Below are 121,896 nucleotides of genomic sequence, written 5' to 3' on the forward strand. Positions count from 1 at the left end.
CATCATTGTGTAGCTCCTACTGGCTGCCGTGTACGTAACATAGTCCCACGTACAAGATGTCATGAGGCCCTCTGGGATATAGGAGCCTAGAAGTGAAAATAAAATATGTCTAAATCACAGAAAGCAGTAGTTTTCAGTAATCATAATAAAATACTAAAACACTAGTCTGGACTTGTGTTTACTAGAAGTCAAAAGACATGCAGTTTGAGGAGACTCACTCCAGCCAACTAAAGGAGCTAGACTCCATGCCAAAGAGTAAAGCCAGACCACGAGAATGGCAAGAGTGGTTCTTCTTTTCGAGCTCCAGTGGATGGCCTTCAGAGGCTTGGTGATAACTAGATAGCGTTCAATCGAGATGGCCAGCAGGTTTATCATGGAGGAAATGCCAAACAGGGCACCACAGAATGCATACATCTTACATCCTGCAAGAAACAACACATCAACAACCTGAATGTAAAAATTTGTAAACAAAAATATGACTTTAACACACACACACACACACACACTTCACTTTGTATCAGAACACAAAGGAGACAATTACCCATCTCTCCAAATACCCATTCCTTGTAGAGGCAGTTGATGAAGAAGATGGGGGACTGCGTAAAAGCCATGAGGAAGTCACTGACTGCCAAGTTCATGATGAGGTAGTTTGGCAAGTTACGAAGTTTCTTGCTGCTGCAAAGCACACAAGCATACAGGATGTATGGAAAATCGTATATTGTACAGCACAGTGGCATTAAAAATGACAACATTAATTATTCTGAGGCTTTGTCGCAGTGATCAGAAAGCTAAAATAAAGTCCTCAAATACAGCAGTAATTTTTGAGATTTTATATTTAATGTGTTTTGATTAATTTCCCCCCTCAGATGACTAAAATGACAATAATTTTTTAATTTCATCGTCTAATTATTATACATATATACTAATTTTCGAAAAACACTGTTTGAGTCATATTTAAAATTAAATCAATGCAGATTCGTTTGGTTCAAATGGTATTTCAATCCAGTTTCTGCAACTGCAAGTCCACGTTTTAACTGGTTAAATTCTCTTTCAAAGGTCACCTTAGAAGAGGTGCAGGATGAGGATCTCACCAAACCATTGGAAATTCAATATGCAGAATTATTTTTGTTTATTTATTAATATTTTTGGCAGGTCCAAAACACTGAAAACATTTGCCTACTCCACATGTAATTATATTTCCTTTGCATGTAAAGCTCAATGTAAAATAATTAAATAATTTTACGGTTTAATGGTCAACATTGATCAGAGACAAGCTCTTTGTTAAACTATTCGACCATGTGTGAACTGGTGTACCTGTATTCAAGCTTGATTACCCAGGATATTGACCTGCTGTCTTCTTCCGTCACAGCTTTTTGTTCCTGTTTATCCTGAATTTAACTTTTTTTCCTGCAGTTTTAATAAAACGTATTCCACCCAATTTGTTTGAGTTGATGCCTTTGCAAACAGTACTGTAGTATTGAATAGTATTGAATGTGTGTGTGCATATTATAAAGCATTTCCTAAAAAATCATCATATTGATTGAGATTTCATTCAAGCTCTAGGTGTGTGTGTGTGTGTGTGTGTGTGTGTGTGTGCGTGCGTGTTGTGTGTTTCTTGGAACCCATAACATCATGTGCATTTCTGATTCACTAAACACAAATTATGAGAGCAACACAATGGAAAATCCATCTAATCTGTCTGTGATGATGGACAGAGGAGTATGAAAGCTTGTGACAATCCCCAGAACACCAGCACCACACGCACACACTGACCCAGTTTTTGAGTACCATTTAACTTAAATGGTACTCTGAATTACACAACACAACACATAACACATCCCTCCATCCTTGACTTCTATAAGAAAGTTTACAGTTGTGATGTTACGAGACTGATCGGTCAGTGGCATGCAACATTAACAGGTGTCATTTACTTTTGACTTGTTGTATTACATGGCAGTAAATGGCCTGCGTAGATTTCATGGTTGACTTGAACTCTATGGTACATTGGATTTTTATTTCAATGCCATATATATTTATGCAACCATTAATCTAATTTCAGGTATTTGTGCATGCAGCATATAATTATAGTGCTATATGAAGTGTGTAGTGTGTGGTTCATTTGATTTTTCAAAAAACATTTTTTAATTTGATGCAGCTTAGCTAAGATTGCCTTCTGGACACTGTGATGCAAAGATTACTTTTACTTGTAATCACTAATTTGTTTGATGCACTGTCAAAACCCTTAACCTTTATTGTTGTTTTGCTTCATAAGTACAGATAAAGAGATAAAGAGTTGCAGTATAAGAGAGTTCATACAAGAGATCATCACATCTTGCACACAGTAAGAGCTCAGATTATCTACAAAAAAAGGGATATGAACAATTATCAAAAACAAAAATCTAAATAAACAAGCCAGTTTTATACCTACCTGTAGAAGGCAAACATAACCAGAGAGTTTCCAGTGATGCCCAGTGCCCCAATGATGAAGACAAATGAAGCCACAATGTAGTGAACATGATCAGGCACGTCCACCTTGTTGAAGAAGCTTCTCTGGCTGTGTGCTTTCTCTGGCTCCATGCTCTCAGTGGACCACATGATTCAAACACCTCATCAGAACTGTCACTCTGGCGGGCTGTGCTACATCTACTAGTTTGTAACTAACTTGACTTTGCTCATGCTGAACATCCATAGTTGCACCATGTGCACAAAAAGAAGCACTGGAGATGTATACAGTTTCTAGATCTAGAGGTTTGATTAATTTGAACTTTGCTGCATGTTTTCAACACCTCCCATTGTATACGATGCACTAAATCAGAGGAACCAGGTGATCCCCACTTTATGAAATGCTGAATCTAACTAAGTGCATATGATTAGTTTGGGAGAGAAAGCTGGAAGAGCTGCACAGTATGATATGGTTACACTACCAATCTGGAAATAATTACAAAAAAATATCTGCAATAAAATGTAAAGCACTGAAAATATAACACCTCCTCTTCTACTTCTTTGTCCAGTGGTATATGATGCAAGACACAAGGTGTCCATATCCTTTCAGATGTTATCTCCAAATGTACTTTGAAGCAACGTCCATTCTGTTATTTGCTGCAGGTCTGCTTGAAAATTGTGCCTTTCACCTGTTGTATCCAAGTATTTCCTGTTGTTGTAGCAAGCTGCCGATATTCTTGTTAAATCCCACACTTGTTTCGCTTTCAGTGTTAGCCTGCAGCCTCTTCAGCCATCGCACCAGCTGTCCACCAAGATCTGAATCAGTAGCCAGTCTCTCATTATCTTGTGAACTAGTGACTTCTAACCTCTCATCTCTCTGTAAATGTGCCTCTCCCTCACTGTCCCATGGAGCTTTGTGTTGCTCTCTCAACCTTTCCCTTGTCATACTCTCTCTCTCTCTCCTCTTTCTCGCATGCCCTACCCATCCTGAATGTAATATGGCCCAGCCCTGAGCGCTAACCCTTTAACCACCAGGTTCTTACATAACAAACATATCCACTAGTTGCACCAAAAGCCGTCTGAGCTCGGAAATGCATCAGACATTGCAAACTAGATGAGCGCACAGTGCATGTAACGTTTCACAACCATTGATTCCAGCTGGTACTGCAAGTCATTAGAAACCATTACTATGCAGAATAGTCTATCCGTATTTAAATGGATGCGAGTAGTCACGCAAGCTCAATACTGACGTGCGTGTGTTTATCCAAATGATGCATGCTCTGCAGTGACCTCATTGTGTGATTTTACAGAGTCTGGCATGCACAGACTCTGTAGGATCACTCACAGAATTAAACTAATAGGCATCTTCCTCGACCAATGAGCACAACATGAAGGCTATTGAAGACAAAATCACAGACCTTCAAATATTTATACCTCCAGTTGAGCTCTACAGGTTACTAATTTGGAGAAATGTTGGCAATTCATTCCAGCTACTGCTCAGTTATTGCGTATCACTGAGAAAGACTGCAAATTGTCAGCGAGAAAGTCTTAACTTCACATGGTGCTCAGTTCATCAGATCAGTTTGATGGAGCAAATAGGGACTGTGCATTCTTATGAGTGCCAGAAGTACACAGGTCAGAAGAGACCATCAGATGGTTATTGCTTTTTATGGTGCTGAACGTACTGCTAAAAGAAGAGGAAGGGCAAAGAGGGAGGCAAAGAATGTAGAGCTTAGACAGAGATGTCAACTAAGCCCTTACGGCAAGGGATAGTCTTAATCTGTACTCTGTGCATGCATGTGGATCAGTGTTTGATCTGTGTACAATAAGAACTTATATGTGTATGTCTCTTGTTGTTGTGCATGCCCATGTGCCTGCAGTCATATCTGGCCATATAGGCATGTATATGTATTTGTGAATACATATACTGCATGCCATGACCTAAACATGGCAGAGATTATCAGGGCTTACCGTTGTCTGTCTTCTTGACTCCGCTGCTATAACATAATTGTTTGCACATCAACACAATACGGACGCGCAGTTTAAAATATCTCTTACTACTACTACAATTTACTATTACTTTAGATTTACATATATTTTGTATATACTGGATTTGGAGATTTCTGCCCCCAGCAATCTGTAAACAAAAACAAAAAGAGACAAAATACTGGATTTTAACTGTGTAGATGAAATAAACCTGCATACCAAACCTGCAATAAAACTGCACGTCGTGCTATTTTGAAAAGCTAAAGACTTATTAAAAAATAAAGACATGCTGTACAAGATACTGTACAATAAAAAGAGTAAATAGACATTTAATTAGTGGAGTGGTCTCTTAAATACACATTGAGAAGAACATGCAGGTAGTTATATAACATCATCTGTTTTTTATGTTTATAGATAGATAGATAGATAGATAGATAGATAGATAGATAGATAGATAGATAGATAGATAGATAGATAGATAGATAGATAGATAGATAGATAGATAGATAGACTGGTTTTTATTTCGCTTCAGAACAACTATTTCAGGGCAGTTTTGGAAGGTGATCTTCATAATGGCTGCTGTATGTGGAGAATCTCTGTTTCAAAATGCCATTTGAATTGAATAAAGATCAGCGGTGTGGACTATGTAGAGTGTGATCTGAACAATGGAAGACTATTGAACCAGCTGGTAGCACCGGTGCTTAATTCCTAAGCTTGTATCTCTCGTTAAAGATATAGCCGGCTTTTGGCTCAGAGGGGAAAGAGACTAATTATTATTGAGTGGTGCTGACGCTCTGATCACGGCTCCAACCTCAGGCACATGAGTCAGCTGGAGTTCAATACTTCACGACATAAAGGCAAATAGGTTATGGTAGAGAGTAAAAAAGAAAAAAGCATCAGGAACAGGGTAACCATCAGGTCTATTACCCTGTCCCAGTTTTCCTGCTTAAGACATGGATACTTAGAACAATCTTAATCAGCTGGGAGCTTTGGCCTATTACATGATTATATACTTTTTTTCTTATCTATTATTTATTTATGTTTTTGCTGCTGGCTTCTACATCTGAATATTTTTTCTCTACAAAGACAACTCATTTAAATGCTAATTATGTTCTAAACATAAACACAGTGATAAACATTGATTTTTAAATGCGCATGTGATTAATCAACAGCGATATTAGAATTGTAAGTGATGATAGTGAGATGTGTGCTTCCATAGATATTATATTCAAACAGAAAATATAATTTAACATTTAACATTTATTCATCCCAACACAGGACTGGTTCAAGTACACAGATAGGAATCAATGATATTATATAAGGCTTGAAATGCGAGCCATGTGTAATGCATGTCTTAAGCCCCTTTAGTGTGTTAGCTGCTGCAGGACTGGAAATCTAAGTTATAGATCAAACCATGTGAAAAAAGCAGGTCATGACAAGCTCTTCAATAAGTGGAATGAATTTCGATCAATAACAAACCACAACAGCTGAACTCTATGCCGCACTCTCTCTCACTCTCTCTGTCTCTAACACTGTCTTTTCCTCTTTTCATCACTCTGCTTGTATTTTTTTCTTCCAATAAAAATAACACAACACACTTTAATGTACTATTTTATTATCTGAAATGGGTGGTTCGGTAAATACGCATACATACAATTAGGATACACAGGATATGTGAAGAGAATCAAAGTCTAGTGACAGAAAACAAAAGCAATGACAGAGTGAGCAACAAATATTTTTTAGAGTATATATTACAGCTGAGACGTGTGCATTGAGTACAATGAGGGAATAGGCGTGAATCATACTTGCTTTAAAATTCCTTATACAATAATAAAGTATTAATAGAAGAGGGAGTGACTCATCAGTACAGCCATATCTTGGCATATTCATACCTTAGTCTTGAAACCCTTTAATGCATTTTTGGAGGGGTGATTTTTCTTTTATAGATTTATATTAAATGTGACAGAACACACCTCATAAAAGCTGGGAACAAGATCAAACAAGGCATTTGCAATGAAGGTATATCTATCATTTATGTCTATGACGGATAGGCACTGTAGATATAGGTCAGTTGATATATGATCAAGCATGGGGGCTGCATTAATATATATGAGCTACATATCTAAAGAAAAATTCACTGAGATGTGATATGTAGCCATAGGACTGCATGCTATTATATATATATAACAAGAAGACTGCAGAACATATTTTATATTCATGCCAGTATGTTTAAAATCAGAAAACATATCACTAAGGGAAGCAGAGGTTTGCCTTCAGCCATTCCAGCGCTGGCACCTACTGCCAGATCAAGGTCGCCTGTTTTTCCTGAGAAGCAGAAGACAGAGAAGGAACGAGTATCACATTTTGCACTTTGCACTTTGCATTTTGATTTGTCACCAGGCTGTACCTACCTCTGGTCAGATCCGTGGACCTTATATTAACCCAGAAGACTGTGCGTTGCTGAGCTACGGTGGCCCTGCAAAACCAAATGCAAAAACCATGCTAAGACACTGCAGTTGGTTCTTTTGAAAAGCTTCAGTTGCTAAAGACAAACCATTACTGTACAGCCTAAAAATATATATATATATACAAAGCTCAATTTGGATCTACACAGAAAATCTAATAAAGTATATTTGTCTTACATGAAGTAGACAGGACTTGCACAGTTAGGTGGTATCCAGCTGTAAACGGTGCTGTTGCCCTTGAGATTGGTGTTGGAGTGAGTGACAGCACCTCGAGGATTATGCGCGCACTGTGAACAATAATCGGAAATTGCTGTTAATTCTACTCTCCTGTTTTATATCCATATATTCTCTTCTACTTATCAAATCCAGTGTTATGTCACCCAGTCACCAGTCTATCACAGGGCGAGCAGAAAAAGAGAAACAGACAACCATTCATGCTCACAATCCCATCCCATCCAATCCAGTCGTCCCACAGTCCAATGTTTTTGGACTATGGGAGGACCCACACAAGCATGGGGAGAAAATCCACAGAGAAAGGCCCCATTTGGCCAATAGATTCAAACCTAGAACCTTTATGCTGCCTTCTTCCAGTTTATTTAAGCATTTGTTTTTTTGGGAACAATCTTATTTATTGTACTTTTGGCATCTGTAACAACATTATGACTATTTGCAGCTCAGGTTTCAACATGGGCTTAACTGAAAAATGCACCTGAAGGAATTTAGTGTCCGGAGGAGGGCGCTGCCACGTCCCCAGAGCATTGAGGCCTCCACCTGTTCGAGCTTCCAGAAGAACTCCTCTGTATTTTGGTCCAACGATGGTCACTGCAGTTAGCACAACAAAAACTGCATTAGTTATATATATATAAAATAAAGAGTAGTTTATAATTTCAAATATGACATTTTTCGATCAATAATGGATAAACTCTTTATATTGTAGTTTTTTAGAATTTAAGAAAATATATATATATTTTTTTTTCCTAAAAAAATATGTATATATATGCATACATGTATATGTGTATATGTATATATTTCCTAATATATAAAATCCGAAGCAGAGTTGAGTTTATAAAGTTTGTCAGACTTCTACAAAAAAAAATATGTTCATCTCTAGAAGAAGTGAAGAGCATCTTACCTGTAATGGGCTTCCCTGGCTGAAACACCCTGGCATTGGTGAGAATAGTGTAGGGTGCTGGTGAAGGCTGAGGCAGCACTCCAGAGTGGCGAGGTAACATATCCTCACAGGCACCGGAGGGAGCACCATTGGGATAGCCGTTAATAAAACAGAACATCTGGAACATGAGCAACCCAGGCCGAAGTAGCTCCATCAGGCTGAATGAGGAGAAATCTCAGTGCAAACAAAACTATGAAGCAAGCAGCGTGTGATTACACCCTGGAAGGAGTCAGGGGATGGAGTCAGAAATACTCCTGCTGAGTCACACAACCGAAAAAATTAAATTTTCTATAGCTATTACTTACTTAATCATGCTCTCTCTCACAAAGCTCACATGATTTCTTGAAAAGATGTTGCGATATTTCCGCTATTTAAGGCAGAACAAATTTTGTGCTCTCAAATACATAAAAATACTAAAAACAGCTGTGTCAAATGTTTGAGGCCATTTTTTTTAAATCTGTCATTTTTATTTTATATATATACATGTATATATATATATATGTATAATTGAAATAAAAATAAAGTTTGGTGGTTTATAAATAACAGTGACACACTGCTGCACTGGTTAGTACTATCACCTCACAGTGAGCTAGTTCTGGTTTGAACTGCCGGCTGGAGCATGTGGTTTGCACTTGGTGTTTCAAGTGCTTTTCACAGGTAACAGAAATAGCTGCCAAGAAATTTGGCGATTCTAAATAGGTTGTTGGTGTGAAATGAACATGAATACGGGTCTGTCTCGTTTTTAGTGGGACACCTGCTCATCCTGTGATGCTTGACATGATAGGTTTAACACTTATGACAGCAGGAGAAGAGTGAAAGAGCCGAACAAGAGCATGTATGTAAACCCCATCCTTCTTCACAAACATGCCCCAATTTTTTGTTTGTTTGTTTGTTTGTTTTTTGTTTTAAACTGGTATGCTTTTATATTTTTATCTTAGAAATAAATTCAAAAGAACTTTATGAAACTAAAGAAAAGTACTTTATAACTTGGGTATATAATATTTACTTGGTATACAAATGAATAATAAATGAATAAATAATAAATGATAATAATACTATTAATATGAATAATGAGATAATGATAAGATCACCTTAACCAATTTCCTCTTGTCTTTTAGACGTTTAAAAAGATGTTAAATACACACTGTGTTAAACAAAAGTGCTGCTGTTATAATTAGCAAATAATTGCAAGGCAAAAACTTATATCAGCTTAGAGTGTTATACAACCCCTTTGATCTTTTTCAGTTTTTCTTAAAATGAGTTGGAACTGAGCTTCTATGAAGTTGACAAAGATGTCTTTATTGTCAGCGTTTTACTCAAATGTTCTTAACGTCAAAGATAAAAAAAGAAACAAATGCATACATAAACAGTATCAAACATAAAGAATTTAAAACTAAATTTCTTAAGTTAATGTGTGATCTTTATACTTGAGGGATAGTCTTTCATTTGTAATAATAAAAGTTTAAAGTATTCTTCTATGTGTACATAAAAAAGTGCTTTGGGTTTCACACTTTCTGAGAAAGTCTTATTCCACTATACATGCTCACTTACCTTCTCACCTGCTTAATTTACATTTTACTCGGTCAAGATGAGCTGCATTTGTTTAATATTAATAATGAGATTAAACATGTAAAAATGTATTAATTTAAGAAGCGTTGTAGTCTAATCTCTTTTTTTTTGGCTGACTCACTTCTTGTTTAATGATAATGTTTTTTTGTTTTTTCATTTTTCACCTGACTAATGCATTGCTGATGTGTGTGTAATAAGGTATTAATGTCAAATCCAATGTTCTGCTGCAGTAGTTTAGTTCATCTTTTAACTAAACTATAGCCTATAACTATTAACTATATAAATGAAATAAAATGTAAAATAAAGTTGAGTTTAATTGAATTGAATGGGTTTATAAAGCTTCTAGGGTGTGATATAACTTGTTATGGTATTCAAGTCAGTGAAATAAATTCGGGTAAGGTGGCCATTTTAATAACAGCGTCAATAAAAAAGTGATGTGCAGTGTAATCAGATAAAACCAAATTACAGCCCATCATTTATCATTCCTGTTCTCAGAACTGAATTGAATTTGGCAGCTTTAAGCTAATCGTCCACTGGTCACCTTTGACCGCACATTGTGATAAGATGCAGATGACCTGAATATGATGTGGTGTCTAATGGCTTTATCTAAATTAAAGACCTTTCTGGATACACTACGGGGTTTTATGTAAGTTTCATAGAATAATATTGCTCTGGAAAGACTGAAGTTACAGACCGCTGACATAAAATGAGGCCAGAAGGACGGCAGTAAAAGAAAAGCAGTCAAATTTAACCTAAAATTATTTGGTACTTATGTGTCTTCTGATTTCCACCAAAGAGGTGCCACAATATAGTAGGGTAGCTCAAGTTGCATGAAGGAAAGTCAGCTGTTGGTTAGCTTACATCCCACAGAATTTAAGCAAGAAAATGCCCCTCAGTTAGTGAGTCGAAATAAACAGTGATAAGGAGACAGTCATTACAAAATCTGGATACAGCAGATTTTGCCATATGGGGTGTTCTAACTTTAGGCAAATCAAAACAGACAAACATATGAAATAACACAGACAAACTGTTTGCTAGGACATGTTGTGTTTAGCTTGTTGTATTACAGCTTAGAAAAATGGTCCAAAGCACAATAGAACCACATCATGGCCACTCGGACATCACATAATGGTTTGAGTGTCCTGAAATGTAACGTCTGCAGTGTTGCTTGTGATTGAAAAGAACCTCCAGAAAAGGGTAATAATCACATGCTTTGAAAATACAAAAAAGTATTTTCTTGTGCGCACCACTCCTCTACCAGGTATTGTGTGTATTTCTCACAGTCTTTGTTGTGGTTTCACAAGCTTTCCGCATAAATAGATTGCCTCTAAAATTACCCATGAGTAGTTTGGTCACGGAAGTATGGTTACAACCAAAATAACAAGCAAGATTGCCTCTGTAAATCCCAGTCCTAAGAGTTCGTGTATATATATATATGTGTGTGTGTGTGTGTGTGTGTGTGTGTGTGTGTGTGTGTGTGTGTGTGTGTGTATTCTAATTGTTGTTTCAATGTACTTGATGCTGGAAACCAAATGACAATGAAATGTTTATCTTAAAATAATCCTCCCCTAACATAGCAGGTGAGGCAGTCTCTCCTCTGAGAAAACAAACACAGCTTATTTTGGACTGAAACAGAATTACTTCATTGCACAGTGTAGAAGTGCTATTTTTCCCTCTGGCTTTAAAACTGGATCTCAATCTGATTAGACTTTTAAACGGTACAAAGAAAAAGCAACATATCAATCCTGTTTGGATGTTACCTTTTGTTTTTAAAGGGTTAAATGGATTAGCTACTCAATATTTTAAGGATTTTTTTAAACTATACAGCTCTCTTCTAGGTCTCTGAGGTCATTCTTTCAGCAGCTTCTCTCAGGATGTCCCGAGTGCCTACAGTGGTGATTCAAGTGTCCCTTGGGGCCCTAGGCAAAAATGAACAGTAGTCCCTCCAACCAGCATTAATCACCATTATGTTATAAATAATTTGGCACCACCAACCACAACGATTGTCCTGTAAAATGAGAGTTAAAACATTATTCTAGAAGTGCCAGAAACCATGTTTATTTCCTTAAAAGTCCTCAAGAACAACCTGACTGGTTATGAAGCTTTAATGGTAACAAATTAAGACTAACAAATCAGTTGTCAGTGCCCTTCACATCACGGCCAGCAGTGCTGGACACACTAGGATGCTCTGCTAGCTAATTAATGTTAAATGTCAGAGTCAACAAAATAAAAAAATGTGATCCTAATGGAAGTTTAATTATTCAAATGTCTCTGACTATTTCAGACCAGACTTGGAGCATTTAGGGTTTTTTTAGCATTGTATATTATCTGCTCCACTTAATATTGTTTCGCTTTTTTAAATAATCCATTTAGTTTTATTTTCTTCTTTTCGCTTCCAGAATAATAACACATTTTCATCAGGTTTGTTCAAATAGAATCTTGCAGCACTTGCAAGGGGAGTGAGTGGAATTTGATGGGAGCACCTTATAGAGATCAGGTCACTCCTGCTGTCAGTGCAACCCACTGCTGCAGTCTCACCTTTGTCAGTGGCTTACTGGGTGCTCAGGATCCTCCAAGCAGTTGCCTACCTTGCCTGGTGGCCGGTCTTTTGCTCTTCCTGTGCAGCACTGTCTCTATTTGTAACACATATTATTGTTTATTAGGTCAAATACTGCTGGTCAGCTTCAATTACTGCAGAAAACAGTCAATTCTACAGTCATTGGTCAGCTTGTATTTTTTGTTAATGTGATAAGTTATTCATCAAGAATGTTTAAGAATGTGAAAATTATATTCATAATTATATATAAGATAATATATAATTATGAATATTGAATTGTACTGAAGAAATGGTTTGAATTGCCAGGTTTTTTTTAGGTTTCTGTGTGCACAATGTTAATTTGAAAGCTCACTGTATATTTACATCATCTGAAATTATTTTTGTAAAATAACTTCTGCTACTGCTTCTCAGTTTCTGGACTTCAGAACCCTAAACAATGTTTATATTAATCGGTGGTGTCTTGGAAGTCTATGTAGGCTGGGAATAACTGTGGATATGACGCACATAATAATAAATAATAAAGACTTAAGTCATTCATCCATGTTTGCATTCATATAAATGCAAACTAATGAAGTACATGTACAATGCAATCAAATAACAAAGCACAGTAGCCAGCACAAGATGGTTAGTAAAGTGTACCATTATAAAATCAATTTCCCAAATAAAATGTCAAGGGCACCGACAACTTATTATCAACCATGACAAAAAGTTAGTGGCTAGAAAGTTGTTTAATCTGTTTGATTGGACTTTATTTAGAGGGTGTCACAATATACCAAAACATATACAGGCTTACTTTACGCATTTCATCATCTTGTAAGAGGACAAGTCTACAAGCCCGGATAAGCATACTTTCCACAGCGCCAACAATCAGTCTCTGGTCACATAACAAAGGATTACCTCTTGACACGCCTCTTTGATGCACTTAATTGTTTGCTTTCATTTTCAGGAGTACATAATTAGAGAGACATTAAGGCTTGAGCAGTACGTTTTCTTTGTGTGCACATTCATTCGCGATGTCCGTCTTACTTCTCCTATTTTGGCTATGCACAGGTCAGGCCTACAGACTGATTTTACATTTCCTGCCCTCACTATCTGACCAGTACGGCAGCATCAATTTAAAGTTAAAGCTTTAAATGGACATTTAGACACCGCATCCGGGATCATAGACACATTAACATATTTCTACGATCTAGGGTTATTTAGCTTTTAAAGTCAGCCGATATATACTACATGTTCTGTACAGTCAACCTATTGTAATTATTCTGAGGCTGAAGTCAGCTGATACCGCTGACATTCACAGTCACATGGTGATTTCATTAGTTTTGCTTCTTTTGCAACACTTTTCATAATGCAAGGATGAGCATCACAGACTTTCTTTGAAACAAGGGGATATCTCTCGTGGGCAAACCAGTGTATTTGGACAACAGTGTCTTGGTTTTGTGGGAGTGGACATCAACATACCATATAGATCATAAGATGCAAATGGAGTATTCGCAGAATGCCCCTTTTAAAGGATAAAATTCAGGCATGAAGAATAAGTAGATCAATCACTTTGATAATATAATCAAGAGTTACAAGCAACAATTCAAAGGCTGATGTCCACAGTACTGTGGTTTGTGTCAGATGACAGCAACAGTCTGTCACACATAATTTACTGAGGATTTGATCTGCCTCACCGTATCAACATTAGACTTTCATGTTACTAACGTCTGAGAGATCAAGATGAAAGACCAAGTGAACTAAAAAAAAGAAGGTTAAAACCAACATTTTGTGTAGCTGACATATTTACCCTCCAAAACTAGAAACGTTGTTAAAAACTGACATCCATCAGATTTTAGAAAATATCTGTCTACAGACTGATAATACATCACGAACAAGAATACAAATGCCACAACAACAAAGACAACAGAAATCCTCTAGAACCAAAACCAAAATCCTCTAAAAGAAGTTTATCTCTGCTAGCTGCTCTAGGTCAGGTTCATGATGACTTTTGATCCCTTGGATCACTTGGTTCTTCCAGCAATCAAATAAGGATTTACAGTAGAAAAAAAGAAAAGAAATAAAGATACAAATAGAGTCATCCCATGAAAAAGTCCTTCAAAGGGTTTTTTTTTAAAGATCCTCATCAAACATATTGCTTCGCTTTTTTCTCTCTCTTTTCACAAAGTACTTGTGCTTTCTAAAAATCCTCTCAGGGTCATCAGATCTGAATTGGTACGAAAAAGAAAACACAACCACAAATTATAATTTAAGTTTTTACTGATTTGTTGCTGGTAAGTGAGCTTTAAGATGACAAATCAGATGGTTCGGTTGGAAATAGCGCTGAAAATCTTAAACTGCCAAAGTCATTCACTAGTTGGAACAGGTGTTGATGTTCTTGCCGTCAGCAGCGTCCTCCACCAGCGCTAAGTGATAGTCCGTGGACAGTGTGAAGTGGGACACACAGCCCACCAATCCTCCAATGTACTGTCTGTTTGTGTGAAGCGCTATCTCCTTCATGCCACCTTAAGGTGAAGAACAGAGAGCACAAACATACAGATGTGAAAATTATCTTTTAATCTTTATCATTTAATGGAATTAAAGATTCGAGGTTTCACTTACCAACATATAAGGGTCCATTGATATTAAGTTGTCTCATTTTGCCGGGCGCCCTGCCTGTCTTTGCCCCATAGTCATCGACAGTCAGCTTTCCTGACTGGCCATCCCTGAATACAGTAAATCAGTTAGTCAAACTGAGAAACTGGACTTCTCATTTGTTTATAACAGTTTAGTTATATATAAAAATAAAGTGTTGACCTTAGATTTTCTATTTTCCACAGGGATTGAAAGGTGATTTGTGGTAGCAAAACACTGTAAAGAATGACCTACAACTGCTACTTCTACCAGATCTGTTGGTCTATAAATGTTATAAGGCTATAATGCAATATGTTATAATAAAGATTAAGACAGCAATTTAAAGCAAACAGCCACAGTTGAATGTGATCAACATACTGGATATAGATTTGACAGGATTTCATGAGCTTACCTCACAGCTTTGACTCTGTGCCACTTTCCATCACTAAAGGTCCCGTTGACGACAATGTTGGCTACACCACTGCCCAGGTTGTAACTACAACAACATGGAAATGCATACATGTACAGTGGACTGCAGTGGAATTACATTTTTATGGTACAAGCCTGATAAATCCTGATTCTCTTAGCAATCATGGTCCTCACACAGACCTTTTGTTTTTAGCTCTACCTCTGCTGAGCACGTAGCTCTCACTACCCCCTGATGGCATCAGCATTCCTTCTCTATTATTACTGTCCTTCTTGTGCACTAAAATTTTTTTTCCATTTGTGTTTTCTGACATTTTTTGCCCAGCACAAGGACACAGAAAGAACAAACACATGGTCTCCAGAATTTGCACTTTAACTAAAAATATTTCTTTACAGTTCAGTTACATTTGATTAAGAATTATAAGCCATCCTAACTTTTTTACTCTTTTTATAGTGTTTTACAGTGATAAATACCTGAAGATGAGAGCACCATCTTGAAGACCCATAGAAAGGAAGTCACTGTTGGGTCTCATTGGACTGTCTCCTCGCCAGAGCAACAACCCGTCTTTGGCTGTGCTCTTAAAACGCATGAAAAGGCTGGTTCTGGACCCAGATACTCTGTAGAAAAATAGCAGAATGCACTTCATGAAAAAGCGAAAAAAAAAAAAAAAAGACACAGAAATTTCCCCACCAACCTTTTAAGGATATCTCTGTTGTCATAGGTCAGGTAACTTCTTCCGATGAACTGTGGAATCTCTATGGCTTCAGTAACAGCTGGGAAGAGAACAAGAGCTCCTTTCATATCACCACAAGGTGGCAGCATCAGCATGTGTCATATGTCTACAGCTAAGAGAAAAGACCAAATCTGATCCTGTGGTGGAAGATGTGTGAAGGGAAAGAAATCTTACATGAAAGAAAAGAAAATCTCATGTGCGGTTGTTAATATCTACTTTTTGAAATCAGACTTACTGTTCAAACAGTAATTCCCACACTCTGTTCCATGAAAGCATTGAAAGGAGAGAAAGCATAAACTTAAGGGACTAAGTTTGCATGAGAAGAAACTGTCATGTTGGTGGCTTTAAAACAGAAAATAAACAGTTTTATGAAAAATAAAACTAAGCACAAAATATTTTATTTAGCATGTAAAAAATATCAGCATATTTTATTCTTAGCACCGTGTGAACAGCCTGCTGACTTAGTGACGTGCAACAAATTGCACAGTCTCATCAACCGAGTTCATCTGTCGATGAGAACAATTCCACATGCAACAGACCTTTCTGGCAATGCCTCCCGTCGTACCCTAGAGGGCAGTCACACTCATATCCATCCCACTTTGGCCTGCAGGTTCCTCCATTGGCACACGGACTTTCCACACATGGGTGTGCAGAATTGGCTACATTAACTCCACCAGCAGTTCCAGTTGTTATGGGGATGGTGCGATCATTGAGTATTAGCTGAGGGGGAGAAAAGAAAAGAGCACAGAGAGGAAAAGGACAAAATGAAAGAGCGTGACTGTAAAAAAAACCCCCCAAAAATCAGACACCTGCCACAGTAGCTTGGAGACTGTATGCAGTATACATCATATATAATGTAATGCTGCTGTATCAATTTTGATGGATTGGAAATGATTGAATCTTACAAATATAATTGTGTCCCAGCTCACTGATGTTGGCGTATCTAAAAAAAGCAATCACCTGCTGAATAATGCCAGTGAAGGGCTTTATTACACCTGCTGTCCTCTTGGTTTTATCGTACTCTGGCACGCCGCCAATATAGAGAGGTGAGCTGCAGTTGATCTGAGTGAAAGCTCCCTGAAACGTAAATACAGCAGAGAAACAGGTAAGTCATGTCAAACCATTCATTCGCACATCCGCTTAAATAAATACATGTTTTAAAAATCTATAACTCTGGATGTGTTTCGCTTGGTCAAAAAGAGCCTGATATTTTTCTCAGGAGTTTAAGGACCAAACCACGGCTAAGAGATGATTAAGTGTTGCACATTCAAGAGTTGACTTTGACAGGTGATTGTTTTGGTGATTGTTCTAATACAAATGTCACTTAAACATGTCTTAGAAACTAATAAGGTGTGTGCGTATCATGCATAGAGGTTTCTAATGTCATTAATTCCAGTTTTATTTTGAAATTCCCCAGTTTCCCTGCATTTCAGTCAGTTTTACTTATTGTATCTGGTTATTTTCCCACCAGCTGTGTGCATTTTTGGCCACTTGTCACTTGCCTCTCATGTATGAAGTCTACCCTGACTATAAAGACCTAGTACTTATACTTGCTTCTAGTATCTTTTGGTTTGTTTCTTACTCCCATTAAACTATACAGTTGAGTTTTTTGTGAAGTATGTTTTCTAATAATAACATAACAGTTTCTGCAGATGGTTGTAATGGCCATTAATATACCTCAGCAATCCCCTCCATAGGTCTCTGGCTGTCCACCTGGAGGATACCACTCTTTGCTGTACGTGATACTCTTAGCTCATGCCATGAGTCCAAACTGATCTGCTCCTCACTCCTGGAACACACAGTAACACACATTTAGTATAGGACATCTAGTTAGATAATGTAAAACCAATGTGAAAAGAAGATTGAAAACTTGGCTCTATCCAGCACCTTATGACAGCTCCTCCAGAGCCACAGTCAAATCTGAACTCCACATATCTGTCCACCAGGTTTATAGCAAGGAAGTCCCCGCTCCCTGCGTCATCACTGTACAGCAGCACTCCATCAGGGGTTGACGGCTGAAACGTCACCTCAAACTCAGTGAAGGACAGGTAACTCTGTGAGGACTGAGGCCATGGGATGACGGCATATGAAAACACTGTTTCATTGAAGAGCGGCGAGGACAGTGAGAAACCTGAGGAAAAGCAGAAAAGACACAAGAAAATAAGTAAATGTAAAGAGGACAATAGTTGATAACAACACAATGAGATTGTAGGAAGAGATATATCAAGGAGAGGAAAAAGTGGAAGGCTATTTTGTGTGAAAGCTGGTCTGACATGCAATCAATCCTTCTGCCGCCATATGAGAAATCATTCTTATTTCAATCGATTTTCTTGGCATTTTCTTCAACTGCTGAGTAATTACCTTGAAAGGTTTATGTGACAATACGTGGAAGTCAGCAGGTAAGAAGAAACGGCAGGGATTTTATTTTTCCTTTTTTCACAGCTGTTCAAAACTCTGCTTGTAAACCGGACGCTTGTGTGCGCACTTTTGCAGGTGTGAGGGGAAAAAAAGGAAAAATGGTTGACTCACTCTCTTCACAAAGTGCTCCTCTGAAGCCAAGTGGGCACAGACAGATGTAGCCATCGGCACGATTTGCAAAGCAGACTCCGCCATTGGCACAGCTGACCAGGTCGCACACGTTGTCACTGCACTCACCTGGTACATTAGGACAAAGCCAGCATATGTACTCTGCATATGTGTGTACACACTTACAACATAAATACAGTTTCCATGATTGCATTGTTCCTATAAACAGTCCTGCTCCAACTACAGAAAAGTGAGCAGGAGTTTAGCATCTTCCACACACCAAAAAAGGGGATTATATAAAAGCTGCATACTGATATAGTATGATATGATTGTACAACACACACACAACATGTACAATCGAAATATGAGGTGTTTTTTTGTTTGTGTTGTATTTTGAATGGGGTGTATTTATTCAGTGAGTTTTAATTTCTTACAAAAGTTATTTAATATTCTTACCTCGTTCATAAAATCATGTTGTGAAAAAGTCCTTTGTGTTCCATAATTTGCCAAAAAACAATCTGCTTCTTGCTTCAGTGACATATTGGCTAAAACCCTGTTATTAAAAAGCTATTTTTGTCTGTCGCTGTGACAGAAAATTATCTAAAGTGGCAACAATTCCTTTCTTATATCACTGGATTTGTCTTTTTTGTTCATGTCAGATATTTTAATGCTCTCATTATACACCACGACATGGTCTGCTTTCATTTTTTCTTTTAAGCAAAGTGAAATAACACTAACACCGGGCGGTGTAATGAATAAACACTGTCATCCATATTCAAATTATGCCCACTAATGATTATAGTTATTTACTGTATGCATGAAAACCAAACAGCCAAACTCTAGAATTACTGTTCAGCTACTCAACCGAGCACCAAAACATCAGGAGACCTAGTGCACTGTGGGTAATATGGATAAGAGCCAGGTGCCACTGGCAGCGGCCACATTAAAATAACATTCATCACACAAATTCTCTCACATCCTGTGTGCTTCCTTACCTATATCAGCTCCACTCAGAGCTCTGCCCAGGGGCCAGGGCCTGATGTCTGTAGCCTTATTGTTGATGGTCAGACTCTGCATGCAGCCAACAAAGCCACGATTTGTCCCTGTCGCTTTGACCAGCCAGTAAGCGCTTGGGGATCCACCCACATACAACGGGGAGCGGAAGGTGATCTTACTATACTGACCCTAAGAGAACAAGATGAAGACATTAAAACCTCTTTATTTATATTTTAAGGGTAGTCTGACCGCTTGTAAGACAATATTTGACAATATGCACCAACAGTTTTGGTGCAAGTAGTTACAGGAACCAACTGGTCATCCAGAGGATGAAAGTGTAGCACCCTCAACCTCTGGGCAATCACTTTTATTTGCAGGGTGACTTTACAGGTTGCCTGGTAGGAGGCAAACCATCGCAGTTTGCCTCAGACATATTGCCAAATGCCAACATGTTGCAATCAAAATTAGTCAGTCTGTGCTAATGACTGCAACTCATCTGGGATGAGTCTCTTTGCAATGGTGGACTCAACTGTCTCCAAACTGGTTGTATTTTGGTTATATTTCTATATAGAAGCAAACCTGCAGAGCGCCTGTGTCAGTTTACCATCCTGCAGTAACTATGTCACTACTTGTGGAGACGTTTTTGAATTTCTGTTTCAAATCCACGAGACTAAGAATGCAAGCAGTTAATTTGAGTTTCTGTGCATGTAGATGGCAAACACAAACAAATTGCATGTAATAGCCAACTTGATCCCATTCGATAGCCGACTGAGCAGACTGATCGCTCTCTCTATACACCAAAATCACTTTGAAGACAACAACTGACTGCAAGAGGTTGCAGACCTGGATCCTGTCTTCAAAGCACCCATTGCAAAGACAACAAGACTGGAAGTTCACTGCACACAGCTGCACTAATTTTAGTAGAGTTGCAGTCTCCAGCCACTGAGTGACTGTAGCATTACACCTGAGTGATGACACACCTTGCATCAGTATGCTTTAAATCACTGTTTAACTTAAAACATGTTTTTAAAAAAACAAACAAAAAAAACCCAATTTGACATTTTTCATTTTCTTTGTATTATAACCTGTGATCGTCCGGATATGGGTGTGTCGTTGTCCATACGGAGCCAGCCACTCATGCCATCTCTGAAGACAGTTACTGTGTGCCACTGACCGAGGACAATGCGGCTCTCACTGACTATCTGAGCTGCTCCTGTACCACAGTTAAACCTGCAGAGACAAGAATCTGGCAGGTAAGCATCATATCTACAGACAAGGAAAAATCCCATCTCTAAATCTTATGAACACATTTATTTCTTTTCATAAACAGTACATGATAGCTAATGTTATTCTGACACCTGTAATGAAGCTTCCCCCGAACCAAAGCCAAAGAAGTAAAGTCTCCACGGCCATGTTCATTCTCTCCACAGTACAGCAGCAACCCATCCTCAGAGTCTGCCTGCACCGAAGAGAAACCGTCTGAAATCTATTTTAATCACTGATAGAAAAAAAAAGATATGAGAGAACATGGAACCTGATATCTTACCTTAAACTCCAAAGTAATCTGAAAGGTTTGATAAGAGTTTTTTAAGGGTTCAAAGGTCATGTGAGAGTGGCCATGGAATCTGGGAAACTTCACTGATAACGCTGAAGGAGGACAAATGAAAAGAAAAATCATGACAAATGAGAAGTAAGAGCACCCATGGGCTGGAAGAAGAAAGGGCCACTTCTTGCAACCTTGACAAAATGGCCACTACACTATCAGAGCACAGCTGACATAAAATGTTTTTTAAAAAAGAGGCATGAATTCAGAAATCTTTCTTACCCTCAGAGCATGTGTCCCCTCTTCGTCCAAGGTTGCAGTGGCAGCGCGAACCGCCGCTTTCGTAATCAGTGAGACAGAAGCTGTCGGGCGGACACACAGTATCATCACAGCTCAGGTCGTACACACGAGGTACCTCGCCTTTCCAGGGGGACGTGGTCGTAGTAGAAGTGGTGGTCGACAAAGGGATGCTTCGGGGGATAAAAAGAGAAAGAAAGATAAGGAACTTTAGTAATTTGTTGCTAGTTGGGGTTACAATAACCTGAGAGGCAATATTTTGTTGTGTATTTACACCTTTATCAGGTATGTCTTCTAAAGGTGGCATTTGATTGTAAATTGTTCCTTTTTTTGTTTGAAGGAAAGCAACAAGCAGCAAAAAGCCCAAAGTGCTCACCCAAACTCAACAGAACAGTGGCCAAGCCACCTTATATTGCTGCAGATAATGACATACAGTACATCACAACCAGACAGTGTGACATTTCACTGCTCCATTCGCCATCTTTATCAAATAATTAAGTATAAGAGCACAAAAAAGACATGTTCTAGGTAGCTTTTAAGGGGGGGAAAAAGCAGAAAGCCAGGAGAGATGGAAATATAATGATCACAATCACAGACTAAGAAGAAAAGCTGTGAGCATAAGAGCAGTAAAAGATTTTTTTTCTGTTCATGAGGAAAAATCTATAAGTGGTTAATTTTGCCTTTAAAAAGTTTTGAAATCTCATCAACAACAAGAAATTACAAACAAATCCTTGATGAAAAACAGATATTAAATTAAATAATCATCTTAAAAAGGTATGTTTAACATCAATCTTACCTGGTAGGAGTGAGTGGGGCAGTAGTTTTGGTCTCAAGAGTGCTACTGGGCTGTGAAGTGACTGGGAAAAGCAGATCTGTAAACTCTGAAAAGATCGATGATGTGGTTGTGGAAACTGGTGCAGCTGTAACATTTGGAGGAGTCATGGTGTTCATATGGTAAACAACATTTCGACCAGATGGGGGACCGGAGTGTGAACGCAGTTGGGACTTCCTGTTGTCCTGACTTATACCCGGAAATGGCTTCAACTAGGAGAGAAAAGAGAGAAAATCAGCGAAAAAAATGAAGTGAGTGATAATCAAACAGAAAATAGGTTGCAGTTTAGCTCTGGACTGTAAAAAACGCACCTCTTCAATGAAAATATCATAATCAGAGTCATCAATGTCAAAGCCATCTTCATCTTTGACCCCAGGATCTGTGATGTAACTCCCATAGTCACCGCTGCCAACATCTGATGCACCTGTTACAAATATCACAGAGGAACACGACTTGATAATTATTAGAAAAGAGAGCAATGAGTACAAAAGGACAACAACAGGTTATTAGGTAAAACACAAATCATGAATTCCATGCAGTGAATGCAGGTCAGAGAATCAATGAGCTGGGAAAGCTGAAGACATGAAAGAGGGATTGCAAATATACAGTAAAGCTCAACTTCAATCTTTATTTTTTGTACAGTAAAGTAAAGAAAATTATCATTCAAACTATAAATACAATACATCTCTTGGCCTAGTTCAGTACATCCAACCACAATCACTGCTTGACTTTCCATTTTGTGCTCATTGACACCCTCCGTATGGAGGGTAAGGACATATGATAGGGTCTTAGGAAATAATCTAATAATTTAAGATATTAGATTTCTGACTTTCATGAGCTATAAGCCACATCCTTAAAAATTACAAAAAGAAATGCTTGAAATCTTTTTCTTTATGTGCAATGAAAATGGAGCATATGAAAGCTAATCTTTTTCATTTCATTCCCCTTTTTATTATTTGTTATAAACATGTTCTCCATTTTGACCTTTCATTGGCTTCTTGTTGAATACTGTAAGTTGGTGGACATAAAATCACTGAGCCTCCATTATACAATGTGTCAGTCATTTTGCATGAGCACAGTGGGCCACCAGTGGTTTCTTTCATAATATATTTGCAGGATCCAGGGGTACCCACTTAGCTCAGTGGGTTGAGCAACAAATAGCCTTAAAGGCAACTTCAGGTGCCTGGATTTTATTTTTCTCTCTGTCCATCTTCTCCTGTTTGCTCTACTGTCTCATCATAAAAAATAATAACAACTAAAAATCAAATAATTAATATGTATATTTGCAGTCTCTTTCCCATGTATGACACTGATGCTACAGTTAGCAACGGTGAATAAGATCAAAATGACAAACAATAACGGCGGTTTCACGGCAGAAGAAGCTCTGGTGTTTGGTTATGGCTGTGACAAAGGCTGATGGAGTGGCAAATGTGATCATACTTCTCATATTATGATTATGATAATGGTGACAATAGTAATCCAGCTGCTGGTAGCCCAGTAAGTCTACCTGTTAGTCTGTACCGAGGCTGCTGCACCACATACTGAAAAGTGTCTCCTCCATTCAGAAGTCTGCCATAAGAAGCTCACAGTGTGCAAAGACAAAGCCAGACAGTAAATACCTGGATTCCAATAAAAACCTGGGAATTGTTGCAAATTTATTTCACAATAGCAATAAAATGCATGTTAACTAATTGAGGAGGAATATAAATCAGCTTTTTAGATAAACAATATACATTTTTATATTTGTATAGAGCTTCATGATGTCCTTTGTACACACTAGAATGGAAAAGCAAACAAAAACAGTATGAGCATGTTCAACATAGCACACACACACACAAACACACACCATCCCTCTTACTCTGAGAAAGCTTCATCTTAGCTTACATAATCACTGCCCCCCCCCTTTCTTCTTGCTCTTCTCCCCCTTCATTCCTCTTAACTGTGTAAATGTACTAAATGCTGGAATCTGAGGGATAAAATCATAAACCTTTGTGTATTGCTGTGGAGTGATTATGCACAATTGAAAAATAAAATAAAAATATACAGTATATATATATAATTTATTGAATATATCATTACAAAAACTAAACAAAAAGAAAACTTGACTTTTAAGTTTGAAACAGTGCCAAGATTTAAACTGTGATTAGCACAGCCTAATGACATTAAATCCACTGAATAGCAAGTGCTGGCACAGAGGCAGGGGGGATGCCCAAAAAAACCTCTCATCAAACTAATCTGCTGTTGTGTAACAGTCCCCCTCAAACCATACCACCCTGTTTCTAACCACTCTGACCACACACAAACAAGAACCGCTGCAGAAAGAGCGGCAAAAAAAGTATGTCGGTCAGTCAAGCCCACGCCTGCTGCTCACTGAAGCAATGGTGCATTGTGTGCATGTGTGTGTGCATCCATTAGGCGTGTGCATGGGCAGAGAAGGGGTCTGGCATCCCATCCTTAATCCTGTCTGATGAGACTCGGACGTAACCCGCTTTTATCCCCTGCTGAGAAACCACGCTTCCCTAGACCCGCAATTTCTGTCGGTCTGCCTCTGTAATTCGCCCACTGTATGGTGTTCGTGTAACTTTCCTTCGCATCATTCTTAACAATGTCTTTTTAACTGAATCTGTCTCCCTGTCTGCCGCTCCTGCACTGTCTCTCTGAGCGGTCTCGCAGGACTTAAGGCTCTTGTTTCAATCAGACTAGTTTACAACAATCAGACAGCTAACACAGCGTTGGAAGCGGTGTCGCCTGCAGGTCACAGAAGAGAAACCTGGATAATGTGATTGTGTTTACGTGGCTGTTTAATTTCAGTAGTTATAGATGTAAAAAGCTGAAGCCCGACATGCACTGCAGCTCACACTCACGCAAACAAGCGTAACACCATGCCCATTAATCTTTAGGTGACTTCATCCTCGATACGTTTGACATTATTATTGCACATTTTTGTGCGTGTGTGTCTAGCACATACACACCTGTATGAATGCGTGTGCGTTTTAATATCAATCAGCTCCTTCCATCCCCCCAACCCTATCTTGCCCCCAGCAGGAGGTTACATCAAAAATAATAATGTAAATGACTTTGTTGCGCCGTATCTCCATTATCCAAGGCTTTGGTCACAAAAACCCACTGACACACTGCCGGGTGCTGTCCTACATTCAAACTGCACACAGTGTTTCCATGCCAAAGCCTTACCTGAGTTAAATCATTTTTACGTCACATGAGGTTTGAGGAGATTTTGGCCTCCCAAAAAAAAACTACAAACAAAAAAAAGCAAAATTTTTAAGACATCTGAAAAATATTTGTGAATATAATATATTGGCCAGTTTCATTCAGATCAGTAGACTCACACAGTGTTGGTCCGGAGATAGAATATGTTAATAATAATGTGATTTAACAGTCATCTGTAATGTTTTGGTGCTTTCTTACATGATTTACTATTGCTGCACACTGCTGAGAGAGAATTTCACTGACTCCACAGGAACACTGGGGTGTTTTGTAAAGCATGAGGATTAGTTTGGTAATGCAATAATATGCATAGTCTGTTTTGTTTAGCGTGGGTGTATTGTTTAAACTATACTGAAAAAGAGCTTGTTTCAAAATGTGGTTCTAAAAAGAGTAATGAGGGCGCATGGCCACCGCGACATAAAACTCTGGCTCAGATATCAACATTCAGCCTTACCGAGCGTGCGCACGGGGTTGTTGATAGGACTGGGTGGGCTAACTCCGTGTTTGTTGACCGCCCTGACAACAAACTGGTACTCTGTTTCTGGAAGTAACCCTTTCAGAACCATGGAGTTAGTCTCAATGGGCTCACGAATATATGTCCACTCTGTGTCCATTTCTGGCCTGAGAAAAGAAAAGACAGTACAGGCATAAAGATACAAATATAAGAAGATTAATTTGACACTCATTTGATGTTTGATCGTTTCAAAGACATCAATTATCCTTTTTTTACTCCTCAGTTATTTTGTCTTTTAGAAATCAATGAAAAAAAGGGTGATTACACTCAAAATCTCTCCAAAGTAATTGTTTTTAGAATGACGGTATGTTTTTGTGAGGGATCGAAACTGTGATGTAATCTTCCACTTGATTGTGTTGTCCCTACTGAAAAAAAAAAATCTATAAGCAGTGGCATGGAGTACAGTTTCAAGATTGAATCTGAATAATTAAAGTTGTAAAAAGAGTTTTCAAAGAATAAAAAAGAGATTAATTGACTGATTATTTGCTTCTTTGTTGTTTTTGTTGTTGTCATACTACCACTCTGGAGATCCTTAAAGAACATTTTTGATTATCGTAAAAGTCAAGAAAAAACTAAAACAGTGACGTCTTGAACTTTTCCTTAATCTCCAGCTTCCTTTCTTTGCCTGATTCAGGCAGCCTGGGGCCATAACTCTCTCTTGAACAGAGGCATCTTCAACAGCAGCTTCCACTCTCTTCAGTGAGGCCTCGTTTGATGTAAGGGGGGACAAAGATTTGCCTCTGAGATGGCCCTTCTGTGTTGAAAATCTCCCCGCATGCAAACAGACACTTATTCTTGTCTGCTCGCTCACAGTAAGTGTTTTTCAGCCCACCCGTCTCTCCTCTCTTTGCTCATTCGCGGGGTGTTGATTCTGCACCGTGAAGGGAGACACTGCTGTGTTTTTTAAAGCTTGCTTCTTTTTATAGCTTTTAAACTCTTCTTTCTTTTATGACTTGCTTTTAAACATGTCTTTTAAATACCATCTGATATTTCACAGAAAAAAAAATATCTGGCAAATCATCAGACAATTCGAGACAAATTATTTCTGACCTCAACTTTTTTGGAAGAACACTTGTCTAGACATGGGAGGTTCTTTATCTGAGTGCTTCTATGTGTGCGTTTGTGTGTGTGTGGCTGAACATTACTAAACAAAGAATGAAACTCATTCTTTCACATGTCACAACTGACCCTTATGTCAAAACACAAAAGCTTACACTGAACAGACAGGAAAAGCCTCATGAAAGTCACTGTGAAAGAGCGCTGTGTGTGCCCTGTTTAGTTATTTGAATCTGAGTAGGTGCAGATCTCTACATCCGTTAATGCAGACCAGCTGAATTTTGTTTGAAATATGGTTTCTTTTAAGTACATTATTAGCGCTCTGCTAGCTTTCAAAACTGTTACTGATTAACACTGTATATTATTGATTTATTCCTAGAAGTTAATCACGTCTAATAATGAAAACATTATTATTGCTTTAGCAGTGAAAAGGTCCTGCTGGACACACAACAGATGTTGTCATGTGTCCAGCGTCTGCATGTTCCGTGTCAAGAGCCTCAAAAGACTGAGGAGTTGATCAACTTCAGGAAGCAAATCATAAAAACTGAATGCTGGGGAAACCACTGTCCTAAAAAACAAGTGCAAGCAACAAAATTTGATTTTACTGAGAGTCACTTCAGGTTGCTTTGCAGCACAGTAGTGCAGACCCTTTCAAAGTTAACTCAAGGTATCTGATTAAGTAAATCTGCAATCAGAAGTTGCTGTTTTTACGTTTCAGCCCATGGAAGGATAAAACACCCAAAGAATGAGAGGTTGTGGTAGCTATGTTTTGAACCTTTTAACCAGTAGTTTTTAACTCTGGGGTTCGGACACCCTGAGGTGTTGTAAGATGCATTCATGTAGTTGATGTGAAGTAAAAGCATACAGCTCGGTAGCAGGGAAAGCTCCTGGCTAAATGTTAGATATCAACGCAACAGGGTTTGTCATTGCTGGTGTACCTGAAAATCAAATACACATTTCACATTTGGTTTATAGACATGAAAGTCGAGTTGATCTCCTAACACTCCTAGCAAAATGGAAAATAAGAAGATTTTGCAGAACTGTTCTTTTAGGTCTGCTCTTTTCCTCCATGACAACAACACTCAGTCTTAACTTGTTAAGTACATATATGAGCTGTTTTTTAAGTGCTTGCATAAATTTATTTATTTTTTTTTTTTTACACCATTTCGACTCAAAAAACACCTTCTGGTGCTGAAGTTGACAGCTGTACAGCACCATACAGTAAAATTACTACTCCTAAAGTTGGAACTACTGATGTTATGGAGGACGCGGTTTGCACCGTCTGTTTGCCACTATTTTTATTTTATGTAATGTTCAGCTCTCAAAACTGTCAAAACAAATTGGTTGGTTCTCAAAAGCCAGCAAGCCAGAACTAGCTCCAAACCAGCACTGGCGTTGTGTTGATGTAAAAGAGGTGACTGGTGTTTGTGCTGGTGCGTGTGTCCTATGTATTAACATCAAGTCGACAGTGATGAAACCGGTCAGTTCTGACTGACCTGATGTAAGCTACCAGGAAGTGAAGAACAGGTGCGCTTCCGTCACTCTCGCCTTGCTGCCACGATAGCGCCAGCTCTGTGTCGGATACGGCCATGACAGTGGGCTGGGAGGGGGGTGAAGGGGGCATGCACATTTCTAATGCCAGGGGAAAGAAACTGTAGTCAGTGAATGGTGTAAACGAACTACTGTAAAACTACTGGCATCGACTGTAAAATGATCTCCGTCTACTCACATATTCTTACCCTGTGAAGCAGTGCTGATGTCTCTGGGCATGCTGGGTCTTCCCTCCCCTGCCCAGCCATATGCTCCAACACTGACTCTGTATTTAGTGTTCACCTTCAGGTTACTGATGTCCACATCCTAGAAGGTGAATGTAGGAAAGCGATAAAGAAGCAGGGCAATGATGGTTAGAAAGAGAGAGGGATGAAGTAGAAGAAAAGAAAGCAAGGATGACATTATTAATTAGGGATTTTCTCAGCATCAGAGCGGAAATAATATCAGGTCCACAAATAAATGTCAGTCGTGACAATAAAGCAGGAGAAGCATATCATTTTATAGAGAAAAGGCATAATGTGGAAAGCAGTGGTTAGCATGGTACTTACAAAGCTTGCTTGTCCATCAAATTGTCCCTTTGAAAAAGAAAAAAGCAGATGTTTGCATAAAATCACAGTGTTAGGACTTTAATAACAAGTTCAAACTGCAACATCCATTCAGGTTTCCTCTAAGCAAATACACCATTGTCTACAAGTGACTGCTAAAAATGCAACACTTATTACAGGTGAATGTATCTTTGGATACTAACAGTAGTCAGCATGTCCAAGCTGAGCGGGACCTCCATTATAGACGCAGTCCCTACTGTACGGCCATTCTTCATCTCTGTGTAGAAAACCTGGACGATACAAACATTCATAAAATGCAATGAGTTTTTGGTTTCTTTGGTTTTTGCCTTTCCGTTTTAAAGACATAGCGACAACAATGTCAAAAGAGGGCTCGCTAGAAAAGATTTCTGAGGAAACAGAGAAGACTGTTTGTAAACTTAAATCAATTGGCCACCCCGCATGTTTATGGGGTAGCTCTGTAGTTGACTAATCCTCTTAGTGAAGACATATGGTCAAAAGCAGAGCACATGCAGTCATACTGATCCACAAATTGCTAATGGGTGACTCAAAACAAAAACAAGGGAAGTAGGAAGGAAGCAAGGGTTTGGGTTGTCTTAGAGTATACCACATTCAAAGAGAGGAAAAACTAAAATTATGACTAGTGTTACAAAATAATCTTTTTTCTTGTTGTTGTTGATGACTTTCTATCAGGAGCTGAGCAACCAAAAAGCAACAGGTACATCTCAGTCCCCTGAAGGTCTACATCAGATGTTACCATGTTATCATGTTGCCTAGAAACCATCTACAAATAGGCTAAAATGAAAGATTTTATATAACTTATATATATGTGTGTGTGTGTGTGTGTGTGTGTGTGTGTGTATATATATATGCATATATATACACACACACACACCTTATAACAGCATTGTTTCACTGTAATTTTATGACATTTTACATACTCAAAACTTAAATATTACTTTTTTATCTAAATCAGATCTTACAATGTCGTATTCCCTAACAAGCACAGACCAATGGGCTGAAAATGACCTACTCTTAGTACTGATGCACCTGCAGTGCCTTATAAAACTAGCATATTGTTTTAATTTCACAACCTTAACATCTCATTTAAATCAACACAAGCTGAATATTGTGATATATAATGATGTTGCTTCCTTCCTAAAATTACCGAACAATCAGCTAAAATAACATGTATATAATATGTATATACAATATAACAGGACATGGATACAGGCACGTACTGGTCGCTCAATAATAAATCAAATTTGCAGTCAGTCGATTTTATGTTAAAACTTCCCTGCAACTTTTTTTGTTCATTAGTGAACGGAAACTGAAAAAAGCCAGGCCGACTTTAGTGTTTATAGTGCAGCTTGCATAGAGTGGAGCAGACAATAAATAAAGATTTGTGACCACATCTTCCATGGCTATACTGTCCCTGTAAAAAATCATATCGTGAAAGGGTTCCACCCCAAAACCAGAACTTTCAAATATCAATCTAGCGCTCAAGGCCCTCTTAGTGGGCAGTGAGATGACAGCACTTTAGAAGCAGAAAAAAGAAAGTGGGGGCCACTCATGCCAGTGGTGTGCAGTAGGAAATGGAAATTTTTTTCAAAGGAAAAAGAGAGAAAATTTGATTTGTGACATATCAGAGAATTTGTTCTTTATGTTTGCCAGTTTGAAAAACCTTTCTATGCATTTTGAAAGAGCTCTTGAAAGAATTATGTAAGTCCACTTCTGGGAAAACCAAATACTTTTTTTTTCTCTTGGTTTTAAACATTTTTTTTCTGGGACACTTGGACTCAAAAAATAAAAACGGTTCAAACTAGAAAGAAGTCCTCCACAATGAAACATCCGTATTCAAACCGAGGATAACAGGATTTCAATTTTTATAAATAAGGTAGCTAACATCTGGCTTAAGACTTTACTATGAAAGATATGTAAAATGTTTAATTACACCAACATTAAATATCTAGCTACTCTAAACTTGTGATGCAAGTTTGTTGTATGACTCATTTCATAAAAAAGTTCACAACCTTCTATTGTTAAAAACCAAAAGTTCAGCAGAACATGGGAATCCTTTGCTACTGGATTCTAGAGGAGCACAGCAAATAGAGCAAAATAGAAAAGTTTCTATGATCACCTATATCAGGGGTTAAAGATGTGGAACGGAGCTGGATATTTTTCAGATAAATGTAGACATACATCAGCCGAGAGTTTAATAAAATACTAAGACTATGCTGAAAGATAAAATGTGCAAATGTAGTCTATCTGATTAAAAAAGTAACAAAGTCTTTCAGCTGCTTCTCCTGCCCCATTCAGACATGTACGCCTTTCCTTTAATCTGACAACTTCCCCCTTTATGTATGAACTTTCCCATATGTATGTCATTTTTCCAATAAAATTGTGACTCCTATCTAACACGGTTGAACCTAGTGATATATGTATATCACTCTGAACAAATTTGAATGTACAGTGTGCTGTCATTGATACATTAATGGACAGGAACACACAAGATTGCATTTGAGTTGCTCAGTTCACACAAATGACCTCTAAACAAGAATGAGCAGAAAAAATATAAAGTGAAACAGTTTGTTATTTGGCCCAATTTATAGACAATTAAGTTATACAAATAACATGTATGTCCTAGGAATAAGACAATTTCATGTTGATTAGCTACTGATTGGATGTGATGTTAGAAAACAACAAAGTGATACAAGGGTGTGAAAGCTCCATTCACATGGCCTGTAGGCTGGTTGGTGACCATCTAGATACCACTGGTAGCAAGGGAAAAGTTAGTATTCCCCAAAGGCTGTGAGTGACTGTTGAAGGATGATGACTGTCTCTATCTACTTGATGTCTAAAGCTGCAGCCATGCAAGCCAGGAGAATCACTTGTTTCTAGGGTGCTAAATGTGTACTCTGCAACTGATTGGCAAGTAGTTGCTGCAGGTTGTTGTCAGTTGTTAAATCTGACAACAACCTGCTGTTGTTGCCTAAATGTTGTTGTGAAAATCAGTTGCAAAAGAAGTGTATGGTGTTGCTCCAAAACTTCCTTGCTATTGCTTTACAAACACTTGCAAACTACTCGGTAAGTCGTAGTTAAACTGTGAAAAGTGCAGTGCAAACCAGAAACGCTTCTTCTTCTTCTACACTCCCTATTTTTTATTTGTTGTTATTTTATGTAACCTTTAATTAACCAAGAAAAATAAACTCTTGAAATTAATAGCATGTCCTGGCCAAGAAGGACAGTAGTCAAACATAAGTTGCATAAATTAATAGCACATATACATATATATATATCCAAATCTACACACTGGTTAAGCACATGCAAAAAATAGAAATAAAATACAGAAACAACCAAATTTTATAAACTTCAGATTCAATAAAAAAATTTATAACTTAGAAAAAGTAATTTTCTAAGGCCAGAAATAAAGGTAATAATATTAAAGCAAAAGATTCATAGCCTGAAATAACTGCCACCAAGTTATTTAAAATTGCCTTGAATTCATAATGTGTGACCAGTTTCTTAAGTTTTATTTGATTTGGCGGCTCATTTCTGGAGGAAAGAACTTGAATACAATCTGAATGGTTTTTGTTGTTGTTGTTTTGTTAATTTAATGTGACTCTTTGGGACAGACAAGGAGAATCTTTCCCATTTCCTATTTGCATTGCATTTTCTTCAAGTTTTCCTGCATCTCTGAAAATAAACGGCAAATCGCCATCATCTATGCAAACTACTGGCAACTGCAGCAGCAATCTGTTAGGGAGCAAACTAGTCACAAGGAGGTTCTTTACAACTGATTTCAACCAGTGACACCTCCACGTCTCAGCTGCTCAGAGAACACACATCTTTGCCTGGGATCTCTGGCGTCGTTGTGGATGTAAGCCATGTGACTCAGGCCTTGGTTTTTCAGTAGTTTAAGAACAGTAGTTCCAAATCTGTCCTCTCTATTGGTTTGGCATTACCACCGGTTCATTTCATCATTGCTGGTATTTTTCTGGCAGTTGTGCATTACAAAACAATTATGTATAACCGGTGGAAGTTTAACCTTTGCCCCCTCTCCCTGTAGAGTAAAAGTACAAAGCAAATGCTAAAATTGCATAAACTGTATATTTGTAATGTGGGACTTGATAGAAGAATCCGACCTATAAGCAGGAAGAATGCTGATACAAATATTAAAAAAAACCCCAAAAAAACCCTTACCAACATACCTAGTGACAAAATGTAATATAAAAACTGAAATATTGCTTCAGTTGTTAAATTACATTATGTGTCTCTAATTACCTTATATCCAGTGATGGTGCTAACATGTCTCCGGGGCATCTTCCATCGTACACTGAAGGCAGTGCAGTTGATTGTCTCCAGCTGGATGTCTAATGGAGGACTCAGGCGATCTGGTTACACAGAGACGACACACTTAGTGACAGATATAATCAGTGAGGGAAAGAGGAGATATACAAGGGAGGAAAGTACAAGTTTGGTTGTATTAGAAAGCTGTGACCACCTAGTTTTGGACTTAAATAATGTTATGCCAGATACATTATGGAATTAGTTTGGATTTCATTACAAAGAATCTTGATGTCCTGCTATCAGCACCGTTCAGTAAATGATCAAATAAAATTTGCAACATAAACCTAAAGCTGCTGGAATAAATATTTTTATATTAACCATAATTCCAAAATTCACTTTTCTGTTAAACGTATAAACAAACAAACCGATGAAGAAATATCATCATCAGTGTGTTATTGTACAGTACCTTCCCTGTAGGTGTGACTTGGTGGGCTTAGCAGCCAATCAGGCCGATATTTTCATCAGGAATTGTTATAGACCAAAACTCAATAAAATTGAGTGTAACTATCTCAGTTACAGTTACACTGTGGCCAGTAACAACACCTCAGATGAACATGAATGCTGCTTTGTGTCTGCTAACTCATTAGCTGTTTAGCTAACATGCTCACCACAAAATATCAGTGTTGTGTTCTGAGGCTGTTTCCCAGTCTTAAGTCTACAAAAATGTTGTAATGCAGATTTCAAATGTGATATTTTAAATCTTTACTTAGTACTTTCTACATGTTGACAATGCACACCATACTTTTAAGAATCATAATTACAATGCTTATTAAAATTTTTGATCAATAAATCGTTAAGGTAAGCTTGAAGACCTTGGTGAAAAGGCAGAATTTCATGGATTGTTATAATAAACTAATAACAATAAAGTGGTACAGATATGTTTGTTCTGTGTTACTATTCAAGCACTCGTTTGTTGTTTTTGTTTTTTGAAGAAAAAAAATAAAGAGGTTGCTTGCAAAGTGTGCACCATTGCCTAACCTCTGGATTGGTGCTTTGCTGCCAGTTTTGAACAAAATAAAGTCTGTTGCAACATATTTCCCAACAGTTAGTAGCAGTCTGGAAAGAAATTACACTCTTTTCCACTTGAGTGCATTTGTGTGGTGAACAAATGGACCACTTAGTTGGCATAACCTGTAACTTGATGTTCTGGCTTATAATATCAACTGACTCTGACTTCAGATGTCTTTTTTTTCATGGTTCTAGATACTACAAAGGAATGTAATTGCCTTCCCAGTGTTCAGCAACAGCCTTAAAACACCGTACTTAGAAAAGTTCTTAAAAGAGCAAGAAAGAGCAGCTACGGAGCTGTCGATCATTAGGACTTCTACTGGCTTCTAATGTCCTGTGACGTGTCATGTGGAGAAGCATGAGCAGACAGCGACGTTTACAGATTCATATTCGGACACTTTTTTGTCAAAATATTTGTATATAATGAATATTTGCCATAAAAATGCTAAATATTGCTCTACAGCACCTCAATATGATGTATTTTAGTGTGCTTGCAGACAGATTTACCTCATTAAAAAATATGAAATGCGAGCGTTTGGTTCAAAATCTCAAATATTAAAAAGATTAGCCACAATTTTTCTGTCTGACTGACAGTCTGTGCTAGCTTTTACAGCCATAAACTGGTATTGAAATCAAAGAAACGTAAATATAGCAAAGCAGAGTGCTGTTAATTGAAATTCCATGTAGCGACACATCACTCCTCTTTTCCACTGTTCCTGTATTTTCTTTCCCGTGACTACCCTTTTCTCCCTCTCAGGATGACCTTACTCCTACCCGCTTCGACCCTCTTTTTCCGTCATCTCTTTTCCTTTCTCGCACCCTTGTCTCTGCTCTTTCACCTGAGTGGATAATGAAACATGTCAGGTGAATTCCCCGATCATTTATCTCTCCCCAGGGGTGTGTTCCAAGCAAACACATGGGTGCGCTGAACTCACAGATTTCAGATAGAGATAGAGAGAGGGGTCTCTGTGAATCATTAACTGTATGTCTGAAAACTTACGACAAACTACATGATGGATCGATGTGACTTTTAATACCTTTGAATGAACTGCTGTGAAACTGTTATTGCACTTAATTGTGTGTCGAGAAAAGCTTGATATAGCCACCTGACACTCATGGTGTTTAGCAGTTACCATTTGTCTTCCGTGCAAATTTTTTCCCTTCAAACATATAGAGGTTTGCACTTTTTTTTTTTTAAATGAAACACTATTAGGGTTCATATTTAAAACCTTGTTATGAAACAACCTGCAGAACGTTTCTGTAAGATGCCATTCAGAAGTGCTCTGCAGCATGTGTAAGTCTTCATCTCTGGGCGCATTCACAGCTACTCAAGGTGGCTGATTCAGCGCAGAGAAGCTGTGTTAAAAACACTCAGCACCGGCTCACACAAACCTTGAGAGTTGATTTAGCCAAAATAACCACTCTGAGGTTCAAGTGGCCGAATCGTTACTGTGCCACTTGTGAAAGAGGATTTATGGGTGTCTGGCGTGTGGTCCTCTCTGAAACTAACGTTAACAAAACAAATATTGATCAATCATATCTATATCGGAGATCACATTCGAGTATGGCCAAACATTAAAGACCTCAATGTCTACAAGCTGCACACTCTCACTGTCTCTTGATAAAGTAACAGACTTGCTTCTTATTAACATATTTTTTTTAATGAATATGCATAATAGTAAAAAAAGCCAAACTGTTGCTTTCACCCTAAAGACATGGTGAAGTTCAAAATGAGCATCAGAATGGGGAAGAAAGGTGTTTTAAGTAATTTTCTGCAAAACTGTTGATATACGGGGATTTTTTTTTCTGCAGAACCATCTTTAGTGTTTACAGAAAATGATACAAAAAAGAGAAAGCATCATGTGCGCAGCAGTTCCCTGGGTAGAAATCCCTTGTTGATACCAGAAGTCAGAGAAGAATGGCCTGACTGCTTTGAGCTGATAGGAAGGCAACACTAACTTAAATAACCACTCATTTCGTCAAGATGTGCAGAAGAGCATTTCTGAACGGACAACATGAACAATGGACAAGCCTGAAGTAGATGGTCTACAGAAGCAGAAGACCACACCAGGTCCCAGTCCTGTTAGATAAGAACAGGCTTTGATTCTCTCGAGCTCACCAAAATGGGTCAATATAAGATTTGGAAAACTGGTTGCTTGGTGTTATGAGTTTCAATTTCTGTTTTTACATTTGGATGGTAGGGCCAGAATTTGGTGTAAAACAGGGGTAGGCAACTCCAGGCCTCAAGGGTCGGTGTCCTGCAGGTTTTAGATGTTACCCTGGGTCTACACACCTGAATCAAATGATTAGTTCATTACCAGGCCTCTGGAGAACTTCAAGATATGTTGAGGAGGTAATTTAGCAATTTGAATCAGCTGTGTTGGATCAAGGACACATCTAAAACCTGCAGGACACCAGCACTTGAGGCCTGGAGTTGCCTACCCCTGGTCTAAACAACATGGAAACATGGATACATCCTGCCTGGTTGGCTGGTAGCAGTGGTGAACTATCCATCTGGTGGGAGCGTCCCTTCATGACCACAGACATAACGGGATGTATTTTCTTATGGCTGCTTCCAGTGGGTTAGCACGCTAAGTCACAAAGCTCAGATCATCTCAAACTGGTTTCTCAATCACAACAGTTACTTCACTGCGATTGCCTCCGCAGTCACCAGAACACACCCCAGTAGAGCACCTTTGGGATGTGGTGGATCAGGAGATTTGCATCATGGATGCAGTCGACAAATCTGCAGTAACTGCGACAACGTGCTAATATGGACCAAAATCTCTGAGGAATGTTTCCAACACCATGATGCATCTATCCAGTGAAGAATTAACACAACTCTGAAAGCAATAAGAGCTCCAATCAGTGTAAATTGGCTGGTAAGTGTACGATGTCAAAATTTCCATCTGTCACATACAGTTAAACCAGCATATCCAGCATAAGTTAATACTGTTTATTTTAAGTCCAAACTGTACCATGCATCATCACAGCAACACATGACTTTCCTCAGTTTCAAATGTGTGAATATGAAGTCTTTTTTTCATGTGCTACAAGATCGAGGGCACTTTCAAAAAGCTGCTTTCATAATATTTGCTCTCACTCAATCAGCAATTATCAAATCTTATATTCAGATATTTTCTTTCTGAATGAGCCACCTATTACCTCTGATTCTCTATCATCCAATTATGAAGAAATGCAGGTCTTTTCAGGTATGAGCCATTCAGAGATCATTTTTAGTAAGACACATGCTTTTATGGTTCTCTTCAACAAATCTAAGGGATAATTACACAAATCTTTTTACAATTACTAAAAAAAATCAAATCTAACGCACTAAATGTAAGGAGATGGAAGATGTTTGAAAAAAAATGGGAAAAATGAAAAAACAACCATTTTCACTTGTTCAATTACTAATCTGTATTTTAAGAGGGGGCAAAACTGTCAAAATCCTGAAAAAGAAAGACCACCTGGATGTCATTCACTGTGGACCCCTTCTTAATTTTTAAGCTTGAATTTAAGTGTTTTCATTAAAGACAGATGTGACTCATGTGGACACTGAGTCCTGCTGACATTCTCCCCTCCCTAAGAATGAGGTCTGAAAGACCTCAGAACAAAAACAAGTACAATTGTCACTAGCAGTCATGAAGACAGAAGTAAAATCATTCTGTTTTTGGCAGTCTAAACTGTGGTGAGTTTATTGTGCTGACAGACAGATGTGAAAGTCAGCCTGCAGTGGCCTGTGGGCCCGTAAGAGTGAGGGCGGGAGAAATACAAGAGTCAGACAGAGTGACAGTGAGAGAAAAAGGAAGTGATGGAAATAGAAAGAAAAGGAAAGAAAGGGGACCGAAGTGAGGAAAGGGAAAAGAAGGACAAAGAGTGAGGGAGTGGAGGCTGTGCGCATATCATGAAATCAACATCCAGGGATTTCTGTCCAAAGGACACATTGGCAAGTTTAATGATGGCTGCCCCAGTAAAGCTGAAGATTTCATTTTCTTTCATTCTATCCAGCTGACATATTCTGTAAAACTTGTAGCCAGCTTGTATCATCATAAAGTATGCCTTGAGATGAGAAATTTCCATTTTATCTGGTTTTACAGTCCAGACCATAAATATTTACTCATTTCTTGCTCTTCAGGCACTGTTCTTAAGCATGTGCAATTGGAAATGAAATAGCAGATAATAAATTCAAGTAACATTTATCTTTTGTAATGAAACCAGGTTTTTTATGAATATGGAAAAAATATGAAAGGGACAGGTCTCTTAGGGACATTAAAGTAATACTAAGATATTAGGTATGATGGAAAAACTTTGCATAAAATTGTGTAAGGTTAAAGCAGACTTAACGTTACTGGTGTAATGCAGCAAACATGATGAGCACATACAAATACTGTGATTACATCCACAAGGCTTCAATATAAAGACCAACTTAAAAAATCAATAATGATTAGGCTATTGTTATAACCGTAACACCTTGTCGGAGCTGGTTTTAGCTGCAGAACTTACCAGACCTTCGAGCATTTGATCTTCTTGCACAAAAGCAAACGTTGGCTGTGCAAATTGCAAAGAAAAGTAGATACAAAAGACTTCTTTCTTTGCACTTAGATTCCATGTCTTGTTTTGGTCGAGATTTTCAAAACCAGTGACCAATGTTCATTTTACCACACATTCAAACGCGCGTGTAAATGCAGCTAATCCCGTCGCTGATAAAAGTTTTCTTAAATACAAACGTTTTTCATCCAAATTTTGGGGACGAACGCCATCCAAAGACGTGCAGGGTATGTCCGAGAGGAGAGGGCATCTACGGTTTGACACTGATAAGATTACAATCTGCAAAAGATCAGTGGGAGGGACACATTAACGGACGGACGGGCAGCCACGGTGCTCTGACAGGCGCTCTGACAGACGATGGAGAGGGCTGTTCCGACAATTCACGCGTAATGCGCACAACTGAACGGTGGCCACGGTGATTCTTTTTACTCGCGGAGATCCATTTCCTTTCGCTCCAGTCCAAGTATTAGACAACAAATAAGATGGACAGCGAAGTGCAAGAACGTAGGGCCATTTAGAGCTAAGAGGATAATAAGCGTCTAATCCGCACACTGGACACAGATGGAGAGCGTGTCTTTACGCAAAAGCAGGGGAGCCGCTCAAGCAACAGACACTCCATATGAATACTGTGTGTGTGCGTTTGTAACTGGGTGGCTGTGTGTACAACAAAATCCAAAGACAATAAATTAATTGATTAATACTGTTAGCGAGTGCCACGGTTAGTTATCATTAATGTGTCACTAAATTACCGAGAGAATACGTAACCATTCATTACGTTCTTCATAGGAGTCTCAGCCTGAAAGAAGTAAAATCTAATCAAGAGGAAGGGTCTCTGTATGATTTAAAGAGAGAGAGAGCGGTAAGGAGAGGTAGAGAGAGGTAGAGTGAGAGAGAGAGAGAGAGAGAGAGAGAGAGTTAAACCCTCATGGTGGAGACAGGCAAGGAAGGCCAAAAAAGAAATAAGTATAGCACACATAATACAAGGCACTTTTTGGTGTTGATAAAGTGTATTACCTACAGACTTGGTGAAAATGTAGTTTCATCCATTACATGTCCTACACATATTAGTGTCACAGCAGTAGCAAAGGGCCTATTAACCCGAACTATCCACCTGGAGGAACACATTTTGTAACTTGATTCCATTTTGGTGTCCATTTTTGTTATATTAGTTAGGCTAGATAAAACTCTAACCCACTGCTAGGAACCACTCTGATTTGTTAGGCTATTTTCATTTTCACTGCTGCTCATCTACTTCAGCTTAATTTTCTCTGCCAGGCACATTCCACCTCAAGAAAAGGTATGAAAAATTCAATGATCCCTCAAGCCATGCGAGGTAATTTGAAAATAATTTTGTCTCATTTTGATCTAGTATTTTATCCCTGACACACACACTCAAAATTAATCCTGTGGGAAATAGAAAATGCATATTTGGGGGCATAAAATAAATTCCTGCAGAGACATAGTTTTACCTGTAAACTACATTAAGTTGTGGTCAGAAGTATACATACAATCATCATAGGCATGATTGTCATGGTAATTCTTTTTTCGCTCTTAATGATTTCTTTGAACAGTTCTTCTACCAAGGTGGAATAATTGTACAACAAACATCTTTAATGCCTTTAGAAAAACAAGAACTGGTGTGCAAGTTTGAATTTATTTGGGATTTTCTCTGATCCGCACAGGGTCAAAGTATAATATCAGGTTAAAATATACAAGTGTTGCTGAAGGTTCTACAATGCCTTTTAACTAGACAAGGCCAAGACCTGTTAACTTCCCATTATCATGACTGACCACAACTGGTAGTTTATTGTTGCCAGCATAACAAAGGTTTGTTTTACTGGATTCATCAATACTCAAAATAATAGTAAAGTCCAACGAATTTTAGTGAAGATCTAAGGAGAAGAATTGTAGATCTGCACAAGTGGGGAAGGTCTCCTGGAGCCATTTTTAAACAACTGCAAATTCCAAGATCATCAGTTCAAAGAATTAAGTACAAATTATTTTGGATATGTCACCATGTTGGCAAGGTCTGGAAGAAGACCCAAACTGTCACCCTTAAATAAGAGGAAATTAGTTAGGCTCAAGCCTCCCATGAACTGGAAACTGCTGACACACTAGCATCACCATCTACAGTGAAGCCAGTTTTAAGTCACCATGAACTGAAAGGGTGTTGACCAAGAAAGAACCCCCTGAGCCAAATGACACCTTCAAGGTTTAATGAAATTTGCAGTTGTCCACATGGACAAGCCAGGTGCCTTCTGGAGAAAGGTTATACGTTCAGACAAGACAAAGATTGAGTTGTTTGGCCTCAGTGACAAAAGGGATGTTTGGAGTATTGAAGGAGAGGCTTTCAAACCTCAGAACATTGTACCAGCTGTCAAGCACGTCGGTGGTAGCATCGTGATCTTTGGCTGTTTTGCTGCCATTGGTACAACAATCCCAACACACATCAAAACGGGCTTTGGAAAGGCTAAAGCAGGCGAACATTAAGCTTCATCCCAAAGCTCCAACCTCAACCCTGTTGAAAATTTGTGGACTATGCTTAAAAACTGGGTCCATGTCAAAAAAGCCAATCAATTTACATAAACTCTACTAATTCTGCCAAGAAGAGCCATCAAATTCCAGAATTATGTTACAAGCTTGCTGATGTGTACCAAAGGTATTTGGCCAAGATGCAACTTAAGATATATTTAACCAAATATTAGTGGAGGCGTATGCGTATATTTGAGCTTGCAGGTATACCGTAAGTAAATTAGAGAAAATCCAACATAAATTCAAAGTTGTGTGCACCTAGTTCCTGTTTTTTAAAGTTATTAAAGACGTATGCCGTACAGTCAGAGAAACAACAGTTCAAAGAAATCATTAAAAGCCCTAAATTACCCTGACATTAATACCATGATGAGCATATGTACATTTCTGACCTGATATAATTCCACACCGTTCATAATTTTAAAAGGAGTCCCAGACACCTGGAATTGTAGAAGCATTATTACAGTAATAGCCAAGACTCATTAAGGGTTAGTAACCTGCAGACACTGGATTTTTTCATCTGCATTGGTTGGCTGCTGACTGACTGTTGGGAGCAATCTGGGGTTCGGTGTATTGCCCAAGGGCAATTTAACATGAAAAGAAACCAAAAAGAAAAAATCTGAGAATATCAAGTCACAGCTGCCCACAGTTGTTTTAGTAGAAGTTCAAAAAGAGCAAGCAGACCCTACAACAAATCAGCAGTTCTTATTCACTCAGTCAGTATGGGAATATTGATTGTATGCTCTCAGCAACAAGGTAGAGTTCAGTTCAGACTCTGGTAGATGGAATTTTAACTGTTTGTCATCAAAAATGAAAATTACTGCATTGCACCCAAGTGTTAACTTTCTGACCGGTTTTATAACACAATGTACAACAGAAGTGAGGTCCCTGTGTATTAAATGTCATATAATTAAAAACTATACCACCTTGTAGTAATTTGGCACTTCTAGGTTGATTTTAATGCTATTGCAGCAATAGAAATGCACCTTTATATCTTTTGTTTTCATCTAATACTTCATATAACTATGTTTATTTGTCATGAAGGTTCTGTTCTCTTTGGGAAGGAGGATACCAGCCTTGCGCAGGTTTTAGGAAAGATGTTTTCCAAATATTTTTCAGCTGCCTCTTTCTGTAGGGGATATGCTACTCTACATTTATCTTCAAAATGCCAGAAACATGTTCCATTAGATTCAAGTCAGGTAGTATACTTGCTCAGCTTGCAGTTTTGGGTGAAATCTGGGGTTCAGTGTGTTGCCAAAGGGCCTTTTTTTCAGTTTTGAGGTTTTTTGTTTTCAAATTTAAAATCTTTCAAAATGCTGATCTATATTTGGCAAAGTGCTTTGGGTCATTATCATGCTGTAATCCTCCTCTTCTGGTGAGCTTCTGGACACTAATCTGGTCAGCTAGTATCTTGGTAAGGTGCATTTGCGGTGCCATCTGTAAATGTTATCTATTCAACACCACTACCACCTCTATACTATGACTACATTTCTTATGGCTGTATGGATTTGTGGCACACACACTGGAACCCATTTGAGATGAATAAGTGCTCTTATTATCCCAAAAGATATCTTTTTATATTTGTGTGTTCTTGCTCTTGCAAGCAAGTGTATCTGTAACTTGGATAATCTTCAGAAGTTGTCCAAAATCTCACATAAACTCTTGTGCTAAGTGTGAATCACTTGCCCGTCTGTGTTTTTACAGCTAGAGCACTGTCAGCGGTGTCATTTTGTGGCTATGGCTTTGATGGCTTGTTCTACACCTCCTGATTACCGCTGAGACAGTCTTTCTAATGACTTTCAGCTGGTCACCAATCTTCACTCAGCTTTTTCCATTTTTGTGAGGTCTCACGATCAGATTTAACAGTTGCCCTGAAAATGGTTCTGTGTGGAGCCGTGATGTAAACGTGCAGGCAGACACAGCCTGTAGGTCTAGAACTGAGAAATTTTATAACTGTGTTCATGCAAAAGGGGACCTGTAAATGATAAATGGGCTGTGACTTATATGAGACATATGCTTTTCTGCTCAAAGTGCTTTTAGACTTACAGCCACCCTCTCCCATTTACGCACACATTCATACAGTTCTTTATTGCCTTAAATCCTTTCTACCTATCATGCATGAACTCACACGGTATCTTTCCCACGGACACTTCAACATGCAGACATGTGGACCAAACAACAAGTTGACAACCCACTCTACTGCCTGAGCCACAGCCACTGATATCACAGGTGTGTTCAGTTTTAATTCAGTGATTGAAGGTTTTTTAATTAATTTGTTTGTGTTTTGATAGTGCATAAGAGAAAATACGCCACTCTGCCAATTTAGAAATAATGCAGTTATGGAGAGGTGACACAGTTTTAAATCATTTGACATTTACGTCGTATGTTACTTACTTCCATCCCACACTTTATGTAACAAAGAGGGCTGTCAAAGATGGAAGAAATGACCTTTTTACATTTTACATTTATGACAACGTCAAAGCGAGCTCACGCTGGACCAGGTATGCATGCAGACAAAATGAAATGATGACGAAGAGGCAAACTTTGCACTGATATACCTCTGCAAAGCCAACGCCTCTCTGATATCTCACTCAAAGAGGACAGCTGACTAAGTCTTGACTGCAGTTAGCAATGGCAGTCCTTTTAAAGGAATGTGTTTGTAGGGTCTCAGTCATCCAGGTGATGGTAATCTAAGGAGCTTGGAGAGAAAAGCAACTGGACTTCCTCTCATCTCAGAAGCTTCTTCAGTTCTGAGTTCTAATGAGCGAAGTTGTTGCTCTGTAACACAATCAGAACAACATATACACTCTGAAGAGTTAACAGGTCTTTATTCTGTGCATATTTCCCTTCATAATATGTAGTTTATCACTGATTATGCTTCGAGTTTGAATCACAGGCCTCCAAATAATACATACTCTAATAATGCATAATCTAAGCTGTGTTAATTCCTTTTCTTTTAAGTTGTCCACATGTGTCTTCTAAAACAGTTTGGCCCTTCCCCTGTGACCTCTGACATCAAGGTTTTGCCCATAGAACTGCAGATTTTCTCTGTTTTGGGCAATTTTTTTGTAAACCCTATGGTTGTGTGGGAATATTATCAATGAAATCTTAATTCTCTACACTATATTTCCATTGTGACATAGTAAAAAAAATAGTTTTATTTAGATGATACAAAAGCTTCTTTTCAATCCTAACCAGTGTCAGGGTTGGCAGTTGGGATATCTGGAGCTTGTAAACCGCAAAAAATAAGCTGAACTGCAATAAAGTCTAGTGTCTGCATAACGAGGCTCAAGCATCACAATTTCGTTCAGTCCTGAAAGAAGTGAAATTATTGGCAAAATCCAAAGGAGGTTTCGAGTTGTGACATTATAAATCAAATCAGTCTAAAAGTTTCAAACTACTTGATAGTTATATTGTACATTGCCACTAAAGCCTAAAACGCTTATCACCAAGCTTGAGGAGGATAGTGAGGTTTCACTTTGTTTGGCTCAGTGAGGAACTCAATGGTTCCATCTCCTGGACAAATGCAAATACACAGGAAAACGCCAAGTTACAGAGACAGAAATGACAATAAAACAGCAGCAGCCACTAACAAAGCCATAGATGTTTCAAAAGATGCATTTCAAAACCTAATGAATATATTAACTAACCAACAAGGTTAGTTTTCTCTTTCTCTTTCACACCAGGCTCACTCAGACTATGAGAGACAAGAGACGAGATAGCCTTAACATTAGCCTTGTTCCAAGAAATTATTTTTCGTACTCTTCATTTTAATCTGTAGAAGCAAATCAACCAGACTGATGGTTTAGAAAATTGTGGAGCTTAATGAGAAAAACAGTAGGCTGCCCTGAAGTCAAAAAACCGTGACGTGTTTTAGAGGAACTAATTGGTTCTTTCTCACCACACCATGAAGATCATTAAAATGTCAATACAAATTAATTTCAGTTTGGTTTTGAATAGAAACAAAGTTTTTAAGTTTCCCAACACCTCTGGGGTGCTGTCATCATCCGCCTTCAAATATTTATATCAGTTATTTTATATCAGTTACACTTGTTGAAGCATTGTTTTATTGCCATGTTTTATTAAAAATGTGTAGAAAAACTAATCAGGCATATACTTTTGATTTTTTTTTTCTTTTGTGGGGGGGGGGGGGACTATATTATACTACTTGTATTTTTACAACAACAGAATATGATTTTTGCTTGTTTGTTTGTGTTTCAGAAAAGGAGATCGTTCACGAGTCTGCCAGATGCTTCAGGAAATCGTAATAAAAAACAAATAAAAGCAGAGATTACTCAAAGTGTGGGTTTTACAAATATGCTGTAAATTTGCACATTGTTTACCATATTTAATGTGGATAGCAGTGATTTACACTGTCCACTAGTGGCAGGATCAGAGTCCTGCATGCAAGTGTGTAAAGAACCAGAACATCTGGGCTCATTGTTCCCCCGGTTCATATCTGTACTTGAAATTCCAACTTCCAAAATGTAGTCAGACGTTTGGGTTTTGCAGAGGCACCCAGCAAACAACAATTTCACAATAACTCACAGTCACAGACAATTACAGAGCAAATGGTTTATTTGCTTAAGCATAATAACTGTTACTGACCTTACTTTAACATTTCTGAGCCAACTCCCTGCGGTTCAGCTCCGCAGACAGCATCCTCATTCACAGCTCCCGTAGTCTGATCGCTCGCAGCCCGAGGCTGCAGCAGCACCGAACTACATATGGTGTAGATTACTCTCTAAACACTGCAATGGCTCACCAAGGGGGTGCTTCTTACAACCTATTCAATGATTTACACACCACACAAATGTACAAGTAGATGTAACATCACCAGCAGGGAAAGTTTTTTTATGTGTTTGTATTTCGCATGGGGCAACAAGCTCTAATGTAGCACGTCCTTTGAAATATTAAAGTCCTCTATAATCTTCCTATAAGTGCAACATAATTATGGGCTACATTCGTTCATGGGCTATTTTGTGAAAAAAGAAAGGTTTAATTCAGCAGACTGAATTAACTTTGACTTGGTTGTTGTGTCTGATGTTTGTTCATCAGTGTGCAGAAGTGTGTTCAGTGTGAAAATTAAAGTGTTTTTAGCTTTTCCTTCTCTGTGCCGACCAGAGATCTAAACTTTTAACAGAACTGGTGAGCTGGTTCTGAAGAACAAAAGTGTAGTTTAACTTGAAATATATTTGCATAATACTAGATCAATGAAATGTCTGATGTATGGTTTTATTGATTTATTTATTCATTTATTTATTTATGGAAATGTCTAAAGGTGATCTCTAAAATAAAGAGAAAGAAAAGTGAAGTGGCCTTCTCTCATTTATTGAGTTTAAAGGCTGCTCATGAATACCTTAGCAATAAGAAATTACACAACCTGGCCCGTCAGTGTATATCTATCTTACATATATAAAACATGAGTGTTAGCAACTACGTGAGTCTAAACTTTAACTTTAAATAGCACGTTAAACCCAGAGATAATGTAAGCATGCAAACATTCTTACACAAGCCCAGCAAGATGCTAATATTTAGCATGTAAGACATCATCTTAGTGTGCTAGCATGCTAACATTAACTACAAACACAAAATGCTGATGCTGGAGATGTCAGGAACAAAACTGTTGTGAGCTAGATGAAGTATGGGGCTCACCAACAGCACAAGCCAATATTATCTTGACCTCATGGGTATGTTTCATTAGGATTCATTAAATAGCTAATGAAATATTTCAGTCTGCAGTCTTTCAGTCACAGTTTGTCAGATACAGCTGTTCTGTCAGATGCTGTTGGTGTCACAATGATACACACAGGGTGTCCTTTGGTTCTGATGCCACTGGCTGCACCTAGAGTGACAGCAGAGCTGCTTGAAATATCTAAAAAGTCAGTGTTAGGAGATCTTAGAGGTCCTAGTAGAGTTTGTTTGTCAGTTGTTTTAGGGGGTTTTGTGTTTTTCTTGCTTTTCACTTGAGATTTTTATTTATTTATTTTTTCAGTTTTACTTGATTTTTTAATTTGTTTTTTACGCACTGCTTGTTTAGGTCTAGGCACTAAAAACTATTTGGTTATGTTTACACATAACTAAATAGTATCTTGTATTTTTTACAAGATACAGAACTCTGCTATGGCAAAAACCTTTTCTTTAAGTGGGAGAATAAACTACTTGTAAATGCATAAAAACGGATTAAAGGACAACTTCCTGTCCACCTCCTGTCGATCTTAGAGATAATAATTCTCTAATTAAATAATGATTCTACACCAGCATGTATCCAAAATTAGTAAAGTAAACTGCCTAAAAAAGAAAGTAGAATTAGGGATCTCGGTTTCAACTTACTCACTCAATTCCTGAGAAAATGACCCAAAATTAAGAAAACAACTTGAAATTTTAAGACAACATGAAATTTCGACTTATGCATGGCCTATGTTCTTCTTTTGAGACAGAAACAAGCTTACATATATTGATCTATATTTCTTTGTACAGTAAGTACTGCTATGAATATTTACTACTCATAACTTACTCTTTCCATGATGGAGCTCCATCAGTCTGTCACAGCAAAAGTGGGATCATAAGAGGTTTTTTCATATGTGCTGCCCAACTTTGTATTAAACGATATTAAATGTAATGATTATTCTGACTATGTATTTCATTGAATGGGATGTAAGTCAATATTATTTTCAATTCAATTTAATTTATATAGGAAAAAAATCACAACAACTGTCAGCTCAGAGTGCTTTATATTGTTAGGTAAAGAGAAAAGCCCCACAATCAGATGACTCCTATGAGCAAGGACTTGGTGACAGTGGGAAAGAAAAACTCCCTTTTAACAGGAAGAAGCAGGAAGAAACCTCCAGCAGAAGCAGCTATCTAGTCTAACTGTTTGGGGATGAGGGGAGAGAGAGAGGATAAAAGACCTATTGTGTTAGAAAGTCATCTGATCCAGCCCCAACTATATGCTTTATCCAAGTTTTAAGTCTAATCTTAAAAGAATAGAAGGTGTCCATCTCCCTAATCCAAACTGGAAACTGGTTCCACAGAAGAGGGGCCTGAAAGCTGAAGGCTCTGCCTCCTATTCTACTTTGAAATATCCAAGGAACCACAAGCAAGGCTCTCTTGGGGCGATATGATACTATGAGGTCTTTCTGATAAGATTTGTATGTGAAGAGAAGGATTTAAATTAAATTCTGGATTCAACAGGGAACCAATGAAGAGAAACTAATATAGGAGAAATGAACTAGTTCAACTAATACAACTAAACTAAGATGAAAACAATGCTCATTAAGACACCAACACACACCTTTATCCAGTATATTACCCAGTCTTTTATTAAAATTTTAAATCTAAGTACATTAATATAATATCTTCTTACTTAAAACCAAGTTTTGCTATCACAAGCCATTTTGGGGCCTCAGTTTCACCTTGGCCAGCAATGACGGGTGGAATAACACGGCACAATTAGCTTATTGCATGTGAGTCGAACTAAACTCTCAAAATGGCTGACAGATTTGAGTACAGAGCAGCTCCCAAGCAGCCCCCATGCCTTTCAAGAAGGGAAATGAACATCTGTTTGATGTATTTGTTGCTTGGTACGAGCGTAATTGCTTGAGGACAGGATATTTAAGTGAGCAAGTCAGTGGAAAGGGAAGCCTCTTCTGAGTAATTAGTAGGCTAACTTCTAAAAACACAAGTGGAAGAAGACTGTTATTGTGCATGACTTTACAGTTACTGCATACTCAGATGCTCAAATCGCTTTTGCATGTTCACTGTAGTCAAGTGATTACAATACAATGTGGCTGTCGCAGGCATACACTGACACAGACATGATTCATCATGAAACACTACAGTTCAAGGGTGCACGGATCCGTACGCATGTTTACACATCTGCATATGCTGCACAAATGCCTTTGGATAAGTGTATTTCACATCAGCCTTGTTCATGGGCTGCTGTAAAGTATAAGGCCAACCTGGGATGGAGGAAATGGAAAGATGTTTTTTTGGAAAAGCCTTGCGTGTACCAAACCAGGGGATTACAATTTATCCGCAATGATTATTTTAAAACAACTGAGAAACTGAACAATATGGCTGCAGTTTATATTCTAACCAGCATGTTCTTATGCATAGTAGTGAAGATACAAAGCAGATTTGCTTTAAAATGTAAGCCCTGACAATGAAACACACACCCTCTAAGGTACTACTTGAGCCAAAGGATTGCTGTTTGAATCCAACTAAAGCATTTATTGACCCCATTTATTGGACTTTGAATCATATAAGAAAATGCAGTTTATGTTATACATATATCCTTAATAAAGAGCTTTTAAGCATCACAGCTGTCTGAGTGCTTCACTGAGTGTTTCACGTCACATGCAGGCGCATATAAAGCCCTCAGATCAAGTCACTGGTCATCATTCAGATTTTCATCAGCTCCCCGTTCCTTATGCATTTAATAATAATGTTCAAAAGGATAAGCTAACAAACTAACAGATATTAAAACCGACTTTCTCTTATCCACATTTTCACTGAAGTGTGGAGGAGGCAACCTGACCCACTTACTCCACTCACTTAGCTTATCCACACATGTCTGTATTAATTATAAACAAAATTACTCCTCATACATGTTTGACAATTTATTTTAAGTGTTCTTTTGGACTACTGGACCATTAGTTCTTAATATCTGCCTTAAACAAACCAACAAATGGGAAGAGAAATCTAGAGTTTTCCTCGGACATAATGTGATTAAAAATGACATTTTTTAACTCTTAATGTGGGAGAGAAAAAGGTTTTCACAAGAAATTAGGCCAATTATGCTTGGCCTAGGGGTTGTCACATCAGCTTCTAGAAGTTAAATGTCACTGAAGTACATTAAGTGGAGAACTGTGGGATTTCAAGCACATGGTCTTCATCAGGAGCGACAAAATCTATTCGATCTGTTTTGACTGGCTGATTGGAAAAATGTTTTCCGTCCAATATCAACCCAAGTCGAAAAGCAGGATGGGGATTCTGGTTCGGAAAGAGTGGAACTTCTCCCTCCCTTCTGAGGCACATTTCTGGACTTCCTTGGTGATATAACTCTTTAACTCTCACCAACTCCACACTTCAGCTTCTGTCTTGTCTGTGGCCTCCATCCTTCTGCATAGTTCCCATGCATGGGGTGGAGACAGGAAGAAGCAGAGGATGGACCGTCGCACGTCACCAGCACTCCCCAGCTCTCTCGCTTTTCCTCGCAGCTCAGTCAGGATTGATGGTGAGAGAGATGGCCTGAAGTCAGCAACAGGAACTGTGTTGAATGAAAACAGGAGTGAAGGACTAAAAAAAAAAAGGTTTTCATCGTTAAAGTGTTGTTTTGGAGTCAACTTCAGAGAGGAGCCGCTGATTTGCGTTTGCGCGTCTGTGCCCCGAGTGTTGCGCCACGCTGCGTTTCGCTGTCCAGCTGGCATGTGAGTGATTGCGTGCAGTTTGCAGTGCGCACGGCCGATCACCACCATTTGGACTGGCAGGAGCTCTGATGAGGCTAACTATTAAACGTTCGTGGAGCGCTTTTGCCAGATGATACCTGTTGATTTTGCATCGCGCCATGTCCTGCTGTCGGACTGAAGTGGACAATGAAGTTATGGGATAGCCTAACCACTTGTTTGATACTGCTGAGCGCCGTTTACGCCAGCCCGCTGCTCCAGAGCCCGCAGCAGCCCATGTCCACCAAGAGGAGAGGGCGCGTCGCCGAGAGTCCCCCCAAGCTCCCGCCCGTTCAGATCGGCCTGTCTGTTTCTTCCACGAGCATGAGCCACGCGGATACCGCAAACAGGGACGAAACGCTGGCTGGAGGAGACAAATGTGAGGGTAGCGAAAGTGCGCAAACCCGATAAGTGATTTGCAATGAGATTTGTGTGAATTGCTTAAAGATGTGATGGTGATGTGTCCACTAGAAAGAGAAAGAAATCAAAAAATGGCAAACCTAACAACAAATAGGAAACATGTGTAAGTGGTCACCAGTTAAGCTGCTTATACTTAAAATTTCTTTTATTTTATGCTGAACGAATTACATATTTGATTCAGATTGATCATTGTCTTGAAACCTTTGCAGTTACACGTCTCATCAGACTCAGTTTAATGGCAGATTGGTGAAAGAATAATAACAACCAATCAATGCCTCTCTTTTTTCCCCCTCAGAAGAATAACTTCAAGTGGTAATAATTAGGAATTCATTTTCCATCTAGTAACTTGTGCCACGAGGCAACATTGTAGCTGTGTTGTCTTCATTGTTTAATCCCTCTTAAACATAAAAGCGTCTGGTGACAATGGGACTCATTCGTAAGACACATAAATCCACTCCATCAGTATTTCCTCCACAGAAGAGACCTCTGTATCATTTAAAGATGTGCATGTGTAGTTTAGTGACACAGCACTGCATGTGTTCAATAGCCAGTGGGGTGTGTAGAAGTGAAACAGTGTGTTCCGTCCAGCCTTATGCATGTCTCTTAATTGGTTTCAGACACCACTGAGGAGCCCCTCCCAAATGAGTTTGAAGATGTGGTGAACTTCATCAAAGTAACCATCAGCAGAATGCGTCGCTCCTCCTCGCTCACTGTGTCCTCATCTACCTCCACCAGCAGCACCACCGCCACTACCGTCCCCATCTCTTCCCCCTCCAAAGACAACTTTGACAGCAGGACCCAACATAGAAGAGGAAAGAGGAAAAGGACAAGCCAGCGAAACAGTAACAGAAGAGAAGGAGGATCTAGAGGTGCTGGCGCAGGTGGGAAGATTAGAGGCGGTGGTAGAGGACAGGGCTGCGTGCTAAAACAGATCCACCTCAATGTGTCTGACCTCGGTCTGGGCTACCGCTCCAGTGAGGAAATGATATTCAGGTACTGCTCAGGACCGTGCAGAAAGTCAGAGACAAACTACGACAAAATCCTTTACAACCTCATTCACAACAGGAGGCTTCCTGCCAAAGACGTGCCCCCTCAGGCTTGCTGTCGGCCAATAGCTTTCGACGACGATCTCTCGTTTCTGGACGACAGCCTGGTTTACCACACCGTGAGGAAGCACTCTGCCAGAAAATGTGGCTGCGTGTAGGGAGTGCAACTTGTTGTCAGGCTTTGTGTAATTTTAACTTTTTATACTCCCACTCTATAGTGGTATAATGTTAAGTGTTTTTTTTTTTCTTTTCTTTTGTTTTGATTTCACTCACGGAAGCTTTTTGGCATGTGGTGATTTATGACTTGGATTTAGCAGTATAGGAGTAAATAAACAGGAAGTGGCATTACACAAATTTTCCACCCCGGAGAAATTACTTTTAAGAGTTTCCTCGGCACGGTTACAGCTTCTATGACTTCCGTTACAGCCTACAGCTTGGCTATGTGGGATTTGATATTCCCATCTATGCTCAGTCACAGTCACACACAGTGGATCATTCAGTCAACTCACTCTGTCTACTGTACAGCACATATGTTACACAAAACGTCACACATATGAGATGTATTTATGAAATCTTGAATATATTAAGTTATTGATATTTATTTGTTTTTTAATGAATAAATGTTATTTATTACTGTGATCAGATCTATGGGAGTGTGCCAAAGATTTAAATCAAATATGATTTATTTTGATATAAAAGCAGTACACTGCAATACCATCTTTTACGCATCAGTATCTAATCTTAAAGGTACCCTGTTGAGTTGTCTTGACAATGTTAGGAGTGCATCCAGGGTTTCTCACCACAACACAGTATGGGTGTCTTTGAGGTCTCGCAAATGAGCCAGCACACATTTCAGGTCTAACATTGTTTACATCCATGTTCACTAGTTTCTAGGCTTATTTGTCTTCGTCCTTTCTACTCCTGCTTCTTTACTTCTGTTGCTCCCACTGATCAGCAGAGCATCTTAAATATGTAGGAAGCTGTACGGCATCTGTCTGTGTCGTGCGTGTGTGCACGACACAAACAAAATGCAGACCTGTTCTAATAAACATCACGCTGTTGTGTTTTCAATTCATCAAAAATTCCCCAAGGGAAGCTTTAAAGGCTTTTCTGCCTTTGTACAAGTAGCTCATTTGACTGTTTCCTGATTGAAGCTACACGAAAGCATTTTCTTCTCGTCGTAGAGCTCGTTCCTCCTCCCAGCTGAATTAAACAAAAATTGCTCACCTCAAAAACAAACAAATAAACAAATGCTATACTTTCTAGAGTATGTGTGCTCAAATTGTCTTATTTTTATTGTTAATAAATGCATTTTTACAGTGTACTGTATTCTGTAATGAAAAAAAGGAGAAAAAAAAGACCCCATTCCTTTGTTAATGAGCTTAGAAGACACCAGCATACTGTTTTAAGTCTGTCCAACCTTCAGAAAGTTTAAAAAAAATATTCTGATTTGCAGTTTAAGCCGGGAATGCTTTCATATAAATCATATAAAGTCCCTTTTTACCTAAGACAGGAGCGATTGAGCATTGGGCCTTGGTTCTTAAAGAAATAATAAAAGATGAACAGAATCTGATGTTATCAAATGACGAGAAGAAACAATAAACACAAGAGAGACAAGATAGTACAATACCTATAGTATAGGGATAAAAGGAAGGTGGGACTGACAGGGAGTGATGAAAAGAAGATGGATCAAAGTGGCGGGGAGTGTCAAAAGATCTTACAACACGAGCAAAATCGCATGGAAGAATAAGCAGCGAGTTAAGAGCTGAAGTGTATGTTGGAAAAGAAAGGAAAGACTATTAAAAATTTGGGAAATGTCCAGAGACGACAGTAATGAGGACGAGGATGTGGGAATTGGAGAACATGAGAAGGGAGATGTTTAACTAATGTGTGTGGCCGCTATCCGATCCACTCCTGTTATCTCACATTTCACAGCCCTTCCTCTGCCTCTCTCCTGAACTTTGAGTCAGTGCAACCTCGTTCAAAAGCTACAGGGCATACGCCAGCTTACAGATTCCTTTTTTTTTTCATTTTTTAAGTGTCATATTCATCCATAAATATCATTATGTGATTCCGTGTGAAAAATCATGCACTACACCAGACATGCTCAGAGCTGCTTTGATTAGAATTTTAGAGGCAGCCATGTGTAGCTCCACTGTTTTGCTTTGGAGACATTACTTGTCTCTTCTTAATTATATTAACAATGTCAAAGAGATGAGCTGTCCTTTATAATGCTTATAGCTCTCTCTGTGAACTGCACCTGTCTGGTGTTCAAACCTTCTGTTTGCAAGAGGCATCCAATCAGAAACAAAGTTGTGTTCAAGTAGAGGTGCCCTTTAAGTAAGAGGAGCTAAAATAGTTTGTCTCAGACGGAGGTTGAACTGATAGTCTGCACCGAGGCCCAGTATAGAATAAGTAAGGATTACTTGAATGTGAATTAACCAAAGCTACTGTGGCAGAGTACAAAAATAAGACTATGGAGCTCAAAATGAGGACGACAGGTCAAATCATGAAGTAATGAAGGCGTTTTTGTCCCCTCCATTTGTCATTTGAACTAACAAATGTATACAAATCACCATATATTTAAAAAACAAAACAAAAAACTGGCAACTAGTAATTTTTCTACTAAGCCAGTTATGTAATATCAAGATCTGAAGAGTGAACAGAGTAAACAGAATGAGTCACTTTCCAGTCATTATGTCTACTTATTATTTTAGTGTCCAAGCCACACATGAACAAGTTGCACTCAAAAAGCCTTGTGTATAAATATTTGTAGTAGCCACCATTCGGGTTGCCAAACACTATAATAAAATATAGTCTGATGGACAATATGAAGAAAATGTGCACAATTAAATGTAACCCTGAAAGATGGCAACAGCAACCTGTTCTAGCTGCGCTGTGGAAAGTATAAATAACAAGTGCTTTAGTCGTAGACAACAGAGGAAACCATTAGGGCCAAATGACACCTAGCAGGCAGTGTCATTACAGTCAGGCCAGTCTTCTGTTCTTTTGTTCACGGTGTTAGAGGAGCTTGTAATGAGGGATAATGTTCCGCTCGAGTGTAATACAACACAAGTGTTAATGGTTAAAGGGGCGGTGTTCCAAACAGGTGCTAAATGCTGGCAGAGCTACAAGTGTTGACATATAGTTTTCATACATGAGACCCCTTCTCTGTACTGTTCACCCATTTGCTCACTGCTGTAAAAAACATTAAAATATCCTGGCTCATGGGAAACCTGGTATATCCAAATGTGAAGTTTTTCTCCAGACTACTGCACTGACAAAAAGCAAAAGACCCGGTCACTAGGTCAGTGCAAGCAAAATCCCCGAGGCTCTGAACTTGAAAATTTGGACAAATAAAACCATTTTTGTAATTTAGAAATTCTTTTTTATTTTTATATTTGGGTTGGATTCCACTTTTCAAAACAAATTTCAAGCATCCAACCTACTAATGATGTCTTAAAACATGACTGCAAATAATATATTGTGGGGTTTTGAAGAGCATAAAACATGTATGCATGTACATTTTTGAAAAATTAAAAGATGAATGTATAAATTAATATCCTATAACCCTATAATCCTATATCTGTCTATGCTGTGAAGAATTAAAATAGCTCTGGAGGTAAAAGGAGGTCCAACCCAGCACTAACAAGATGTAACTTAAGAAGTGGTAACTAAGTATAAACTAAGGCACCACTTATTTCCTACTTGATCACTGTTCTCTGGTCTGGAAAACTTTGTTACCTTCTAAGAAAAACCCTGGTGATTTTACATGTCTGGGAAATTACCAGTCAGGGTGGGTCCCTTAAAGATTAGCTTATAGGAAGAGTGTCAAACCCTGTACCAGCATTATATCATTTTATACCTAATTAAATGACCAGTGAGTATATTAAAACACTGTGATACACAATAGTGGACGTGAAATAGAGCAGTCAGCAGCAAAATTGGGTCTGGGTCATTGTTTCCTCTTCCAACAAGACGCTGGTGAAGAATTACCTTCAGAAGACCAAAGTGAACGTTAGTGATTGGCCTGCACAAAGCCTTGAATTAAATCCCACTGAAAATCTGTTGGGTGAACTAAAGACAAAGGTCCGTTACATCTGGAGGAGAATAGAAGAATGGGCTGGGATTATTCAGGAGATGTGTGTGAGACTCACTGAAACCATAGCAAACAACTGCAGGCTGTTATCCAGCAAAAAGGATACGCAACAGACTATTAGCATCAGGCGGGCTAACAATTTTCACCCTGGTAGTTTTAGATTTTTTTGAAATGGCTTTTTTCTGTAAATAAACCAAAACACATCTTGCATCTCAGCCTCAAACCTTCCAATTTCCTTAAAGATTTACTTTATAAAAAATTGGAAGCACATATTCCATCCTCATCTTGTTTATTGTTGTTTACAAGAGGAAGCAATTGTGGGCAGAGTCTTGTTAGTCAGTATTGGGCTAGCTGGCATGAGAAAAGATACAGATGATAACCTGAATGTAATCATGGTTCGATGAAGCATGTCTGGGGTCTTCATGAGAAATCTGTCAAACTGAAAGAAGCTCTTTGTGCCACCGCTCTGGAATCTGTCAGTATGACTCAGGCGACATGACAAGACAATTGCAAAGACAACCACAGAAATGAACGGAGAGTCATCATAGATGAAAACAATACAGCTACCAATTCAGGATGTATTATGACAACACAATACTGATGCTGTCTCACCCTGTTGTTTTAGATCAAAAGAAGCTCCAAGATTTTTTTTTTTTACTCCCCACTGATAAAAGTAGCTTTCATGAGTCTTTTAATGAGAAGTTCTTGCTTCACAAGTGAAAACACAAAGGGAGGAAGAGAGAGTTAGAGTTTTGGTGCCAAAGTTCTGCTATATCAAAATAGACAGTACAAAGTATATCAAAAAACTAAATCACTCGTATTTTTTTCTGATACAAGAAACAGGCCTGCCACCCTGTCAGTGCTGTTTAAACACTGCTGTGCATCACTGGATTGGCTGAAACACAAAGCAGAGGCAGAGGGAATTAACTTGGAGCTGCAACCGGACTGCACCGATCATCAGTTGGCTTATCACCAAACCTACAGTCTGGACCACCAACCACAGACTCCCCACTCATCACTGTTACCACACACACTGAGACACGTGTTATCAGTCATCGCTGTAGTGAACTGCAGATGGAACATGCACTGTTTCAGCCAATTGCCAACAAGAGGGAGACAGCACCATCTTCTAACTCTGTAACATCGGTGGTAAAAAAAAACATAGATATTAATTTCATTTAGTAGTCTTTATATGTCTGAATCGTTTGATCTGAAGCAAATATTACAGCTTTAAGCATGACTTGTTGCTCTGCAATATGAAGTGAGGAGAGGTGTGAATGCAACACTATCACCCGCGTGTTGCTGTGTGAGAGGTGTTAGTTCAGATAGTTAAATATTCAGGTGTAACCAGAGAATGTCCTTTACACCTGCTCTGCATCACTGTGTGTGCATGCATTCATGCCTCAAAGTGCATGTGTCTACATGTCAGGCATATTAGTTAAATAATTTCGCTCTCTTCTTTTTTTTTTAAAGTGCCATTTGCAATATTTTAAAGGGAAAATGGATAATTATACAGTAAAACATGCTCTCCTTAGGCTTTTCATGTATCATATTTTATTGAGCAATTCATATTTGGTCAGTTAGGAACTACTGATGGGGTGACGGCATTTACACATACTTATCTGTGGACTATACGAGGAAACCACAAAAATAAATAAAGAAATAATTCAAATTTGTGATCAAAGGTCATGAATCAATAAGCCCTCTGAGCTATTGTGTTCTCCAGCTTTTTCTAAAGACATTTCATCAAATCCTTTACAACATTTTACCTTCTCTGTTTTGCTTTCACTGAAGTGCTTTCGGGATCTCATGTGCACAAACCCTTTTCTGAATGAACGCTGCCACCTCGAGAAGGCACAGCTGAAGATTTGTAGACAGGCTGTTTAATGACGTGATTCTCTTGTCGGCCTCTGTGTTTGTTAGAGTGTAATGATAAGAAACAGCTCACAGGCAGAGCAAACAGTAGCCCTGCTGGAGTGGAAACTGTCTGCTCCAATGTGACACACTACATCAAGCAAAGAGGCAGCTGCTGAGCTGATGTGACAGACAGGCCACGAATGACACTGCCAAAGATACACACCAGCAAAGATACAGCTTACATTTGATTTTTTTTTATTTGATTTTTTTTGACCAGCTGGAAATTACTTACAGTGAAATGTGTATTCTTAATCAGGAGTGGGAAATTAATTTTCCCAAGGGGCCACCTGAGTTACTGGGACTGTTGTGGAGGGCCGCACTAATAAGCTGAAATCTATTCTGGTCAGTATTAATTTAATTTCTTTATAAAATGCTATAAACTGCTCAAAAGATTAGCTGTAACACAATTAATTAATCACCGACCCCTGTTCTAAAACAGAATTTTTTTGGACACAGAGACAGACATGACCATATTTCAACAAGAAGGTAGAGCTCAGATCTACATTCATTTTAGCTTGCCTGGGTTAACAAAGTGTAGCAGTAATTTAGTACTGTACCAAATCAGTAGAAGCTAGTGGAAAACCACGTGGTCAGGTCCCGAGTACCATGTAAATGAGTGAGTTGTGTATCTAAAATCACAGTCTTATCACTGTCACAAAGCTATTAAGACCAAAACCAATTATTTTACCAGGCAAACAACATGCTTACACCTGCCGTTAAGTTGGGCGTTTTAACATAGGGGCCTTTTGAATCTCTGCTGGACTGTTCCATAATAAATACATGACAATTAAAGAAATTAGTTTCAGCAATATAGAAGGGCAAGTTTCTATTTTTAACATTTTGACGACTATTTGTACATGATTAAAGAAACCATTAGGAGTTGACCCTAAAGACTGTATATAAAAGATGGAGGTAGACTTAAGCCATGCTTTAAGTGCCTCAAATGTGTAGTTTTTAAATGGTCACCAGGTTTCAGTACCTATTAACGCAAAATTATCTCAGGTCTTATAGAAGCCTATGGGACAACGGTTCTCTGACTTCCTTTAAAAACACATTCCTACAGCTTTTTTTGGCTCCGCCCCTAATTTCAGGTCATATTGAATAAAATGTTACATCTATTTTTTAAATTGGTCATACTATGTTTTAGAAAGGATCATTATCTGGGTTATAATGACTTATCAGTCACAAGTTAATGAGCATGTGATTTCACGGTCAGATTTCATGAAGTTGGCGCTGAAAAGGCTCTTCTTGAGACTTCAAAAACCAACGGTATCTACGTCCATCTTTTCAGCTGTCTGTGCTTCTGCATCTGAAAAGTGGCACTCATTTGGAAGTACCTTAAAACCTCCATTCTTTTTAATGGGCAGAAGGGGGGCACTGCAAAAAGACTTCCACTTGTATCGAAGTTCATGGGAAAACAGTGGTCAGCTCTAGTTCTCTGATACCTCAATAAACACTTTCATGATGACCCCATGGGCTCAGTTGCTAGTAGGAAGTCACGCTGAATGCAAGATGAAGTTTATTTTGCAAGTTTTGGTCATTATTAGGGTCAGATAGGGCATGCCCATTGGCTAGTGACCTGTCAATCATAAGTCATTAGCCAATGCAGATGCAGCGTTTCTTGGTTTCATAGACAGATCCAATCTTGACCGTCATGTCCGGTTGCAAAACTGCAGAAAATGTTGTAAATAGTAGTAAAATTTATTTATATAGCACTTTTTAAAACAGGAAGTTATTTCAAAGTGCTTCACGTGGGAATAAAAGCATATCAACCACAGACTCCCCACATTGTCACGAAATGTTCAGCGTGCCTTCAAATGGGGCGGCTGCTTGATGTCACAATATCTATGTCCATCTTTGATATACAGTCTATGGTTCAGTCTTGGCCGTTGACCTTGACTGTATTCAGTATATTAAATGTATATTTTCAAGTACATCTGTTTCTTTCATTAGAAAGTTTTGAATCTGCAGGTCATGATTTTATATAAAAAAGTCAAGTGCTGTTTCTAAGGTCCAGAATGTGCACTCCTTCCCAACTTATACAGTGTTTTAGATTTGGATTTATTGTTTTAGACTGACAAATAACACATACATAACTCCTTTATCTGATTTTGCGGTTGGCTCAAAACCATTTAAATCTGTAAAGATGAGAATCAGGAAAAACAACATCAAACGCTAACTTTAAGCAGCCATGATATACATGTATATATTTTTTACAAAATAATTAAATTTGCAGGCCTTTAATGTTATTTCCTCCATCCACGAGGCGCCCTGTGTCACATAAAATAAAACATGAATTTAGACGTTACATGACAACATGCTACAGCTGTTCCCTTCAGGGTCATTAAGGTTATGAATGTTACAAAATGTCCATAACACACAATGTCAATACATCAGTGGTGCATTCCTCTCATCGTTTACACATGTGGCCCTGGAGCACCTCTGCTACACTGAGGTACAGAGTGGAACCGTTATACTCTCCTTTGTAAACACACTAGTTGTATGTATGTGTGTGAGTGTGTGTGTGTGTGTGTGTGTGTGTGTGTGTGTGTGTCTAAAAACCCAGGAGGCAAACCAGACCCCAACTTACCATTCATCCTCCCTCATGAGGAAACAGCAGACCTCCCTTTATCCCTTCCCCACTTCTCACTATCCCTCCATCTTCTTTCCCTTCACGACCTCCCACATCCCTGCTTACCCTCCCAGTTCTTCACTCTGTTCCTCTGTTTTCTGGTGCTTTTTATTTCCCTGAGAGTAGATGCAAAACCTGGCCTGCTGTCCACGCTGCCTCCTGTGTACGTGAGTGTAAATCCACATTACACTTCTCTCCGTGTCTGTATATTCCCTGGTGTTAAAGGGAGGAACCTCTCGTTTCCTCCATAAACACCTCAGTGGTATGCAAAAGATCTGCAGTGAGGATGTATGATTCTTTCAGCCTTTGTAACTCAGGTATCATTTCTAAATAAGAATAATAAGTTGTTGCAATTTTTTAAATGGGCACTAAGGAAAAATTATTTGATTTTTGTCCAGCTTAAAAAGAAAGAACTGGAGATGAATCCATTTAGCCACTGAACTCAGTCTATTCGTGCCTTGAACAGGTGATGCATTGGCTAATTTGTTCATTTCGTTAATCTTGGGTCAACCTTTATGAAAGCAATCGACTCTACTTCAGTAAAGTAATTGAATACACTAACACAGAATAAGAACTGCTAAATATTTTTGTCAAAGTATCATACTTAATAGGCAACTGATTTGACACAATTGATGAGAGTTAAAACAAATGTTAGAAAATATCAAACTAAGTTACTGTGTTTTCTTTCTGGATCATTTCTTGAACTATTTTATTTTTTTCTTGGTTAGCCTTTGATTGTAGTTTGTACATCATCTGGACACTAGATCAAGCAGTGCTTGTGACTACTATCAGCAAATTCTGTTACACAGTCCTACATGATAAATTGCTGATCTGCTTAATCTCAGCTTACCGCTGGGACCAGGCTTTGAGTCCTCAGTGAGCAAGTGAGCTGAAGTATCGCAACAGGACAATGCTAGGATGAAACAAACTCCAGCTCGTGGGTTCTCTTGTTAATCATGTTTTGTTTTTTTAAACTTCTGTTTTTAGTCAGTGACCTCCTGTCTTTGAGTGACCGGAAGTTTGAATCGTGGTAGAAAAATATGCTCTGGACAGCTACGCTTCTTCCTCTCATGTTGGATTGAGCAACTCTGGGGACAACAATGACTTTAAGTCACATCTTCAGGTAACCTAAACTGGTACACGGGTATGCTAGATGGCTAATGTGTCAAATTCAGTAGAGATTTGATTTTTTGTAGTTTTGTAATTGTAAAATTTTAAACTAAAAGTCTTATAAATGCCTGTAATTGTTAAACCCTTTAAACCACGCAAACATTGACAAATTCATGCTAAAGCCTCATATTCGTCAGGGTTCAGCTGTGTGGCAGGCAGGATATGGACAGGAACTCAGAGGGTACGGTGGATCTAAGAGGTAAAACACACTCTAACTTGAGAAAGTAGAAAGTAGAAAAATGCACACAAAAGCACACATAATACAACAGAAGTTGAATAAAACAGTAGCTAAACAGGAGCAAGCACTCCAAAAACTAGGAATCTCCGGGGAAGCAGAACAAGGAAGCACACAACCATGAGGGATGATGTAACAAGTGACAAGAGGAGACTCAGACAATAAATACACTCAAGACAAGGAGGGGAAGGGAAACAGGTGAGAAGACAGCTGAAGACAATTAACCTAATAAATCGACCGCTATCAAAATAAAACAGGAAACAACTAAACAAGGAATCACAAACAGACATATAGACTTAACATGACACAGGTGGATACAAAGATGGTTAAATTAATTAACAGATCCAAATATAAACAATACTAAACACTAACAGAAACCAGATAACAAAACCAGAAAGAACTAAAGATGAAACACACCGTCAATACCATAACGAAGAGCTCCACAAAAACCCCAAACAAATAAGGATTTAGTCCAAAAAATACAAAACCTTGGGTATAAAGCCCAGAGCCATGATAAATATATTGCATGTAAATAACAAGAAAAGTTGCTTATTTCAAAAAATTAGCAAATTTGCATCAGTCACACTGAAAAGTCCCGCGCTTGCTCAAAGTTATTGGAAACATGTAAAGGAAAATTACAAAATGCAAAGGTAGGAAGGTGACATTTCCTTCTAAATCAATGCAACATGTGTTTAATTGCTTTGTAGAGAAATTGTCATATTAAACAGGTTGCATTTAATATTTAACGGAAAGATTTATACATACATACACTTGTAAATACACATTTTTGTTGCTATAATTGGGAAGAAATTAATTGGTCTAATGCATTGCTTTTCCCCTTATGTCAGCCCTAAACTGGCTTATATAAAACCTTAACCCTAAAACCGAGTCAGGACTGAAACAGCACTCTTACTAGGTGCAGAAATGTCCTCCCGCTGATCTTCTTAAACTGCTCATCACTAAGATAACAGATGGCTAACACACAAATACAGACATGTATGAGCTGTACTCTTGTCTTCTAACAAAAGCCACAACCACACTCTAAGCTTGAAGCACATGGAAAAAACAACAGCAGAGCATGCCAAAAGTTGACATACAGTACCACTGGACCATATGTGCCTACATAAATCTACCGCTCATCAGGATGCTAAAACAATATGTGCTTCCCAACCAAGCAAGCATTCTTCCGGCATTGCACAAGTGTGTCCTCATTTTGTCCTTTATCAGGGAAAGAGAAAGGGATATGGACTGCAAATGCATTCATTTTTAAATGAATTTTAAAATGAAGTACATATTACATATATATACATCCATATATATTTGACCTAATGGTCACCCTTCATGTTAACCTCTACTAAACTGACTAGCTGCAGAAAATTTGCATGTTCATATCACCCTATTAGCACATTTGAATGCTGTGCATACATTTCATGTTAAACACATGTGCTTGTACCGAGCACAAACTGCACTTTAGCACCTGAATAGAGAGTAGACTTTTTTTTTTAATACCACCAAAAATACTACTGTTAATAACAGAACTTGTGATCAAATCCAAACCAAACATTAGTGTGTGAGATCCCAAAAATACCTACACAAGTATTTATAAGCCTCTGATCCCCTAACAGACATCTGTTTCCCGCCTGAGGTGAGCGGACCCTGAAATGGATCCCACTAAGCCAGAAAATGACTCACAGAGAGCCAGCAGTTCAAACTTCTGACTCACAGCCCCTTTACAACCTTTCATAGCCTCAAATGACCTTCTTGTGACCCCTCACAATGCCTTAATAACCCCCATTCAGGCCTGAGTGAGTCAGACAAAACTGATGGAAATTTGATCTGTCATGCCCCCCTCGCTCTGTAATTCACTCACACTGTCAACTTCTGACATGAAAATCTACATGCTTGCAAGCGCTCAGACATTCATCATGGGCACGCGCACATACGGAGACACACGCTGACTGATTGTTGATGGCTAACTGTCTGTATGAGCGATACATTTCTCTACATGAACATAACAGATATATATACATATACACACACATAGTGTGTAAATAGTGGATGAAAAGATGCAGCCAAAGCCCTTTTTTATCCCTGTACCTTGAAGTAAAGTGGTTTACGTCACTATGAAGCAGGCAAATATTCAGATGATATTACAAGAAGAGAAAACAAAACATTGTTTCTGGCGTAAAGAACAGCAGTGAGGGTCTAAAAAACAACTCCATCACACACTGACGGGAAAAAACCACTGGCTTCTTCTAGTAAAGCCAAAAAATAAATTTAATTCCTGTTTTTTTACCGTAGTTGAGAAGAGACTGTCCAAATTCTGGTTTTATGGAAAGCTTTTTTGAGTTTTTGCATTCATGCTTCTGAGCGAGTGTTTAAAGAGGTATTCACTTTGCTGAAAATTACCACTATCACATAACCAACTAGTTATTCCTGTTGTAGTTTTCTATAGAAATGCAAATTAAGAAGGATATGGCCTCACTTATGATGACATTTGTGTCACTCAGACCTAAGCAGACCCAGTAGACCCACAGAAATCGCAGAAGCTATTATTTACCATCAGAGTCAGAATATCTAAGTGTCACCTGCCCTTCTTTGATTTTTTGTTTAATCCCCAGAAGCTTAATGTATGCCTTATGTAATTATAAAGTATGTAAGTAGTGTGAAACAAAAAGCAAAATGTGCTTTTGCTTTGACTAAAAACATCCAGACCTACAACCAGAACAAGTTGAAAACACACTCAAGATGTTGTATCCTATTATCATGTCTAGTGCACCACCTAACATCCTGATACGCAGATCAGCACTATGTGTGAAGTTCACGAAGGTTTGCAGCTGTTCTTCTCTTTCCTCTGCATGACTCTGGCATCACTGTGGGAAACATTTTCTGTCTTATTTTTGTAGATAAATCTGCGGTGGAGCTTCCATACTGTGGACACTGTAGATAAATGGCTGTGACACGAAAGGAAAACATTTGAGGACCGGCTACGTCGAATAATGAGCGAGCTTAAATGGAAAAACCTGCTGTGTCTAAGCTGGTCACTCACTGAATCTATTATACAACGAAAGATATCCTGATTGTAGCACTTCACACTGAGGCTGAACACACAGGGATCTGTCGTCACACATTGAAGTCACACAGGAAGCTGCCGTATTGTCGCCACGGCACGCTGTCATCAAGGGAACCGTAACAAGAAGGAAGCGCCCTTACACGTGCACATGGAGCCGTCTCCTCCTATCATGAGAGGCTGAGTGAAGCCCTGCTGCTCTACACAGCTCTCTCACCAACCTCCATTCACCCAACTATAAAAGACTTCATCACTGTTGAAGAGCAAGCTTAGTTAAAAGTTTTGTTAATCAGGTACCACAGCAAGATTGCATCATGTTTCCATAAATGTAGTGGAATCACAAGACAGTTTTAATCCGTACAATGACTCATCCAACACAAACACTGGATCTACAGTTCCCATAAGCTAATCTTTTTCATAGATCCACCCTGACTGGTAAATTCCCACATCTTCCAAACTCAACGCTTTACTGTGTAATATATCATATCACCAGGGTCATTTTCTCGGACTTGCCAAAGTCCTCCAGCAGAACAACAGAGAGCAATTATGCAACAGTTTCACTGTTTGAGAAGCATAGCTAAACTCAACAAGTATGAAACATTCCTCAGAGATATTGATATGATGGCATCACACAGTTACTGCAAATCTGTGATGTTAATCTCCCACTCCACCACATCCCAAAATGAATCTTTTGGACTGATATGGTGGATCCTATTGTCATTCTCTCACTGTCATGTTCAAGATTTGAGGTTTGTGATATGATGTGTTAAACTGATACAGTATCCCTGAAAAGGCATAGGAAAAGTTACACGATTCTTGCACGTTTTAGAGCCATCCACTGGACCAGATTGGAGTATTTGTTGGGCCAATTCTGGCCCCTGGACCTTCTATTTGACATCCCTGCTTTAGACTATTCTGGTCTATACTTTGTATACTTGCGATACCCTTATGGGGACAAAATTCCTGTCGCCACGAGTTTGAAGGCATTTTTGAGACTCAAAATGTGGTTTTAGTGTCAGGGTTACAATTAGGTTATGGTTAGGTTTATACTAAGGGTTAGGGTTAGGCATTCATTTTTGATTTTTAGGGTTATTGTAAGCAGCTAGAGAAAGCATTATGTCAAGTGGACGTCCCCACTAAGATATGAAAACATGACAGTGTGTGTGTGTGTGTGTGTGTGTGTGTGTGTGTGTGTGTCTGTGTCCTTTGATGGAAATAATTTTCATCCCTGTGATTACTTGCAATAAGGATACAAGTCAATAGAAAACTACAATATGAAAAAATCTCGTTGAAAACCACAGACAAATTAGAAGCAGCACAGTAAAATACTTCAAATAAAAATTGGCCAAAGGTTTTCCAGAGTTGGAAAACTACACTCCAGATGAAAATGCAACACACCTGTCTGCCCCAAAACACATTTTGTACACAAAGCAGCCTAATCTACATCACTTCTGTGTCTGCCAGTAAGTTCCCGTCTATAATTAATTTCAAATTCACGTAGACAAGCACACATTAATCATCCTCCAGGATGCTAAGAGTAAACTAACCTTAACCACGGCCCTCCTGCTTTATATCTTTCAGCATTTCAAGCACATTGCAAAATAGCTCAAAGAAGCAGTTTCTAAAAAGAAAATATGTCACGCACTACGCTTGACACCAACAAAAGCTCATGTAATTATTTCTGAAAGTGGTTGTGTTATTGTTATTAGGAACTGAAGGTAAAGTTTGTCTTCCCCCCCAGCTGCATCACTACTGCATGCGTCTGCCACACAGCTATAGCAGAAGTTGATTTGTCTACTAAATCTGGAGACAATTAGTCGCTGGAACAGAAATCAAAATGCCAGAGCTAGTCATAATATAGGTCTAAGGAAGACAGATTTCAGCTCCAACAATGGTGTTTTGACAGGGAGCAGGGAGAAAGAAAATAAGGACGAGTGTGCCTGCGTTTTAAGGCAGAGCATGCTTCTTTCTTTCTTTTCCCCTTTTCTCAGCACCCATTTCCCCACATCTGTACAACAGATCATACTAGTAGAGGATGGATGAGAGTAACCCCTAATAAGACTCCACATTAACACCTCAGTGCTTTACTCCATCTCCAAGTCTCTGGTATGATGAATTAGCTGCTGGAAGTCTTGTACTACGGTACTTGCGAAGTAACAACACACACCTTCTATAGGAAACACCAGGATAACCTTTGTATTTCCACGCCATCGTATGCAATCCTTCTAACATGTCTCCCAAAATTACAGGCCCTGTGAGCTAGACAAAAACACACTCTCACTGAGACAGACAGTGTTAAGCTTTTGCACTCAGCCCAGGTCGCATTGACTTCCCCTGTGTGAGAGCCAGGGCATACAGTGTATTAAGAATTCATGGGGGATTTGCATCTTTGACTGCAACAATCCACGATAGAAAATAGGTCGACAGGCTGAGAGCCACAGCCAGTAAAGGAGCACACACATACACACGAAAGCACCACACAACGCATAAAGAAGCATGAAAACAAACACAGAGCACAGGTTTTTGCAGAGAGAGAAGCACGCAAATTCCCACGCGCCGAGTCATACGCACACACATTTGGGCCACCGCGTACATCCCTCCGAGGGTAGAAAGATACACAAGTCATGACATTCATTCTCTCACACATGCTAAGACGGGTCCTGTAAAATGGCTTTTATGGATGCCACCTGTCCGTATGGGATCAGATAAACACACCAAGGCCTTTCATGGTTAGTTGAATTAAGCCTCTGTGGCTGTTAACTTTCTCTCCGCTACCTCGCCCCACCCAACACACACACACACACACACACACACACACACGCTCAGTTTGGGATTGTTTCTGCAAGCAGTGGAAGTTATCCATCACATTTTTCATTCCCTCTCTCCATGGAGAACCTCACAATCACCTCATCTCTCCTTATCACATCTGCCAAAACATTTCTCTCACGCTTGCTGTGCTGAAGGTTTTCAAACGTTCCCTTCTACAAAAAAAACCCACCTCTGACTTTACTGTATTGACACGACGTGGAGTTTCAGGGTTCGGCCGTCACCCCAAATTCCGTGGATGATACTTCAGACATCTGTGCTGTTAAAGGGTGGCGAATTTTGGGGGCGACTGCAACAAACCATCACTCAGAATTAGAGCAACAAGTCCAAAAGTAACACACACGGATGCCACCTCCTTTTTTCAGCAGCTACAGAACCATTAAAGCAAAGAAAGAAACCCTAAAGTCAGATTTAACTGCTTTGTCTTTTTGCTCCAATTAAACAATCTCTTAATGTTGGTGCCTCTAATCATTCACTTTTTACAGTTTTTTTAGTTAGTTTTTTACTAAGACACCCACAAACCAGCAACAACACATGCAGCTTCAGTTTCACAACAACATGAGAGAACTGGAAAAAGATGTGCTTGTGTGAAATCATAAATCAACACCACCATGTGCAGCAAGGGAGACTGAATCAGAAAAACAGACATCTTTATTTTAGAAGGATCCTTTGAGTCTGTAAACGCTAAAGCTTTGAGACAGTTTGACAAATCCTGGATCGGGAGCGATATTACACCATACAAAAAGATTTAAAGCTCCTCAGAATGTGTTTTCAAAACCTAAAGTAAACCAGAATCGCAGCTTGGAGTATGCAGATTGCCACAGGGTATCTGGATTCAATATCTGGACTGAGTATAGAAGAAAAAAAAAAAAGAAGTAATATTTGGATGCCAAGTTTGTAGAGTTAATTGGAAACAGGTACATTAAACTATGCTGACCATTTCTGGTGAAAGCAGTGAAGAGAGATATGTACCACTTCCTGTTTGTGTCCTCACTGCCAACTTTGCTTCAGCATTTGCAATAAATGCTTCTGCCAGAAGAGCAGAAAATGTTCACTTCAAAAACAAACGCTTCATTTACTAATGATCCAGTTAGTTTTATGGACTTTGGCTGATAATGTGGAACCTAAATTCGTTAATGTGCTCGGTAAAAAATAGAATAAATGAGTCTGACACAAATGGAAACTATTCCTGATGTTTGTCCATTAAGTAATTATTTCCTGACCCGATATCTGACTGGAAATTCACAGCTTTAAAAGGTTTGTAAAATAGAAATGCATCCAAATAAACAGAGTACGCATGCTCATTTCCTTATCTTATCCATATTGATTAAACAAAAAATCGATAAAGACTTAACATTACTTAGATTTGGTAGTATTGAAGAAATTGCCTTTACACAAAGACAGAGAGAACTCAACAGTAAATCTGCTGTCAGTGTTTCTGAAGTTCACTAAATGGTAAATGGCCTGTATTTGTATAGCACTTTACACTACATTCAGTCATCCACCCACTCACACATTCACACACTGGTGATGGCAAGCTACATTGTAGCCACAGCTGCCCTGGGGCGCACTGACAGAGGCGAGGCTGCCGGACACTGGCGCCACCGGGCCCTCTGACCACCACCAGTAGGCAACGGGTGAAGTGTCTTGCCCAAGGACACAACGACCGAGACTGTCGGAGCCGGGGCTCGAACCGGCAACCTTCCGATTACAAGACGAACTGCCAACTCTTGAGCCACGATCGCCCCCACTAGAATGTGGAGGTAATAAATTCAGTTTTTCCACCACTATATAAATTCATCATTGTTTTAGTGATCTCATTTCTCAGTCAGACAAGAAGCAACTTGAAACATTTGAGCAGCTGGTGTGTGCTGCCATCTAGTGGCTTCAATACACCATAACACTTCTAATGAGGTACATGATCGCAATGAGGACTAAAAATCTACATGTCGATTACAGATTCAGCACAGGACAGGCACTACATTTCTTTTCAATTTTCTCAACATCTTTTATTATATCAAATATAACTTAAGACCTACAAATTTATTTGCAGTAGCGCACCCCCCCCCCAATAACTATTTAAAAATTTCAATTGTCATTTCAGCTGCTGTTCTGTATTTTCAGCACAGATCACATCTCTTCTTGAGCCACAACTTTGTTGTGAGACTCAAGCAGGTTGCCTTTTATAAATTAGAGCCAATCATAACACAGGACATTATCTCAATGTGCGAGACAGGAAACAACGCGATGCAGTCACACATGAAGTGAGACAACTGGTCAGTCTGGAAAGCTGATCAGGCTGTATTACAAATGAGCTGGAAGACATTTTTCTGCTTTTAGTAGGTTCTACGATAATCATCTAAAAATATTTCCACATTACTCAATTTAAAAGAAAAAACCCAACAAAAAGTTAGGGGTTTCAATTAAGCTTTACTGTGTACATAACATTTATATAGAAAGACGGAACACACAAACATATGGAAATACACAAACATGGACAACTACTGAAAAAAAAAAACAACAACTTTGAATGATTAAAAAAAAAAAGATTCCCACTTTTAAAAATGTGTTAACCCATTTAATATTCTTTCAAAGTTTGTCAAGTCCAAATGAATAACTCAATTTTTCTGTTGTCCGAAGATCTGAACAATCTGAAAATACAAATAACAGGAAATCCAAACACTTATAGTCATCTGAAATCATCTCTGCTTGCCATCCTCATGCCACCTTTATACATTTTTTGCCTTGGACATGAAGTCCTTTAGAGTTTCCTGGAGCTTCTGAATGGCAGCCTCGTCTTCTTCAACAGCCTTTGAGCAGATCCGCTGCACTCTGCTGTGCAGATCCTCCAGGCATTTCTGTTGTAGAGGAAGCGCAGGAGACAGCGGTGAGGGTACAAATAATATGCAGCATAATCATGCTGCGTTTTTACAGATTCACATTAAGGCCTCAGCCATACAGGCAGCAGGCGTCGTCGAAAAATGTGTTTTCGACGACGCCTGCTAGCGGCTGTTTCCAGAAATTGGTCGCAAAGAAGTTGCTCAACTATAAAACCTGCTTGTTCCTAGTGGATTGCTGTGACTGCCTGTAGTTTGCATGGACGATGCTAATTTATACACAAAAACTTGTTATTTACTCTCCGAGCTGTAGTGAAACCTAAAAGTGATGTAAACTGAAAAATGAAGAATTTAATCTCCAAAGTAAAAGTTGTGCATTACAGCTGAAAGCAACACATTTCTCGATGCGCAGCTTCTTCTACATTCTCCATTGCCAGTTTGCACTTTTCAGTTCCATTACAGTTTGGCAAAACTAAGTGTTTGCACACAACCGGGGGCAAATCATGGTTCAAGAGTTGGCAGTTTGTCTTATAATCGGAAGGTTGCCGGTTTGAGCCCCGGCTCCGACAGTCTCGGTCATTGCGTCCTTGGGCAAGAAGTGTAAAGCGCTTCGGGGTCCTTAGGGACTAAGTAAAGCGCTATACAAATACAGGCCATTTACCACAAGTAAGCATTTTCTGCTAAGTACCAGGGGGGGTCACTGACAGATCTCTAGGCTTGTGTGACTGGGACTTGGGACAGCCATTAAACTCCAGGAATCACTGGCAACCTGCTAAGGAACACACATTTTCCCCTTCTAGCCACATGTTGCCAGATGTTCATTGACTGGTCTCTCTAGAATTGTGTGACTGAGGTCTACAGCTTTATATACTTCTGCCAGAAATGCACATCCTAACTTGCGTGGTAACCGGAAACTCCTTATATACCCATGTATTTAGTACAAATCAAATCGAAGTTCAGTATTAGTATTATCCATTGTTATAAATGTAAGGCACAAACACTTCAAGTATAGTCTAATCTGTCCTATAGTTGTGATGTTTCTGGGGAAGAACAGCAAGGAAACCTCACATCATAGTGCTTTTACCTTTTACTTTGACGTAAAATGAATGTTTTGTGCTGACAGAAACTCACAGCTTTGTGTAAATTTAAGCTCATGTCCTGAGACACACTCTTTTGTGGAGAACAAGAGAGAGCTGTAGGAACATTACCTCTGTAATTGACAAGTGGTTGGCAGCTGTGGTAAAAACAGACGCCAGGTTGTTAGCGACTGTTCGCCTCTCCTCATTGGTCTCCTGCAGCACGAGGTGGTACCTTGTGACAGAAACAAGTCTTAAATCTCATCAACTGGAATAAACAGACACATCATTCGCAATAAAGTTCACCTTTGTTTCATTAAATGATGACAAATCTGTATTTTCAGGACTACTTGTGATGATTTTGAATATATAGCAAGAAGAATCCTGAAGAAATGCAAATATGGTACATATATTGTTGTTTCTTACTGTTGCTGTGCTGCTTTCAGCTGCTGCACAGCCTCGTCATAACCATAATTCACTTTCTTCTCAAGAAGTTTACGGTGGTTTTCCACAGACTCCATCTCTGCCGCCCACTCCTGTTCCTCTCGGGCCAGCTCCTATGCAAACATACAACGCAGCAACATGTTTATGAAAAACTATTGTGCATTTTCTTCTTAGGTTGTCGCCCAGGAGAAGGAGAAATATTTCCTCCCTCTCCCAGGAGAAAATGTCTTTTTTCCACTATGAATGGGTTTGAAGCGTTGATAGCTCTTTGGGAGTTACAAAGCTATATTTTATTAACGTGGGTATAATTTTGTTCAGTGGAAACTTTCACTGTCGTGTTGCAGAATACGGGACAATACCTGCTGTTCACCCTCCCATCGTTCATCTAGCTTGCGGATCTGCTCCCTCAGCTGCTTCAGATCATTGGTCTTATCCGTAATGATAGAATTTACCTAACAGACAAAAATAACACAAATTATAAATGCTGACAGGTTAATATGTGACTACTTCACTATATTCAGAAACGGATATGATACAGCACTATCAAATTTTTGTTACCTGTTCACAAGACTCCTCCAAACTGAGTTTCATGTTGGTTAATCGACTGTTCTCCTCCTCAACATCTCCAACCAACTTTCTTAGTTGCATCTGATCAGAACAAGTACACAGAAACACCATCACTTAAAGCTACAACCTGAATATGGAAGTATATTTAATTAGCGGGAAGTAAGTTGTGTCTGGTGAATTTTTTGAGATTTGCTTTTGTAAAAAGCTGCGTAAACAGAATATTAACTGGAGTCACCTGTATCTGTGTTTTACACTGAACCATGCTGCCGGCTCCACATTCAAAAGGTCTGATCTCGAAATCGTGACCACAGGCGTTCTCTGCAGATATCGGTATCAGCTTCAGTTTACGTGCCAGCTTGTGGTATTCTGTCAGCTTCAACTCTGCCTGGAACACAGAGGATTGACATTGATGGAAAAGAAAAGGGAGAAAAGGAAAAAGCACAGATACTTTTTTTAAAATGATGATGAATGTTTGATGTCAACAGTCTACCCAGACTATAAAACGGGTAGAACACAGACACAGATGCACTGAATAATATTTTCCTAAAATGTAAACATTTACTCAAAACCAGCTAACCAAACAGGACTACAGCTGCCCCTCTTTGCACATGTACAAGATGTAAATAGTACCTTCTCTTTCACTTTGGCCAGTGCAATCTCTTCATTCCACTTATGCTGCTCAGTGTTCTCCAGAGACTTGGTGAGACTGGAGATGGTCTGCAGAAGTTCCCTCTTCTCTCTGTTGATCCTCTCGACATCAGCTGGAGTAAACTTCTGATTTTGCAGGAGGTGCTGCAGTTCATTCCTCTCATGTTTCAGAGTTTCCAGGTGGCTGACTAAAAACAATAACCCAAAAATTTTCACTATATGTTTAATATTCAGGAGTCAGTAACTCCCACTGACCACACCACTCTTATTTTACCTTCAATAACCATCTACTACTTTGAACCTGAAAGCTGCGCAGTCTTTGCTTAATTTAGGTAACTCTAAAGACGAACATTGTTAAGCTGACTACTCCAGATATAATTGCATAATCACAGAATCCAGTGCTTTCTGCCAAAGATGTGGCTTGCTAACATAGTTAGATCAAATGTGTTATTTACCAGAAGTCTCCAGCTCAGCATTCAGTTCTGAGTCTTTTTTCTCCAGGTTGTCTTTAAAAGAGTCCAAGCTGGCACGATAGCTCTGGAGTTTCTTGAGATCTGCCTGCAGCTTCATCTTTTCCATCCTCTTCGTCATCAGACGGTCCTGTTCAGGAGGAGACAGAACATGTCAACACAACTGGGTACACAATTCATTCCAGCCCAAAGACAAAATACAGGGGAAAAAAAGAAAAAATTCTTACAGTCTGACTCTCCTTCTCCAGTTTTTTAACCTCATCAGTAAGGATTGTGTGTTTCTCCTCCATCGTGGCCAGCAGGGCTTCATCGACGTTGTAAAGCTTCTCTGTGAAAACAAGCAAACACTATTCTTGTTAAAAGCCTTTCAGACAGCACTTGCTGCAGTGCATTAAAGGGGACGATAGGCAAATTAAATCAGACACAGTTTTTGCCTTTTTGTAGGTGCAGTCTAGACAAATGTCACTGAATTAAGAATACCACCTGAGTTAACATGAAAGTCAAGGCCAAATGCTTAGCCACCCTGAGTACTCATGTCCCCCAAGGCCAAGTATATTGTTGTGAAGTTTAAATAAGATCCATAAAGAGTGGTTAATATAACATTTTTACCAATTTTCACATCATTTAGTGTGACCTTTATCCAATTTTCACCCAAATAAAAGAGCTCAAGCTATTATTGGTATCTACAACTACACAAAACCTAAAAATAATATCTTGAAGACTGTGGACACCAGACCGCTAAAAAACAGACAGACAAACAACCACAGACAATTACATATTCCCTCCTTTTGTATGGAGAATAATTTCACACAGAGATGTTGTTCTTACTTAGTTTAACGAGGAATGCTTCATCTTCTTCCTCGAATGTGTCATCACCTTGCATGAACTTGGAATATGTCTCAGCTGTGTAGTCCAGGAAGAGCTACATATGAAGAAAGAACATTAAGACAAACTTACAATATAATAATCACACTAGCTTTGCTGAACAACACAGGCACGACACATGATTGGGTACAAAATGTACAGTGCCAGTAACTATATAAAGTGGGCTTACACCAATATACAGCACACTCTCTTAACATGTCAGTATACATGATTTTATTTTTTCATATTTTTCACACTGTAAAGTTCCTGTACCTTGTTGAACTCAGCACCTTCTTCAATATTTTCGCCATCTTCACAGAAGTCACTGAACAGCAGCTTCGGTTTGTTCAAACTCCAGTTGATCTGATGCAGAAACACATTAAAAATAAAGAAAACATGCTGACCTTTAGCTTCCACTTTTTCTTGTGGGGCATTTGATATTTAGTGTATGTGAACTTTGTTTTAAACGATAATGGTCCAATGTACTTGACAATTTAATGTCATTTCTCACCTTGACATTATCAATAAGCCACATGAGAGCCCCCAGAGCCTGAGGCCAGGTATGGGGAGCTCCAACAGAATACATGGAACACTTGGAGAGAACGAATGGGTACCTTAAACAAGATGCCAAAACAGAGCAAGTCAGGAAAGTGTCTTAAACTACAGAAAATGAGACAAGATATTTCATAATATATTCTTTAACTTAATTTTTTTTTAAGTGCGGGGAGGGGGTTTAACAACAACAACAGCTGTTAACACAACACATTTTACCCCAAGGTTTTAAAGAGAGCAGGAACCTCCTCCTCAACTTTTGAGTTTGGCATCTCAAAGGTTGGGTCTAGCTGGCAGTAGATGAATTCAAACATCTTGACAAACTCCTTGGTGGATGGAGACTGGAGAGTCTTGGATGACAAAGTGCCCGGGTAACCCTGCTCTGTCAAGAACTAGATCATAAGAAAGAAATACACTGTTAAAATACAAACTAAAATGTATTCTGCAATCATTTAACACCCCTTGTGTGGTAAGCATATCCATCAGAGGTGTGGTAAAAATGCCAAGCAGCTAAATGAAATAAGGTGTACGTTGGAGTCCCTTATTTTACAGTCCACCTTACACAGACACAGTTTATGTTTTTACCTCGTGCAGCTGCCTGATGCATTGCTGAACATAAGACTTATCGTGTAGAGGTCGAGCATCTTTTATCTTCTCAGTTCCTCCAAACCCCGACATGATGCTGTTGCGAGGCATGCCGACTCCACTAGTCCTGTTAAAATGCCACATGTCAAAGAGCAGGGTTGTTTTTTTTTTTAATTTACACAGAGAGTTACAATGCATTCACACTTAAATCATGGCATTGCAGAGAATTGTTTCTTTTTTAATGAAAAAGCATAAATATATTTTTTAAATTTAAGATACGTCAGAGTGATTTTACCCTGAGTGGGATAATTAATGCATTCCACTTTTGACTATTTTCAGGACCTTTTGTAATCTTCATTTTATTTTCAAATTTCTAATATCTAAGCTAATATCTAAGCCCAATCACCTGAGGATTTTACAAAAGTAGTCATTTTGTAGTAACAGTGTAACCGAGTTTTGGAAAATTCAGACATACCTCGGACCAAAGAAGCTGGTCCGTCTTTCAGAGGTCCCAGACTGCGGTTTCGGTATGTTGAGCTTTCCAAATGAAGGCTGTTTACTGTGAAAAAGAAAAAAAAAAAACTTTAAAAACTTGAATAATTCATTTGCTAATACCTAGTGAGCCATCTTTCTTCAACGAGTCAATAAATATAACTTCCCCATCCCTGCTTTACTCCATGTATACAATATCAAAATATCAATATCATATCATATCATATCATATAAGATTACCCAAACCAATAAGTCCCAGTCTGTCACAACGCATTTCTAAACAGACTGTGTGGTCCAAATTAAGCTATGTTGTGGAGACAACCCCTTATTAAAAGCATTGGGTTACAACAATCAGCTGTTTATCAAATAGATGAGTGAACTAAGTAGTGCAATTGCAGAGCTGAATTTATTACAGGTCCAGTTTCTTTAAACAAACCTCTGAGGCGTCGTATACATCAAGCTCATCCTGTTGCTGTCTTGCACTCGCAGCGACTGCTCCGATGGTCTGCTCCCTTTGACTCGACTCAGCCTTACACTGGAGAAAGTATCACAAAATGGGAACATGTTTTATGAAAGACACTCCAGTGATTCACAACTGTTCGCCGAGTACACAACACCGCCCATTAAGGAGAGCATGTTGCCCACATTTGTAAATGAATGACAACTCTCCGTTAAGGTTGACATACGCTTCAGGAATGTAATGAAGTAGCATTGTTTGCTAACTAGCGCCGTAACCTCTAATATTTCAGAGACTCGAAGTTCACTAGACCTAACCCAATACCACGAATAAGTCGTGTTTTACTCGATAAATAGTGTTATGGTTGTGAACAATGTTGAATTAACTGCTGCGACATCGTTTAAACTAACGGTCGCTAACGTCCGCAAACAATGACAGCAAATGAATTTGAACTTCGTTAGCTTAGGTTACCAGAAACTTTATATTTTATCAGAATGTTGTTTGGCACTTATTTTCTTGGCCAAAGTTTCACTTACCGCTCCATTTTTTGTCAGTTGTGTTTACAAAATGAACAAAACTTCCGAGCAGATTTGCCCACCCCGCCAAAAACACATACAAATACTGGAGGGTGGTGACATCACAGCAGTACGGAAAGCCATTTAGTCCAAGAATGTCTCGCTCGGATTGATGCCGCGTCTACGGATTAGATCGGATTGGGGAACTCCAGGCCTGTCCTGCAGGTTTTAGACATTTTAGATGTAGACATGCTCAAGGTGACATGCTGTAGTGGAAAGTAAGCATCAGAATGGGAAAAGAAAGGTGCTTTAAGTGACTTTGAACGGCATGATTGGTAGTGCCAGAAAGGGTGCTCCGTGTTTCAGAAACAGCTGATCTGCTGGGATTTTCCCGCAAAACCATCTGTAGGGTTTACAGAGAATGATCCAAAAAAGAGAAAATATCCAGTGGGCAGCAGAGAAAATGCCTAGTTCATTTCAGGTCAAAGAATGGCCAGACTGCTTCAGCATGATAGGAAGGCAACAGTAACTCAAATAATGCCTTGTTACAACAAATGTATGCAGAAGAGCAATTTTACCAAGAAGGGACACAAAACCCGGGACTGTCGTGGATCGCGGCACCATTAAACGGAACTCAGTTGTTTTTTTTTCTCTTTACACGCTTCTTGGCATAGACAGTCTATACAGCATAGGTTACACACTACAGCAGAAGACAACACCAGGTGCCATTGCTCTCGGTTAAGAACAGGATACTAGGGGGGGGGGGGACGGTACAGTTCCCAAGGGCACAAAATTAGACAACAGTAGATTGGAAAAGGCTTAGGCTTCTGGGGGCTTCCCATGATGCACCGAGTGTTTATTCTTTACTCGCTGCATTTCACTTTCTGCGTTTATTTAAAAAACTTAATTAGTTATTATAGATTACAACACGACTTGACTCTCTTCCATAGCGTGCCGTTTCTCTTGTCCCCTCCACTCATCTCCCATTAAAAGGTAGTTTTTCTTTCCCACCATTGCCAAGTGCTTGCTCATAGGTGGGGTCATCTGATTGTTGAAGTTTTGTCCATGTTATTGTAGGGTATTTTCCTTACAATATAAAGTGCATTGAGGTGACTGTTGTTGTGATTTGGCACTATATAGATAAAGTTGGTTGTAAAGATGGTTGTCAGAATTTCTGATAAAAAAAATGAAAGCATGGAGCCGTCCTGTCTTTTATCAAGTGTTCAGGATGCTGGTGATGTAATAGTGTATAGTATATTTTCTTGTCACCCTTTGAGCCCATTTTTATCACCATGGTTTAAACACTACAGCCTACATGAGTACCGCTGCAGACCATGTCCATCCCTTTATGACCACAGTTTACCACTTTCAGCAAAATAATGCACCAAGTCACAAACGCAAATCATCTCGAACTGCTTTCTTGAACACCCCACAGTTAGCAAATCTTAATCCACAGAGTACCTTTGGGATGTGGTGGAATAGTGTATATATGCTTATCAAACGTAAGGACAGCAGCACTCTCATATGCATGTAAATATGCTTCATTTGTACATGAGAATGAGATCTGAAAAACATAAGAAAAATATTTATCTCCCAGACTTAATCAAATACAGTATTCATATTACTGGATAAGTCCTCTGACAACTTTCGACTCTAATACTAGGTTTGTGTAATATGATTCAGCAAAATCAAAAACTATACTATAAATCATCTTATGCACACTTTAGGAAAAACTGTGATAAAATGATCATCCTTTGGACAAAAATCCTATAATCTGACATCATGTGAAGACTCTCTCAGTCATATCTGTCCAATGATTTTCTTTTGCAAGATGAACAGACTGGATTAACACTTTGAGCAGACAAGTGACAAAGAGAAGTAGAAAATTTATTGCAGTATTTGTTCCACCAAAAGGGTATGAATCCCCTTTCCTCTTATTACTAGGGTGACCTAATACAACAAAATCTACATTTACAAAATATCCTCCTGCAATAGGCCACATATACTGCATGCGTAGTTCGAAATAGAATAAATTATATTCAGAGGACTCTGCCATTGTACAGCATGGACAAATAAAAGTGAACAAAAATAAAAATTCTTGTTTTTTTTGTTTGTTTTTTGTCATCTGTTTTTTTCCTCAAATATCTAAAAGCTAAAAGGAAAAAACCATCCGGTTGCTAGTAGTATAATAAACTCCAAAAACACTTTAATAAGAACATCAAAAAGACTAATTTCCAACATTCACTTAAGGTTTTATTCTTTTTTTTACAGCTTTTTTGTCTTCAGAGATATAAACATTTTAATTTTTTGTCGTGTTAAACTATGATACAGTGGGAGTAGAAATGAGCGACTAGAATCTGCTGCACAACAGCGAAGGAGCTCCCACAACAATGTCGACAAAACATTTCCCTCCAGGTCTCGTCTCTGATAGCCTTTTAAGGGATAATCGGGGTGAATTATTCCTTTAATGCCTTCAGGATTCTATCCTCTGAACTTGTACACAAACGAAACATGAGCAGTCCCTCTAATATAAGTCTTATGTTTTGTGTCATTTTTGCAAGAATAACTCATGTAAAAGTATGTAGTGTCAAATATTCTTGCCCTCGTGTTTTCTTACAAAAATGAGGAAGGAGAGAGGGAGGGTAGGAATCCAGTGAAGTTTGGCTGTGTTGTTGGAGGTGGCAGGTTGAGGAGGAGGAGGAGGAGCAGGAGCAGTGAAGAGGAGGATTTATAATAAAGTAGAAATGGAACAGGGGAACCCAAAAAAAACAAAAAAACAAAAAACCCCACCACATTGGAGCCATTAGCTAGCCCCTCCTTCCCGTGCTGCATACAGTGAGCGTAAAGTCTGTACTACTTTGTTGCTCAGTTTGTGGTTGCTGGTCAAGGCAATCTTCTTGTAAATGATGTCCGACTCCTTAATAGTGTCCACCCAAGGCACCAGTTTTCGGCCATCGCGTTTCTTGGCTTCTGCCCAGGGCCCCGAGTACGAACCAGCCATCCAGTGGATGCTGTACCCATTTGAGGTCTTTTGGATGACTCGAGCTATCTGCGGCCGGTCTTTATATTTGGGGCAGCAAAGCGCAATCACATCCATAACCTCCACTGTCTCACTCATCCGACCGGGATCCGAGGAGTCACCTGCTCGCCTTGACTTTCGAGAGGACTGTAGAGAGCAAAGAACACAAAAAAAAAAAAAAAAAATGTTTTTAAGAAATTTCCTTAATTTCCTCAATTGCTTTTAATTAGCATTTTACAAAAAGAGTGTGTATCCATTTATCTCACCCCTGGGGTCCTCTCGTCACCATCACTATCATCATCATCCGTCTCTGGTCCGGCCTGATTGCGCGGACTCGGTCCTGACAGGGGGCCGGAGCCTCCCAATAGAGCGTTTATGGCTTTATTTCTGATGTTCGCACTGGCAGATGCTTCCCCCTCCTCATCCTCTTCATCTGGGTCCAGATGTTCCATCAGAACTTTGAACTGTGAAAAGTAAAAAGACAAGAAACCAACTTTGAGACGAAGCTAATCAGCAGTTATAACACTGCAAACTAAGTATTGAATAAAGGGCAAAACTCATATTCACTGCAGTCTGTTTGAAACGCAAATTTAAGGCAAAAGTCATATTTTAGTAAGTTCAGTAAGTAAGAAAAAATTATTAAAAACATTTTTGTGTGATAATTAAAATCTACACTAAACTCGTGTATGTAACTGCTTAGAGGACAGACAATAATATAAACCAGTGAACTCAAAACACTTTAGTCAGGATTAAGCTTTGTTACTTACATCTAGATACTGTTTGACTATCTGCTTCTTTACACCATCTGTCAGCGTGGCGTGAGCCATGTTGTTGGAGATAAAGTCGATGGTTTGTCGTGGGTGAAAGTGAATGTTGCCTTTTCTGTTCACTGCCTTGTCGTACACCTTGGCTGACTCTGTTGGAGAGTACTTTTGGATTTTACTGTTGGAAGACAAAACATTTTTTGGTCAGTTGTAGAAGTCACAAGGTCACATTTTGGCAGTTGTTCTGAGTTTGTTAAATCAATCCACAATTACTAACCTATCAGAGAATCCATATTGGTTTTTCAGATGCTGTTTGAGCACCAGCAGAAGCAGAATGCCCTGAACTGCGTTTGCAAAGTCCAAGAGACCTGTGGGATTATCTGGGAGGAGCCTCATTACTTTCTCCACATCGTCCACATCCAAATCGTCCAGATCAGACTCGGACTCCGAGCTCTCTGAGTTTGCAACAGGTTTTTTCGTCTTTTTTGGCCGTCGTACCACATCCTCGTCATTGTCTTCATTGTCCTCACCGTTGCTGTTCTCTGCATCTTCACTCCTCCAAGAGTCGCAGTTCATCTTTTCCTCATCATCCTCTCCATCTGATGTGTTTTTCCACTCTTTCTTGACCTTTTTCTCCTTACGTCTTGGTTCCTTTAAAAGAAGCTGGACAGAAAGGAAAATCTATTAATATTTTTTCTGTTCCAGCAGTGTAATTCTCTGGATTAAAAAAAAAAGAATAAATGTCAGGTCTTCCCCACCTCTTTAAAGGTTTGCAACAAGTTGCTGCCAGAGACGGACAGGGTGATGTCTATATGGTGCATGATGAAGAGAGGCTCCTCCTGGCTCTGGTATGGAAAACAAGCAAGGTTGTCTGCGATAAACAGGAGCATGTTTACGTCCGTCTTCTGCAGAAAGAAAAGAAATGTAGAGCTTGATCAAAAGTTAGCACTTGGTACAAAATAACAGTGCAATATTACACAATTTGAGTTCAAATGCTCATACATAAAAAGTTAACTGTGTTTGGTGAAATCAGAAAAGATGTAATATTGTAGACTTAAGTTCAGCATTTGTCGCTTAATAAAAAGGTCTTCCTTTAAGATCAGTGTTATCCAACCTCAGCAACCAGAGGAATCTGAAAGCTCATGTTTTCATTTGTCTGGATTCCCTTCTCTCTCTTTACATGTGGCCTAATATGGGTATTATTGTACACATTGTGTTGTTCTGATTTGTTGTAATTCTATCTAGTTGTAACGAGCGACATTTCTAGACTATTTTACATTTGCATAATGATGTCAGGCTAGTTCTAACCTTAAGAGTTGTTATAAACACACCTGTTATTGCACTTACCACAAAGCAAAAAACACAAAGTATATTTTTACATTGCATATGGTTAATTAGGAAACACCATTTGGCACTAAGGAGTCATAATATGTGCTAAGATGAATGCTGGTTAACTCACAGCACTGTCATCAAAGAGGTTCAGCAGCGAGATGAGAAAAGCCCTCCGGTGTTGTCGGTTCCCCCGGATCATAGTGAAGAGGTGGGAGCAGAGTGCCGAGTGGGTCTCGTCCTGTCTGAATCCTCTTATGATGGATTTACGAGATGAATTAATGGCCTGCTGCAAACTGTATGACATCTTCATCCCAGCAACTGCCTTCATCTGTGATAAAATACATTGGGTGATGAGTGTTAGAAACACAGCATTTCCTAAAACTACTGGGACAATTATTGTCCTGACAAGGTTCCTTAAAAAAAAAAAGTATCATGTACATTGACTTTATTTAAAAAAAAAAAAAAAAAAAGTGAATAAATGAATGGTTGTGGTACATTTATCATTAGATTAGACCAAAATCCTGAATGTTATGTTTTTTGATCTTCTTTACAGCAGAAGATCCAGAACATGATCTCTCAAGAGACTGGAAACTGTTCTGGCATTAAACGGTGCAGTGGGTAGAATAAATGTTGTGATCTGTACAGGGCGTACCCTGCCTTTCGCCCGGCACACCTGGATAGGCTCTAGCACCCCAAAACCCTGAACTGGACAAGCGGTTAAGAAAATGCACGGATGGATTTTTTAGTCACATAAATCTAAGGCTCATCTTGTCCACACTGTATTACTGTTATTCTGGTTGGGGTTTTTTTTTTGCAGCTGTTTGTGCTAAAGGTAAAGAGGGTTAAGAGAAGACAAAAAAAAAACAAAAAGTAACAAGGTAAGACCTAAAAGTGGAATGTGAAAAAATTAAAACACCAACTCACATGGATGAATCCTGTGTACTTCTTGTCAATTTCCACCAGCTGCTGGTCTGCTTTGTTCCTCATGCTGGGCTCTGGGTCTGTTCCCATTGCAATGAGGTAGGGGACACACTACACAGACAGGATAAAAGCAGTGAAGTTCACATGCATATGCATTTTACTTCTGTTCATGAAAAAAAAGAGAAAACAGATTAAAATGAAAGTAACTAGTGATTTTACAATAACTACAAACTAATGAATATTGATTAGCTTTAAGATGCTTGCATACAAAAATTACGTTGAGGAAAAAAAAGTGCTATCAATACACTAAACACAAACAATACTTTATTGATAATGATATAATAATGACACGTGACAAGTTCTTGCTTTCAATTACCTGTACAGGATGGATGAGACCCTGGTTGAGCGTGAGAGCTATGACGTTGAGAGCAAAGTGCCGTACGCTGGATTGGGTGTGGAAGAAAGCCTCCAACACCTGCTTTAAATAAAGCTGCATAATGGAGCTGCTCATCCCCGAAGAGATGTCTCCCATCTCCTTCAGATCCTCTTGTTTGGACATTTTCTTCCCTACAAGTACAAAAACCCATAAAATATACAGATTGTCCCTTCTAGACGATGTTCATTTTTACCTAGTGAAGTAATAAAATCACTAAAATTGACAAAATGTTATAACAAGCATATTATTCACTGTGGAACCTAGATGATGACGTCTAAAAGCTGTTTAAAAAAAGAAATCTACTTACATTCTCTGTCTGCTTCCTGCATCCGCGTGTCTTCCTCCTGAAGGTATGTCTGGAGGTTTTTGAGGATCTGAATTTTGAGGTTAATTGAGGAGCCACTGTCAGCCAGGATGCCATTATACAAAGACTTCACCTCGGGCACAAACATCTGGCTGGGATGCATGATCACAAGGAAACCTGTGTGAAAAGAATAACAAAGATCAAATACATGTAAAAATAAGTAAATGACACATCCTTCTATATAATCTCAACCTGCTGTGGCCAGGGAATCATTTGGAAATCAGCTTTTAGCTCATCTCTGGTCTTTATTTTATAGTCCTATAAGCTGGTAACATGACATTGTAGGTCCTGGAATCAGTCTAATCACATTAAAAAAATAATGTTCTTACCTAAGCCAATGATGGCTTTGGTCTTGACCTCCTCATCTTCATGCTTGGTGAAGTATAGCAGCAGCTCAAGAACTTTCTCCTTGATAACAACCTTGATAACATGTCAACAAATAATTATGAAACTGCAGACATTTTCATACATTTTTTTAAACAGCAATCGTAAAATTGCATAATGGGCTGTTTCATCATAGCCAATCTTGGTTGTGGACAAGATTCTCAAAGAAGAAGATAACTGGACGTAAAGCTGTAATCCAAAGTTAGACCCAGTTTTCATTTGAAATGTTCATTTCTAATCAATAATTAATCATGAACTACTACCCTACCTTGGTGGTGCCCTTGAACTCTTCCAGATCAAAATCAAAGTGTCGGGCCAAAGCACCCACGGTGAAGAGGGATCGCAGCAGGAAAGGCTTGTTTGCTACCAACTTTGTGTCGTTTGGGTCCTCCTGATGCTGAACCTTCAGCCTGTTAAGTGCACCTAAGAGGGGACGAAAAAACATTTGAATGGAATTTTTTAAATTCCATTTTAAGCTGTCTATAGGCCTTCTGCAATGTTTTTTGGAGAACTTGTGGCTAAACTAAATCCACTCTTCTGAAGAAAGAGTGGGATATAAATAGTTACATTTCTTTGGCTTCCGAATGGATTAAGGTGGCACTTCAGCAGAGCTATGCTATCCCTGTAAAACACAAACATTATTACTCCAAGCATTAGCATCTCTCACCATAGAATCTGTTGAAGCAAGCCCACACAAACTTATAGTTGTGTGTGACTTTGTTCACAACAGCTCCAAGACAGCTCACACAGTGTTGGACCACCTGAACACAGGAAGATAAACCATCATGTTACCTCTTTAACAAAACTGATTACAGATTATATACTTAAATTGGGCAAACTTATATAAACTTGTTAAAACACTGCTACCGCGCACCGTCATGCCATATTTGATGATGAGCTTCATGAGGTCTTCTTCAATGGTTGCAAGGAAAGTTGCACTGGGGTGCTCCATAAGAGGAACCACAAGCTCCAAAATCTTTGCCACATTACAGATAACCATGAAGTCATTGGCAGTCTGCAGTGGAAACAAAATATGAATGTTATAAAAGTATATTAGGAAAAATCAACTCCAAGAAAGTACGCCTTCTCCCTTTCAATCGAATCATTAACTTAACAACTGAATTATGTTCACATATCAACACCAATATAAAGTTATAGTATACTAGTAAACATTATCACATGAACAACTCTTCAAGAACAAAAAATGTTAGTAATTTTGAAACAACTTACATTACACTTTGTCGTCAGGTAAGGTTGCATGGTCATAGCATGTTTGACCATAAGCTGGGCGCTGATCTTGCTGAACAAGTACAAGGTGGTGATACACGCCACTAGCCGTGTTGAGTTCACCCCCTTGTTCTCTACAGAGGGGAAAGGAGTTAAAAATACATGCAAAATTACTTAACTTTGTCTTTTACAGAAGTACAACGCTTAGGCAAGGATATATGTTTACATTTACATATATAACCAATATATATCCAAGCATACCTGCAAGAGACTCTTCGTATTTAAGGATGTGTTCAACCAGATTGTCAACGAGCTGAACACAAGCCTTTTCGGCTGGCTTATATGATGCGTCCTCTTCAGACTTGAGGAGCTAAAGAAAGGAGAAAAATGTTTATAACATTTTAAACAATAACAGATCTCAAAACAGATATCTATTATATAATGAAGCTCAAATGCTAACATTTTGAAGAAGCTGTTCAAACCAATCATAGCCGGTGTCTCGACAGGCTGCAACCTAAAGACATGAGAGGAAATCATTAATAATATGTAATCACCAACTACTGGGTGAGGACTGACACCCTGCTGTTTTTTTACATTTATAATTTTAAATTATTCAACAAAGTGGTAATTCAGTTAAATGTACCACATCAGTGATGTTGAGAATCTTCCTGGTCATGGTTTCTTTGTCGTGTGCTGGAGTTGGAGTAAACCACAGCTTCTGGAATGTCTCATTCACCAGTTTCTATAAATAAGAAATGCAATAATAAAAAAATTAAATAAATATCTACAAAGAACTCTATGAAGAATGGAAGGCACGTCTTAACAACCATCTGTAAGCAGATCCATACCTTAATTCCTTCCTCGTCATTGACCCTGCGGATCATCTTCACGCACATCTCAGTAATCTTACTGAAGGTCGGTTGCTCCAGACAAATATCTCTGAGGATTTTGATCACCCGTTTTCTCACACTGATACCAGTGTCCTAAAATAAAAAGCAATTAAATTAATACTATGAAGTATCATTTTTAAAAAGAATTTTAAAAAAGGCCCCTACAATGTTTATAAGAGAAATGCATGCATTTGGTGTAGTAGCATTTTTTCACCAACAGGTGGCAGAATAAGACTGTAATGAAGAGTGAACTTCTCATGAACCCACTTGAACATTTCCATGACAACAGGGACAACAACCTCAACTGTTCACTTCCCAGATGCTAAGCACAGAGAGTAACTAGAAAGACTTTGAGTTCACCTGAATTTTAGTACTAACAGCATGTTGTCACATGTGCTTTTTAATCCTAAACTCTTAAACTGCTGCTGGAAAACAGATTTAAATAACTCATGCAATGGAAAACCCAAAACTGCCCTATTAACCATTTTTTAGGACTCTCCAAATACATTTCTGATGTACACTTGGTGTACCCCCCTCCAAAACAAAACAAAACAAACCCCAACCAAAGAAAAAAACAAGCCAACAACCGCATTACTAGCCCAGAAGAAGTGTGCAGCAATCAGAGAAAAACACAATATTTACATGTATGCAGTTCATCAACAGACATATGAGTATTATTAGTATTGATCTGTGTAAGAAACCATTCTGCAGGTGCTAGGGACAGCTTAACAATGAAAGCACAAGTGAAGGGAGATAGCCCAAGCAAAAACACAGCAACTAAAAGCCCACAGTACAATGATGAATATGGCAAAACAGTGTTAAAGCTAAAATAATTATAGTAATAATAATTTTAATGCTATATTGGGCGACTGTGGCTCAGGGGGTTGGGAAGGGCACCTGTAACCGGAAGGTCGCCGGTTCGATCCCCGGCCTCTCTGTCCTGGTCGTTGTGTACTTGGGCAAGACACTTTACCCTACCGCCTACTGGTGTTGGCCAGAGGGGCCGATGGCGCAATATGACAGCCTCGCTTCTGTCAGTCTGCCCCAGGGCAGCTGTGGCTACAACCGTAGCTTGCCTCCACCAGTGTGTGAATGTGAGCGTGAATGAATAATGTCATTGTAAAGTGCTTTGGGTGCCTTGAAAAGCGCTATATAAATCCAATTATTATTATTATTATTATTATTATATTTCCTCATTATCTATGGAGAAACATCAGGTATGTCCATATTAATGGTACAGAATTGAAAAATGTTAGCTATTCTGACAAATCCACTAAGTCCTAAACCCAGCATCCTAATGTCACACTCAAGGTGTGGTGGACATCATCACACGATGGACCTAGCATGTGAAGTCACAAGTGTGTTTTTTTACTTTTGCACCTTTAGCACCTATATGCAAACCACAGCATAACTGGGAATAAGTGAGTGACTGGACAACTTACCAGTATCCTCTCTATGAGCATGTCATAATATTGCTCAGTGAGTTGGGGTCTGCTGAGCACAAACTTGCCCAGCAGCTCTACAGCTGCCTCTCTCACACTGGTGGAGTTGTCCATTAAACGACCATGGACGCCACGCTGCATGTCGGACTACAGACAAAGAGAGCAATCAGTCAGCGTATAGCAAACTACAAGAATTACAAGATACCTTCTGAACAGAATGCTGCAGAATAAGAAGTAAATTTTGAAAGAGCAAAGCCATACAAAAAATATAAGTTAAGACAGCATCATGCAGTAAAAAAAATGTTAACAATTAATGCACTTGGTACTGTAAACAGAGATAGAGACATACCCTTGCCAGTATGCTGGGATCAACAGCCACGACCTCAGACAGACATTTCATGGCTTTAGTCCTTACAGCGATGGCACTTTCTCCAAGGACTCGCAAAATCTGGTAAAGAACAAAGAATGTTTGTATCCCTGGGGGGGGGATTGAAATGCTTTTGCTAAAAAGAAAATCACACTGTTACCTGTGTTAAATAAATATCAAAGCTCTGGGCGAACGGCCTCATAGAGGCCAAATAACGCACAATCAGACAGGCATCTTCATAGTCCACAGTGTCAGAGTTCATTCTGTTGAGAAAAAGGTTACAGATTTGCAGTCACACACCTGCACTTGTGCAAATAAAAGAATGTACACTGCTGATATATCACACATCCTTACTTCAGTGTGGTGAAATGAGCTGGCGTGGTCTTAATGATGTTGCGCAGGAACTTCTTGCGCTTCTCAGCACGCTGCATAATTTCTCCAGTAGCTTCCACCTCCTTGGCATGTTGCGGGCCGTCTGAAGAGTCTTCGTCCTTTGGATTCTGGTTCCGCATGGACTTTTCAGCCTCGGTGGTGGCATCGCGGAACCACTGAGCAATGTAAAACTTTCTAGCAAACTAGGATGCAAAACAGGTCTCAGTATTACATTCATAGCATACAAAGAAAAAAAATTACTTGCAGTAAGGAACATTTTTATTTGCACACAGATAAAATTAGCAAATACCGTTTTAAACCATTTAAGATATGTCTTCTTATTTAAGAGAAGAAAGATTTATTAATATGGTAGTTTCCAACAGATTCCTCAAAAGCCAGTTCAAATGCAATGTGAAACTTGTATCTAAACCTTAAAGAGTTCGCCACATTCAACCTAATAAAAATACCCACCACCAGTGAGGCATCTGTCTCAGCGTTCTCCTCCAAGTAGTCCAGCAGAGCCTTCTGTAGCTGTTGGGTCTCATCGCTGCCTTGAGACTTTAAACGGGGAAGAATAAGTGAGAAAATATGTTTATTGTGCCAAAAGGTAGGAATGTAAGTCATCAAGCAAGGACACATTTTCTGCTTTTTACTAAATTCTGTCCCCATAAAAAACAAATAAACAGTATCCTAAATCATTAAATGCGAAGCTGTCCTTTTACCTCTTGTACGATACGATCAATTGATCTCTGGTCCATCTTGCTTGTCACTGCATCCTTCCTCAGACGTGCAGCCACTGTGCCCAGATAGTCCAGAGATGCTACTCTCAGAGCCATCTCTGTCTGCTTATTACTGAACTGGTGTACCTAATAGGAGAAAAAGGCACAGGAATGGATGAACACAAGAACACTCTCATTTAAAAGCCAAACCAAAAAAACACAACAACACAGAGGTCAAGTTTGAACAACTGTGACACAAATGTTTTGAAAATGTTGTATAAAATAGGAGCATTTGCTTTCCTGGAGCCTCCATGACTTTTAACAAAAGGATGGCAAAGTCATCTCTTGTTATTAATCTGGATCATCTGTTCTCGGAAACACTGAGAAAAATACTTGCATTTCTAGTTTAAAGAAAGATCTTAGTCATGCTAACCAGCAGTCGCCCAAGCAAACTGAGCAGCAGCTCTGCAGCAGGCCATTCTGGTTTGTTCACTGTTGAAAGTAGGTCCTGGACAAAGTTCTCAAATAATGGCCGGTAATCTTCTTCTCCCTGCTTGCTGCCACACCTGAGGGAGGCAAAAAAAAAAGGAAGAAAGGGGATAAATAACAGGGAAATAACTGGACCAATCTGAGCGCATAATGAGAAATGATTAATGGTAACAACTATAATCAAGGTCAGACAGCCAACGATCAGAATTAAGACAGAAGTTTTAATGCAGCTGAACAAGCTGACAGAATACATCTAGAAGATCCTATAGAGTTGCAGCTACTTCAAAACGTTCCTAGTTTGTCTCAATGTTGACTGATGACAAAAGGGATCTTAGCAACATGCAACAGTGTCATCAAAAAGTATAAACAGCAAGAAAACAATCTGAAATTACTTTTTAAGGAAGACTGAGAGGAAGTTTTGCGCAGTTCTCATTGCCGTCTCATAAGAGTTTGTTATCAACACGTCCTGATCCACCTGAAAACAAAAAAGAGCTCTTGAGCAAATGGTGTGTCTGACTGCATGTTGTATTGAATAAAACTATATTTGCTGATGTTTTTATGGGTTTTCATGTCAGCTTGTGCACCTACCTTGGTGTCATACTCTTCAAAAACATCTTTGTCACTGGGGAGGTGGACCACACACTGGATCAGCTGCAGAACCAGTGCTGTTACCATTTGGATGTACATTGGTTCTCCATCCTGGTCTGAGCTGTTCAGCCTAAGACACAGAAGGTCAGGATAAGTGGTAAGTTACTAGCATTGCACGATCTAGTAAAAATAACATCAACCCGATTCGACACGAACATCAACAACAATTTTTATTTCTACATTGATGGTCAGACAATACTCAATTCACCTGCCAACTCTGAATAGCCTCAAATTTATGTAAATTCATGTGAAAATGGGTTACCTGAAATTCCTGAGGGAGCGTTTGCTGGTGGGCAGTCTGGCCAAAGAGGTAAAGATCTCCTCAAGGATCAGCTGCCGATGCTTCTCATAACGTGAGAACACCTGGAAACAGGATTTTGGTTAGAATGAACAAGTATACAGCAGAATATAAAAAAATGTAAAAAGATCAAAATTGCAAAATAACATTCTGGACCAAATGCCCTAAAAGGATGCTTTTAAATAAAGACTGAATTTTTGTGCAGACGTACCGCTGTAACTAGTTTAATGGCACACAGCTGCAGCTCACTGACATTCTCTACAAAGAATGGAGTGATTCCCATAGAAGAAACCTGGCAGGAAGGGACATGCACAATATGAGAAATCGTCCAAAATGCAATGCATATCTGCATGTCTGACTTAAACTAATGTACTATGTGCAACACTCCTAGCGTTTACCTGGAGGATGGTGGTGTCTGTAAGCAACTGTATCTCTAGGAGCTCAGAGATGTTGCTGACAATGTCACACACTTTGTTGTATAACATGACTATGACACGCTGCTTGTGCGTGGAGCATTTTGCACGCTTTGCCTTCGAGCTCAACATGCCACCTATAAAAACAACAGAAGTCTGTTAATTAAAAAAAAAATAATGAACATAATAAGAAAATTAAAAATCTTAAATTAAGAATCTTAATTTAAGAAACAGTATAATTTTGCAAGCTGAAAAAAATAGTTCCTGATTCCATAAAGCAATCATCTATTTCAGTTTAGCAAACTGGCACTGGCTTAATTATCATTTGGTCTACTACCAATGTTAAGTTCATGAAGAGTTTCTAAAGTTAATAAAGAAAAATGAATGCAGAATTCTTCCTGTACCTCCATGCGGGTCCACCCTGTAGACTGGATCATACTGTGGATACAGTGTGTTCTGAAGATGAAACTTGGTGTACTGCAGAACCCGCTCTATGACATCTTCTATGTAGACAGCCTTCGGCATGTGTGCTGAGGTCATAATGTTCAGAGCTGTCAGACAGGCATCTGCAGACTTTGTGACTCTCTCCATTATCAGATCTCTCCAAAGTCTTTCCTCGTCTTCAGCGTCATGGTCCTGTGGTTAAAAAGTAAAGAATGTGAACACTTTCTACATCAATAAACCAGTGTCAGAATGAGGAAGGCTATTATGTATTTCAGGAAGAAATCTGTAGTATTTTTTATGATTGTCAGCTATTTCAGCATTATTATGTTTTGTTCCTGGTCTCTGTATATAGATTTCCGCAGTGCATCACTGCAGGGAGAAAAATACTCCAGATATTAGGTAATGCTGAAAGAATAAGAAAAATAGGAAAAGGGAGGAAGGGCGCTCACATGGTTCATCATGGTGGATAGCTTGGACCCATCCTGGATATTCTTTTCAAGGATATTCAGAAGCTTCACCAACTTGTCTGATGGGATCTGTAAGAACAGACACTGGTTTTTAGATCTAAATCTGAAGAACCATTACAAACCCACAACAGCCCAAATGATGTTTTTTATGAATAAATAGAATATAGTACCCTGCTGGAGATCCCCATGGCCTTTATTTTGGCAGATTCGCTACCCAGCTCATTCAGCTGGTGTTTACCAAGCAGCAATTCCTGAGGTATCTCATCATCGTCTCCTGCTAGAAAACATAAACCAATAAATTAGGACTAAACTCTAATAAAATATAAGAAAACCAACATATCCACATTGACAGTCAGTACTGATACTTACCCATAGTAGTAAAATCCACATCCTCCAGATTTTCCAGTATGTTGTCAATGCTTGCCAAGAACCTCTTGAATGTAGAAGAGTCCATCAGTTCTTCTTGGGTCAGCTTGGGTTCATAAGCTTTCCGTTTCTTCTGCTTCTCCTTCATCTTCATTTTTCTGGCAACTGAATGTGGGAAAAAAAAAAAGAAAAAAAGTTTGATTTCTTTTTGGTGTGTGCAAGAAAAAAAGCCCACTCTAAATATCTGCTGTCAAGTTTTTCACATATCAGATTAACCTGATACCATTAAGCAAAATTAAGGCGGCATTTATTTTAATGCATTTAAACATGTAAACACCCAACTCCGCAATCAAAAATGGCAGTTTGTTTTAATTCTGAACCCCCAACAAATGCACAATAATCTCTTCTACTACAAACGTTTCAGAAGAGAAACAAAGATTATTTGTAGCACTTAAATGCAGACCTTCACTCATGCTCGGAGGCGGCGAATCTTCCTCAGATGAGTCTCGGTAGCGGCTCCCTGACCCTCTGCGGCTGTCTCGGTGCCCACTTTTCCGGTGTTCCCCTGACCCTCTGCGCTCCCTCTCTTCAAACTCCCAAGCTCTGTCTTTCTCTCTGCGCTGCCGCTTTCTTGCAGCTGTAGAGATTTAGCACAAAATAATAAGGCTAAACTCTAAAAAAAAAAACAAACCTGAAGCTAAATTAAAAACTAAATTTTCACATCTAGTAAAAGAACCTGTAAAAAACAGTTTGGAATAAGTTAGAATTGAATGAATTGACTCACACTCTCCGGTTGCGTCATAGTCTTCATCGGAGCTGACCTCAGCATATTTGGGCCTCTCATTTACTGTGCTTCGTTTCCTCTTGTTCATCTTTACCCTTTCACATAAGGGCATGGTAGACTCGATCTCTGCCAGCAGCTCTGGGGGCAGCTCCTTCAAAACTGCTGGGTCCATACCACCTGAAAATTTGACAATAATATTACACAATTATTAGCAAAATAATTTCATTGTATAGAGTGAAAAAACACATTGTAAATATAATTTAAAAACAGCTTCTTACTTTTGCCAGACTTTCCTGAGGAGAGCCGGTTCTTTCCAGACTTGCTGTGCCGAATGATCCTCTGGATCTGGTCAACTGATAGCTTTTTTAGAACCACTACAGGCTTGGGGCGCTTCTCCAAGTCCTGCACCAATCCCAGCCTCTCCAGTTTAACCTTTGGCTGGCCCCACATTTGACTTTCAGTCGACCCACTGCCTTCCTTGTCACGATTGATCTGGGAGGAAAAAATAAGATAGGAGTGAGAAAAAACATCCAGTATAGTCAAGTTGAAACATCAATATGTTCCACACTTCACACAATTAGACAGAAAACATGGGCTTCATTCAGAACAGAAAATAAGATGTGAATAATGGACTCAAACTGAAATGAAATTGGTGATTTTGATGTTAGTTTCCAGTGTCTTGATAGCAAAGCACAAAGATATATTCCACTGTTTTTCCAAAAATATCGAGGTCTTAACTTGTAGAGCAAACAGTGAACACGTCATGTTGCTGACATTGCAGTGCAGACAGCAAATACCCACTCCTAATTGGGAGTGACTAGCCAAAACTTAGGATGCAATTTTAGATGTTCCCACTTGTATTGCGTTTGCAGTGCAACAAGCAATTTGTGCTAATTGTGCTAAGTGAAAAGTGGGAGCGAGCAGGAGCTCATTGATGCAACCATTGTTCAGATTAAGAATATATTCATCGTAGCACTCTTGATCTTCAACATCATGTCAACAATCTGGGCATAAAACTTCTTACAACATGATTTTTCCCATGATTGTCCTCATAGTCAACCTGTTATGAGGACAGTCATAACTTCTTAGTGAACACTGCACTGGCAGCATTTCCTACACAACCATAGACAGACATGCTCTGTCAATTACCAGCTAAATCATTGCTAAGTACTACTAAGAACTTCCAGATGTCCATTCACTACAGAACCACTGGTGTTGTCCAGCCCCACCTCCAAGTCTAGCCTCGCCTCTATCCTAACCACAGAGAGCTCTTGAGCTTCAACCACTTGAACTTCTAATCTGAAGAGAGTGCATATATAGTTTAATTATGTCTGGATAATTTAAGCATAGAAATTGAAGTATTTTGTGCCCTTTTTCTTTGACATCGCCAGTCAAGATGGACAGGAAAGTCAGGCCTAGTACAAACAGAGGACTAGCCAGGAAGGACAAAACCTTTGGCAGAGGGGTCACACTCAACCAGGTCAAGTGCTTACAGAAATTACTTACTTGCATGCAATCCCCCCCACAAAAAAACAGCAGTGGAAGATTTCTTTAAATGTGCTTGCTTTCATTCATACGAGATAAACAAAATAATTGCTTCTACTTTTTCTACTCTAAAAGACAGTTAAGTGTGGTTAATGGGTTAAAGGAAATTAAAGACCAACACCGATAATAAAAAAAAGGCTTACAAATGGGAAACTAAAACCAAAAGAGTGTATAATGGTATGATTTGGTTTTGTGAGATTGCAGGCAGTGACAGTTGAATGATTGGTAGGTGGGTAGATATTTGTTTTGGGTCAGCCCAGATCACCTTAGGGATCTGGAAGTTCTTCAGTGCGCCACTATGCCCTCCCAGAAGCTGAGCAGGGAAAGAATCTGGAAGTTTAGCACCAGAAGCTGACGAGGGGAGTTTGGAACCATCTTGTCTACTGCTGCTCCGACCAGGCTCTCCAGTGGAGGAAGCCCTGAAGCCAGACCTATCTCGATCGCTTCGGGAGCGAGAATCAGGGGACCGCCTGTCTCGGCCAGTCTCACTCCGATGCCTCCTATCCCTGTCAGACTCGCGGTCCCTGTTTGACGACTTGGGCAATTCTCCACGTCTGTCTGAGGACTTCTCATCATGTCTGTGCTTTGATGATTCCCGACCTTCTCTCCTGCTGTCATGCTTATCGACCCTGTTCTTGATGACTTCCGGTCGTCCATCTGGTTTCAATCGCAAAACTGTGTCAGAACCCTCCACAGCAGCTGGCCCACTAGCTGGTTCTTCAGGCCAGCGTTGGGCCTCAAGGGCAGGGACAGGGGCAGCCAGACAGGGGTCGAGCTGACCGTCAGCTCGGCCTGCCTGCTGGAGGTCGATGCTCACCATGAGGGGAGGGCGGCTGGCACCGTTCCCAGCTGCAGTGGCCTCTTGCGGGGTCAGTTTGCCAGCATTGCCCCCTCCTGTTGATCCACTGCCCGGGGCACCTGTGGGCCCACCTGGTCCCCCTGCACCTGGTTCCAGGGGAAAGGAGTCCTGCTTTCTCTTCTTCAGTGGCTTGTCTGTAAAGAGAGAGACAAGTAATTAAAATTAAATACCATGACAAGATGTTATAATTCAAAGCAAAACATTTTTTAGCTGTAGAGTTATATGTAAATGTTAATTTTATATGAACTTCTCTTACACACCTTTATCTTGCACCTCCTTGGAGCACTTCTCACTAGCAGCCTCTCGTTCTATCCTTTCAATTTCAGCAAGTGCATCCAGCTCTGCCTCATCATAAGGGGAACTGGGAGGCTGAAGTCCACTGGCACCACCTACTTGCTGCTGATGTTGCAGCCGTGCTCCCAGATTTTGCTGGAGAACAGGAACCTGCTGAAAGCCCAGTTCTGCCTCCATATTGTCTGAGTTCTGATCCATGCCCGGCATAACATCACCTGAGATATTAACAGAAACACTTTACGTGGTTGGATTCAAAAGGGGTGTTGGTAGTCCTGTTGATCTAAAATGATGCATCACAATGTACCTCATCAGCATTTCTAATAGATCAAATAGCTATGAAACTGATGGAGAAAAACAACATCTTACCTGGGGGATCCGACTCATTTGACTTGACCCTGGACAGCTTGAGGGTGAGCTTTGTTGAGTCCTTGCTTGGAGAGCTAACAATGTCGTACATATCTTTCTCCTCTTTTACTATTGGGACTTTCTTTCTTTGCTGGAGCTGCTGTTTCTGGTCAGGTACTCCTTCCCTTGGTGAGGGTGCATACGGGGGTGGTGACTGGAGAATCAGTGGGGGACGAGAACCCGCTGTGAAGACGCAACCAAGGAAGAGGAGATAAAAGTAGTGAAAAAGTGACATTCTTCAGAAAACATTAAACTACACAAATCCAGACATCTCTCTCTGATTACTACTAACAATACCAATGAGGGATAATAGCCTCAAAGCAGTGTTTCAGAGTATGTAGCAGCTTCTCCCATAATGGAGAAAAGGTAAGCAAAGTGTATGCACTGTAGTGCCTCCTTTCCACTTCTAGTGTCCTTACGTTTCGGCGTTCCTTCGCTGCTAGCAGGGGAGCACCCTGACTGTGGAGACCTCAGAGGAAAAGATGGATTCCTCATGGCAGAATCACCCTCCTGCAAAACAGAGACAATACAAACGTAAGTTAGCATGTAACACCTTTACACTCAACTTTCAACATTGCTCTCAATTATATCAACACAGCTACTGTTAAGACCTGATCCGCATTAACGCATAAATAGTACCAGATAAATATATTCAGGGTTTTATTGTGGTATGTAGTAAACACACATTCATCTACTTAAAAACATTGTCAGTTGTACCTCATTTCCCAGTCGATGTACAATGTTCAGGTAGTCTTCAGTACCATGTCTGTCTGAGTGGTGGTTGGCAGCATTAGGGATCTGCCCTGTTACTTTGCCCTCATGGATGTTTCTTATCCCACCTGGAACCATGGGACTGGCCACAGACACTAGCAGAAAAAAGGCATTATTTTATTATTATCCACTAGTAGGGAAATACAAACATTGCTGATTAAAACAAAATAAATACAAATCTTTTGAATTGGAGGTGTACCCAAAAATTGCTGATAAAATAAGTAAGTATGCATATGACCAGTGATTTTTTTTAAATACTTCAAAGTTCCTCAAAGACATTTCAACAGGCAAAATAATAAGTGAATCAATAGTTTCAACCATCAGGACCATATAGAAAGGCAATCAGAAGTTAGGTTTCATATACAAATACTCATGAGCTACAAGATTAAACCTGCTGACATGTGAATAACTCATGATTTTGTTACAATGGAAAGGAGAACCTTGAGTTCTGACTTTGAGTGCCCCCTTTTGTAATGGCCCCAACAACTTCCTCCCCAGGGAAGACAATGTATTCCACCACAGCATAAATACTGTCCAAGTATGGTCCAAGAAAGTGAATAAAAGCCCAAGCCATCAAGGTTATTATACCTTACCAAAACTAATCTAAAAACTAACAATAGATGTGAAGAAAGATTTGAGTTAACTCAACTAAAAAAAAACAGATATTAGAAAAAACTGGAGAAACTATCCTTAATTTTAATCCAATTTAAAAAAACAAACAAACTACATTGCAACTTGTCTGATGAGGCTGTGCTGTTTGTTGAAACCGCTTTCAAAAGGTTTTTTCTGACATATGCCTTTCATACAGTTATAATCAAAACGACTAAAACTAGCACTGAAACCAATAAACTAAACATTTTAAAACAATAAAAACTAAACTGAAACAAAAAATATTTTTGGAAACCAACTGAACTTACGCTAAATTGTGAAAAACATCAAGATAAAAAAAAAAAAAAAAAAAAAAAAAAGAATTAGAAAATACTAAATTATAATAACTCTCCAAGGCATAAACGAAGAATGTAATCTCGATGCACCAAAACACAGCTGATCCACAGTCTCCACCCCACAAACCACAGACCAAATGTGTCAAACACTCGGACACCCAGAGGTCCAGTGTTCATGCCCAGATGTGTCAGGGCTATTTCAGAACAAGAGAGACCAACACAAAATATGCACACAGTTTAAAATGTGTACCTAATCAGTGTATAGTCAACCTGTTTGTGTATAACCACCAAACTTTTGCTGGCACTTAGCCAATAATATTTGAGAATTGAACGACACAGTTAACACACACATGTGTAGAATTAACAGAAAAAAGTAATGTTTGTGTACACCAGCAATGGCCTTGTAAATACAAAACATAAATATTTCAACAAATTATATTTAATTATAGGAGCCATAATTATCTGATGTGAGAACTTAAGTGTACATTTTATTTATGTATAAAGAATATGAATTCAGTCAAACCCCTGCTTATTATTCAAACCAAAGGGAACAGAGTTTCCAGAAGACAAAGCTAAGGATATGGCTGACGAAATCAAACAAAGATGCCATCAGACTTAGTCGCAAATTTAATATTAGAAAAAAAATAAATGATGAGCTCTGCGTCTCCATGCATGCGCATTAACATTAAACACAGGTTCTCACCTTGTTGAATCTGTTGGTGTTGGTTATAGCTGGGTGGTTGTTGGTGGGGATACTGCTGTATGTAACCTGTGGCAGGGCTCTGAGGAGTGTATGGGCTGGGTACTGGACTGTTCTGTTGGCCCATGTACCGGCTACTGGAACCCGTTGGAGGTGTCACAAACCGGCTAGAATAGAGAAAAGGTAAGGACAGCAAATAAGAAGAAACACACTGCATAAACAAAAAAAAAAACCCCAAACATTTATTTAAATTCAAACATGATGTATTTGTATTGTGCTTTAATTAACATTTAAAATTTAAAGTTGGAATAAACCAGATTCTTGTCAATCTTGCCTTGGTGGATTGGGAGAAATTGCAGCTGGCTGGAAGTTTGCAGACTGGGCAGGGCTATGCATGGAATTGATCTTAAAAGGTTGTACCATTGGCTGCTGCATGACATCTGTTTAGAAACAAAATTGAGAATTGAAATGAATAACCTTTAAAAAAAAAAAAAAAAAAATACACAAAGCTTGATTTTTTTGTTTTTATATTAGTAACATAACGACTTAATGTGCAACAGGTAATTGTGCCCATACTTTTCTCCCTGAAGATGCCAGGGTTCCTGGCCAGCATGGTCTGCAGCAACAGTGGTGCATCTCCCTCTGGTTCATCGCTACCCAGGTTGTCCTTCAGCTCTCTGAAAACACACAAAACGAGTTCACATCAAAAAACAATGAGGCAGATTAGAAAGGTGTCAGATTTAATGTCAAAAGTAGAAAGAAAATGGTGAATACATTTTAAGGTGTAAACAAGAATTTGACTATATGGCCAATTCGGAATCAGCAAATAACCTAACATGAACATCTTTGAACTGGATTGGAAACTGGAGCACCTGGAGAGAACACGAATAGTTTTCTCTCCAGTACACAAGTTTTTGGCTTTTTATGTGTAGTATTTTCACCTAGAAAAGTTTCCCGCAGTGGAAGCATTAACATTCATGGCAGTCTTTCATCTCTCTGATTCATTAAAAATTAATCTTTTGTGTTTTAATTAGTTAAAGAATTAAGCAATGCCGTTCCATCTCTTCTGCTTTAAATCAGCTTTAAAGCCAAGTTATCCTGACGTCTGAGCTTTAACAGCCAAAACAGTTCCATGAAAACATGTTGTTGTTTTTTTTGTTTGTTTGTTTGTTTTTTAGTTGGCCTTGTGTCTTTGTTCATCCAGACAGCATATTGTCTTATAGACACTTATATACTCACATGTGCTCTGTGGAGACCTGGTTCAGACCATGGGCTAGCTGGGAGGCCAGATTCTCATCCCGGCAGCCCAGTAGGCATGTAACTTCCTCCGCAATCCTCCCATTGTATAGGAGGCTTTTAGTGGTGGTGGCAGGTAAAGGAGAAGGGAGGGGCAGCTGGTTCAACACTGATACAAGAAGAGAGAGTTTTAAGCAAATATACATTTTAGGAGTTAAAATGTGAGCGATAAAGGACATAGGGTCTCAGAAAAGTTTAGAGAAGCAGAAGTAAAAGGGGGAAAAAAACAAAACAAAAAAAATGTGCATGTAATCACTATTGCACATTTACATCTGTTCAGACCAAATGTTGCAGTTTAGGATTTAACACTGGGAGCGAAGACATAACAGAACTGTGAAAACTTGTGTTTGTAACATAACTATGTGACACTCACAGTCTGTGAGGCTAGCGATCCCAGCAAGAGTGGTGATGGGAACATGAGGCATATCCCCATTCATGCTGAAGGTGAGGGTGGGGGAGTGTGTTGATACACAGGTAGATCAGGGGGTCGATGGACGACACCCGTCCTCACATCTCCTGGCACCTAGCAGAGACATAGAGGTCGGTAAGAGAAAGACAAAAGCAGCTTTAGTGATGGACAAGAAAAGAGAGAAAGAACTGCTGCAGTACAGAATTACAAAATGAGTTAATGGACATAAAAATGTATACAAAGAAATGATTTAACACAAAAATGCTATAATTATTCATATTATTTAAATATAAAAATAGACCCAAATATTTGTTGCATTTTCTCTGTCTGCCTTTATGCTGACATTGCATTTCATGTGGCAATAGTGTGCGCTGTAATAAATGTCCTGCTACAGCGTGTCAATCAAAATAAAATGCTGTGTTCTTCATTGGTTATTCAATTATGATCTTACGTTTTTCACAGCATTTAGTAATGCCATGCAACTAGTACAAGCACAGGTTAGATGTGCTTCTGAAGAAATGCCCCACAGATACAAAAGCACCGAGAACTGAATCCTGAGGAATGTACCACAAGGCGTGATTAATGGTTACTGGGGCATGTTGTGTGTGTAGCCAGTTTTCAATGTCACAAGGGTGGCTTTCTTTAATTCTGGCCTCCTAATCTCTCATTTTTATATTCAAAGTTTCTGATTAAAATTGGTGGCAACATGCGCAACCCTTTCACTGACAGATATTCCCAACTGAGGGAAGACGGCACGTTATATATGCAAAACCAATGAGCCGATCAGTGGTAATGCCATCGTACAAAGCCAAGCAGGTACAGTAGCATGAACTGTATGCATCACAAACCGACAAGCATACAGTCTGTGATGCAAAAACATTTTTAGTACTCAATTTCACTCCACCAGTGTTTATTACACAGATGATTCAAAACAAAAACTTAATTACTAAGTCAATCAACTAAAGTGCTTTCCACACTGCCCTGTACTTTAACATGAGACAGTCCTGGACCTAAATGCACTTCCTGGGAATCATGTTAAATATATCACTTTTTCTTTAAGGTTAAGAGCTCTAATATAAAGTTGTCACTTCAGAAAAAAAGAACACAAGCTCCGAGTGTGCATTGAGTGGTAAAATAAGCACATACAACTGGATATTCCTCTCTTGTCTTAATTGCAGATGTGTTGTAGTTTGTTTGCAATTTGTGATTATTCTTCATAATGTGTATTAATATATTCTGTTTATGAAAACACGTGCAAAGTCAGGTTTTTGATTTTTTTGTTGTTTTTTTTTAAAAAGCCTGATTTAACAAAAGGTTTTTTTTATAAAGTTGCCAGACACTATCGGGATATCCATAATTTTAGTTTAGTGTCTGTACTTGCTTTGTCGTATAGCCCTCAGGTCACAAAGTTACAGATCAACACAACTAACTGTTACATGACATACATGTCACACTAAAAATACACTACAAATTTTTCCTGGATCCCCACATAATACTAAGTAATACTACTGAGTTATCTGGTTAGGGAATAGCACTTTCTGGGTGCTATTCAATAGTCAACTGTTTGTACATTTGTGGGTGCTACCAGCAGCTCCCGTCTCCCAAGTATCACAGAAAGTGAAGCTGGATTTCCACCAGAAATGTTGTTAAACCCAGAACTGCTGCAGGTTACTAGGGCATTATCCACCTGCACCACCACATACTGTGTGTGTGTGTGTGTGTGTGTCAAACAGCTGTGTGACAAAGGCCTAGGTGTAGCTCTCACCGCTTCAGACTTTACACACACACTGCTGTCAGTGCAAGGTGAAAAAGAGAGAACGAGAGAGAGAGAGCAGAAAATGATTGAGCCTACTGTAACTGCAACTGATATTAGCACCTGAACATAAACGGTGTTACATTTTAACACCTGTCAGGTTCTGTCCTCCTTTTTGTTTTACTTTGACTTTTTTCTTGCTATATTAACTTTTTTCAGCCTATTATTACAGGTAAATAATGGTTAATGGTCATTTCAACAGTTGTGGCCTGTGTTTAAAAAAAAAACACCTTAGAGGGAGGGAGTAATGGGAACAGACTCCAAATGATTCCCAACTGTAAATATGCAATCCATGCTTGTTAATGACACAAAACAATATTTTCTGTATAAACTATTTGGCAGAGCACTTGGCTATGGATCCCTAACCCCACTTTGAGAACCACTGATTTATATGACATTGTATTTTATTCACACCTCTCCTAAGAGCAGAAATACAAAATATACACAAACAAATATTGAGGAAGAGGTGTAAATGCAATAGCACAACATCAACAAAACTTTAAACGCTTGCCTCACTCAGCTAAATGAAAGGACTAAGACTGATACGGGATGACTGCCCCCTCAGCACACGTTTTTAAATATTATACAGCCTCAAGATAATGCATTTCCGTAAATGAGCTACAACCATTTCTAATACCAAAAGCACTGTTAATCTGAATAGGGATTCATCTTGTGTTACTACGATTTAACTACACTGCCTAATACCTAAACATCACTCATTTCAAACCATACAGCTCACAATGAGAAACCTTGAAAACCTGTGGCCCTTTTTTGGATTGAAATCCCTTTGCTTGTTAGAGATCCTTAACCTCTGACAAATGTGTATCGGGGGCACACAAGCAAAGAAAAAAGGCAGCTGTAATGTTTTTAGCACATCTAATCACAACCCATGGCTTATGGGCTCTTGATAAGATACTTTGCACTGTACACTATTTTTAAAATCAAGACAGGAAATAATAACAATGTCAATATAAAAGGTAAGTGGTTTAAGCTTTTGCAAACATAAATTAATGATACCTTTTTGACGAACTCTGTGCAGTCTCCTGTGGACTCACTGACATTTCAGAGAAAAAGTCCTTCAATCTGCTGAAAAAGAAAATAGCTTTGCATCAGACTCTGTAACCTAAAACTGCATTTTACTCTTAGTTGTAAAGACTTCAAAAGAAGTTCTGCTTACAGCCAGCCAATGGAGCTAAACCAAAACAGTAAAATAATGCTAGTGCCTGCATTATTGTTTTGCTATGAACATCTCGTTAACACTACATTATCCGTAAAATTGAATGAAAAGTGTGTGGCACTGACTTCTAAGAGACAGCAACAAGTTTTGATCAACTTCCGCACATCACTAAAGCCATGCAAATATGTAAACAACATACTGCAACGCGACATGAACTGAAAGCATGCGATCCCTAATAGGCAAAACTTATCGTGCGCGGCAAAACTGTTGCAGGGCACCGACAGACGGATACTGTAAACAGTGCATTAGCACGCGGCAACTTTAGCATGCTCAGTGGTAGAGTGGTTTCCCTATGCATGCAGGGGCTTGGCTGACAGCTGTGAGACTGACAGGCAGGAGGCAGCACAAAGGAACAGATGCACTGTGATGGTGGCGGTAGTAGTGGGGGCTGCATCCTCCAGAAGCCATCAGCCCCCGTGCACATTCTGCACACTGGCTAATTCGAGAAAGCCAACGAAACTGTACTGGCTCTGGTCAAGAGGAAAAATATCTGACAACATGCATACCTAACCTAACTCAAACAGTAAAGCAAGGAAGAGCAGGGGCAGCGTACGTTTCTGCGCGAACCGTAGTCAAAATATTTCACAGCAGGTTCGCCACCAAAACCACTACTAGCCCTGCCAAAGGCTCCAATAACCCGAAACACAGCATAAGATGTCAAACAGCATTAATAATAACAGCAAAAAAAGTTAGCTCCCGTGCAGTTAATATTAGCATCAATTTCAATGTTTATCTTAGCCTAACTGCAAACGGCAGCTCGCTACTTGCGAACAAAACCTCTCCAACCGTTGCACTGGCAAGAAGTTGACTGTCTGGATCGTTCAAGCTAAGCGTGAAGCTAGTGTTACCACTGAGTATAGCAGCTAAGATGAGTAACGCTAGCTGCCCAACATTCACTAACAACAATAGTCGTGTTTTAATAGCTAGCCAGTTGTGCTAACTAGCTGTAAATGTTGTCAGTTAGCTCCTAATGCTGCTGCTCGTTCAAATAAACGGAAGGCAATGCAAATAATACAAGGAAGCGCTACTAGGGGTTTATGAATTTTTAGCAAATTTCCATTTTGTTCGTGGAGGAAACGGCGCATTTGTAAATAGACGTAAAGAAAACGGCACAGACTCCTAATTCCGTGGCAACGGCCCAATCCTCGGGCTCGACAAATGACATCCAGTCGAGGCCGTGCGCCTCGGCACAGCAAAAACACACCTAAGCTAGCCTGGCTGGCTAATTCGCTAGCTTCCGTTACCTCCCGGTCAACGATTAACGACGCCGTAGGTGGTCTCACGGCAGAACATTTATCAACGTTATTGATAATAGTCGGAATTTTAAAAGTTGGATTAAAGATACAGATGTGTGATTATATTTACCTTCGGATGTTGCGTTCAAAGGGAGGGGAATGTTTTAGCTTGGTTTGTGTCCGTATCTCTAGCTCCCCCTTTCTTCTCTCTCGCAGCTCCTCCAGAAGGAACTCTAGTGGCTTGCCAACTAGCCGATGAGCTAGCCTGCTAGCTATCAACAATAATCCGGGTCGGGCTGATTCGTTCTTCTTCCGTCACTCAAGGGTGAATATTTCAGCGTACAATCATGGGGAAACATTCGTTCTTCGGAGTTTCAGTCGGTCTGCGCCGACATAATCAATGAATGCAGCCAATTTCGACAGTAAATGAGAAATATGACGATTGTTGCGATCATCAAGAGGCTCTCCTCTCGTAGAACAAAATGCCGACCGGAAGTTCTGCCGTCTGACTGACCAAAGATCTCAGGAGTGACTCCCTCCATCGGCGCCAAACAAAATGCCATGCGACATTTCGTGTTTTTGCCCCTAGGGAGCGCTGTAAGACAAGTTTCTTTTCAGTGGCCTGTTTACTTTACAGTCAATTAAAAATTTTGGATTTGGTAAATATACTATAGACACCCATATGAACGAATTATTAATATATTTTTTGGAAAATAACCAGCCGATGGAATTACAACAAATATATCAGTATAACCCCCCCCTACATGTAGCTTATGTAGATGCATTGAAAAATATACACAGTGCACCTGTCTGTAATACTTTCAGTTGTGTGTTAAAAGTGTTAAAGTCAAAGCAGGAATACTTTACTGGAATCAGAATACCAGATTAATAAGTGATATAAAACTACCCTTGAAGCATACCTTTTTCAGAGTGTTAACATATTATTTCATTGTTACTACATTAACATTACCATAAACTTTACTTTAGCGGCTATGAAATTTAGCGGGGCATTTTTTTTAAAGAGGTGCCTTGCCTTGCTTCCCCTTTCATACGTGTGGGTTTTTTTGTTTGTTTGTTTGTTTGTTTGTGTGTCTGTTGAGTTACATTAGGATGAGAAGCATGTTAACTAATTTACAAAAATTTGTTTAACCTCCTCAGCATAGTCTTGTCCAGGATAATTGAGCATATATTTATGCACAGCTCTCATTAGCTCCCTCCACAGCATTTCAAATGGGCTGATGTCTGGACATTGACTGGGCCAACACCTTAATTGACTCTTTTGCTATACAGAGTTAAGATAAGATAAGATAACCTTTATTAGTCCCACACGTGGGAAATTTGTTTTGTCACAGCAGGAAGTGGACAGTGCAAAAGTTATGAAGCAAAAATTAGAATACAATAAGAATAAATACAGTACACAACTGTACAGAATAGAATAAAATAAAAATACTATATACAGTAAAATAAAATAGAATAAAATATACAATAGGATAAAAATAGAATACAATACAACTGAGTAAAAATACAACGATGCCAGAAAAGATTATTGCACTTAGTGTTATTGCGCATGTGTGGATGTGTGTGTTTGATCAGTTTAAGTCTTTGTTGTGGAGTCTGACAGCAATGGGGAGGAAAGACCTGCGAAATCTCTCCGTCCCACACCGTCACTTACGTTCATTGTCACTTAACAACTGTAAGGTGCCAAGGTCCAGAGGCTGCAAAACAAGCTCAAATAACCAGCTCTCCACCTCCATGCTTGAATGTTGGTATGAGTTGTTTGTGCTCATAGGCTGTTTGGTTTTCTCCAAACATGATGCTGTGTACTATGGCCAAACATCTCAACAAAGGACAAAGGACATTTTTCCAGAGGTTTTATGGTTTATTCAGATGCAACCTTAGCTGTGCTGCCACTTTCTTTTTAGAGAGAAGAGGCTTTCTCCTGTCAAACCTACCAAATAAGTCACACTTGTTCAATCTTTTTCAAAATGTGCTGTCATGAGCTTGAACATGCTAACTGAGACCCGCGGAGTCTGAAATGTACCTTTGTCGTTGTTTTTGGTTTTTTGCAGTTTCACTGAGCACTGTACTGTCTCACGTGGTGTGAATTTGGTTGGATGTCCACTCTTGTGAACATTTGCACCTGTCTTTTTGTTCACTTGTGAATAATCTTTCTTACTGTGGAAGAAGGGACTTTTTTGGAAAATGCCCTTAAGACTCTTCCTATGGCCAGCTCTAAGATTGTTGCTGATGGCTTTCTTCTTGGGCACTGTGTAAACACACACCTGAATGCTTCAGACCAGCAAACTACCAAAACCTGCTGTTATAGGGGTCCTCACACTTGCTGATGACCGATTATTCAAGTTCACTTGATTAGCAGCTCCTTGCTGCTACTTACCCTAATAATTCCTGAGAGAGTGCATTTTTTATACTGCATTTCTGCCTTTTGACCAAATCGTTTTCTTAATTAAATAATGACACTGTCTGATATTTCCAAAGGCTTTGCTAAGAATTCACTGCTTATTTCACATTTCTGATAATCGCGATCAAACAATAAACACACAACCAAAGATTTTATTTTTTTATTCAAAAAAGCAAAACAAACAAAATAATCATGCAAGATAAAACTACAACTCTCATTATTTCCCGTTCGTGTGTGTCTGTATGTGTACCTGTGAATTAATGCGAAAATCATATCAAGAGAGACACCAGCAACTGTAAACAAACGATCTATTCACTTTCCTCAAGTGTGTAAAGAGAAACATTTGGTCCTTTAATCAGTTTGCATTTGTAAAGAGGAATTAGAAGAAATGTTAGTTTGGTAAGAGCGTCTTTACATTTACAATCCTCAAGTAACCTTTTGCCATTTTAAGCTACAATTAATATACACATTTATCTACATTTCCCTATACAATTACATTATATTCAGATGGATCTTCTATACAAAGAAACTCTTGTGCATTCTATATGTCCTTTGTATTGAATTGGTTCAAATGTAAAGCTAAGTGTTAAACTAAAAGGCTCTGATGTAAAATCTGTTACATCTCTATCTAAATCAAAGAAGAGTACACATAAAATTGTATTTTCTACAGCAAACTCAATTCAGAAAAATCCACCATAATGTATTCTAGAAAAATATGAAAATTTAACATCCAACCTATCATTTAACTTCTTTTTTTTTCCAGGCAATTATTTTTCAGTCTGAAGGCACCACCTTACAGTCACCACATTATAACTGTCTTTATATTGAAACAGCACCATGTTTTGTTGGTTGCTGCTAAGCTATAGAGAAATTTGGATTACAGACTCATTTTTTGGTTAAAAAAATCTACTGACTTAAAGTTCGAATCTGCAGCTAAGCAGATTTAAAGAGAAAAAACATGAGTGAGTAGTTTTGGTATGTCACTATTTATGATTATAGTGATTGAGGTGATAGTTATAGAGAGAAAGAGAGAGAGCTTTGTTTGCCTGACAGCACATACTGCTTTGGATAGTTAAGGGATAAATGACTTTTTGTAAATTATATCACTCATTCAGCTGATATCTGTACAATGATCATAAAAAATAAAGTCACAAATGACTGTACAGAAGTTGTAATAGCCCTTTTTCCTCCAAAGAGGCTGAAAAATGTTGGCCATTTAGTCCATGTGCATGAAGTCTCCTGATAGATCTTTACTGCCACTTAACAACATTTCTCATAAACATAACCAGTGAAAAACAATTAAAGCCAGAAAATGTGTGCAAGTGGGCTGCTTTCCCGATACAGCAATACTGGCCTCTAGTGGGTAAGGTTAGTCATCACAGTTCTGGGAGAAGTTGGATAACATGCACGCCATGGACCACTGGGCTCTGTTTTCATTCTTAATAGTAAACAGCTGCCACCCTCTGGCATAACATAAAGTACTGTTAGGAATAGCACAAAGCTACTAATCACTTCAAGTGTGCGGGATGTGAGGGAAGCCTCACACATTAGTGAAACTCACTTGGCTGAAATAGATTCTAGCTGTAAATCACTTTAATCATACGATCACATCAGATGAAAACTTTAGAAGTCAAAAGGACTTTGAGAGTTGAAAATGTGGTTCAAAGCAGTGCAGCAAATTGAACCCTGGCCTTACATCTTGGTCTCATTGCTGACAGGATGCTCATTTTCGTACTCATTCTCCTGGTTGATGAGCTGGTATGGCTTCTTCTCTGCCTCCTCCACCACTGAGTTGCCCACCTCGGGGTCAGTGTTCTGCAACTCATGGCGAGACAGATGTTCCACTATGCCTGCACCAATGGAGTCCCCAAGGACATTAGTAGTGGTGCGCAACCGGTCCCTAATGAAAGACAGGTGACAACAGGAGGTTAGACATGAAACAAAAGAGGACAAACCAAATCAAGACAGGACAAAAGATGCTAAACTTAACACACACAAAAAGCACACCAACATGTGTTCATAAAAATACATTTAATTAGAAAACTGTAAGCACGATTCCAGAATTGTTCCAGGCTATCCTCAGACTGAATGTACACAGCCAGTAGATGGGAGGAAGAAGGGGCTAGCGCAGGAGATAGTTGTAGACTGAATCAAATCCAGATGCATTAAGGATCGTGGAATGTGAAAGGAGTGTCTCTGGAAGCTGTCCTCTTATCCTCTAATCAAGAGTGCAAGGCACAACAGATAATTCTGCTAGGTCAAAATTGATTGAATTCATACCACACAGCAGCACTACGTTTTATTTTCTCAAAATTAAATCCTCCCCGGTCCTCCCTCATACCAGACTATTTCCAGTTTGTACAGTGAGTGATGCAATTTCACAGCTAAATTGTGAAAAAGCCTGGCTTAGTCTCCTTTTTTTTACTGACAGCACAAAAGAACATTAGTTTTTGTTTTTTTGTTTTTTTTTTGGGGGGGGGGGGGGGGGGGGGGGGAGTTGTTGTCTTTTTTTTGTAGCAATATAAAGCCAGTACTTACAGGAACCAATCAACGGCAATGATCAGTGAGATGTCATCTGTGGGAAGGCCTACAGATGTTAGCACTATTACCATGGTGACCAGTCCTGCCTGAGGGATTCCAGCTGCTCCAATACTGGCTGCAGTAGCTGTGATACTAAAACAAATAAAGGCAGATGGAGTGAATTACCTGAAAATTCAGTTTCTGTCCCATATTAAGTCATTCTATGGTAATAACACTGAAGAGGGTCACTTAAATGTATTCTCTTGGCTACAATACTACTTATTTATTCCTCTCCAACTGATTGATGGCAAAGAAATACCATTTGTAAATGCACAGAAAATCTAAGGGAAATCGTGGCCATAGGAAAATTATTGAGTGTTAAACAAATCTGATAAAGGAGTGCAGTGTACAGCACATACCTGATGGTGAGAATCTGTCCAAAGTTAAGTTGATAATCATTGACCTGAGCGATAAAAATAGCTGCCAGGGCTTCATACAGAGCAGTGCCGTCCATGTTTATAGTGGCACCGACAGGGAGCACAAAGCGGGTCACGCGTTTGTCCACCTTGTTGTTTTCCTCCAGGCATTTGAAGGTGATAGGCAATGTGGCAGAGCTGCGAGAAGACAGAGAGAGCGAGAGATGGGGATGTAATAATTGATTATTAATATTATTAATCTGACACAATTTATTTTGCTAAGTGATATGTTAATAAAAGTTATTGCAGTTTATTTTCAACTCATCTGGGAACAGCACAGACATTAGTGTCACACATGTTTGTATGTTTAATCAGTTTTGCTTATTAAAAATAAAATCTGCTTCCAGATCACTAAAACAACACAAAAGTGAATAATATTAAACTTCTTTTGGATGATGCTTCTTTACCTGGATGATGTTCCCAGAGCAGTGATGAGCGCCTGCAACAAGCCACCAATGAAGACAAAGGGGTTCTTCCTGGTGATGACGAAGTAGAGAGTGGGCAGGACAAAAACGGCGTGGATGAGCAGCCCGCAAATGACTGTCACTGTATACATTCCCAGCTGGCCACCCATAGCCGAAATGTCATCCATCTCCACAATCTTACCAGCAATCAGGAACAAGATACCAATGGGGGCATACCTGAAGAAAGATGGCTGTTATGAATTTGTAAGCTAAACATGTCATTCATCCATCCAACAAACACCCTTTGTGGTACTTACCATATTATTATGGCAACCAGCCTCATGATGGCCTCGTTCAGGCAGTCAAAGAAGTCCCTTAGTGGTTGTCCCTGTTCTCTCATGTTCCCGATGATGAGACCAAAGCACATGGAGAACACCACCAGCCCGAGTGCATTGATTCCATTTACCGATCCTGGCACAGGGATCATCTCCTCTATTTGTTGGCTGCCATTGGGTGCGACTAATGTGTCGTTTATAGTCACCGTCACATTGACTATTCGCTTGGCGTATTGCGTCTTGAACTGGAATGTACCAAAGAAAAAAGACAGCTCTCAAACAGTAGTTTCTAAATATCTGGGCAAAGTAATTCAAAATAATTAAACAGAAAAAATGGGTTAGCTTAAAGATAGCATTAAAGATTACTATGAAACTGATGTGTAATATATAATTTAAAAATTAGCATTTCAGAATGCATTTGGATAAGAATTCCGTGTCTGTGTGACGTCAGCAAGTTTTCACTGGAATAAGATGCCAGATGATCCTGATGTATGGTTTAAAATATGGATGAATTTGTTCTAGATAAAATGTAGAGAAACAATTAGCAAATGCAAGCTATCCAGTTCTGATGTACCCTAACACCAATAGTCTTTAACATTCTTTCTTAGGTTTACTTTTCCTTTCAGATGAGTGGGATCAATCAAGACAGAGCAAGGGTCAGGCCAGCTCAAATCAATGTGGGACTTGTTCTTGACATATATAATTATTGCTGTGAAAGTTTAGTTTTACATATCAAATACTTTTCAAGATTCAGAAATGTAACTTATTGTCTTTTGCAGAGTTTTTTTTTTTTAGCACATGCACAAATATTAGACTTTACAGGCTTGAATTTTTTCAAGCTTCTGGTTATCAGACATTTTCTGATGTATCTGCCCAAATTATAGATCTGGATAAATTTTGATGATAAGAAAGACAAGTGAAAATTTCAGGCTTTTATCTTTAACTCAAACATTGCCTCAGATTCAGTGTGCAAAGAAAATGGCCTGATGTGGGTTGACTGACCATTTTCAAAAAATATTTATTGTAAAGTGTTTGATTTATGAGAATAAAATGTCACAGAACTCATTATATTCAAACTTTGGACTATAACATTTTTATGCAAATAAGAGAAGGTAGAGTAGAAATTTTCTAAAAATTTGCTTATTTGAGATGAAATGACCTATAAGGGAACACATCTGTCTGATCCTTCAGACCTCCCAGATAGAAGATGCCAGAGCAAATATAAGATCAGATGCCGGAAATGCCAGAGCAGAGGTCCTGAGGTCAGACCAGCAGACTGACCTCAGAGCCTCTGTGTAGGTTCCGCAAGACAAGACCTTTGCAGATCTCACTAAAATGACAAGACCTAACGAAAAAGTGGAATCAACTCTAGAAAAAAAAAGGAAACCTTCACAAATGTTCACAAAATATCACAACCCATAAACACATCTCAGCGTACCTAAATCGTGTTCAAATGAGTCACAATAGGATAACACATGTTGTGTGGAGATGTGTTTAAATGGCTCGCTGGGTGTGCCATCACCGTCCCAATATACTTTTTGTTTATTTTAATAACTTTTTGCAATGCCCACCTTACCAGACACTGAGACAAATAAAGCATGTCTAATGTGTTTTTATAAGGATGCTACCAAAGGAGTTAATCACGGAATTTAACTCCACTGTTTATTTCGGCAGCATGGGTCAGAAATGACAATGGCAATATGAAAAGGATTACTAACTGTGAGTCTTTAAACAATGCTAACTGTGCACTCAGGTACAGATGTGAGACATCTGTGTGAGATAATCAATTTTCTGTAAGTGTAAAAGAAAAAGGGAAATGTGTGGAGAAAGAATTACCTGTTTGGTGCAAGCCTCCACGAGGTTAGGTGGAAACATGTTCCTGCAAAACACAACAAAATCAGTACATTTAAAAATTAGAATGAATAAATTACAAACTACAAATGCATATCGATTAAAAAAACAAAACAATCAAACAATCAAAAGGGAATTGTATAGGATATTAAAACCATTGTGTGATTTTGCTGTGCATTTTGCAGCATTAAAAGATAAAACAACTTAAAAATCCTTCTCCCAGGCTGAACACCTCCATCTCAGTGACCTATATCAAAAGGGCAATTAGTAAGGGACTGTGAATCCTCATTTTTGCTGATTCAGTCATTGTACTGGAGTGATCTTGTGCGAACGCTTATTTGGTCAGAATGCATAAAGGTATACCTGATAAGATCCAGAAAGGCATCAGCAGCGCTGACCTGCTCTATCTGCTGCTGCTTGGAGAACTCATCCTTTGATCCTTTTCCAGGGTGAATAATGAGCACCATGACAATACCGATGAAAACAGCGATGATGGTTGTAGTGGTGTAATAGACAACTGCTCTTATTCCCATTTTACCAGAAGCACGGCTGTCCAGAGCAGCAATACCTGCAAAATGACAAATCATAAACATATGAGCACAGTTTTAAAAATAAATAAACACATTCACTCACAGCTGCACTTTTGGAAGAAGCATGGAGTGACTCATGCTGTAATAATTCCTATATAGGGAGGACTAATGAAGAAACAGTGCCATAAAGGTTGTGTTGGGCATGATGTCAATTAGTCACCACAGAGTTTGTGACTGTAATATTTCATTATTTCTTTATGTACATAGTAGCATAAAAAAAATGTGGTAATTTTTTTTAAATAGGGTGCAATAATACTACAGAGAAGTTTGTAAAGATAGAGCATGTTCCTGTTTTTGTGATGGTTTCTATAAAAAGAATAATGCAGTAATCCTGCCCAGGGATTTTTATTGATGCATCACTAAAGTCTATCCCTGTGAGCATACGGTTAGCTTGGGAAATGAGCCTGTAATTATAGATCGAACATCTCCATCTGGATTATCTGAATGACTATCTGTGACAACAAAAAGCGGCAAGAAACACAATCTGACTGACCTTTCCTGATGGAAAAACAACACCTAAAGCACACAGCCCAGGGGAAAATGTAATATGCAAAACTGCACATACTTTCTAAGTTCTCAAATACAATTTTGGGGATAAACTCTGTAAAAATGAATTGGCAGCTGAATTAAAAACTAGAGCTGGCGTTGTTCAGTGAACTCTCTTTATCGCTAAAAAGTTCTACATGTCCTCACTGACATTAGTTTGGTGTGCACACACTCTGCAGAGATGTAGGTTGCAGATAAGCAGTCTAACCTCAGCTCAATGTTTGTGTGACAGAAGGGGGGAAAAACAAAGTATGAAGCACATTAAACCACTGGCAACGCTTAGGAAGCAGCTGAGAACACAATGTGACAATTTTATGCTGAAAGAATGGGTTGCAGCAGGAGTCACAACAAACAACTGAAGATCCAGTTACCAAAAAGTTGTTGCTTTCTGCTCTACAGTAGGTTATGTCTGGTAAATTGCGCATTCCTGTGAGAAAAGCTGGATACTGGGTAATTACACAAACTCTGATTCATAAAAATCAGCAAGTTACTGCATTATTTTCTTCTTCTTCTTTTCTGTTTTATGGTATGTACTAACCAGCGTAAAGGTGTAATACCTCCACCAGCTATGTTGGCCTGACAACCAGACAGGTACCTCTGCTATTTAAATGCAATATTAGCACTTACATTTATAGGCTATAAATTTCATAGAGCTTGATACACCGACAGTAAAATTATAATAAAAGCAAATAAACAAAATAATTTTTAGCTTCAGAAAGAAACTTTAAAAGAAATATCTGGTTCTCAGAAAGAAATCGATGCTGCAGAATAACTGAAGTTTAACGGCCGCCAGAAAGAATTTGTGAGGGAGTCGCAGCGCCTGGAGGCTAAACTGTCCTCCACAGTTCTAATAGCATTAAACAGACTTTGTAGGGATAATGGTAGCAAGAAGAAATACAGCCATTCAGAGAGCTGGATTTAGAAACTGACAAGGCGCTTCAATGGGCGTGACAGTGGTGCTGTATTTTTAAAGTGTCAGGTCCTATTATGGCCATTATCTTTATTCAGACCTGTGGAAGGCAAAGAAAGCTTTGTGTGATGGGAGATGTATGTGTTTCTCTCGCATGTGTCACTTTGATACTGTGTATACCACAGTGTGTGTGTGAGAACCAGTTTGAGTTTTAATTGGAAGTGAAGGCATTTTGGTCTGTCCTCATTTACTGGCATAGCCTCGAAAGTTATATTGAGGGCTAAGACTTGGTCATAGGGGTCAGGTTAAAACTGGGTATAGATCAGGGCTGGGTTAAAGGTTGCAATTTGGTATTTAGTTGTGATGTTTAAGGTTACGGTGAGATGCCAGCAAATGGATTATGTCAGTCGGCATTCAGACAAAGAGCACAATTGTGAGTGTGTGTCTCTGTTTGTCCGTGGGTAGTGGGTGTAGCTATTGCCCCTGCTTTGCCCCTCTCTGTACCTCTTGTCTTAGCATGGCCAGACTTAAGCTTTTATCTGACTCTTTTTGATCCTCTTCCTTCCCTCCTCGCCGTTCCCCTTCCTCGTTCTCTTCTCCCAAATCCTTCGCCTCCTTTCTCTGCCACCCCTCCATCACCACCCCTTATTTCAGAGTGTCCCCCAGTACACCTCCCCTGCTTTCCCTTCTCTCCAAACCCACATCTCACCTCACTCCTCCCCCTTTTTTTCCTTTTTTGGGGGGGAGACTGATCTTATTGCTTCAATCCTCTTTCATTGCCACCCTTTCCCTCCCAATCAACCCCCTTCTCTTGCTTTCCTCCAATTCCCTTTCCGACAGCCCTGGGAAAACTTGTTGACTTAGTTAGCCCAGACACACACAATGATCTCCAGGCTGTTGTCCAGGCAACAGCGGACACAGCCGTACCAATTCCATCTTTTCAAAAGAACGAAAGATTGAGGGAGAGGAAGGACAATGACTTTCTTTTTTCATATGGGCAATGTTCATCAAATACAAAAGTAGGCATGCCTTGGGGAGGAAGTTGAAATGCAGGACATTGCAATTCCAGGAGGTCGACCCTTAATGCAAAGACAAACTCCACGGTTCTAGCAATTCTTTACCTGCCATTTTAAGGTCAGTCAATACCTCTGCATCTTAGTGGGTAAAACTACAAATAACAACAACTTACTTTTAGCGCAGTAACTGCAAATAGACATATTGACTGTAGGTTTGTAGAAAGGGGCACTTCATATTTAGATTGGCGTTTTTAAACGCGCAGCTTAGCTGATGAGGTCCTGTACCTTTCAATGCCTCTCATTTCATGTAGCTAAAATTCTCATGTGCATGCAGGACAGTGCAGAGGAGGAAAATGATGCTGCAGAACATTCCTATGAGACCTGCACTGGTACTCTTGGACTTTATTTCCTTGTAAAATTACACTTTTATACTGGCACACTTAAAAAGATTTGATTCATGTTCCTCTTCCAGAAACTTCCCCTGACTTCCCTCTCATTTTTCCTTCACATTATTTTATTTTATTTTTTTTACTGCCCATGTCTCTTGTTCCTATCCAGCCCATTCTTGGCTGTATAAATGTTCTGTGGTGGAGTTGGCTCTCACAATGAAATGCCTGAGGACAATATGGATTGAGAGGTTAGTTTATGTGAGTGGGCGAGTGAAGGAGTACATGTAAAGAGAGAGAGAGAGAGAGAAACTGAATGAAATGTAATTTTGAAAAGGGGAAACATTCTCTGTATTCTCTTTTTCTTATTCTATCATTAAAAAACATTTTCTCTAATAAGCCTTCTCCTTCCTGCCTGTCCATTGCTCCTGTGTGTTTTGTTCAAAATACCTTTGAGGTCTTTAAACTGATTCTGAGTTCTACTTCACTTTTAGAAGAGATCAATTCAGAGGCAAGTTCTTTTCAGCTAGAACAACCCATTTCACACAGAAGCACTACCCAGTGTTGAGAGCGTGACAGTCATATTGCACAGGGCTACAGATTTGCAAAAAACAACTCATGGCTGTGAGGCTCCTATGCTCTATAATATGTTATTCTCAAAGTCATGAAAGTATGCAAAGCAATCAGTCCTATAGAGCTTAATGAAAATACTTAAAGATGAAATATATGTTACATTCAGCTCATCTAGAGTTGGACACCTTTTGACTGTGTTCTAAAAGAACTTGTAATGCAATAACTTTACCCCATTAAAATAATAAAGATACCTGAATGATCAAGTGACAAATACAGATGAGAAAAAAACCCTCTGGTTTTATGAATATGCATGAAAATCTATTTTTAAACAAAGTATTTGTAATTAAAACATATGAATGAAGTGATTTTTTTTTTACTTACAATAATCAGATTTCTGCAAATTATTGTTATCCTGTTTATAATGTTACTGGAATTTGTTTTCCATGTGCTACTATTTATCTCTTCATGCAGATGATGTTTGCTGTTACAGCATCGACTACGTGCAGCAGTATAGTGTTTGACTGTCTCTGGTTCTGAAGGAAACAACATAGCGTCTAATAGCTTGCATTAGTTTGTTACTAAGGCAGAACCCTTTTTCTTTTTTTTTGATTACCACATGCTGTTGCCGTGGTCATGTGACATGATGTCAGAGGATGCTGTTGTTACGCCCTGCTGAAGCACAAAGAAGGTTATTATCGGACAATTGTCTATGTCATCCCTTCAGGAGACTGGCCCCTTCGATCCCCTCCAATCAGTGCTCAATGACTGGACGTTAGGCCCTCCTATCTACTCCGTCAATGGTGTTGACTCGTATTTTGGAAATTTAAACGTTCCATAACTTTATTCATTCGTTCACTTGCTACAATCGAGTACTCACGTGTGTCTGACTTGCATTACACACTTGAAAACTTTGTGTCATTTGTTTTTGTTCTGCAATATTTGGCCAAATTTACACGAGCTGCATAAACAAAAGGCAAATCTTTCAACAAATTCTGAATGGCTTCACATAAAACAAAATGTACTGTGACTGCTGTGGACATGCTGTTGCAAGATTAGAGCATTACTACAATGATCAAGCATGTGATTGAGTCTCTCTCTCTCTCCCTCTCTCTCTTATGAGGTCATCCTAACCACATCTACCGTGAGGCCTAAAAGAAACAAGCACCACTAGTTGAACACACTCTGCCACTCATGAGGTACATTTTGGTCAGCAAGCCACAAAACAGCAAACAACACTATCAGCTTCTTAAAATAAACACAAATGAGTTTTAAGACATCCACATACATAAAATCTCATAAAAACAGAGTCATGTGCTCCTTTTTCATATGAAACTGATGTTTTGCTGCACTTCCGCAACAGGATAGCCGGGACTACAGTAGATACTGTATTACAAAATCTGAAGAAAGCTGTGGAGACATGCTGAGTAGGCACTCTGAATTACTGCTGTGGATGTGTGGCTAAGACAAAGGGTGGTATTATGTATTTATGATATTGGGAGTAAAGTACTGGGTATATTGTTGTTCAATACAAATGTATGTTTTTGAGAGGTAAGCCAGAAATAGACAATGATTACAAGTTACTTACCTTAGTAATATATTAAAAATGTGGCCTTGGGTGTGTTAGATATATTTAACTTTATGACGCAGTTACTCATAGAGTAACTAAATCATTTCTATTTGATACATTTGAGACATTTTTTCGTAAATGACTTTTCTAAGTCATCATCCAGGATTTAAAGTGACCCTTAAAACTTGACTATTTTTGCTGTTGTTGTTGATGGGGGTTAGTTCTCTGACCTCCTAATCTGATGTACATGTGACTAAAACAAGAATAAAACAAGGCTCTGACAGCGAGCAGTTTATGCATTTTTCATGGAGATGCATCTGTATCTTTCTGTGTCCTGATTGCTCTAAAATGTTTTGATGCCCATACCTGTAATGAGACTGGAAACCAGCAGGGGCAGCACCAGCATCTGAAGCATTCGCATCAGCAGTTCTCCAGGAAAAGAGAAGAATTTAATTTCACGGTAAGACATGTTATATGGCCGAAGGGCAAATCCCAGGATTATACCTGCAGTGTGAAGCAGAAGCAAAGCAGAAACTTCATGTGACCATTTTAAGTTGACATGAGAACATGAGCTTAATAGAGTCCTAGATTTAATACATCCTTAATATGAGTTTAAATTAATAGTAGGCTATAACGATTGTGACAACTTTCAAAATAAGATAATCTCAACCTAGGTGGCGCTATAGTGTTGAAAATGAAAAGCACTTAGACTCTTCAAAACACCAGTGGTTGTGCAATGGTTGCGACTGCTTTAATTGATTTTTAAAATGAGATTTTCTTGTTAAAATGTCTGTTTTTATCTTCGGTTTCAGTGAAGTCTGTGTCTTCAATGAGCTGTTTGTTCACTCCATCAGTAATCCGCAGATAAGCCCAGGTGGCTGACCCTGCAGCCTGAAGTGAGGAATATCCGGAGTTTAACTATCAATCAAATGTGTTTGTTGTGGCATGGTGTAATTCTAGCAGGGCTGCAGATGTCCAGGCAGCAGGCGGGGCCGGCTTGCATCCTACTGAGTAAGAGTCAGAGGTTAGAGCACTGAGCTGACCTTTGGCTTGATGCCAAAGGCCAGTTAAAGGGTCTGCTAAAGGCCAGTTAAGAAGTTAATTTACGTTCCCTGTATTCTTTCATTTGGAGAGTTTCTTTTTATTCGTCCTCCTTTTTTAGTACAGCATGGAGCTGTTGGTCGCAAATTCATGGATTATTTGCATGATGCTTAAAATGTGCTGCACTCTACAAGTTTGAAGAGAGGAGGGCTACGTGGTGTACCCCAGTAATCTTCAGTTTTTAATGAACTGATTTATTCTTCATCTAAAACATGCCTGAAGTAAAAAATAAATCCTCCCCCACTTACCAATAATAACTGCAGCAACAGTGAGAATCACAAAGGCATTTCTGGTAAAAAATCCCTTCACATCTTCTTTTGTCATGTTCTCCACCTTCTGCCTGGCTTTCATTGATCGGGACTGGATTCCGGCTCGGATTTGTTTGAGACCACTCTGGGTCTTCTGCTGGTTCTCACCGTTGCTTTGAGTCATAGCTGCAAGTGAAATCTTTAGATCTGTTATGAATGTGGGAAAACCTGAGCTCCACTCAGCTGTTACAGGAGCACCTTAAAGGTGCTGATGAGTCACTTGTTCCGTTGCTCTTCTCTGTCACGCCTTCTACTTTGGAATTGCCTGGTTGAGAGGGAAGAAAATATTTTAAAAGTTACCCAACTATTAAGATTAGACAGTCATGCAGTTAGTTGAATCAGATAACAGAGGTTAGTGACTTTATCATATTTTGAAACTACTACAGCAGATGAACAACATACATTTAAATGAGACTGAAAAATTATTATTATCCCATTGCAACTTCTGACAGATGAGAGTAATAATTTAGCAGCACCATCCCACAAGAAAACATTTTAACCCTTCCTTGGAGACATGCTTTCTTATGACAAGCCCATGTGCTGCTATGCAAAGAGCTGCAAACTTCCTCTTATGCACACTAGCCTCAACACACGTGTACAGTTTCCCAGACATCCACACACACAAACCCAGCTTCTGGTTAGATGGGTAAATGTATCTGCAGACACATAAACTGGTATAAAATACTAAAAGTAGAAGTTGTTTCTGTACCTTTAGACTCAAGTGAATGCTTCCTTTGGAGTAAAGTCTCAGTTTCTCTGAGGAAAGTTGTGTCTTAAAGCTTGATCAGTGGGAGACGGACAGAGGAGCTCTTTGGCTTTCAGCTGGCTGGCGTGAACAACCAGCAATGAAGAGAAACGGGAGCAAAAGGAGAGGGGAGGAGAAAGGAAAGGAGGGAGGAGTGGTGGGACAGAGGGAATGAAAGAGCCAGTGAGAGAATGGAGGCGGTGCTGGAGTAGAAGAAAAACTAGCTAGTCACTCATATAGTGTGGGCTTGTGGGGAGGTGAGGCGGGGACTAAAAAAAAAAAGTGAAGTTAGGTAAAGGAGGGGGTCGCTTTTCAGACGAGGGAAGCTTGAGGAATAATGAGCTTTCCAAGTAGGAAAAAGAGAAAGAACCTTCTTGTTTTCTTCTGTCTCTGTCAGCCTCTCTTTCACATGGTTTTTCACGCTTGATAAGTTCAGCCTGATTGGCGATTCCTGCAGCGAATGAGTCAAGAGAGAAATAAAAGTGCCCCATCCATCAAAAAAATCTGGAAGTGGATTACCTATTCATACATTTTCTTATTGGCACATTTCCAATAGACACATTATTCAGTCTCTCTTTCTCTCATTTCCCCCCTGTCTTTTCTAAATTGCACATCTTTCCATAGAG

General features: G+C 39.1%; 7 protein-coding genes across 13 annotated transcripts in view; 1 reads left to right on the plus strand and 6 right to left on the minus strand.

Annotated features, from left to right (window-relative positions):
• The window catches only part of opn4xb (opsin 4xb), an 8,762-nt gene extending 5,396 nt beyond the window's left edge, over positions 1-3,366 (minus strand). Inside the window, exons 1-4 of the mRNA XM_003446105.4 lie at positions 2,429-3,366; positions 542-675; positions 219-422; positions 1-86 (exon numbers count right to left, since the gene is read on the minus strand). The exon at positions 1-86 is cut by the window's left edge and continues 86 nt beyond it. Of these exons, the coding sequence (XP_003446153.1) occupies positions 1-86; positions 219-422; positions 542-675; positions 2,429-2,595 (591 nt within the window). The 5' untranslated portion in view covers positions 2,596-3,366. The remainder of the gene's footprint in view (positions 87-218; positions 423-541; positions 676-2,428) is intronic.
• A 2,665-nt stretch (positions 3,367-6,031) lies between these two features.
• Positions 6,032-8,292, minus strand: LOC100690557 (putative defense protein Hdd11). Its single transcript, XM_003446106.4, has 5 exons — positions 8,026-8,292; positions 7,603-7,715; positions 7,071-7,180; positions 6,840-6,904; positions 6,032-6,753 (listed from the first exon to the last, which is right to left on the minus strand). The coding sequence occupies exons 1-5, from the start codon at positions 8,216-8,218 to the stop codon at positions 6,644-6,646; spliced, it is 591 nt and encodes a 196-aa protein (XP_003446154.1). The 5' UTR covers positions 8,219-8,292; the 3' UTR covers positions 6,032-6,643.
• Positions 8,293-14,346: 6,054 nt separating this feature from the next.
• Positions 14,347-39,498, minus strand: egflam (EGF-like, fibronectin type III and laminin G domains). Of its 4 annotated transcripts, XM_005452046.4 has the most exons (26): positions 38,928-39,498; positions 33,351-33,460; positions 29,252-29,338; positions 29,052-29,078; positions 28,692-28,809; positions 28,449-28,584; positions 25,837-26,003; positions 23,665-23,739; positions 22,469-22,581; positions 22,122-22,369; positions 21,311-21,498; positions 21,032-21,132; positions 20,844-20,944; positions 20,571-20,715; positions 19,485-19,674; positions 18,493-18,618; positions 17,851-18,094; positions 17,641-17,752; positions 16,924-17,040; positions 16,503-16,683; positions 16,199-16,222; positions 15,925-16,003; positions 15,704-15,847; positions 15,216-15,299; positions 14,792-14,895; positions 14,347-14,694 (listed from the first exon to the last, which is right to left on the minus strand). In XM_005452046.4, the coding sequence occupies exons 1-26, from the start codon at positions 39,031-39,033 to the stop codon at positions 14,543-14,545; spliced, it is 3,279 nt and encodes a 1,092-aa protein (XP_005452103.1). In that variant the 5' UTR covers positions 39,034-39,498; the 3' UTR covers positions 14,347-14,542. The 4 variants fall into 4 exon arrangements, with proteins under 4 accessions (XP_005452103.1, XP_005452105.1, XP_005452104.1 ...); XM_005452048.4 differs by lacking the exon at positions 23,665-23,739; XM_005452047.4 differs by lacking the exon at positions 16,199-16,222.
• Positions 39,499-50,693: 11,195 nt separating this feature from the next.
• On the plus strand, positions 50,694-53,663 carry gdnfb (glial cell derived neurotrophic factor b). The gene is made up of 2 exons (XM_005452050.4): positions 50,694-51,326; positions 51,985-53,663. Exons 1-2 carry the CDS (start codon positions 51,098-51,100, stop codon positions 52,569-52,571), a joined length of 816 nt encoding a protein of 271 aa, XP_005452107.1. The 5' UTR covers positions 50,694-51,097; the 3' UTR covers positions 52,572-53,663.
• A 17,109-nt stretch (positions 53,664-70,772) lies between these two features.
• Positions 70,773-78,037, minus strand: ndc80 (NDC80 kinetochore complex component). The gene is made up of 17 exons (XM_003446109.5): positions 77,891-78,037; positions 77,334-77,432; positions 76,881-76,964; positions 76,406-76,532; positions 76,040-76,212; positions 75,780-75,882; positions 75,542-75,631; positions 75,233-75,326; positions 74,632-74,732; positions 74,390-74,534; positions 73,917-74,122; positions 73,522-73,671; positions 73,278-73,367; positions 73,079-73,171; positions 72,702-72,832; positions 72,408-72,510; positions 70,773-71,220 (listed from the first exon to the last, which is right to left on the minus strand). The coding sequence occupies exons 1-17, from the start codon at positions 77,896-77,898 to the stop codon at positions 71,092-71,094; spliced, it is 1,926 nt and encodes a 641-aa protein (XP_003446157.1). The 5' UTR covers positions 77,899-78,037; the 3' UTR covers positions 70,773-71,091.
• Positions 78,038-79,735: 1,698 nt separating this feature from the next.
• On the minus strand, positions 79,736-106,042 carry nipbla (NIPBL cohesin loading factor a). Of its 4 annotated transcripts, none has more exons than XM_013271863.2 (49): positions 105,654-106,042; positions 104,069-104,137; positions 101,203-101,352; positions 100,773-100,938; positions 100,110-100,210; positions 99,868-99,973; positions 99,537-99,700; positions 97,836-97,984; positions 97,538-97,628; positions 97,080-97,301; positions 96,680-96,928; positions 95,826-96,553; positions 94,294-94,507; positions 94,016-94,192; positions 93,695-93,868; positions 93,235-93,396; positions 93,036-93,142; positions 92,848-92,934; positions 92,359-92,590; positions 91,940-92,091; positions 91,753-91,833; positions 91,506-91,606; positions 91,184-91,313; positions 90,988-91,070; positions 90,540-90,672; positions 90,110-90,253; positions 89,859-89,945; positions 89,370-89,590; positions 89,176-89,278; positions 88,998-89,096; positions 88,649-88,795; positions 87,165-87,299; positions 86,960-87,058; positions 86,777-86,830; positions 86,578-86,686; positions 86,320-86,450; positions 85,964-86,104; positions 85,757-85,850; positions 85,358-85,512; positions 85,035-85,125; positions 84,649-84,822; positions 84,282-84,472; positions 83,909-84,016; positions 83,112-83,312; positions 82,411-82,557; positions 81,930-82,315; positions 81,656-81,830; positions 81,155-81,352; positions 79,736-81,035 (listed from the first exon to the last, which is right to left on the minus strand). In XM_013271863.2, exons 3-49 carry the CDS (start codon positions 101,264-101,266, stop codon positions 80,673-80,675), a joined length of 7,626 nt encoding a protein of 2,541 aa, XP_013127317.1. In that variant the 5' UTR covers positions 101,267-101,352; positions 104,069-104,137; positions 105,654-106,042; the 3' UTR covers positions 79,736-80,672. The 4 variants fall into 4 exon arrangements, with proteins under 4 accessions (XP_013127317.1, XP_013127318.1, XP_019221363.1 ...); XM_013271864.3 differs by having other exon boundaries at positions 80,673-81,035; positions 104,069-104,134; XM_019365818.2 differs by having other exon boundaries at positions 80,673-81,035; positions 96,378-96,553.
• Positions 106,043-108,088: 2,046 nt separating this feature from the next.
• slc1a3a (solute carrier family 1 member 3a) lies at positions 108,089-121,391 on the minus strand. Its single transcript, XM_003446052.5, has 10 exons — positions 121,235-121,391; positions 120,466-120,790; positions 119,483-119,620; positions 113,892-114,096; positions 113,514-113,556; positions 111,660-111,922; positions 111,346-111,579; positions 110,882-111,076; positions 110,481-110,615; positions 108,089-109,842 (listed from the first exon to the last, which is right to left on the minus strand). Exons 2-10 carry the CDS (start codon positions 120,647-120,649, stop codon positions 109,635-109,637), a joined length of 1,605 nt encoding a protein of 534 aa, XP_003446100.1. The 5' UTR covers positions 120,650-120,790; positions 121,235-121,391; the 3' UTR covers positions 108,089-109,634.
• Between the last annotated feature and the right edge of the window lie 505 nt (positions 121,392-121,896).

The sequence above is a fragment of the Oreochromis niloticus genome, linkage group LG12 (genome assembly GCF_001858045.2).
Source record: "Oreochromis niloticus isolate F11D_XX linkage group LG12, O_niloticus_UMD_NMBU, whole genome shotgun sequence".
NCBI classification, from domain to species: domain Eukaryota; kingdom Metazoa; phylum Chordata; class Actinopteri; order Cichliformes; family Cichlidae; genus Oreochromis; species Oreochromis niloticus.

Coding starts and splice junctions, on each gene's coding strand:
- LOC100690557 (XM_003446106.4), bottom strand. CDS start 8,218: ATGGAGCTACTTCGGCCTGGGTTGCTCATGTTCCAGATGTTCTGTTTT. Junction 7,716..8,025: donor GCCAGGGAAGCCCATTACAG/GTAAGATGCTCT, acceptor TGCTAACTGCAG/TGACCATCGTTGGACCAAAA. Junction 6,905..7,070: donor GCAAGTCCTGTCTACTTCAT/GTAAGACAAATA, acceptor TTGGTTTTGCAG/GGCCACCGTAGCTCAGCAAC.
- egflam (XM_005452046.4), bottom strand. CDS start 39,033: ATGGAATCTAAGTGCAAAGAAAGAAGTCTTTTGTATCTACTTTTCTTT. Junction 19,675..20,570: donor CCATATCCGGACGATCACAG/GTTATAATACAA, acceptor TTGTTCTCTTAG/GGTCAGTATAGTAAGATCAC. Junction 14,695..14,791: donor CAATGGACCCTTATATGTTG/GTAAGTGAAACC, acceptor CTTCACCTTAAG/GTGGCATGAAGGAGATAGCG.
- gdnfb (XM_005452050.4), top strand. CDS start 51,098: ATGAAGTTATGGGATAGCCTAACCACTTGTTTGATACTGCTGAGCGCC. Junction 51,327..51,984: donor GCTGGCTGGAGGAGACAAAT/GTGAGGGTAGCG, acceptor AATTGGTTTCAG/ACACCACTGAGGAGCCCCTC.
- ndc80 (XM_003446109.5), bottom strand. Junction 76,965..77,333: donor ATGTATACGACGCCTCAGAG/GTTTGTTTAAAG, acceptor TCTTTTTCACAG/TAAACAGCCTTCATTTGGAA. Junction 75,632..75,779: donor GGCTTATTGATAATGTCAAG/GTGAGAAATGAC, acceptor TTTCTGCATCAG/ATCAACTGGAGTTTGAACAA.
- nipbla (XM_013271863.2), bottom strand. CDS start 101,266: ATGAATGGGGATATGCCTCATGTTCCCATCACCACTCTTGCTGGGATC. Junction 97,629..97,835: donor TACATCGACTGGGAAATGAG/GTACAACTGACA, acceptor TCTGTTTTGCAG/GAGGGTGATTCTGCCATGAG. Junction 92,591..92,847: donor TATCCACCATGATGAACCAT/GTGAGCGCCCTT, acceptor TTTTAACCACAG/GACCATGACGCTGAAGACGA.
- slc1a3a (XM_003446052.5), bottom strand. CDS start 120,649: ATGACTCAAAGCAACGGTGAGAACCAGCAGAAGACCCAGAGTGGTCTC. Junction 114,097..119,482: donor GGTTTCCAGTCTCATTACAG/GTATGGGCATCA, acceptor GTCATTTTGCAG/GTATTGCTGCTCTGGACAGC. Junction 110,616..110,881: donor GGACAGATTCTCACCATCAG/GTATGTGCTGTA, acceptor TATTTGTTTTAG/TATCACAGCTACTGCAGCCA.